Raw genomic sequence first — 144,179 nt, 5'->3', positions numbered from 1 at the left:
CCTTCTAGGTCTTTCAATTGTCTTATTGCCCTGGCTAGGACCTCCAGTATTATATTGAAGAGCAGTGGTGAGAGAGGACATCCTTGTCTTGTTCCTGATCTTAAAGGAAAGGCCTTCAGCTGTTCGCCATTGAGAATAATATTGGCAGTGGGTTTGTCGTATATGGCTTTTATCATGGTAATGTACGTTCCTTCTATCCCGAGAATTTCAAGGGCCTTCATCATAAATGGATGTTGGACTTTGTCAAATACTTTCTCAGCATCTACTGATATGATCATATGGTTTTTATTTTTCTTTTTGTTGATGTGTTTGCATTACACTGATGAATTTTCGTATGTTGAACCATCCTTGTGCCCCTGGGATGAATCCCACTTGATCCCACTTGGATGCATTGTTGGATTCTGTTGGCAAGGGTTTTGTTGAGGATTTTTGCATCAGTGTTCATTAGGGAGATTGGCCTGTAATTTTCTTTTTTGTGTGCTGTCTTTGCTTTTGGTATTAGTGTAATGTTGGCTTCGTAGAACGTATTTGGTACTATTCCTTCTTTTTCAATTTTTTGAGAGAGTTTGTGTAGGATAGGTACCAATTCACTACTGAACGTTTGATAGAATTCATTTGTGAAGCCGTCTGGGCCTGGGCTTTTGTTTTTGGGGAGTGCTTTGATTACTGCCTCAATTTTGCTGCTTGTAATTGGTCTGTTTAGGGGTTCTATTTCTTCTTTGTCCAGCTTTGGATGATTATGTTGTTCTAGGAATCTGTCCATCTCTTCTAGGTTGTTGAATTTGTTTGCATATAAGTGTTCATAGTAATCTCTGATTATTCTTTTGATTTCTACTGAGTCTGTTGTGATTTCTCCTCTTTCATTTATAATCCCATATGTGTTTTCTCCCATTTTTTCTTTGTGAGCCTGGCTAGAGGTTTGTCTATTTTGTTTATTTTTTCAAAGAACCAACTTTTGGTTTCATTGATCTTTTGCATTGTTTTTTTAATTTCCATTTTGTTTATTTCTGCTTTGATTTTTATTATTTCCTTTCTTCTACTGGCTTTAGGGTTTTTTTTTTTTGTTCTTTTTCTAGCTCTTTGAGATGTGAGATTAGGTTGTTTCTTTGAGTTCTTTCTTGTTTGTTGATGTGAGCCTGTATTGCTATATATTTTCCTCTTATTACTGTTTTTGCTGCATCCCATACATTCTGGAAAGTGGTGTCCTCCTTGTTCAACTCAAAGTATTTTTTTTTTAAAGATTTATTTATTTATTTATACAAGCACTGGATACAGTCAGAAGCACAGGAGGGTGAGAGAATTCACCAGAGCCAGAGCGGGGAGCAGAGCAGGCAGAAGGACCAAAGTACATTGCTGAGGGGAGCAGCGGGCGGCAGGAGAGCTCTGCGTGCCTTGCGGGACCCTCCTCCGGTAGCCGGGAAGCAGCCGGGGATCGAACCGGTGCTGCAGAGGCTGCGGGCAGCTTCACAACCCAGCGTTCAACCGCTGCGCCACCGGGGAGGCCCTCAAAGTATTTTTTAATTTCTTCTTTGATCTCCTCATTAGTCCAGTGGTCTTCCAGTAGTGTGGATTACAATCTCCATGAAGTGGGAGGGTTCCTTGTTTTTTTTTTTCATGATTAATTTCTAGTTTGATTACTGGCAGATGCTTCTTAATCAAGTGATTAAGGTTAACATCATTAATAATAAGTCATGTTGATATTGTGTGTACTACCCGACATAATGCAATGAGAAATGTACTTCACCTCAGTGGTAGTCTCCAAAATGCATAATAATAGTGTAATGAGAAAAATATCAGACAAACACAAGATGAGGGAAATTCTAGAAATTACATGACTAGTATTTTCTAAAATATCAAGTTCATGAAAAACAAGGAAAGACCAAGAAACTAGATGGAAGGAGTCTGAAGAGAATGACTAAATGCAATGTAGTATCCTGGGGTGGATCCTGGGAGAAAGAAAGAGCATAAATTAAAAAAACAGTAAAATGTGAGTGAAGTCTGTAGTTAGGATAATAGAACTGTATCAATGTTTTCTCAGTTCTTAGTTTTGATAAATGTACTGTGAGAAGATTTTTTTTTTAAATAATAAATTTTATTTTTATATTCCCCATACAATTGCAGCCCCCCCATTCTGACCCCAATCCCTCCCCTCCCGCCCCTCACCCCACAAAAAGTGTCTCTGGTTCATAGTTTTTTGTTGATTTTGATTTTCACTTTCTTATAGTTATTCATTTTCCTGGTCCCTTATTTAAGTTTTCTAGATTCCTGCTATGAGTGAGACCATCTGGTATTTTTCTTTTTCTTTTTGGCTTATTTCGCTGAGCATGATCCCTTCCAGCGCCATCCATGTTGCTGCAAATTGCATGTGTTTATCTTTTTTGAATGCTGAGTAATATTCCATGGTGTATATGGACCACATCTTCTTGATCCAGTCATCTATTTTTGGGCATTTGGGCTGTTTCCAAAGCTTAGCTATTGTAAATAGTGCTGCTATAAACATAGGGGTGCAGGTGCTCTTTGGAATTGATGTTTCTGTGTCCTTTGGGTAAAGACCTAGGAGTGGAATTGCTGGATCATATGGAAGCTCTATGTTGAGTAGGTCCAGAAATCTCCACACAGCTCTCCATAGTGGTTGGACCAGTTTGCACTCCCACCAACAGTGCAGAAGAGTTCCTTTTTCTCCACACCCTCGCCAACATTTGTTGTTGCTAATTTTTTTTAATATGTGCCATTCTACTGTGAGAAGATATTAACATTAGGGGAAGACAGGTAAAGGGTATGTGGGAACTCTCTTTACTATATTTGAAACCCTCCTACAAATCCTAAGTACTTCAAAATAAAACTATTGAAAACCAAATGTAATTTCTTAAGTTACATGTTAGGTACACATTTACTTAATGGTTTTATTATTCTTAATATCTAGTATATCCATTATATTCTTTTATACACATGAAGAATTTCACAATTTAAAAAAATAAAAAAAAATGTAAGGAACCTAAAATGAGTCATCAGAAGAAGAGATCTAAAAGATTTTAACATTCCAAATTGATTTGGGATAAACACAGGATGGATTGCTCCAATAGTTAAAAAGTTTTTATTTCATTGATTATATTGAGCTTCATCTGATGAAATGATGCATTAACAAAATAAGAATACTCCACAAGTCATCAGATAAGAGTTCAAAATAGAGACCAATATTTGCCAGCAATGTCTAGTAGGGAGATGTTCTGGGATCAAGCCCATACTTATACGGAAGATGGATACAAGAGGTTTTCAGCCTGATGATACCAGCTATTGAAATCAGCCAATGAAACAATCAGACATCCTGTACCTCCACCGTGATACAATATGAAGTACACACCATTGCTTATGAACCATCTTGTTCCTCCCTCCCCCTCGTGAATAAAAACATTTTGAACTTCAATCTAATCGGGTCTCCTGGTCTAACTACCCTTTATAAGATATACAAAGGATAGAAGAATATAGTGGGTGCTATCAGCCATAGTGTGAGTAAGTGAAAATGTCCTGGATTCCTCAATAAGGAAATGTCCGAAGGGGGGAGGGAGGGAGGGAGGGAATGGGAATGGGAAAAGAAGGGGGAGCCTCTGTAGCATGAGTTCGATTCCTGGCCAGCCAAGGAGCAACCCACATGGCACAGCAGACCTCTCCTGTCTTGCCTCCTGCTCCCCTCAGCAGTGTATTTCAGTCAGTCTGCCTGTTCTGTTCCCCACTCTGTCTCTGGTGATTCCTCTCACCCCCGCATCTCTGGCCTGTACCCCAACTCTTGTATGCATAAATAAATAAATCTTTGAAAAAAAACAAAAACAAAAATGTGTGTATGAATGGATCTGCTCAGTTCAAACCTCTGTTGTTCAAGGATCAAGTGTATAGTGAGTAGTTAATGTGGAGGTAAGGAAAAGCCTTTCTTAGTGTGTAGAGTCCTAATTGCCTTCAGCTCAAAACAATCCACATGCCAAAGTGGCAATTTCGTTAGATAATTTTCTTAGTAAAACGTTAAGTACAAAATGCAATCACTGTCCTGCTTCTGATTTTGTCCTCACTCTCTAAGCAACATTCTGATTACAATGTCTTGGGTATATCTGTCAACTAATAGAAAATATATTAATAAGAACTTGCTTATTTGTTAAATTTCTCATTATAGATAAATTAGTGTTTATCTAATAGTTTAACTTAAGGTTTAGACATAGTTTCCTTTTTATTTTTTTTAAAGATTTATTTATTTACTTACACAAGAACCGGGGTACAGACCAGATGCGTGGGAGAGTGAGAGGATTCACCAGAGACAGAGCAGGGAATAGAACAGGCAGACCAACGAAATACCCTGCTGAGGGGAGCAGCGGGCGAGACAGGAGAGGTCTGCTGTGCCATGTGGGACCCTCGCCGGCCGGCTGGGATCGAATTGGCGCTGCAGAGGCTGTGGACAGCTTCATAGTACTGTGCTCAACCGCCTGCGCCACCAGGGGAGACCCCATAGTTTCCTCTTAAAAAAAAAAAAGTTTATTTTTATTTATCTATGCATCAAGAACTGGGGTATAGGCCAGAGTTGTGGGGGGGGGGGTTGAGAGGATTCACCAGAGACAGAGTGGGGAGCAGAACCAGCAGATCTACTGAAATACACTGCTGAGGGGAGCAGCAGGCCAGACAGGAGAGGTCTGCTGCGATATGTGGTTAGCTCCCTGGCCAGCTGCGGATCGAACTCATGCCGCAGTGGCTGGAGATAGCTTGATAGTGCTGAGACTTAACCCCTTGTACCACCAGGGAGGCCTCTAGACATAGTTTCTGATTGCACTGACTGAGACCATGGACTGAGATGAATGTTACCAGAGGTCAACTAATTGGGTGGCTAATAGGTCCTCCCTGAGTGGGACATACTACCTCCCAAATTTTGCATTCACTGTTTGACCAGCAAACCTTGTCTTTTTACTTGAAATGTGACACTGGTAGATTATTATTTGGGAACTGATGATCTGTGAAATTAGAACAAGGGAAGACAGTTTGTACCTTCTCCTAAATTTATCATTATTGCTTCTGGAACTGAGTAAAGACAGAAGTAGGGCTCTGCAAATAAAGGTAAGCAGGAAAGCGCAGGCCTGCACGAGGCAGCTGGGAGCCAGCAACCTCAAGCCCCCCCTTTTAGAACTGAGTAGAAAAGAGGGAGGGCTCCGCCAACAAGGTGAACTGTGGGTCCCAGGAAAGTGCAGGCTTGCCTGTGGGGCTGTTGGAAGCCAGCAAGCCCATGAGTCCTTTCTAGAACTGAGTAAAGACAGAGGGAGGGCTCCACAAGGTTAAGAAGGGTGCGTAGGGGAAGAGACCAGCAGCATATAGAGACTTGGTGATCTTCAGGAACAGCGCGCATGAACCCATCCACAGCTTCACTATCCTTGTGGAGTCTAACATAACAGTGCTGGACTCGGTCTGGCCACCAGTTCCTGATGTCCTAGTAGGAGCACCCCAAAGAGATGCCCGCCAGTACCAGTGGCGCAGTGTTCCAACACAGAACAAATTAGAGAACAAACAACAGGGAGAAGGAAAAATACAAATAACCAAACAAGCCCTGAGGGGAAGGACACCCACAAAAAGAAAATCAGCCCCCAGAACTCAACAATGACTTGGAAGAACTTCTCTGCCTGCTAGATAGAGAATTTAAAATCATTATGATTTAAAAACATAGAGGGCCTCCCTGGTGACGCAGGCAGTTGAGCACAGTGCTGTGAAGCTGTCCGCAGCCTCTGCAGTGCCGGTTCAATCCTGGCTGGCCACAGAGATAACCACATGGTGTGGCAGACCTCCCCTGTCTCGCCCACTGCTCCCCTCAGCGGTGTATTTCAGTCAGTCTGCCTGTTCTGCTCCCCACTCTGTCTCTGGTGAATCCTCTCACCCTCCCGCACACCTAGCCTGTACCCTGGTTCTTGTATGCATGAATAAATAAATCTTTAAAAAAAAATAAAGAAAAGGAAAAGGAAAAGAATGGTATGAGAAATATAATTAATGAATTGAAAATTAAATTGTCTTTAAAGAAAGAAATGAAGGAAATGCGGGAGATTAAAAGATTAATGGAGGAGCTAAAGCACTCTGGAAAATGTAAGGAAAACAGAATTGATGAAATGGAAGAAGGAATCAGTATTCTTGAAGATACAGATATAAAAAGAACCAAAAGGGCATCCCCAGTGGCGCAGTGGGTTGAGCTCAGTGCTGTGAAGCTGTTCACAGCCTCTGCAGCATGGGTTCGATTCCGGGCCGGCCAGGGAGTGGCTCACATGGTGCAGCAGACCTCTCCTGTCGTGCCCGCTACTCCCCTCAGCAGTGCTTTCAGTCCATCTGCCTGTTCTGCTCCCCGCTCTGTCTCTGGTGAATCCTCTCACCCTCCCACACCTCTGGCCTGTACCCCAGTTCTTGCATGCATAAATAAATAAATCTTTAAAAGAAAAGAGAAGTACAAAGGAAAAAAAAATGAACAAAGACTTCAAGAACTGACACCATGAGGAAAGGAAATATGAGTTATACGAAAGCCAGAAGGTGAAGAGAGAGGGCAAAAGTACAGAGAAACTATTCAAGGAGATAATCAAAGAGAACTCCCCAAGCATGAAGGAGATGAAAATAGACATACAGGAAGCTAGAAGAACACCAAATTACCAGAAGGAAAGGAAACCTGCAGCAAGACACATAATAGTAAAAGTTCTAAGAGTCTAAGACAGGGCCTCCCTGGTGGCGGCGCAAGGGGTTAAGATGCAACCTATGAAGCTAATTTTTCATATACCTGTTGGCCATTTGTATTTCCTCTTTGGAGAAGTGTCTTTTTAGCTCTTCTGCCCATTTTTTAGACTGGATTGTTTACTGTTTTTATTGAGTCATGTGAGCTCTTTGTAGACCTTTGTGATCTGCTCTTATCAGTAGTACTGTGTGCAGTAATTTTCTCCCAGTGAGTAGGGTGACTCCTTTTTGGTTAATGTCTCTTTTGCTGTACAGAAGCTTTTTAATTTGATGTAGTCCCAGCTGTTCACCTTTACTTTCACTTTCTTTGCTTTGGGGGATGTGTCTTTAAAGAGGTTACTGAGTTGTATGTAATGTAGCGTTTTGCCTATATTTTCTTGTATTTATTTTACGATTTCAGGTCTTATGTTCAATTCTTTTATCCATTTTGAGTTGCTTTTTGTGCATGGTGTGAGACAGTGGTCTATTTTCACTCTTTTTTTAAAGATTTATTTATTCATGCATACAAGAGCTGGGGTACAGGTCAGAGATGTGGGGGTGAGAGGATTCACCAGAGACAGAGTGGGGAACAGATCGACCAAAACACACAGACTGACCAAAACACGCAGACTGACTAAAACACACCGTTGAGGGGAGCAGCGGGGAGACAGGAGAGGTCTGCCTCGCCATGTGGGCTTCTCCCTGGCCAGCTGGGGATTGAACTCATGCTACAGAGGCTGCAGACTGCCTCATAGTGCAGTGCTTAACCCCTTGCGCCACCAAGGAGGCCCTATTTTCATTCTTTTGCATGTGGTGGTCCTGTTTCCCAAGCACCATTTATTGAAGAAACTGTCCTTGTTCCACTGCACACTGTTGCACCTTTGTCAAAGATTAGTTGTCCATAAATATGTGGGTTTATTTCTGGGTTTTCTATTTGATTCCATGGTCTGTGAGTCTGCTTTTGTTCCAGTACAATACAGTTTTAATTATTATGGCTTTGTAGTATAGTTTGAAGTCTGGGAATGTGATACCTCCATTATCCATCTTTTTGGTCAGGAGAGCTTTGACTATTTGAGGGGTTTTTTTGTGGTTCCATATGAATTTCATCAATATTTTGCTCTATCTCTTTGAAGAATGTCATTGAAATTGTTATTGGAATAGTGTTGAATCTGTAAATTGTTTTCGGTAGGACAGCCATTTTGATAATGTTAATTTTTCCAATCCATGAGCAGGGGATGTCCTTCCATCTCTTTGTGTCTTCTATTTCTTTTAACAATGCTTTATAATTTTCTTTGTATAGGTCTTTCACTTCTTTTTTTAGGTTTATTCCCAAGTATTTTTTTGTTGTTGTTGCAATTATAAAAGGGATGGTTTTCTTGATTTCTTCTTCTGATTGACTGTTTGCATATAGGAAGACCACTGATTTTTGTGCATTGATTTTATTTTATTTTTTTTTTTATAGAGGCATGTTTTTTATTTATTTATTTGTTTGTTTGTTTTGTTTATACATGCACTGGGTACAGTCAGAAGCGCGGGAGGGTGAGAGAATTCACCAGAGCCAGAGCGGGGAGCAGATCAGGCAGAAGGACCGAAGCACACTGCTGAGGGGAGCAGCGGGCGGCAGGAGAGGTCTGCGTGCCATGTGGGACCCTCCTCCGGTGGCCGGGGAGCAGCCGGGGATCGAACCGGCGCTGCAGCGGCTGCGGGCAGCTTCGCAACCCAGCGCTCTACCGCTGCGCCACCGGGGAGGCCCTTGTTCCAGATCTTAAAGGAAAGGCTTTCAGCTTTTCAAGATTGAGAATGATATTGGCTGTGGATTTGTCATATATGGCTTTTATCATGTTAAGGTATGTTCTTTCTATTCCAAGAATTTCAAGGGCCTTCATCATAAACAGATGTTCAACTTTGTCAAATGCTTTCTCAGCATCTATTGATATGATCATATGGTTTTCTTTTTCTTTTTGCTGATGTGTTGGATTACACTAATTGATTTTGGAATGTTGAACCATCCTTGTGCCCCTGGAATAAATCTCACTTGGTCATGTTATATTGTCCTGTTGATGCATTGTTGGATTCTGTTGGCAAAGATTATATTGAGGATTTTTGCATCAGTGTTCATTAGGGGGATTGGCCTGTAGTTTTCTCTTTTTGTCTTGTCTTTGTTTGGTTTTGGTATTAGTGTAATATTGGCTTCATAGAACCTATTTGGTAGTATTCCTTCTTTCTCAATTTTTTGAAAGACTTTGTGTAGTATAGGCACTAGTTCATTTCTGAATGTTTCGTAGAATTTATTTGTGAAGCTGTCTGGTCCTGAGCTTTTGTTTTGGGTGAGGGTTTTGATTACTGTTTCAATTTCAGTTTGTAATTGGTCTTTTTATGTGTTCTATTTCTTCTTTACCTAGCTTTGGATGATTATATCGTTCTAGGATTTTGTCCATCTCTTCCAGATTGTTGAACTTGTTTGCATATAAATGTTCATAGTAATCTCTGATTATTCTTTTGCTTTCTACTGAGTCTGTGGTAATATCTCCTCTTTCATTTATGATCCTAGTTATTTGTGTTTTCTCCCATTTTTAATTCGTGAGCCTGGCTAGAGGTTTGTCTATTTTGTTTATTTTTTCGAAGAACCAACTTTTGGATTTGTTGATCTTTTGGGTTGTCTTTGTAATTTCTATTTTGTTTATTTCTGCTTTTTTATTTTCTTTCTTTTACTGGCTTTTTGTTGTTCTTTTTCTAATTCTTTGAGATGGGAGATTAGGTTGTCTCTGAGTTCTTTCTTATTTTTTTTTTAAAAGATTTATTTATTTATTTATACAAGCACTGGGTACAGTCAGAAGCGCGGGAGGGTGAGAGAATTCACCAGAGCCAGAGCAGGGAGCAGAACAGGCAGAAGGACCGAAGTACACTGCTGAGGGGAGCAGCGGGCGGCAGGAGAGGTCTGCGCACCATGTGGGACCCTCATCGGCGGCCGGGGATCCAACCGACGCTGCAGAGGCTGCGGGCAGCTTGGCAGCCCAGCGCTCAATCGCTGTGCCACCAGGGGAGGCCCTTCTTTCTTATTTCTTGATGGGAGCCTCTATTGTTATATACTTTCCTCTTATTACTGCTTTTGCTGTGTCCCATACATTCTGGAAAGTTGTGTCCTCACCGTTGTTCATCTCAAAGTATTTTTTAATTTCTTATTTTATCTCCTCTTTAATCCAATGGTCTTCAAGTAGTGTGGGTTTCAATCTCCATGAAGTAGGAGGATTCCTTGCTTTGTTTTCATGGTTTATTTCTAGTTTGATGACTTTATGATCAGAGATGATAGTTGGAATGATTTTGATCTTAATGTATCTGTTGATGTTTGTCTTGTGGCCCAATATGTGATTGATTCTGGAGAATGATCCGTGCACACTTGAGAAAAAATGTGTACTCGGATTTCTTTGGGTGCAGTGTCCTATAGATGTCTGTTAAGCCCATGAGGTCTAGGTCTTTATTTAGGGCTCTAGTGTCCTTGTTTATTTTTTTGTCTCGTCGATCTGTCCATTGGTGAATGGGGTATTGCACTCTCCTACTATATATGTATTTTCTCGGTCTGTTTACAGAGCTGTTAATAATTGTCTGATATATTCTGGTGCTCCGTCATTTGGTGAGTTAATGTTGATGAGTTTTGTATCTTCCTGATGTATTGTCCTCTTAATCCTAATGTAGTGTCCATGTCTTTTTCCTTTTTTAGTTTCAAGTCTGTTTCATCTGATGTAAGTATAGCTGTTCCTGTCTTCTTTTTTTGGTCCATTTACTTGTAGGATTGGTTTCCAACCTTTTACTTTCAGCCTATGCTTATCTTTTGTAGTTAAATCTGTTTCCTGGAGACAGCAGGTAGTTAGATTTTGTTTTTTAATCCAGCCTGCTACTCTGTGTCTTTTTATTGATGAGTTCAGTGCATTTACATTTAGAGTTAATATTGATATGTTCATATCTCTCTACTCAGTTCCAAAAGGGGATCATGGGGTCCCCGGTTTCCGACAATGGTGCAGGGGCTGCATTTTCCTGGTGCCCACAGTTCACCTTGATGGCAGAGCCCTCTCTCTCTACTCAGTTGCAAAACAGTGGTGTGGGGTCTGCAGCAGCCTTGCTCAGCATGTGCTTTCCTGCTCACCTTTATTTGCGGAGCCTTCCCTCTCTCTCAGTCCTTGAAGGAGACTGTGGGATCCCTGGCTTCCGGCAATGGCAAGGGCCACAGTTTCCCAGTGCCCACAGTTCACCTTGATGGCAGAGCCCTCCTTGTCCATCCTGTGCCTTTTAATTGCTGAGTTCAGACTATTCATGTTTAAGTTGATTATTAGTAAATAAGTCTTATTTATTGCTAGTCTTGCTTTTGTTTTCTTGTTTTATCTTTCTGTTGTGTATTTTCTCATGTGTTTCTATCTGCCTTTTCACTTTCATGGCTTTCCCTGGTAGTTTTCTGAGTTCCTTTATTTCTTTTTCTAAGTGTCTCTATTCTAGATTTTTGTTTTGTTGTTACCACCATGGTTGTATGAAATTTTCTATATCTAAAAATCTTTTTTGTGCTGATCTCTACGCCGCCTCATTTGACTATAGATTCTGCCTTTTCCTCTCCTTTATTATTGTTGTCTCATGCTATTCTTGTTCATACTTCTGATTATATGCATTACTAGTAATCCTCTTGCTCAAGGCTTTGTGTTCTTTTTCTTTTTCAAGTCCTTTCAATATTTCTTGTAGGGCAGGCCTTGTGGTGGAAAACTCCGTAACTTTTGTTTGCCTGGAAAAGCCTTTATTTCTGTGTCACATTTGAATGATCATTTTGCGGGACAGCATTTTTTTTTAAAGGATTTATTTTTATTTATCCATACAAGAACTGGAGTGTAGGCCAGAGATGTGTGAGGTGAGAGGATTCACCAGAGACACAGTGGGGAGCAGAACAGGCGGATCTACTGAAATACATTGCTGAGAGGAGTAGCAAGTGAGCATGGCAAAGGAAAGGTCCGTTGAGTCATGTGGTAGCACCCTGGCTGGGGATCAAACTCAGGCCACAGTGGCTGGTGATAGCTTGACAATGCTGAGACTTTAACCCCTGCGCCACCAGGGAGGCCCAGAATAGCATATTCTTGGCTGATAGTTTTTGTCTTTTATAATTCTAAATATGTCATTCCTTTCTCTCTATCCTTGAAAGTATCTGCTGATGCCCTGGTGGCTCAGGGGTTAAAGACAACACTATCAAGCTATAGCCAGCCACTGCAGCCTAAGTTTGATCCCTGGCCAACCAGGGAGCTAATCCACATGGCTCAGCAGACCTCTCCTGTCTCACCCACTGCTCCCCTTAGCAGTGTATTTCAGTCAATCTGTCTGTTCTGCTCCCCTCTCTCTCTGATGAATCCTCTCACCCTCCACACCTCTGGCTTACACCCCAGTGCTTGTATGCATAAGTAAATCAATCTTTTTTTTTTAAAGAACGTATCTGCTAAGAAATTGATGAACATCTGATCAGGGTACCTTTGTACAATATATTCTTTAATATTTTTCCTTATTAAAGGAAACAGCCTTTAATATTTTTCCTTATCTTTTTTAAAAAGATTTATTTTTTATGCATACGAGAACAAGGTTGAGAAATAAGGAGAAAGTCAAGGAAAGTCTCAGTGTTTACGCTACTCTAACTGTAACACCTATTGCTTTCTGCACATGCTATTTTCAGAATGTAAAGATCCTCACACCATGACTTTTGCCGAGAGGTTCCCTATCTTAAACTTTCCATTTCTGCACATGCTGTTTTCAGCATGTATAGATCCTCATACCAGGACTTTTGCCCTTAGGGGGTTCCTTATAAACTTTCCCTAGAAAGTTTGTGTTTTACTTTTATTTGTGTCATAGTATTTATTTTAAATAAAGGAGAGTCAGATAAATGGCAAAGTTCTGGTTTTGTGCTCTGCTAGAATGGGAGATGAAGTCAATATAGTTCTGAAGCTTTCCCAGTAGCTTTATACATTTTCCTTTTTTAACAGTGGCTCGCCAGAGCACAAGACACCTTCAGAGAGAAAATGACTTTAAAGCTCAGATTAGGGCCTCCCCTGGTGGCACAGCCTCTGCAGGGCCAGTTCGATCCTGGCCGGCAAGGGTCCCACATGGCGGGGCAGACCTCTCCTGTCTCGCTCGCTGCTCCCCTCAGCAGTGTATTTTGTCAGTCTGCCTGTTCTATTCCCCGCTCTGTCTCTGGTGAATCCTCTTACCCTCCCGCACATCTGGCCTATACCCTGGTTCTTGCATAAATAAATCTTTAAAAAATATAAAGCTCAGATTATACTTCTTTTAAATTTAGTTTCTTAACCAGTAATCAAAGAAACATTGGATATTATTAATATACCCTTGAACAGATTTTTTTTTTCTGGAAGTAGATAGAGTCCACAGCTTTTACCACATTTTCAAAATTGTCCATATTCCCCAAACAGATTAAGATTCATTAAGATCCACTGTTTGACAGGCTGAGAGAGCTGTTTGATAGAGCAAAACAAAGACATGAGGCTGAAAATCAATCCCCTCACTGACAAGAATCAATTGAGTTTGGTAAAAGGTGAAAGATTTACATGATCTGAAGAAAAACCAGAGTCATCAATGGGTTTTTAAGTACTGAGACCTTAGAATTTGTGCAATGTTGGAGGAACTCACCTGACTGTCTAAATCAGGGATTAGGAAAGAGGGACGCAGGCCTATTACTTAGGAGGCTGAAAAACAAACTGCTCCTCTCAGATTCTGATGAGTTTCTCCACCACCACATATCTAAGAAGTCCCATTCACTCCCCTCAATCTAGATCCTTTGCTTATTAATGAAAGCCTATCCTAAAATGTCAGGGCATTAGGGGAAGAAACAAACAGACTTTTTTTAAAAAAAAATTATGTATTTATGCATACAAGAGCTGGGGTACAGGCCTGAGGCATGGGGTGGGGTGGGGTGAGAGGACTCACCAGAGACAGAGTGGGGAGCAGAACAGACAGACTGAGGGAAACACACTGCTGAGGGGAGCAGCGGGTGAGGCAGGAGAGGTCTGTTGCACCATGTGGGTTGCTCACCCTGGCTGGCCAAGGATCGAAATTGTGCTGCCAGAGGCTGCAGATTACTTCATAGTGCTGTGTTCAACCCTTGCACCACCAGGGAGGCCCCACAAAGACTGGTTTAAAACTCTTAAAAACAGAACAGATTGGTGGTTACCAGAAGGGAAGAGGTAAGGGTATGTAGACTGGAGTCTATTTTATGGTGATGGAGGATTACGATGTAGTGAATAAGAAGTTTTAAAGCTGTACACCTGAAAAGTTACACGTTATAGACCAATGTCACGTTATAGACCAAGTTACACGTTATAGACCAATGTCAAATCCCAACCCCCAAATGTGCCAAAGTAGTATATTATTTTGAATGAAAAAAAATGAGTGGACTATTAAACCTTCCTCTTTCCTAAAAGCAGTGATTTTCTGACTCTCCTCTCTGTTCCCTCTGAAAGCAGGAAATAAAATCTAAGTGAAAGGTACCCTCCCATCACAGAGATGGACAGATACCCTTACCAGCAGAGATAGTGTCTGGAAATGTCACACATTATTTGTCTAATGCAAAACTGTCAAGAATTTTTGTCCTATTCTTCACAGATTTATTGCTTTTTTGTCTAAAAACTATATAAACTGGTTGTTGTAGTCATTCACTAGGTTGCCCTATTTTATGGACCTTAGCATGCAACAAATTAGATTTGTCTTTTCTCTTGCTAATCTCTCCAGAAAAAGGAACCAAAGGAGGTGAAAGGGAGGTCCCCCTCCCAAACTTTTCCCCAGACCAATGTTACAGCTTTAAACTCTTGTCTTAATGCTCATATTATGTGCCCAGGCTATGCTGATTTTTTTTTAAAAAAGATAAGCATTATGTCAAAATTTAGGATAAAGATATTTAGGAAGTGAGTTGTCTAAAACTGCTTCCAATACATTCACTTTTTTTCCCTTTTACATATACTTTATTCTGATATTCTTACAATAGGGAAAACTGAAGCAAAATATCTCTGGCACCCTAACAATCTTCATTTCTTGTTTATAAACTCCTTTTCCTTTAAACATTTAGCTATTTGTCTAGTTTTGAGCATTTATTTGCTTCTGGTTTTCTTTTTTTTTTTTTTTAATAGAGGCATGCTTTATTTATTTGTTTGCTGGTTTGTTTGTTTTGTTTATACATGCACTGGGCACAGTCAGAAGTGCGGGAGGGTGAGAGAATTCACCAGAGCCAGAGCGGGGAGCAGAGCAGGCAGAAGGACCGAAGTACACTGCTGAGGGGAGCAGCGGGCGGCAGGAGAGGTCTGCGTGCCATGTGGGACCCTCCTCCAGTGGCCGGGGAGCAGCCGGGGATCGAACCGGCGCCGCAGAGGCCGCGGGCAGCTTCGCAACCCAGCGCTCAACCGCTGCGCCACCGGGGAGGCCCTGCTTCTGGTTTTCTAACACAGCCTCTTCTTCCCCTTAAAGCAGTCCTCATCACAAAGGAAAAAACACTGGAAGAGGGAGCAATTTTGTGATCATTGATAGGACATACCTCTGCCTACTAAAGTATCATTTAATTCTGCTTATTCCTTCGTTTGTCCACTTCTTACATAGATTACAGATTCATGAGTCAAATTTTTAGTTGACTGAAGATCTTATTTATACTATGTGAGAGAGCGCTACAAACACAGGATTTAAATGCACATTTTTGTTTTATTGTAAATCAGGATGGATGGGTATTTAAACAAATTGAATAGCTATAATATGGAGTTGACTGGAAACACTAGATTCCGAGTCCCCAAAATGTGGAATATCCAAATCTATACAGGCAAAATTTAAAAGAAATTACTTCGAAAGTTGTATGTTCATTTAAACCAACATGCAGAGTTTATAATTTCTATGTAATTTAAGCTGTCATAGTTGATATATTTGTAAACAGATTAGATACATAATATTATTTTAAAAAACCTTGACTACTATTATGAGCCAAAAAGCAAAGGATAAATTTGCAATAGGATAGTCATGAAAAAAATGTGACTCAATATTTCTTCTGAAGTTTACCAAAGGATAATTAATATTGTTGCTGTTAATAAAGACTATCTGCATCTCAAGGTGCATATTAAACATGCACATTCTAAACCTAGGAATTTAAATTTATGGTAAGTAATCTGTACTCCCATTTTGACAGAGTAGTTTGAGAACAGCTGATAAAGAGGATGACGTTAGTTATGTTGCTGAATCAAAGTTTACAACAAACTTCTCAGATAAGAATCACTTAACCAGGGGCCTCCCTGGTGGCACAAGGGGTTAAGTCTCAGCACTATGAAGCTATCATTAGCCACTGCAGCATGAGTTCGATCCCCCGCAGGGGGTTATTAACCCACATGGTGCAGAAGACCTCTCCTGTCTCACTGCTGCCCTCAGCAGTGTATTTCAGTAGATCTGCCTGTTTTGCTCCCCATTCTGTCTCTGGTGAATCCTCTCACCTCCCTAGCTCTTGTATGCATGAATTAGTTTCTGTACCACTATTGCAAAGAAACTGTTTTCACTAAGCTCACCAATCGCTAAGTCCAAATGACAAACCAGTTTAGTCCTTACCTGATTGGCCTTTCTGCAAGTACTCGAAATTGCTGACCATTCCATCTTTGAAATTTTCTTTTAAGATTTATTTTTATTTATGCATACAAGAACTGGGGTGTAGGCCAAGGGTGCAGGGGGTGAGAGAATTCACCAGAGACAGAGTGGGGAACAGAACAGGCAGATTGACTGAAATACACTGCTGAGGGGAGCAGCAGGTGAGACAGGAGAGGTTTGCTGCACCATGTGGGTCAGCTCCCCGGCCAGGGATTGAACTCGTGCTACTGTGGCTGCTAATAGCTTCATAGTGCTGAGACTTAACCCCTTGCACTATCAGGGAGGCCCCCATCTTTGAAATTTTCTTCCTTTGGCTTCCCTGTATACAGTGTATCCTGATTTCCTCACCATCTGATTTCCTCACCATGGCTGATTTCCTTAGCCATCTTTGAAAGTATCTTTTATGAGGGTGAGGGCCAGTGGGGACACTGGAACTGTGCTAAAAAGTCACTGCAAACATAGCAATACAAATCTGTCATTTTCCAAAATAAATATTTTGTGGTTCTTTCATTGATTACCTTTTCAAATTAAAAAGAAAGTTTTAACTTTATCAAAGCAATATGTGCATATTTGATGCCAATGACAGTTACTCAGAGCAAGGTCTTCTTGACCATTAAATTAGCACTTTCACCCCATATCCCCTGCTATTACTGTTTTTTCTTCATAGTACTTCTCACTCTTATTTACTTGTTTATTATCTATCTCCCCCACCTAAACTCTCTTCTGTTCCTCATAAATTTTTGGTTTTATTAGGGTGTAGGAGATGGGTTGGGAAAGGTAACCATGCTCCCCCACTAAACTCTAAGCTATTTGAGAGAAAGGATGTTTTATTCACTGCTGTATTCAAAGCACCTGGAATAATGCCTGACATCCACTAAGCTCAATCAATATTTGATTGACTAATTGACTGAAACATCCCCCTATTTAACCTGTCACTTGAAGGTTCTACCTCTTACATTTTCTCATATCTCTGCCCACTGTTCATGCCTTACAACTGACTCATATCTTGCCTGAGAGGCCACAACCCTATCCAGTACTGTTCTCCTACAATCCATATCCTGAATTGCTGAAGTGACCCAAGTCCATCAGTAGGTCTTTATTGTCTCTAGGAATAAGTCCAAATTTTTCCGCAAAACGGACAAAACTCTGCATCACCTGGACTCTAGCTAATTCTACTGTCAGCTCTTGCTGACCCTGTCCATGTATACCATGCTCTAACCATCCTAACAATTTACAGTCACGTGTTCTTTGCACATGCTATTTTCTCTGCCCAGAATAATGCCAATACCTACCCTTCAATGTCTTCTTGGCCTAATACATACTAGTCATCTCTCAGGTCTGCCTCCCCTTAGTTCCAGAGCTGATCTCTGTATCTTTATACAAATTGTATTTATCATTTCACTGATCACACTCTTGTATGAACTTCCCATCTCCAACACTGTATCCATAGCACCCAGCACAGTGCTTGGTACAAAAGTCAAGAAATGGTTACTGAAATGAAAGCCACCAATCTACTTCATATCCAGGTCTTCACCCCAAACCGTTTTACCCTTTGTGCTACTATACCCTGATAACTGTGTTGCTGACCTTTGAAAGTAAATCACAGTAAATTGGCATCATTTTAAATTAATGGTTTTTAACCTCATCTGTGGATTCAATAGCCAGCAATCCTTTCATGAATCACTCTTCAACTCCCATTCCCAAGAAATGCTCAAACATTAATAGAAGAGTTAACAATGAAAAGAAAGAGCCCTCCACTGACTCCACCTTGCTTCTAGAGGTGTTGATAGTTTGAGGGGCAACCTGACCAATCTTTCCTGTGAGTATATGCAAAAATGAATGCATTTCCTCTTTGTCCCCTAAGCAAATGAAACAAAACAATGCCTAGCACCGTATGACTTTGTAAAGGCAGGAAGACACGGAGCAGGATTTCTATGACCCAAGTAGATGGGGTAAAGGAGTCGTCCCGGAGCCCTCAGTGGCTTTTGCAGGCTTTTACTGGGATTTACCAGGTACATAGCAGGCAGGGGTGCTGGGGGGCCAGGAGACTGGCAGGCCTCCCAGCCCCCAGCAAGTCTTCACTCTGTCTGGGCTCTCCGGTGGTCTCTGGTGGTCTCTGCTGCTCTGCTCTCTCATGGTTCTGCTTCTTCTCTGCTTCTTCTTCTCTGCATCTGTTGGCATTCCCCTGATGGCGCCCTTATAAGCCCAGTCTTAGCCCAGGTGTATCTGTAGGGTAAGGAAAAAATGTCAGGCTTTTCTGCCCTCCCGCCATCAGGATAGATGATGGATCCTTGCGGTCCTGAATGCATGCCTGATGGCGGGCACCTGGAGTAGGGTGTGGGCATAGGTAGATGGGATTCACCTGGGCTAAGACTGTGCTTTTAAGGGCGGCGTCACGGGGACTCCAGTAGAAGCCAAGGAGAAGCCAAAAGGGAAGCCGAGAGTGAGTGAAGATTTGCTGGGGGCTGGGAAGCCTGTCAACCTCCAGGTCCCCCAGCACCCCTGCCTGCTGTGTACCGGGTAAATCCCAATAAAAGACCTGCAAAAGCCACTGAGGGCTCCAGAACTCCTCCTTTACCCCGTCTGCTGGATTAGATAACCTGCACCATGTCCATTCCTGCCTTTACAATTGGCGTAAGTCAGCAGGATTATCCATGCAGACGGGTATGGAGCCTCCGAAGACCTGGAGGGACTAAGGAGTAACAGACTGTGTTTGTGACGACACTGGAGATGCCATGGCGGCACAGAAGGTGGACACCGTCCAGGAGCTGCGGGACGAGACCTCAGCTGGAGGAGGAGACACCCAAGAGGACCAGCCAACGACCCCTGAGGCAGCAAGAATCGTCGGGAAGAGAGGGTCACGATTCGGAGCTCGCCAGTGCTGATTCAGGGAGAAGCCTAATGGACTTGGACTGACAATCCCGCCAGAAGGCGGAGGACCTTGGTAGGTTATGTCTTTTGGGAATCTGGGGGTGGCCAGTGGGATGGCCAAAAGGAGCCTGTGTATGCCCAGCAGCTGGGCAGGCAGATAGAGAAAAGCCAACTGAGAAGGCAAAAGCTGGTGCTGATGCTAAGTTGAGAAGCCCTGAGTGGCTGTTAAGCAGCCTGAGTATGCTGAAGACCTGTGAGTCTCGTAAAATCACCTGTGGGTGATGCCCTGCTCATTGTCGAGTGAGGGTGAGGAGCTGAGGAACCTGTCCTTGGGGGACAGGTGGGGAACGTGGCTTGGGGTGGAGCCCAAGCCAAATGTAGAGTTGGGATTCCTGACCCATGTGCTTGTGCAGTGGGTTGGCCTGAGTGCAGGGGTCTGCATGTCGCATTGGTGGCTATTGCAGCCGAGTGTCGGAGTGACCATAGACAGAAACTGTAGGGTAAGGAAAAAAAATCAGGCTTTTCTGCCCTCCTGCCATCAGGATAGATGAGGGAAAACCCTGTGATCCTGAATGCATGCCTGATGGCGGGCACCTGAAGTGGGTACACCTGTGCTAAGACTGCTTTTTAAGGGTGGTGTCACAGAGATGCCAGTAGAAGCCAAGAAGCCGAGAAAGAAGTAGCAGAAGCCGAGAGAGAAGCAGAGAAGGCCAGAGAGCCCAGATAGAGTGAAGACTTGCTGGGGCCTGGGAGGCCTGCCAGCCTCCCGGCCCCCCAGCACCCCTGCCTGCCATATGCCTGGTGAACCCCAATAAAAGACCTGCAAAAAACCCAGTAAGGACTCTGACTCCTCCTTTACCCAGTCTGCATGGGATCAGAAAACCTGCACTGTGTCCTGTCCTGCCCTTTACAGAAACCCTGAGGGTTGGCGGTTACCCCCAAAGAGTAGAGAATCCCCAATCCAGGAGTGAGTGCATTCTGGGAGTGGATGCGGTATGTGGCTTGTAGCCAAGACTACAGCCAGAGAAGGCCAGGAAGCCTGACAGCTCCTGGTGCGTTACAGTAGATGCCATGAGTGATTCCCCTCCCTCGTATGAGCAGTGCCTTCGGCAGCAGATCTGGTGGCTCATCTGCTAGTACCAATAATCGTCTTTTGACACTAGGTTGGGGCCCTACCTGGACTTGTGTTCTGTTGTATTTTGTTGTTCTATTGTGATGTATTTGCTTTTATGGGCCATGGCTGCATTGTTTATGTTTGCTAAGAAACAAAATTGTGTATATGTAGATTGTATGGCAGAAAACCCTGAGGGGGTGGACTGTAGGGTAAGGAAAAAATGTCAGGCTTTTCTGCCTTCCTGCCATCAGGATAGATGATGGATCCTTGTCCTGAATGCATGCCTGATGGTGGGCACCTGGAGTAGGGTGTGGGCATAGGTAGATGGGATTCACCTGGGCTAAGACTGTGCTTTTTTTTTAAGGGCGGCGTCACGGCGACGCCAGTAGAAGCCGAGAGAAGCAGAGAATGCCGGAGAGCCCAGAGAGAGTGAAGACTTGCTGGGGGCTGGGAGGCCTGTCAGCCTCCCGGCCCCCCAGCACCCCTGCCTGCTGTGTACCGGGTAAATCCCAATAAAAGACCTGCAAAAACCACTGAGGGCTCCAGAACTCCTCCTTTACCCCGTCTGCTGGATTAGATAACGTGCACCGTGTCCATTCCTGACCTTACGGTATCCCATCTACATATGCCCACACCCTACTCTAGGTGTCCGCCATCAGGCATGCATTCCAGACCACAGGGTTCAGTCATTTATCCTAATGGTGGGAGGGTAGAAAAGCCTGTTTTTTACCTTACCCTGCAGACTTATTTTTTCAAGACTATCTTTCTATATTAGTGTAGGGTAAGGTAAAAAAAAGTATCAGGTTTTTCTGTCCTCCCACCATTAGGACTGATAATGAATCTGCAGTCCTGAATGCATGCTTGATGGCGGGCACCTGGAATAGTGTGTGGGCATATATAAGTGGGTACACCTGAGCTGAGAGACTGAGCTTATAAGGGTGGCATCACTGGGACACCAGCGGAATAGCAGAAGGAGAGCGGAAGAAAAGTACCAGAAGAACATGCGAGAGAATGCCGGAGAGCCCCCAAAGAGTGAAGATTTGCCAGGGACTGGGAGGCCTGTCAGCCCCCCGCCCCCCCCCCCTGACTGCTGTGTACCCGGTAAAATCCCAATAAAAGCCTGCAAAAGCTACCGAGGACTCCAGGACTCCTCCTTTACCCATCTTCCCAATCTTAGAAAACCTGCTCTGTGCCCATCCTGGCACTACAATTAGCAATATAGATTTTCTTCATTCTTTAAGTTGTGTATTTTTTCACTGAAAAGAAATGCAACAATTTAACTTCTGTTACTGATGGACATTTAGCTGGTTTCCAATTTTTCATTATCTCCCCAATAGTTCAACACTTATTCAAGCTCCTATCCCATTTTCACCTTTCTCACAAGCATGATCTTTCTCATTTCACAGAGGAAATGGAAACTACAAAGAATGGACTCTTTAAACCTTCTATTCCCTTATCTACACACTGATCTGTAATTACATCCATCCTTCTCTCTCTTAGGGGAAAAGATTTCTTCTCCTAAGGCAAAGTTCTCTACCCATGGTAGCTGGTAATATTCAATTCCTGTTTTCAACAGTCTTTTCAATAACTAATCCTCTCTTGCTTTTTTCAACCCCTCCCTATCTTTTGTTTTCTCTCCTAAGCCTATGTAAGTATGCTTATTCATTTCCATCTAAAGACTGCTTTTATTCTTCACAACTGAAGAATAAGCCTCCCCAACATGTCACTTTGGCATATGTCTTATTTCAAGCTGAAGTCAATCAAGGCCTTGTACACTCACAAACTTTTACCAGTCCCAGGACAATGAAAATTGGGGTTACTACTCCACAATTAGCACATTTCCCAGAAATAACCTTTCTGTTGGAGAAAATTATTATGGCTGAGCAAACGTCTAATCTGATTTTCATCATGAGTCCCCCTCCTCTCTGACTCCCTATCCCCCTCCCCTTCCTTAGCTCAGGATATATATTTTGCTCCATTGGTTTTAGAATCCACATCCATGTGGAATTTCTCCACACACATGTAATGAAATTTGTTCTTTTTTGCCATTAATTCACCAGTTAATGTGATTGCTTGACCAGCCTGAAAAGAACCAAGAGGGGGGAAGGGAAAATTTCTTTGTTCCTACAAAGCTTAGTTTCTTGAAAGAGTAGCCTAACATCTACTGTCATGTTCTCATCTTCCCCATGTCCCTCACCTGCTGGCTGGCTTCCAATCTCACTACTCTAAAGTTACTTTTGCTAAGTTCACCAGAGACTATTCCCAAACCCAGAGGCTCTTGCTCATGCTACGTTTACTTTACCCCTATGTGGTATTTAATTTTTTTTTTCTTCTTAAACTCCTTCCTTGGCTTGAGAAATACGACTCTAGGTTTTCCTTCTATTTCTTTTTTTTTTGTTTGTTTGTATTTATACAAGCACTGGGTACAGTCAGAAGCGCGGGAGGGTGAGAGAATTCACCAGCGCCAGAGCGGGGAGCAGAGCAGGCAGAAAGACCGAGTACACTGCTGAGGGGAGCAGCGGGCGGCAGGAGAGGTCTGCGCGCCATGTGGGACCCTCCTCCGGTGGCCAGGGAGCAGCCGGGGATCGAACCGGCGCTGCAGAGGCTGCGGGCAGCTTTGCAACCCAGCGCTCAACCGCTGCGCCACCGGGGAGGCCCCGGTTTTCCTTCTATTTCTGACCACCCATCCCTAAACATTGGTCTTCACCAGGATTCTGACCTACATGATCTTCTGACTCTATATCATTTTCCTGAGTGATCTCACCTACTCCTCTCAAGGTTGCACAAATCCTATGCTTTCTATTTATTGTACTTCAATAAACGTAAATGCTTCCAACTGAACTGAACTATTTCTCCTACCTCCCACCCCGTTCAGTGAATGGCATCACCATTCACCCAAATTGGAAACCTAGGGTCCACTCTTTTACTTTTCATTTTCCAATGTCACCAAGAAGTACCTCTCATTCCATCCCTACTTGCCAATTTGTCTTCATCTTTCATCTGGCATCACCCTTCCCTAGTCCACCCATTTTCATATTGCTACCAGATATCTCTCCAAAATGAGTGATCCTGAGCTTTGTAATCACTGTATTACATGTTCCCTGTATTCCACCCATCCAAAACTACCTGTTGTTCTATGAACAGACTATGTAATTCCATGTTCCTATGCATTTTGTTCTCTCTGCTTAGAATGCCCTCCTACCTTCCCTCTTCCCTATAACTATGGCAAACTCCTCCCTACTCTTCATGCGCTATCTAAAGGTCTCCTTTGGAACAGCTACCTATTCTTAATCCATAACCAGAGTTGGTAATTCCTTCTCCACATGGAAACCTGCAAATATTTATTGCCATAACCACTTTTTATTAAACTTATTTTTATCTATCTCTCATTCTAGACCTTAAGTTCCTGCAATCAGGAACTATCATTTCTGTATCAGCATCTAGCAGACTACTTGATAAAAATAGGTGACTTGATAAAACACCAAATGAATGAATAAAACCATGTATCCACCCAATCTCCCAAGCCAAAATATTGGAAATCATCTTCCATTCCTCTTTCTCCATCCCCAAATGCCAATCGACTTCTGTTTATTCTACCCTCTAAAGATCTTTCAAATTCATCCCCCTCCTCCCCATCTTAATGCTATGGACCCAGTTCAGGCTCCATTACCCTTTATTTGAAATAGATTTGCTCCCCTCCAAACCATTCTCCACACCACTGCTGGAATTTAAAATAAAATTTTATTACAAAAATAACACATACTTGTAAAAAAATTTAAACAATACAGAAATAAAAGCACAATGCCCCACTCAGTATACATACAACCATATAACCCTCCTCCAATCCCATGTCCCAGAGGTTATCACTATTAACAGTTTAGCATATATCCTTTCAGACCTTGCATATACAAGCATATATAAACACATATACATATATACAAATAGTTTTGTCTTTTACAAAAATGGCATCATACTTGTCTGTTGCATATGATTCTTCTAATTCTTCATTCTAGAGACAGGAAATTTCTAGAACAAATATCTGATTATATCATTCCACCAGAGTTCCTCATTCCCCATATGAAATTCACTCATGAGCATCAAATGCAAAACTATTTATGATATGGTTTCTGCCCATCTTTCATTATCATCTCCAGCCATTCCAGCATTGAAGGACTAGAACATAAACCACCTTAAATTCTCTCTGGAACAAGGCAGGTACAAACAAACAAACAAACAAACTAGGAACACACTCTGCCATTTCGAGACTTTGGCCTTTTCACTTTATGTTACACTCTGCCTGACTTTTTCATCTGGCAAGCTTCTACTAATTCTTCAACAAGCAGCTTAAAAATTACCTCTAGGAAGACATCTCTGACTTTTTCAGACAGTATCACTCCTCTATTTTCCCCTACACTTTATATCTAATTCCTTAATTGCACTAATCTGACAGTACTATAATGATATATTAACATGTTTGGAATTCCATCCCCTCCCCCAACTTGATAGCGAGGTCTCTGGGTAAAAGAATTGTGTCTTATTTAACCTTTGCATCCCAAGGATCTGATAGAGTGCTTATAATGGAGCAGATATTCAACAACAAATCTGTTGAGAATTTTATAATTTAGAAATGTTAACTGAGTACCTACCATGCACAGAACCATATCCTAAGCATGAAAAGAAACAGAAGACACAGTCTTTGCCTTAAGGAACTTACCATTTTCCTACCATTTCACCAGGGGAAGGGTGGGGGAGGGACAGAACACATTTACATGGCAACATATCATTTCTGACATAATAGGCAGTTTCAAAGATTTATAGTCATTTGCCTTAAATCCATTTAGGAACAAGGCACTGTATAACCAAATAAATAATAAAATTATGGGCAGTTTGTCCAATAGGTTTATATTTTTAGTGTGGCACAGAGTCCACCAGAACCAAATCTGCTGTCCCAACAGTGGGGTTGTCACTTGTTCCAGCCTACAAATTAGAAAACTGAGATGATACCATGCTTGGAAAATTTCTAACACATCAAGAGGACACAAAGGTATTAGTCCTTGCATAATTTCTCCTTTTTCCCCAGGGGAAACAAAATGATACCAAGAGCAATAAATGGAGTTAAAGGAGGGCACTAGAGAAAGAGATTGCTCTCTTGTTATTAGTGGAAAAGGGTTGCTTGGTTTTAAGTCAAAGGATATCATTGCCCCAGGAAGATCAGGAGAGGCGATTATCATTTACTATTTTTTTTTAAAGGCTAAGGTGTTAATCTGGTGATTTCATGATCAGACACTGTACAAATATAAACAAATTGGGGAAAGGTGAACCACCTAGGCTGGAGAACAGGGAAGGCTGACCAAGGAGGCCCAAAGGAAGCCTCATTCATCAGAGTCCAAATCACTGTCCCCAGCAATGGAGTGGAAATCCTCACTGTCCTCCTCGTCCTCTGACAGGTGGACCTGGCTTAGTACACTCGGCCCAGAGCGCTGCTCTTCCTCCTCCTCATCTTCTTCCTCCTCTGATACCTCATACCCACCGATGCTGCTGAAGCTTGTGTCTTGGGTGTTCGACTTGGGATCAGGCTCCTCATAGCTCCCATAACTGAGAAGAGAAACATGTCATCTCTCAAGCTCGGGCACCATCCTCTAGCTGACCATTCCCATTCTCCGATGCCACCAAGGGATCAGCCCATCTCACCTCCCCTGGACACTAAAATGTCTGGTTCTAGACTGTTCTACAGTTTCCCAAGAAAAAAAAATGATCCTGTTCAGAAACCTCAACATGCCAACTTCATATACACCAGAACCTGAATGAAAGAAACTTCCTATACTCTGAACAACACACTGCCAACTTACATGACCATAAATGCTCTGATAGCCTCATAATTTCACCTACCACTTGCAGCTTCACTCATCTACATATCCAATTAGTCAACAGTCCTTAAGATTTTGCCTCTTCACTGTTTCCTGTCTCTATCCCCTCCTTTCCATCCCTACCTTGCCTACCTTGGCTTAGTACTTTGTTATCTCTGGCCTACACTACTGAAATCATTCTTCACATGCCTCCAGTCTTGCTCTCCTCCAATTAATTCTTCACACTTCTGCCAGAGTGCTCTTTATTTTTGTTTGTTTGTTTATTCTTAATTTTACTCAAAAAAAAAAAAATCACACAAGTAATGCATGTTCACTGGTAGGGAGGGGAGGGGAGGGGAGGAATATACACCAGAAAAAAAAGGAAAAAAAAATACCAGTAACTTCCACCACCCAGAGATAATCTTTTTATAGCCTTCCAAATTTTTTTCTATGTACTTCACTTAGATGCTTAGACATTTTTTTATTTACAAAATTGGAATACTCTACATACTTTTCAAGAATCTGCTTTTTTCACTAGTGATTATAACGAACATCTTTCCATGTCAATAAACATACATCTATAGTATCATTTTGAAAGCTGTATGGTATTCCACTACATGGCTGTAACATGATTTATTAACAGTTTGTCACTAGGACATTTAAGCTGTCTCCAATTTTCCCACTATTAAAAACAATGCTGTGATAAACATCCTTGTACAAACAACTTGATGAAGGTGTTTTTTATTATTCCCATAGAATAATTTCCTAGACATGGAATTTTGGGGCTAAAGGGGATGCACATTTTAAGTTTTTAATTTATAACGATAAATTGCTATACTTTTCTCCCATCCATCTCATCTTATCAATTTACATTACCAACCATTTGAGAATATCCTTCTCCTTATACCTTTTGCAACATTGGGTATTATCACTCACTTTAATCACTGCCAATCTAACAGGTAAAAAATTCCATTTCATTGTTTTATTGCATTTCTCTGATACTTAGGGAAGTTATTTGATCATATTACTCTCATTCAATGTCTGCCCAAATTTTCAGATCCTTTATGATTTGGTGCTTACCTCTTAAAATCACATGGTTCCTACAACCATAGTTGGATCAAGCAAAAATTCTAAGAATACTGCGCTAGCAGTGCTCCTGCTTCTGTGTCTCTATATAAGTCCTTGCTTTCTAGAGTGACCTTTGTTTTTGTATTTATCTAATTCCTATTCTGATTCAGGTTGGTTTTCTTTTTCTAACCAGTTTCCCTACCCCACTTCCACTCAAGTCCTAAAAAATCCCATGGCTGCCCATCATAGCACTTTTCATCTTATAATGTGACAGTCTGTTTACCTGTTTTAAGTTTCCCACCAGAGCGAACTCTTGAAGGAAGGGACCTGCATCTTAGTTGCTTTTGTACTTGTGATAAATATTTGCTGAATGAATAAAGATCAATTGCTTGCTGGATACCACTGGCCAGATGTACCATGTGTATCTTAAATCCAACAAGCCCAAAGACAAATTCATGTTTTTCCTCCTTTCTTAGCCCCATCTAATACCCGTTTTTCTTTCTTATCTCAGTGACATTCCCAATCATTATATATGTGATCTTACCTGAATTCAACTGATGTGCCCCTCTAGACAGCTAGTGAGTATGTCTCACCCCCCACCCACTCCTAACAGATGGATCCCAGCTGAGATCCTTCTCATTGCCCTAGAGTTACTTAACACACAAATTTGACATTACTTCCTTTTCCTTAAAGGTCCTCTATAATACAATGCATTGCTATTTCTGGTTGCCCTCAACCATACTTGGTTATATTTCTGTGCCTTTGAACATACTGTTCCATGTCTAAAGACCTCATCTGTTGCCACCATATTTACTTAGTAGATTCATTACTTCTGTAAGGCCTAGTTCAATTTCAAATGTTTCCCCATCTGTGAAACCTCCACTGATTACTCCAAGCAGAGTGAGACATTCCCTCCTCAGTGGTTACTTGGCACTTTGAATTTAACTTATGCTATGGCACTCATCACATTACATTTGTAATGATTTTGTTGTATCAGTCTCTTCCACTAGACTGTAAGCTCCTCAAGGGCAGGATATTTCTTGCTCCTCTGTGCATCCCCAAGGGACTAGCACAGTGCCTGGCCCTAGTAGGTGCTCAGGAAATGTTTGATGGATGAAAGTAATCTGATGCTGAGCCCTTTGACATCATAGCTGGGCACTGCTGCCACAGCCCTGTAGCATGTTGCTGCCGATTACCTGATGTTGCTATCCTCCAAACCACGGGAAGCCTCCCCACCATCTCCCTCATAGGACATCATGCTTTCTTCATTTTCCATGCCCATTCTTGTATTCTCCTGAAGCACTCGTGGCTGCTTGGGTCTTATCCCACCAGATCCCACATCGGAGTCACTTCCACTCTCACTCAGCTGGATAGCTGTGAAATGAGACAGATCCTGAGATAAGCTTGACAGAATTAACATCTATGGCCTAAAATCAGAGGACTCCAGGTCCACCCACAACACGGCAGAATAGAGATTGGGATCACTCTCTCCCCTAAAAACAACTAAAAAAAATAACAATATTCGCTCATAGGAAGATCCAGACACTCCATTCCTTCTAGAATACCAGGACTTTCCCATAGAGATCTCGAATTAAGGTTGGGGACTGCAGAGGGGAAGGAATTAGAAGGGAGTGTGACAGCAGATATCCCAACTGGCAGAAATGGCTGGGGGTCAACCACCCAAGCCACACTGGGGCAAGCTAGTATACTGTAAAATTCCCTGGATAAACTTTGCTGAAGCCCAAGTGGACAGAGACATGATCCAGGGCAGTGGGAATTCCGTGGGTACAGACCTGGAAGACTGTGAACTCCGTTGTTGGTGTGGGCACCAAAAATTCTCTCCCTACCACCTTCTCAGAAGAGATCAAAGAAATGCCAGGCTGAGCCAGGTTAGACTCCATAAAAAGCCCCACAGCAGAGAAGTTGTGAAATAACTCAGAAGTCCCTTGGGAAAGTAAACAAATGGCATGTAGGTACTGCAGTCCCACAGAAGCAGTAGTAGAGGTAGGGGTGGGGAGCTAATGGCCATTGTTGGTGGCCACAGCAACAAGGCAGTATACGCTGCATTCAGGTGCAGCACCGCCTGCCTGGAGCCTGAGCCTAGCAGTCCTAACTCCCACCACCAGTAGACTCATGATCTTAAGCAGAAAGGAGCATCAGGGAGGTGGGGTGGGAAGTTAAGACAATCCAAATACGGAATACAGCTTGCTGAGGAACAAAAGGAGGCAGAGGTGACTGTCTTCACCCCTCAAATGGAGATCAAGTATGAAAGCCCCAGATTCTTCTCCTGCCCCAACTCACACCAAGGTAAACTAAGAAAAGAAACAAAATTAAATCCCCAGCTTCCCAACCACACACTAACAAAACACATACACATCAAAAAAGTAAAAAATAAATAAATAAATAAATAGCACACATGCCTAGGAAGCAAGAACATCTGAAAACAAGATGGAATAGCACATAATAACAGAATCCTGAGACAAATATAAAGGGTAAAGAAATAGATCAGGCAGACTTCAAAACAACAGTATTAAAAATGCTAAATGAGGGGCCTCCCTGGTGGCGTAAGGGGTTAATACACCACACTATGAAGCTATCCGTAGCCACTGTAGTGTGAGTTCGATCCCTGGCCTTGGAGGTGACCCACATGGTGCATCAGACCTCTCCTGTCTCGCCTGCTGATCCCCTCAGCAGTGTATTACAGTACATCTGCCTGTTCTGCTCCCCACTCTGTCTCTGGTGAGTCCTCTCACCTCCCGCACCTCTGGCCTGTACCCCAGCTCTTATATGCATAAATAAAAAGAAATCTTTAAAAAAAATGCTGTATGAGCTACTGGAAGGTTAGTCAAAGAACGACAGACAGGTACAAGATCTTAGAAAGGAAATCCAGGAACAAAGAGAGTTCTTCACAGCAGATACTGAATATATAAAAAGATTACAAAAAGAGACTGAATGAAATGCAGACAAATTTAGAAAGCACTTTAAATAGAATTAAACTGACAGAAGAATTTCAGATGTAGAAGACTCAAAAGAGAATTCTGTTCCCCACTGGTAAATTCTCTCACTCCCCACACCTCTAGCCTGTACCCCAGTTCTTGTATGCATAAATAAATAAACCTTTAAAAAAAAAGAAATATCAGACTCAATTAGAAGAGAAAACGTAAGAATAACTGGGATCCCAATTATAACTTTTGCTTCCCAGAAATGGAAGCAAAAATGCTACTTAAGGAATTAAGAACTGAGAAGTTCCCAAGCCTAAAGAAACAATTAAATATAGATGTTCAGGAAGCAAAGAGAACACCCAAATTTTTAAATGAGAGAAGGTCTACATCTAGACACATTATTGTTTAACTATCAAGAATCAAAAATACAGAAAAAAATTTGCAGGAAGCAGGGAAAAAATAACTTATAAAGGCTCACAAATTAGCCTTTCCCCGAATTTCAACCCAGACATTCTCAAGCCAAGAAGAGAGTGGACAGTAGTATTCACAATCCTAAAAGACAAGCACTGTCAGCCAAGAATACTTCATACTACAAAATCATCATTCAAGTATGAAGGTGAAATAAAGGTCTTCCCAGACAAACAGAAGCTAGTGGAGTTTACCACCATCAGATCTGCCCTTCAAGAAATGTTGGAAGGAGTTCCACAAGAAAAAGTGAAACACAAATTCCCAAGCAAAATGAGAACAGGAATACAAAACCAGAAGCAAGAATATAATGAGTCAACAACAAAACAATAAAAAGAAGGAAGAAATGGACAGAAAACTGTAGTAAAAGTGTCAGAGAACAGAAAACAGCTCATAGAGGACCCACGAAACAGGAATTTAAATAAAACCCTCATGGCAACCATTAACCAAAAATCTGGAATAGAGACCCACAGATGAAGAGAAACAAAGAAATTGATAGACAATACTAAGGAGAGGCCAACCAGAGCAGAGACAAACAAATGGAAAAAGAAACAACAGAAAAGTAAAACAATCAAAAACAAAATGACTGATAACAGTTCATATCAATACTCACTCTAAATTTGAATGGTCTGAATTTACCAATAAAAAAACATAGACTAACAGCGTGGGTGAAAAAGTTTTGGTCATCCATATTTTGCTTATAAGAGACCCTTTTAACACCCAAAGACAAAAACAAACTAAAAATAAAAGCTTAGAGCAGGGCCTCCCCAGTGGCGCAGCAGTTGAGCGCTGGGTTGCGAAGCTGCCTGCAGCCTCTGCAGCGCCAGTTTGATCCCCGGCCACCAGGCGAGGGTCCCACATGGCATGCAGACCTCTCCTGTCGCCCGCTGCTCCCCTCAGCAGTGTACTTCGTCAGTCTGCCTGTTCTGCTCCCCGCTCTGGCTCTGGTGAATTCTCTCACCCTCCCATGCTTCTGACTGTACCCAGTGCTTGTATAAATAAATAAAATAAATCTTTAAAAATAAATAAATAAATGGCACTCTAAAATAAGACTGCAAGTATTAAAAAAAAAAAAAAAAGATTAGAGCAAATCCATACATGCTAGTAATTCAAAGAGGAGGAACTACTATCCTCATACCACAGAAACTAAACTTTCAACAATGAAAATTAGGGACCAAGATGGACACTATATAATGACAACTGGAACAATTCACAAAGAAGATATTAACTGTTATTAATATTATGCACCTAATATAGGAGCACCTAGTTACATAAAGCAACTAATAAACAGATCTAAAACAATGTATCAACAAAAACATAATCACTGTCGTGACCTCAACACACCACAGACAGGAAGGAAGAGATCATCCAGACAGTAAATTAAGAAAGAAATATAGGCCTTAAATAAAGTGTTAGAACAGATGGATTTATTGGACATTTTTATAGCTCTCTATTCCAAAAGAAATAGAATCCACTTTCTTATCTAGTGCACATGGAACATTCTCAAGAACAGATCATATATGTCATATAGGACATAAGCCATGTCTCAGAGAATACACAAAAATAGAAATTATATCAAACATCCTCACAGACCACAATGTTATAAAGGTAGAAATCAATCATAAAAAGAAGCCTGGAATAAACCAAAAAGTGGTGAATAAGCAAAATACTTCTGAACAACTCCCGGATCAATAAAGACATCAAACAGATCAAAAAGTATCTGGAGAATAATGAAAATAGAGAGAAAAGGTACCAGACCCTAATGTGATGCTCTAAAGGCAGTACTACGTGAAAAGTTTATAACAATACAGACCCAGATAAAAAGGAAAAAAAACCCCACAAAAATCTCAAATAAACACTCTAACTTTGCAGCTGAAGGAACTAGAAAAAGAAGAAAAGCATCCAAAAACCAGCAGAAGGAAAGAAATGATAAAAATCTGAGAATAAATGAAATAGAAAACAAAAAGTTTAAAGGATCAGTGAAACCAAGAGTTGTTTCTTGGAAAAAAAAATTAACAAAATTGACAAGCCATTAGCTAAGCTTACAAAGAAGAGTGAAACCCCATTAATCAAATCAGAAATGAAAGAGGCAAAATTCTATCAGATACTGCAGAAATACACAGGATCATAAAAACCTATTACAAAAGTCTCCATACAAACTGGACAACTTAGAAGAAATGGATTAATTTTGAATCAAGATGGATGAAATAGACAGCTTAAACAGTTTAATCACAAGTGCTAAAATTAAAAGAGTAATAAAAAACCTCCCTAAGAACAAAAGTTCAGAACCAGATGGCTTTCACAGTGAATTCTACCAAACCATCAAAGAAGATCTAATACCTATCCTACTTAAACTCTTCAAAAAGATGGAAGAGGGGGCCTCCCCTGGTGGTGCAGGTGGTTGAGCTCAACGCTGTGAAGCTGTCCGCAGCTTCTGCAGCACAAGTTTGATCTCAGCTGGCCAGGGAGATACCCACATGGTGCAGCAGACCTCTCCTGTCTCGCCCGCTGCTCCCCTCAGCAGTGTATTTCAGTCATTTTGCCTGTTCTGTTCCCCACTGTCTCTGGTGAATCCTCTCATCCTCCCATACATCTAGCCTCTACCCTGGTTCTTGTATGCATGAATAAATAAATCTTTAAAAAAAAAAAAAAAAAAACATGGAAGAGGGAGGAAAACTCGCCAACATATTCCCTCCCTCTGGCCAACATTGCCCTGATCCTAAAACCAAATACAGTACAAAAAAAAAAAAAAAAAAAAAGGAGGGCCTCCCCTGGTGGCGCAGCGGTTGAGCGCTGGGCTGTGAGGCTGCCCACAGCCTCTGCAGCGCGCTGGTTCGATCCCCGGCCACCGGCGAGGGTCCCACATGGCGCACAGACCTCTCCTGTTGCGCCCACTGCTCCCCTCAGCAGTGTATTTTGTCACTCTGCCTGTTCTGTTCCCCGCTCTGGCTCTGGTGAATCCTCTCACCCTCCCGCGCTTCTGACTGTACCCAGTGCTTGTACAAATAAATAAATAAATCTTTAAAAAAAAAAGGAAATTATAGACCAATATTTCTGATGAACACAGATGCAAAAATCCTCAATAAAATCCTAGCAAACTGAATAAGCAATGTGTCAAGAGAATCATCCACAATAATCAAGTAGGCTTCATCCCAGAAATGCCAGGATGGTTCAAAAGATGCAAATCAATGTCACTCACTAGATCAACAAAAAGGATAATAAAAACTATGTGATCATTTCAATAGATGCCGAAAAGCATTTGACAAGATCCAGTATCCATTTATGATAAAAACACTAAATAAAATGGGAATAAATGGAACTTATCTAAACATTATAAAAGCCATATGACAAGTGGTGAAAAGCTAAAAACATTCCCACTAAGATCAGGAACAAGACAAGACGTTACCACTGTTATTCAACAGAGTCCTAGAAGTCCTAGCTGAAGCAATTAGGCAAGAAAAAGGTATAAAAGGAATCCCAATTGGAAAAGAAGTAAAACTTCTTTTGCAGATGACATATTAATATATTTAGAGAAATCAAAAGACTACAAAAAAAAAAAAACGAGAAGAAATGAATACAGTAAAGAGGCAGGACACAAAATCAATGCACAAAAATCAGTTGCATTTCTTCATGTAAACAATGCATAGAAGAAAGGGAAATAAGGAATATAATCCCACTTACAAGCACACCAAAAAGAATGAAAAACAGAAGTAAACTTAACAGAGGCGAAAACTAAAAGACTCTGTTAAAAGAAATAAATACACAAGGAAATGGAAAGATAGACTGAAGACTTACATCGTTAAAATGGGCCATATTACCTAAAGCAACTTAAGGTTCAAGGCAATACCTATTAAATTCCAATGACTATTTTCAAGGAAAATTAACAAACAAGAATAAAATTTATATGGAACCACAAAAGACTCCAAATAGCTAAAGCAATCCTGAGAGAAAAGAAAAATGGAGGTATCATACTTTCTGACTTCAAACTATTAATATATTACACAGCAAAAGTAACAGAATAATAGGGCACTGGAACAAAAACAGAAACTCAGACCAATGGAATAGAACAAAGTCCAGAGATAAACCACACAAATATCGACAATTATTATTATTTTTTTTTGTGGGACCCTCGCCGGCGGCTGGGGAACAAACTGGTGCTGCAGAGGCTGCCCACAGCCTTGTAGCCCAGCGCTCAACCGCTGTGCCACCAGGGGAGGCCCTGGACAATTAATCTTTGACAAAGGCGAAGGCTACTGTCATTCAATGGAGAAAAGATAGCCTCTCTAATTAATGATGCTGGCAAACATGGATAGCCACATGCAAAAAGAAAAAAAAAAAAAAAGAACCAAAATCCATACTTAAAGGGCCTCCCCTGGTGGCGCAGGTGGTTGAGCGTAGTGCTATGACGCTGTCCGCAGCCACTGCAGCACTGGTTCGATCTTGGCCGGCCGGCGAGGGTCCCACATGGCATGGCAAACCTCTCCTGTCTCGCTCGCTGCTCCCCTCAGCAGTGTATTTCAGTCAGTCTGCCTGTTCTGTTCCCCACTCTGTCTCTGGTGAATACTCTTACCCTCCCACGAATCTGGCCTGTACCCCAGTTCTTGTATCAGTAAATAAATAAAAATCTTTTAAAAAATTAATTAATAAAAAGATCCATACTTAACTCCATACACAGAAAATAATTCAAATTGATTAAAGATCTAGATATAAGAAACAAAATCATAAAGTACTTGAAAGAAGACACAGGGGACACACTACAGGTTATTTACCAGAGAGAGGTATTTGGAGATTCAACCCCAATGACAAGAGAAACAAAAGCTTTTGTTCCTCAAAATAAACCATCACAAAAACAAAAAGGCAATCTACAGAATGAGAAAAAATATTTGCATATCACACATCTAACAAGGGGCTTATCTCCAAAAGTTACAAAGTTCTTACATGATCCAACAACAAAAAAGCAAACCACACAATCAAAAAATAGGCAAAGGACCTAAACAGACATTGCTCTAAAGACATTCAAGATGGCCTACAAACATATGAAAAATTGTTTCCGTACTGTAAGAGAAATGCGAATCAAAGCCACAATGAGATAGCGCCTCACCCATGTGAGAATGGCCCATATAAAATTAAAGAATGAAATCAACAAATGTTGGTGAGGTTGCAGAAAAAAAGGAACTCTCATCCACCACCAGTGGGAATGGAAGCTGGTTCAGCCCCTATGGAAAACAGTATGGAGATTTCTAAAGAAAATAAAAATGGAAATTCTGTATGATGCAGCAATACTCTCTATTATAAAAACTCTAATACAAAAAGAGTTACCTACGCCCATGTACATAATAGCACTGTCTACAATTGCCAAGTCATAGAACCAACCGAAGTGCCCTTCAACAACAAATGGATAAAGAAATTTTGGAATACATACTCAGTGGAATACTACACAGCTGTGAAAAATGAAATAGTGGCATCTGGGACAAAACAGATCTTGAGGTGATTATGTTAAGTGAAATAAGTCAAAAAAAATGAAAGACATATCAGATGGAATCATTTGTGAAATATAAATACCAAGAAAAAAATATATGTAGGCAAAATTTAGTAGGAATAAATCTTGAACTCAGTGAAATAATTTAATGGTTATCAGAGGAACAGGGGGAAGGAAGGAAGAAAGGGGTACTCACATAGTGGTTTGGTGGAAGTGAGTAAAACTTGCACACATGGAAGAGCAAAAATGTAACCCCCAAATTAAACATTTTTAAAAAAACACAAAAATATCTTTGGCCTAGTCTTCCAAAATGAATTATTCTCATACATCGGTCGACACATGAATCTTGCATGGGCTCCTCCCTAGAAGATTTCTCTTTTAATTGCTCAGGGTCAATTGGCAAGATTTGTAGTTTGGAAACTGAATCCAAATAACCTTTTCCTTTTTCCATCTCAGTTCAACTTACCTGTTTTTTCTCTATGATCACCTCCTATATTTTCCCCCTGCCATGTCATTAATCCACAAAATATCCCAAAACAAGGTATTTTTTTTTAATTTCCCTTCCCTGTTGTTGCATGTAACACTTCTTTCTCATCTTTATCAAGTATTCAAAAATCAAGGTTGTTACTTAGGAACTGCCTTTTCCACTGTCATTTCTTATACTCCCTGCATTTTATTTCTTCATTTCCTTCAAGATAAAAGAATATGATCATCCTGTGAGCCACTGCTTAGTACTCTTAAAGTCTACTAATGGAACTTCAATAAGAGAGTAGCTTTTGGCAATAGCATATGTGGCCAAGCACTTCTATCCAGTCCAGGGGTTGATAAAGTAAGCTACACAGGAATAGAAGCACAGGTGCAAACCTTACCAGAAAAAGGATTATCTCCTTCTTCATCACTCCCGGCATCTTCCTCATCATCTTCTCCTTCAGACATAAGCAAATCCTCATACAGGACACTGGCTTGAGGCTGTTGCACAGTTCCTTCCTCTTCATCTGCAAGTTCACCATCTGCATCTTCGCCTTCCTGAGTAAGACCAGTTAGGAGTTAAAGTCCCACCAACTGATAGAGTAGGGAGCCGGAAGCCATTACCAGTGCTGCCACCCTCTGCTGCCTCACAAGAAATTAAAAATTTTGGTGGACAGACTTGTTTAGCTGGTGCCAAAGATTAAAGTCCTCATTATGGAGACCCTATGATACCACCTTGGGATTTGGCCTGCCCTGTTCTGTTGGGGATCCTATCATAATGGTATAATGTAACCATAAGCTTCTGTAAGTACACTACCTGGGGTTGGAGTCTTAGGTTTCCCATATTCCACTTCCTCATTATACTTTTCATTATCTACATGAGAGTCTTCCTACCCACATCTGAGCAAGGAACACAAAAAGCACATCATTGAGGGACATGACTGAAGGAGTGAATAACCAAGGACTCTCACTGAGGTACAGCAAACATTCTTCCTTGATATCCCAGTCAACATCACAGCTAGCGGGGGCTGTTTACACCGTTCCAGGCATATGCATTATCAGCCTTTCATTCCTTGTGAATCATGTGTAGCATACAAAAATCCCAAAGAACAGGTAGGTCCTTGGTCTAGTCTTACTCTATCATCACAAGGAAACTCTTTTCTTTCTAACCCAAACTTTCCTTAGCTTATGTTGGTGAAAAACAGAAAAACCCTTCTGGATTTTACACTCCCCAGCGGAATCCTGACCGAGAGCAGTTAATAGTATTTCTGACTTTGGATCAGGAGTAATTTCTGGTACCTCTAGAAAATGTCAATTTAAAAAAATTAATTTCATAAATAAATTTAATTTATATATAGTAAGTAGCAAAGTAAAGTAACAGTAAAGTACAATAAAGTAGCAGTAAGGTAGGCAAGTATTTTTAATTGTGCCTCAATGCAGTTGGTCTTCTAGTCACCAGTCAGGTTGCTTTGATGCCTCATATACTTTTCACACTTGTGCCATCCCTTAAGTTATGCTGTGCCTGACTCTGCTCATGGGGGCAGATAGAAGACTATGATGGTCACGTGATCAACCAACATTTTACTTTGAAATATTTCTAAGTCTTCATTCCCAGACTAAGGGGCTCAATCATCCTTAACACACACTTATATCACCATAACCACTTCCCAACCTCCCATCCCAAAGTATACTACTCCCAATTTCACAAAGAGAGAAAGAACATCCTACCCGTGTCACCTGTTTCTCTGGGGTGGCAGTAGGAATATCCAGGACAGACATATTGCTCTCATCTTGAAATACAGAGGCATCTCGAGACATACTGAGGGATGTGTTGGTATCATACAAATCAGGAGGCTGTGGTACAAATTATACAACTTAGCTTCTATTTAGGAGAGTAGGAAACAGAGAACTCCCTTTCAGAGCATTCACTGCAGAAAAGGGTCATGCAGAGCAATCTAGCTGAAGAAAAAACATAGTTTGATGGTTTTATGGACAGGTTTTTGGGAATTTTACAAATGTTGCTCATTCTAGCAGAGAGTCATCTGATGTATATGGTCAAAGCCTGAAGCAGGAAATCATTGAAGCTATGGGACAATTCTTTGTTCTAACAATCTTTTGGTCAATAACCTAGTTTCTGCTAAGCCTTGTCTTACTGTTTTTAGACCCAAGACTTCATACCAGCGCCACTTTGATTGGCTTAGTGATATTTACTAGGAAATGGGATTGCTGTAACAAGAACAGGGTAATGGGTTAACAGCTTATGAGCTCATCAGAGGACAGTATGAGGCATAAATGGCTGTGGTAAAAAAAAACAAAACAAAACATGGATTTTGGAATAAACTGTCCTGGGTTTGAGTTCTGGCTCCACCACTTCTTGAGTAACTAACAAATTTCTTAATCTCTCTAAACCTTGGTTTCCTCAACTGTAAAACACAGATGATAATATCTACCTCACAAAGTTATTGGGAGAATTAAAGAGATATGTTTAAGGGGGCCACCTTAGTGGCATAAGGGTTAAGTCAGTGCTATCACCACAACGGCCTGGGTTTTACACCTCTACCCAGGGAGCTGCACCCACATATGGTGCAGCAGACATTCCTGTGTCGCCCACTGCTCCCCTCAGCAGTGTATTTCAGTGGATCTGTCTGTTCTGCTCCCCACTTCGTCTCTGGTGAATCCTCTCACCCCCTGTACCTCTGGCCTATACCCTAGTTTTTCTACACAAAAATAAATAAAATCTTTAAAAAAGAAAAGGAAAAATAGCAAGCTTGCTGAGAGTAGAAATATGCAGCTAATAAAAAGAAAATGTTTCCCCAAAAAGACATCCTACTGAATGGGAAAAAAATATTTGCTCTTATACATCTGACAAGGAGCTAACGCCAGGATTTACAAAGAACTCACACAACTCAAAAAAAAAAAAATCAAAAATGGGCAGAAGAACTAAATAAATACTTCTCCAAAGAAGACATACAGATGGTCAACATGAAAAAATGTTCATCATCACTTATCAGGGAAATGCAAATTAAAACCATAATGCAATACCATCTCATACCTTTGAGAACTGCCCCTATCAAAGACTAGAAACAAATGCTGGCAAGAGTGTGAAGAAAAATGAACCCTCATACACTGCTGGGAATGTCGACTGGTCCAGTCCCTACAGAAATTAATACTGAGGTTTCTCAAAATATTAAAAACAGATCTATCATATAATCCAACAATTCTATCCCTAGATATCTATCCAAAGACTGTAAAAAACACTAATTCGAAGAGATATATGGACCCCTATTTTCACTGAAGCACTATTTACAATAGCCAAGCTATGAAAACAACCTTGCCCAACAGGAAGTGGACTAAGAAGACATGGTATAAACATACTATGGAATATTACTTAGCTACAAAAAGGATGAAATTTTGACATCTGCAACAGTACAGATGGAACTGGAGGAGATTATGCTAAGTGAAGTAAGTCATAAGGAGAAGTCAAATATCAGATGGTTCAAGCATATGTGGAATACAGAAAAACCAAAAGGGCCAAATAAGATCAAATCAAAAACAAATTCTAGAAAGCTGACTGTAAAATTGAGGTTATCAGAGGGGGAAGAGGAATGTTCAGAGCAAAAGGAGGAAGGGAGCCCAATGGACTATGATAGAGGGCTATGGGTAACCTGGTGATGGGTGTGGTGTGGTAACATACATCTGAAGAATTATGAACCTGTACCTCTGAATCATATAGTGTTGTTAACCAATGTTATCTCAAAAAAAGGTTATGTTTTCAAAGACTATTTAATGAAAGAATTTGCTGATGATATAATGAAGTGAAAAGAAGACACAAACTGTATTGACCAATCTCACTTTAAAATTGTCTAGGTGGATGGACATTTGGTGGTAGGCGTGGTGAGAAAATGTAATCTTGATCCCTATATAGCATTGCAAACTAATGTTACCTAGAAAAAGAGGTATCTATAAATATGCATGAGCACACACACACATCACACATTTTGAAACAACCAAAATGCTTACAGTGGTAGGTTCTTTGAATGGTGAACTTGATTTTAGGTAATTTATTTCTTTATATTTTCCAATTTTCCCCAATGACCATGTTACTTTTATCAATAAAAACTCACGTGTGTTACCTTGCTTTTTTTAAGCAAATGGGCAAGGCTGATTGAGACGAGAGCTTGGAGAAAGAAAGGCCAAATAGAATCCAAAGCATCACAGAGCAGATAAACTAATTGTGGAACAGAGGAGAAAATCAGAAAATGAAAGACTATGTAGGGAACTGCCAGGTGAACAGTTTCAGATAAATTGTTAAACTGAATTATGATGTAATACAAGCTAGATGGAAATAAAGTATGATTACTGTTATGCTGCAACCAGAATTGTACTATGATAAGTTAAACTTACACAAATACTCTCTAATCACATTTGGATTTGACAATAGTAAGGTTAAGGATGGCCAGGCACTTACATCTTCTTCACAGTAAGAGGTAGTAAAATTGGACTTACTATTTAAAATGAAGGAAGGGGATGAGAGGGTGAACTAGAATTAACAAAGAGGTACTATCTACATGCTTCTCTTCATAGAAGACACCCTCTAACTGTACCAAACAGTAGCTAATGCTCAGGAGAGAGAACAATTGCCAGTTTTTCTCAATCGTTTAAGATCATATGGGAGGAGGAGGAAGAAAGAAAAGATGAGTTTGGGCCTAAGGCATTGACTCACCAAAGGACTAGGCTTCAGCTGTCATAGACTAGAGAAAACCATGTACCACTCAGTGGCTAGGTTCTCCTGGGGAATGAGGGCTAAAACCCAGACTCTGACTTACCAGAAATGGCCTTGTGGGAGCTGTGGGCCTATTAGCAAATAGGACCTTCCTGGGTAATATCACTCACCCAAGTACCCCCTGTCCCAACCCAATTTGTCCACACTCTTGTTCTGGGCCTGGAAGAAGTATCTTAGGGTTCTTATATATTTGGCCCCTCAGAAATCTACGTTTTGGGACAAAGGAGAAAGTAAAAGATAGATAGGGAGAGTGCATGAATGAGAAACAGCAATAACTTAACAGAGATCACATTATCAATTCAGAACGAAACCTAAGTAGAATGAAAAAAAAAATTTCCTGTGGGGATTAGGAGAATTTTGCTCTAAAATATTTGCTTGAATTTGATAGCACCTATGAGTGCTATCTGTAGACAATTTTCATACAGACAAGAAAACATTTACTGAACGTCTATGTGCCAGGAAAAATGAACTCATCTAATGTCCACAACAATCTTAAAAAGCTCATTTTAGAGAAAAGGAAACTGAGTTAGAGAGGTTAAGTTGTATTTCCAGGTTCACAAAGCCATATATTAGCAGAGTTAAGATTCAAACCCAGGCCTATTTTATACCAAACTTCAAGTACTTTCCACTTTGCCATAGTGCCTCCAGTACAGAAACCAAAAACACCAGCTAAATTCTAGTAAGTCCTATTCTTCAAATATGCCCGCCTTCTAAGAGTATAACAGAAATGAAATACACTTAGCATTCAACAGAAAGAAAAAAATTCTTATTCATCTGCTCACCAGTCTTTTACCATGTAAAGTTAAGATTGTAAGTATTACCTGTCATGTCAATCCAGGAAAATGGGTGACACCTGAGTTACACTGTAATCTCTCTGAGGGAACGAATAACCAGGTATCTATAAGGCACGGGAACAATGTGGCCCATGTTTGTAGCTGAGAAGTCTATACTCCAGGGAAGTCCTATAGCCTCAATTCATGGACAAGGGAGTACCAGAGATTCAGAGGATGCCTCTGGCCATAGCAGTCAGGAATCTAGTATTCCCAAATATTGACTAAACAACTAAGACCCCATTCCACTCATTCATCCCACACCTGCCTCTTCTGAATTCAACAAGGCCACCAAGACCCACTGGTCCTCACTCACCTTAGCCTTTGAGAAGACAAGAAAGCACACGAAAGGCATATGAAGAGGAAGGACAGAGAAGAAGGGTATCTCAGTAAACACATCTGTTAACATGCTCCCAATTTCCCAAACCAATTAAAAAACTGTTAAGAGTTTTCTAGTCCTCAGACTTACCTGAGGTGTGTAGGGCCCTGGGGTCATTGGATCCAAGCTTTCTAATTCTGCTTCCTCCAAAGCTGCTTCTTTAGCTGTACAAATATCCTTCTCAAGTTGAGTCAAATGCTCATCATACTGAGAAATAAATTTAGTGAATTCATTCACTGGTGATAAAAAAATAAATAAAGCAGACAGAAACTCGTGTCTTTGTGGAGTTTCTATTCTAGTGGCAGGGCACAAATAATTATAATAAACAATTACATAGCTGGTTAAAAAGTTAGTACTAGGTAGGAAAGTAAAGCAGAGAGGAAATAAAAGATGTGTGGTGAGGTAGAGATGGGATATACTACATTTTAAAATAGGACAAGCAGGGAAGGCCTCTTCACCCAAGGGAATGTAGGGTTTCCAGAAAGTTGGTCCCAAAGGGACCTCCTCTTTATCACCTACCTCAGTCAATGTCTGGTAACAGACATTCACAATCTCCTGAGCAGTCTTAGTATACTGACTTTCAGGCCCTATAAAATGAAAAACAGGATATGTTACTACCTTTGTAGACTTCAATTCCAGAATTTTATGTTCTGGTACCACAGCAGTGGTGTCCCATTATGCTAAGCCCAAGAGATCATGTTTCAGCTTTAACTTGAGCGCTTGCTCTCCTTTTGGGAAGTGGAAAAATTCAAATAGTCAAATATATACAAAAACAGAGACACTAATATAATGAACTCCCATATACCCAATTACCCACATTCAATTACTATAAACACATGGCCAATCATGTTTCATTTAAACTTCAACTTTCACTCTTCCCAAATTACTTTGAAACAAATTCCCCACACCCTATCATTTCATGCATATATGGTTCAGTATGTGTCTTTAAGGACTCAAAAAATAACCACTTATGATACTATACAAACCCAAAATGAACCTTAGTAATATAAGCTATGGGCTTTGGGTGAAATTATGTGTCAATGTAGGTTCACTGATTGTAACAAATGTACCACCCTGCTGGGGGATGACGATAATGGTGGAGAGAGGGCTACGCATGTGTCTCTACACAGAGTATTTGGGAATTCTCTGCACCGCCACTCAATTTTGTTGTGAACCTAAAACTGCTCTGAAAAATAAAATCTATAAAAAAACAACTATTACAGCTAAAATAATTAACAATAATTCTTTAAAATACTGTCAGTCAACATTCAAAATTGTTCAGTTGCTTCATAATTTTTTTCTTACATTTAGTTTCTTTGAACCATAATCTAAATAAGGCCAACACATTAAATTTAGCTGATATCTCTTTAGGATACTTTTACCCATTAGTTGGTTCTTAACTATACAGTTGCCCATATGGCCTAGTTAACAAGTTGCAAACTAGCGGCCTGCAGGTCAATCTAGACCACATAAAAAGTGAGTTCAGTTTGTTATAATGCAAAACCCCAAATGTCTGGCTTCTCTTAAAAAATTAAAAGATGTGACAAACATTTCCATAAGACACAAATGCACTGGAGCTAAGTAGTAGCTTCCCCTTTTACATAAGGTGACTGTGTTCTCTAGGTTACTCTAGTCCTACCAGATCTGCTTAACTTATTTATATCTGGATCCTGAAGGTTTCTGAGTTTTTAATCTCTCCTTAAGTGCCTTACTACATTGATATACTGTTCACTGACCCATTCATTCGTAAAACACCTGGGTATCTTCTATGTGCCAAACAAGACACAGAGATGAATAAGATATAGACCATATCCCTCAAGAAGTTTACAGCTTTACTAAAAGTTAGTTTACTGAAAAGAAATAGGGCAATACAGTGCAATAAAGAAGAAAAAAACAATATATATAATGTTTATTATAAATAAACATAATATACAAAAAATAATACACAAAAAAACATGCATACATAATATACACTGAGAAAGAAGTGCCAATTCTGGGAGGTAAGAGGGAAAAAAGGCTTAGGAAAGGCAGCACAGAAGAGTTGGTCCCTAAATATGAAAAAAGAAGTCTCCTTCAGGTGAAGCCTCTCACAAGTGTAGGCCATCTATTTTTTAAAAGATGTAAAAGAAAGTTTTGTCCTCATGTAAGCTGACATAATACAAACAAAAACCAGAAAGAAAAGCTGACCATCGAGACATTTAGAACACATTAAAAGACTGTGAGCTGGCTCACAAGAATTGTTTGAGTGATAAGACTACAGCTCAAGTTTCTAGGGTTCTAATCTCTTAAGGCCACTAATAGGTTGGTCCTTGGGATACTGATACAGATAGACTACAAAAGTTATCAGGCAAGATTTCATGTTGACAGTAACACATGACAAAGAACAAACTACTTATAGGTTACAGGTCTACTAAACTGAGTCAGTAGGTCAGTTTCCTACAGTTTACTGGCTCTTCCAACTACAGGGACTTGCCTCATCATTAAATGCCCAGCCTATAGGTTAAGAATTGAGCCCTTACTCTACACTTCAGTTTCAAAACCTGATATAAACCTCTCAACATCTCAATGCTCTTCATTTATAATAGAGGGACAAGTTGGTTTCACACAGTCACAAAGTTTTTTCTCTTACTTTAATTCATTTTGAAGCACCTTCCCTCCTCATTTTTTCTTTTTTTCTTTTTTAAAGAATTATTCCTTTACTGTGAGATTTTTCAGTTTATTTTGTATAGAAGAACTGGGGTGTAGGCCAGAGGTATGGGGGGGGGTGAGAGGATTCACCAGAAACAGAATGGGGTGCAGAACAGGCAGATCTACTGAAATACACTGCTAAAGGGAGCAGTGGGCGAAACAGGAGAGGTCTGCTGCACCATGTGGGTTAACTCCCTGGCTGGGGATTGAACACAGGTCATAGAGATGGGCCATTGCAGTGTTAGCATTGATACTTAACCCCTAGGCAACCAGGAAGGCCCCCTCCTCATTTTTTTGGTAACATAGAACTCTAAGGGAATAAACATTAACTCATATAACTCAATAGCAAAAAATCAATCTCATTAAAATATGGGCAAAAGATGTGAACGGACATTTTTCTAAAAACACACAGATGGTCAGCATGTACATGAAAAGATATTCAATATCACTAATCACCAGGGTAATGTAAATCAAAACCACAATGAGATATCACCCCACACGTTAGAATGGCTTTATTTAAAAGACAACAAATAAGGGGCAAGATGGCCGTGCCCAGAGTGGAAGCCAAGGTGTGACACTGAACACTCCATGCCTGCGGGTGTGGGGAGGCATGGCCTCCCCCTGGGCCAACACCTCTGCTGGTTGCTCTGTACTTTCACCTTAAAGCTTTGCCAGGCAGAGGCTCCCGTGCAGGAGGAGAAGCTGTCAGTGAGCACCTAAAATTTGCCATGTTGGCTGGCAGAGGAGTTTGTGGTGGCAGAAGAATGTGCTGTGTGTTTTAGTTTCCAGGTTAAAACTACCCGAATGTGGCTCTATAGGGTATGTGGAAAAAAATCACATGCAGTTCATCTAAGAGGAATGAGTTCAAAAGCTGCTGCTCAGCTCTGATGGAACAACATTTATTCTGAAAATTCGAAGGGGCTGTCGTGGGTGTGGCCTTGGTCTTTGCTTGCCTTTTCATCATTTGTCAGTGACAGCGGGACAGAAAGGCTCTGGAAAAGGTCCAGAAGCAAATCGAATACATATAGCTACCTTCTGCCTTTTTATATGGGTCTTAAGAGACTGCACCTCAGATAAAGTAGATTGGAGTGACTTATGCCTCTAGTTCTTTGGGACCTTGTAGAGGCACTCCCTCTCTCCCATCTTCCTCGCTGAGATCATTGATGAGCAGAATAAAAAGAATAAAATAACCTCCTTCCCTACTGTAATTTACTGGATATCTGTTTACCAAGTACCTATCTTTTCCCTTTTCTACCTATTAAAAACTTCTGAGACACTCACAGCAGGAATTTAGAAAAACTAAACAAGGGACCAGGAAAAAGACTAATTATATTAAAGAAAAATTCAAAATCAACAAGCAACCATAAACCAGAGACATAACCAAAACACAGAGACATAACCAAAAAAAATAAAAGACAAGAAATAACAAATATGGCAAGATGTGGAGAAAATGCAACCCTTGTGCATTGTAGATGGGAAAGCAAATTGATGCAGTCACTAAAGGAGACAGTATGGAGGTTCCTCAAAAAATTAAAATATGATCCAGTAATCCCACTTCCAGGTATGCATCCAAAGAATATGAAACACTAATTCAGAAAGATATATGCACTGTCATGGTCACTGCAGCATTACTTACAATAGCCAAGATATAGAAACAACCTAAATGCTCACTGAAGAATGAACAGATAAAGAAAATGTCACACACACACACACACACACACATTCAGCCATAAAACATAATGAAATCCTGCTATTTGAGACAATATGGATGGACCTTGAGGGCATTAATGCTAAGTGAAATAAGTCAGACAGAGAAAAGACAAATACCATAAGATCTCACTTACATAAGTCATCTTTAAAAAAGAAAAAAAAGCTCATAGATACAGAGAACAGATTGGTGGTTGCAAGACACAAGGTATGGAGAGTGGGCAAAGCAGGTGAAGTAGGGTCAGAGGCACACTTCTAGTTATAGAATAGTCATGGGGATGTAATATACAGAATGGTGACTACAGTTAACACTGTACTGCATATCTGAAAGTTGCTCAGAAAGCTCTTTGAAGTTTTCATCACTAGAAAAAGACTTTATAACTATATAGCTGATCCTCACATAATATTGTCTAGTTCAATATTACCATTTATGTCTGCTCTTAGTTTTGGCAATCCATGTTCAAGAGTTACAAGGGATTCTGCTATTTAACTGTGTTACTCCACTACATGTAAAGCAGCATTGAAATACTTTTAATGAAAGATGGAGATGGAGGTGGCAAACCACTGTTACCACCACCCAAAAAGGATAATACTCAGATACTTTTTATCCCTTACTATACCAGGGATTCTTGAATAGGGTGATAATGAGAAAAGATTCATGAACATCCTGAAGGTAAACAAAATTCTATGTGTAACATATATTTTTCTGGGTAGAAGAGCCAAGTTTTTTCATCTGTCTCTCAAAGGAGTCCATAACCACTCACCTCCATAAAACTAAAAATACTGCTCTCTATTCTGCAGCAATCAGGAACTTACTAAAAGTAGGATGAACAGTGTTAGGTTTCACAGCCTAGGAAAAAAAGAGGAGACCAGCAAAGAGATATACAAAAATAGCAGGGTCTCTGTGAGAGCAATAAAAGCGCTAGGGCTATTGTGGGGGGAAAAAAAGATCAGGCAGAAACCGGGTGTTGATTTCCCAGTCCCTAAAGGGTCACTAGACAGAAAATTATAATTAGTTTTTAAAGAGTAATTTCCAGAATGACTAAAAAGTAAATATGAGATGAGGCTACCTGTGAATTATCAGTGTGCCCAGTAGAATAAGCTACTCATTAATTAAAAAAAAGAAATGCGGGGGCCTCCCTGGTGGCGCAAGGGGTTAAGATGCAACCTATGAAGTTATCTGCAGCCACTGCAGCACGAGTTCAATCCCCCGGCCAGCCAGGGAGCAACCCATATGGCGCAGCAGACCTCTCCTGACTCGCCCTCGCCTGCTGTTCCCCTCTGCAGTGTACGTCAGTCAATCTGCCTGTTCTGTTTCCCACTCTGTCTCTGGTGAATCCTCTCACCACCCCCACCCCCAACCTCTGGCCTGTAACCCAGCTCTTGTATGCATAAATAAATAAATCTTAAAAAAAAAAAAGAAATGTTTTTCTGAATATATTTTGCTTTCTTCTCCTCTCATTAAATCATGGCAAAGAAACTACAAGTCTCATCAGAGAAATATACTAACTTATACTTTGCATCACTTCAAATAAGCCTACAGAAACGTAAAATCCAAATGCCCCTAAACAGTGGTAATTCCAATGACAAATTTGAAAAGCTGATATTTCAATGAAATCAAGATAACTCCTTCTATTGTTTCTAAATTAATTTACCTCTTTAGTGATGTGAGGAGAAGGAAAGTTAAAAACTTCATGGTCCTAGTCAGAGAGGCTAATCAAGTGTTAGTATTCAAAAGATTTCAGAAAAAAAAATGCCAGATAAGTTGGTCTGGCATAACCAAGGTGAGAAGGTAGTTTCTGAACCTGCTAGGCTCACATTTCCTTTGAGGACCTTTCCACAAATACTAGAAATAACCTTCCTCTTAAGAAAATGCACTCTGCCAAAATAAGCATAAATTCCTTTTTGACAGTGAATGATACAAGGAATGTGCATGTATTCCAATGTGAATCAGTAAAATTAAAAAATAAAATCTCAGTAGCACTAGGAAGCTTTTGGAAAAAATAGTCAGTGTCAGGGGGCCTCCCTGGTGGTGCAGGGATTAAAGTTTCAGTGCTATCAAGTTATTGACAGCCACTGAAGCATGTATTTGATCCCAGGCCAGGGAGCTAACACAAATGGCGCAGCAGACCTCTCCTGTCTCACCCGCTGCTCCCCTCAGCAGTGTATTTCAGTAGATCTGCCTGTTCTGCAACCCACTCTGTCTCTGGTGAATCCTCTCACCACCACTGCACCTCTGACCTAGACACTATTCTAGTATGCATAAATAAAAATAATTTTTTTAGAAACAGAAAAAAATCAGTGCCAGATTAAAAAATAAAAAAAAATATCTGCATACTGAAATCTTAAAAGGAAATAGAAATACTAAATTCAACTATGCATACTTCACAGATCCCAAAGAGATGAGCTTAGGTACCCTCAATTCTTTTAGATATTTTATCTCAAACTAGGTCTAGAAAGGTGAAAAGAGAAGTGAATCTAATCTTTCAGGCAGTAGGTAGGTTCTTCACATGTAATATGTGAATCAAATGCAAATTAAGGTATTTAGTTTTCAAGACAAAAGGTTTGATTCATCAAACTCTGAACGGACTAGAAACTCAAGCAGCTAGAAACTATCCAGAGAGGATCTGGGGTTATAAATCTCACTGGGCAAGGGTAGGATTTATGTTCAGGACCTATCTGATACAGTCCCTCAAAACCTGAAAATGTTTCTTTTTTCCCAAATGAACCACTATTCTATTCAGTAACTTTATATATAGTCTTGGCTAAATACTCATTGGCTAAACATCTCCTTATCTCTACAATAGTTAGAAAAATAACAATATGAATACCTCCAAACAATTTTTCCTACAGAATAAAACTTATAACAAGGCTTGACTCTTCATTTTGTCTTAAAGATTTACTTTTTAAATTTATTTTTGCATAGAAGAACTGGGGTGTAGGCCAGAGGTGTGTGTGGGGGGTAGAAGATTCACCAGAGACAAAGTGGGGAGCAAAACAGGCAAATCTGCTGAAATGCACTGCAAAGGGGAGCAGCAGGCAAGACAGGAGAGGTCTGCTGTGCCACATGTGGTTTAGCTCCCCGGCCAAGGATAGAACTCATACTGCAGTGGCTGGCAACAGCTTAATAGCACTGAGACTTTAATCCCTGTACCACCAGGGAGGCCTTGACTCTTCATTTTTAAGTATGTATTATGAGCCAGGTACAGTGCCAGACTCTTGTGTGCAAAGATGAAAAATAAAAAAACAAAACAGAACAACAGATCCTTGGCCTTGATGCCCTTCATGACCTCATGGAAAATACACACATGCAAATTAAAAATATCAATAAGTGACTGTAGAAAAAGAAGCAACTATGTCAGAAAATGTGTTAAGGAACACTTCATTTAAATTATTCTCATTAAGTCAACAGTGACATGCTAACTGTCAAATCCAGTGAACATTTTTTAGACTTGACCCTAGAAGAACTATTATATTTGTAACTGACATTCACTTTATATTCAAATGCTGTGGCTTCTATAACACCGTTCTTTCCTGATGCTGTATCTCCATCTTTGACCTTTCATTTATTTGATAATTACCAAGTGTCTACTATGTGACAATCATTATCCTAAGTACTAAGACTATAAGACAGACACAGTTCCTACCCTCATGAAGCTTACAACAATCATTAGATTCAGGTCACTACAATTGTGTCCACTTTTCTTTTTATACTCTGCCCAAATCTAAGTGATACTAACTATAATGGCTTACAAAGAGCAAACATGGGGAAAGTTAACATGATTTAATTCCTTTATGGTAAGGTTTTGTTTTATCTCTCTTGGCACCACAGAATTGTTTTGAAAATACACTATAGAAACTGCAGTGCTGAAAGCTTGTTTTCCTGTGTCTCCTTTATTTTAATAAATAATCCATTTTCCCAAGTGACTATTTTAAAATGTGGCCTTTGTTGTAGACTTAGCATTTCTGATGTTTATTTGCTTACTGATATATTATACTACCTCACTCACCACAGGTACAGGACCTTTTTCTCTATTTTATTTTATATATTTTTTACATCATTCTTCATTTTTTTTTTACAATGTATGCTTTCTCATCTCGGTTATAGTCCCCATGAAATTCCCACCACCAATTCACCCATGTACCATCACCATAGTCCCATGTGCTCTTCCCACCTGTTTTGATCCTACTCCCTTCTCCCCTGCTGCAGAATGTCTCTGGTTTATAGTTGCCTATTGATTTTGATTTTTACCTTATTATAATTACTATTTTTTTTCCTGATCCCTTATTTGGACACTCTACATTCCTCCCATAAGTGAAACCATCCAGTATTTTTCTTTCTGGCTTACTCCACTGAACATGATCCCTTCTAGATCCATCCATGTTGCTGCAAATTACAGGAGTTTATCTTTTTTGATTGCTGAGTAATATTCCATTGTGTATATATACATCTTCTTGATCCCGTACCCCTATGTTTATTGCAGCACTATTTACAATAGGTAAGCTAAGGTACAGGACTTTCAATGAGATGCTAATGCCAGATTGCTATATCACTATCTACTAGCACAATACAGTACTATAAGAAAAGAGGGTTAATAAGTTACGGTTATCATAAGCTTATTTCCTTTCAAATTTAAGGAAAACTTGAGCAATAAAGTAATATTTTCATCGAAATGAAATGTCAAATGACAACACTGGGCAATCTCCCTCTACTTCAGCTAGAGTATTTTTAAAAACAAAATGGAAATAGTTTTTTCCCCCAGACACATTCAAGATGACATTCATCTGTTTTGCTCTTTGAGTCACATAGGATGAATGTGATAAAGAAAAATACATACAATTTGTCTAAACAGATTTTACTAAAACAAGATCACTTACATACTCATATAATGAAAAATTGTCCATAACACAGTCAGATGAAAAAAGAAAATATAATAAAGTGGAAGGTAAATACATGATTTCATTTGTAAAAAAAGAAAATGTATACGGTATATTTAGAAAAGGTCCAGAATGTTACATACCAACCTGACACTGGCTACTCTGGAGAATGGGATGGGAAGAGGGCTAAGATAGGGAGATTTTCCCTTTTTACTTTTACAATTCCATATGGTTTGCTTTAAAAAAAAAAAGATTTATTTATTTATTTATGCATACAAGAGCTGGGGTATAGGCCAGAGGTATGGGGGGGTGGAGGGTGAGAGGAGTCACCAGAGACAGAGCAGGGAACAGAACAGGCAGATTGACTGAGGGGAGCAGCAGGCGAGTCAGTAGAGGTCTGCTGTGCCATGAGGGCTGCTCCCTGGCCGGCTGTGGATCAAACACATGCTGCAGTGGCTGTGGACAGCCCCATAGGTTGCATCTTAACCCCTTGCGCCACCAGGGAGGTCCTGGTTTGCTTTTTGTTCTAATGAACATGTGGGTTTTCATAAATTTGGTCTGTTACAATACTTGATTTTTACAGAAATAATTTACCTGTCAAAGATTTAAAAATACTGATTAATTCCCAGTGTTGGAGAGGGTACAGGGAAACAGGTATTCTCCTTCACTGTTACTTATACTATAAACACACACAACATATTTTAGAGCACCATTTCAGGACATCTATCAAAATTTCCTAAAGAGGGTCTCCCTGGTGGCGCAGCGGGTTGAGTGCTGTGCTGTGAAGCTGTCTGCAGCCTCCGCAGCGCTGGTTTGATTCCCGGCCGGCCAGGGTGAATCCCACATGGCGAGGCAGACCTCTCCTGTCTTGCCTGCTGCTCTCCTCAGCGGTGCCTTCGGTCCGTCTGCCTGTCCTGCTCCCCAGTCTATCTCTGGTGAATCCTCTCACCCTCGCGCAACTGTCTGTACCCCAGCTCTTGTATAAATAAAAATAAATCTTTAAAAAGATATTTAAAAATTTTCCTAAAGAAATGCTCCCATGAAGCAGGGCAGTGGCTATGGAATCTGCTAAGGAGTATGTAACAACTCACCTCCCCCATCAACTAGGCCCGAAAATGGATGGCGCTGGAAAGTCTGGCCCATATCCGGCCGTTGCTGGCAGTTGGAAGTACACACACCAAGAGAGGGGATGGAAGTGCGGAGGGCAGGTTTTTTTTTTCTTCCTTCCCCCCTGCCCCCTAGTTTTTGCACTCCATACAACTGATAAAGGACTAAGCATAAAGATCTACAAGCAAAAAGAAAGTAAATAATCCAGTCCAAAAGTGGGCACAAGAGGGCCTCCCTGGTGGCGCAAGGGGTTAAGTGTCACACTATGAAGCTAGCCGCAGCCACTGCAGCACAAGTTCGATCCCCAGCCAGGGAGCTAACCCACATGGCACAGGAGATCTCTCTGGTCTCACCCGCTGCTCCCGTCAGCAGTGTATTTCAGTAGATCTGCTTGTTCTGTTCCCCACTCTGTCTCTGGTGAATCCTCTCACCTCCCACACCTCTGGTCTGTACCCCAGTTCTTGAACACATAAATAAATAAATCTTAAAAAAAAAAAAGTGGGCACAAGAGCTAAAAAGACACTTCTCTAAAGAGGAAATGCAAATGGCCAATAGGCATATCAAAAAATGTTCACGGCCTCCCTGGTGGCACAAGGGGTTAAGACACAACCTATGATGCTATCTGCAGCCACTGTAGCATGAGTTCGATCCCTGGCCAGGGAGATATCCACATGGCATGGCAGACCTCTGTCTCACCCATTGCTCTCCTCAGCAGTATATTTCAGTCAATCTGCCCATTCTGTTCCCCACTTTGTCTCTGGTGAATCTTCTCACGCCCCCCCCCCACACCTCTGGCTTGTACCCCAGTTCTTGTATGCATAAATACATCTTAAAAAAATGTTCAACATCGGGCCTCCCCTGGTGGCGCAGTGGTTGAGCACTGGGCTGCGAAGCTGCCGGCAGTCTCTGCAGCGCCGGTTCGATCCCCGGCTGCTGTCGAGGGTCCCACAGGGCGCGACAGACCAGTCCTGCCGCGCTTGCTGCTCCCCTCAGCAGTGTACTTCAGTCCTTCGGCCTGTTCTGCTCCCCACTCTGGCTCTGGTGAATTCTTTCGCCCTCCCACGCTTCTGACTGTACCCAATGCTTGTATAAATAAATAAATCTTAAAAAAAATGTTCAACATCACTTATAATTAGGGAACTACAAATCAAAATCACAATGAGATACCACCTTACACCAGTGAGAATAGCACATATTAAAAAACTCAGCAACAAATGTTGGCGAGCATGTGGAGAAAAAGGAACTCTCCTACACTGCTGGTGGGAATGCAAAATGGTCCAACCACTATGGAAAGCTGTGTGGTGGTTCCTCAAACTACTAAAAATGGAGCTACCATAGGACCCAGCAATTCCATTCCTAGGAATCTACCCATAGGACACAAACACATTAATTCAAAAGGATACCTGCACGCCTATGTTTATTACAATATTATTTATAATAGGTGAAATATGGAAACAACCCAAATGCCCCCAAATAGATGACTGGATCAAGAAGATGTGATATAGCTACATAATGGAATACTATTCAATAATCAAAAAAGACAAACTCATGACATTCACAGTACCATGGATGGAGCTAGAAAGGATTATGCTCAGTGAAATAAGTCAAAAGAAAAAAGAAAAATATTGGATGGTTTCACTTATAGGAGAAATATAGGGGACCCAAATAAGGGATCAGGGGAAAAAATAATATCAAAAGATATTGGCAGGCAACTATAGAGACATTCAGCTGGGAAGGGTTAGGGAGAGGGATCAAAACAGGGGAGGGAAGGGCCTCCCTGGTGGCACAAGGGATAAAGACGCAGCCTATGAAGATGTCCGCAGCCACTGCTGCATAAGTTCGATCCCTGGCCAGGGAGCTCCCCACATGGCGCAGCAGACCTCTTGACTTGCCCGCTGCTCCCCTCAGCAGTGTATTTCAGTCAATCTGCCTGTTCTGTTTCCCCTCTGTCTCTGGTGAATCCTCTCACCCCCCACACCTCAGGCCTGTACCCCAGTTCTTGTATGCATAAATAAATTTTTCAAAAAAAAAAAAAAAAACAGGGGAGGGAAGAGCACAAGGTACTATGGCGATGGGAATTCTCTGGGGACTACACCTGAGGAGAAAGCAAACATTGTATAAGAATGAACAATGATGTTTTATATATATCACATTAAAAAATATATGAGGGAAAAAAAGAAGAAATGCTCCCATGAGCACACAATTGTATGATAAATAAAAATAATGAAAACTACTTGCAAACCAGCATTATGTAAATACCTTAAATGCCCTTCAATAGAAAATGGTTAAATCAATCAAGATACATAGATCTATGCTACGGAATACCTTGACATTTAAAAAAAATGAGTGCTGTCTATGTACCAACATGAAGATAGGATCAGTAAAGGTGCCATTCTCCCCAAATTGATCTATAGGTTTAATTCAATCCCTTGATAATCCCGGCAAGACTTGTCTTATAGACAAGATTCTTTTAAAACTTACATAGAACGGCAAAAGAATAAGAAAACAATTTTGAAAAAGAATGAAGTGATAGAAATCTGATTATCAGACTTACTCTATGGCTATAGAATCATGATAATATACTAGACAGACACACAGATCAATGGAACAAACCCTCCCCCTGGGTATATATCCACACACTCAACTCATTTGTGACCAAGATACTCAAAGCAATTCAATGGGGGAAGGATAGTCTTCTCAACAAATGACAATGGAAGTGGGCACAGCCAAGAACAAAACAAAACAAAAACATAAACCTCAACCTAAACTTTATACCATACATAGGAGCTAATTAAAAATGGAACATGTGGGTCTCCCTGGTGGCGCAAGGGGTTAAGACACAGCCTGCGAAGCTGTCTACAGCTTCTGCAGCGCGAGTTTGATCCCCGGCCCGCAAGGGAGCAACCCTCATGGCGCAGCAGACCTCTCCTGGCTCGCCCGCTGCTCCCCTCAGCAGTGTACTTCGGTGGATCTGCCTGTTCTGTTCCCTGTTCTGTCTCTGGTGAATCCTCTCAACCCCCACACCTCTGGCCTGTACCCCAGATCTTGTATGCATAAATAAATAAATCTTTAAAAAAAATGAAAATAAAAAAATGGAACATGAACTTAAATGTAAAACATTATATCTATAAACTTTTCAAGGAAAATGTAACAGGGAACATTTGTGACCTTGGGTTAAGCAAATACTTCTTAAAACTATACCAGAGGGCCTCCCCTGGTGGCACAGTGGTTGAGTGCTGGGCTGAGAGCTGCCTGCAGCCTCTGCAGCGCCAGTTCGATCCCTGCCACCGGCGAGGGTCCCGCATGGTGCGCAGTCCTCTCCTGCCGTGCCTGCTGTTCCCCTCAGCAGTGTATTTCATCAGTCTGCCAGTTCTGTTCCCCGCTCTGGCTCTGGTGAATCCTCTCACCCTCTTGTGCTTCTGACTGTACCCAGTGTTGTATAAATAAATAAATCTTTAAAAAAAAAAATATACCAGAAACACACCCATAAGAGAAAAAATTGGAAAATTGGACTTCATCAAAAGTAAACATTTCTGGGCCTCCCCGGTGGCGCAGCGGTTGAGCGCTGGGTGGCGAAGCTGCCCGCGGCCTCTGCAGCGCTGGTTCGATCCCCGGCTGCTCCCCGGCCACCGGAGGAGGGTCCCACATGGCGTGCAGACCTCTCCTGCCGCCCGCTGCTCCCCTCAGCAGTGTACTTCGGTCCTTTTGCCTGTTCTGCTCCCGGCTCTGGCTCTGGTGAATTCTCTCACCCTCCCGCGTTTCTGACTGTACCCAGTGCATGTATAAATAAATAAATTAAAAAAATATATATTTCCCTCCTTTAAAAAAAAAAAAAAGTAAACATTTCTATTCTTCCAAAGACATTGTTAAGACACTGTTAAAAGACACTGGCAGAAAATCTTTTTAAGTCATGTCTAATAAAGGACACATACCTGGAATTTATAAAGAACCTTCAAAACTCATTAATAAGAAAACAATTAAAACTGAAGCAGAGAAATGGACAGATACATCACCAAAGAAAATAAACAGATAGCAAATAAGCACATGAAAAATGTTTTAACATCAATAGCTATTAGGGAAATGCAAAATAAAACCACAATGAAGTAGAACAGCTAAAATAAGAAGTGGTAACACTAAAGGTTGCTGAAAAACTGGATCATTCATACATTGCTGGTGTAAATGTAAAATGTTATAGGGACTCTGGAAAGGAGTATGGCAGTTTCTTACAAAACTTATATTTACCATCATACTCTTGGGCATTTATCCCAGAGATGCAAAAATTTACATTCATACAAACCCTGTACACAATGTTCACAGCTGCTTATTTATAATAGCAGAACACTGGAAATCTGAATGTCCTTTAAAGAATGAATGATTGAACAAACTCTGGTACAACAGAACAATAGCCAACAATTTTTTAAAATGACTACTGATATATACAATAATTTGGATGGATCTCAAGAGAATTATGCTCAGTAAAAAAAGTCAATCTCAAAAATACTGCATTATTCTTTATATAACATGCTCAAATGTCAAAACTAAAGACAGAGAACAGATAAGTGGTTGCCAGGCAACAAGGACAGCAGTGGGTGAGGGGGAGGGTGCAGATACAAAGAGGCATCAAGGGGCTCTTTTCTGGTGATAAGAATAGTTCGTATACTTGACTTGTGGTGTTTACATGATGGCATACGATTACATGAAACTATATACATATACACAAATGAAAATAGATTTTTTTTTTAAAAGAAAGCACAAACTGAGTAAGATCTATAATCTAGGTAATGATAGTGTACCAATATCAGCTTTCTGTTTTGTTTTGTTTTGTTTTCTTTTGTGTGTCTGCAGAAGAACTGGGGTATAGGCCAGAAGTGGAGGAGGGGGGTGAGAAAATTCACCAGAGACAAGAGCAAGAGTAGGGGGCAGAACAGGCAGATTTACTGAAATACACCGCTAAGGGGAGAAGTGGGCCAGACAGGAGAGGTCTGCTGTGTCATATGTGGGTTTGCTCCCTGGCCAGGGATTAAACTCAGGCTGTAGGAGACTTAACCCCTAGGCCACCAGGGAGGTCCTCACTTTCCTGGTTTTGATACTGTACTACAGTTATATGTCACTATTGGAGGAAGTTGGGGGTGAAGGGCAAACAGAACTCTTTGTACTATTTTTAAATTTCTCAAGACTATTTCAAAATGCAAGTTTAAAAAAGTGAAATTAGTATATATTCATGAGCAAACAGGAAATCAGACAAGTGTAGAAATGGCAATTTTTACACAAAATGAAAAATTATTGATGTGTAATTATTACATATGTTTTGTACAAGTACAGAAAAAAAATGGAAGGATATATATACACACTAAATGGTTACCCCTGGAGAATGAAACTATGGGAGATAGGAGTGGGAGGGTAAGCAGAGTTTTAATTTTTAACTTTAAATATTCCTGTATTGTATTGTATTCATAATAAGTGATTTTTTTTTAGGTCTATCTGACAGGAATCTAAATGATAAGTAGAATGAGATAACACTAGAAAGCAGGGTTATTGACCAAATAACTACTGTAATAATCTAGGCAAAATATAATGACGACTTTTGTGAGATATTAGAGGTTGAAGATTTATTTAAGGAAAAAAATAAAATAACTTCAAAGTTTCTAATGTAGCTACTGGGTGATGCTAGCACCCCACTAAACCCAGCTTTGAAACAATAAAGGAACGAATCAAGTAAAGGACAGAGGGGGTAAAGTCAGAATAGAAAAGGATAGTAAGGAGAGAGAATATGTTCAACTTGAGAAATGTTTAAAGTTACACTGGGACATCCTAGAGGAAATGATCAGCAAGTGGTTGGGAATCTAGACCTCTGCCCAGAATAGTGAGAGTGGTAGTAGATGGGAAAGAGGTGGTAGCTAAAGTTAAAGGAATAGGCACAAAAACATTCCAGCAAAGGAGAATAACTGAAAAGGAACTGTCTAAGAGGTAAGAGGAAAAGTAGAGCTGAAAGTTGTTATGAAGTCAATCATAATATAGTTTTAAGGGAAGAACAGTCAATGATGTAAAATACCGGGATGAGATCAAGAAATGAAAAGTGACCACTGTATCAGGCAATTATATGATCCTGTTGATTTGGTATGTTGCAGCATAGAAGCCAGATAAAAGCTAAATGAGAGCTGGATGGCAGTCAAGGATAGAAGAGATATGTTACATATTCATATGAACCTTGAAAACATTATGCTAAATGAATTAAGGCAGACATAAGAGAACAAATATCCTATGTACTGCATGATTCTTACATGAGGTACCCAGAATAGGCAAATATATAAACAGAAAGTAGAATAGAGATTGGAATGGGAGAACGGGGTTTTGCTGAATGGATACAGAGTTTCAGTTTGGGAGGATTAAAAAGTTCTGGAAATGGACAGTGGTGATGGTTTATCGAAACTGTGAATGTACTTAATGTCACTGAATTATACACTTTAAAAGGGTTAAAACAGCACATTTTAATGTATATTTACCACATATAAAACTGCAACTGGAAGTATGCAGTTGGGAATTCAATCTTGTACTTAAGTTGTAGTGATGGACTATACACTAATAACACACCCTCATGCTTTCTGTCTCCCATACAGGTACTGATTCAATCTCACAGCTGGTTATGAAGAGAAAGAAAAAGAATGGCAGCAAGAGGCTGAAAGATTGAGGGAGATTTTATTCTCTTCAGAGACGAGAGATAGATGCTTGACCTATCCTTGGTTCACCCTGAAGATGATTCTTACAAACAAATTCTGGTTTAAAGAGCAGTAGAGGAATAACTAAGAAATTCTTTGGGTAAAGGGATCTCATCATGAATAGTTCGGTTTTACCTATTGGTACAGACTATGCAGTTCATTTCAAATTCAATAAAACATTAAGTATTAAAACTTCTGCCAACTACTTATATCCTTGACTTTGTTAAGACTAACAAAAAGTTTGGGGTGTTTTTCAGAAGGAATTTATCTGTATGACTTTAACTGACATGAAATGTTGTACCTGTTGAGACTACAACAAATAGTTCCAAGTTTATAGGTTTCCCTACTACCATTCTTTTCAAATGTTACTTAAACATGAACAGAAGCTGTGAGACTGAACCATTACCTGTGTGGGAGACGGAAGGCATGAGGGTGTGTTAGTGTATAGTCCATCGCTACCACTTAAGTACAAGATTGAATTCCCAACTGCATACTTCCAGTTACAGTTTTATATAGAATGTTAACATATCTTCCACTTTTATCGAATGACCCTAACCTTGGTGCTCTGGTTATATGCAATGTAGCAGCTCATGGGCTATACTTGTGCTAACATGGGACAAGTCAAATAAGAAACATAAAATGCTATGGAAACATGCTTACATATAATATATTATGCATGGAAAACATGAAAGGAGTCAAAATAATCCTCAAGATATCACTCTACTAGTTTTGGTTAGTAAAATTTTTTGAAATAAAAATTTTAAATTAGGGAACAAATTCCACATGAACTTTGCTGAGTGAAGTATGTATACAAGGAGTAAAAATGTAACCCCAAAGTTATACAGACATGTAAACAACCCACAACTTTATTTTTTTTTTTTTAAAGATTTTTATTTATTTATACAAGCAGGGTATAGTCATAAGCGAGGGAGGGTGAGAGAATTCACCAGAGCCAGAGCGGGGAGCAGAGCAGGCAGAAGGACCGAAGTACACTGCTGAGGGGAGCAGTGGGCAGCAGGAGAGGTCTGCGCGCCATGTGGGACCCTCCTCTAGTGGCCGGGGAGCAGCCGGGGATCGAACCGGTGCTGCAGAGGCTGCGGGCAGCTTCGCAACCCAGCGCTCAACCTCTGCACCACCGGGGAGGCCCAAACAACCCACAACTTTAATTAAGAAAAGCAAATCTCAGGGCTTCCTGGTGGCGCAAGGGGTTCTAAGACGCAACGTATGAAGTTATCAGCAACTTCTGCAGCACTGAATTCGATCCCCAGACAGCCACGGAGCAACCCACATGGCGCAGCAGACCTCTCCCGACTTGCCCGCTGCTCCCCTCAGCAGTGTAACTCAGTCAATCTGCCTGTTCTGTTCCCCACTCTGTCTCTAGTGAATCCTCTCACCCCCTGCATCTCTGGCCTGTACACCAGCTCTTGTATGCATAAATAAATAAATCTTTTTCAAAAAAAGCACCAACTTCAGAGCCCTCAAAAACAAACAAAACAGGGCCTCCCTGGTGGCGCAGCGGTTGAGTGCTGGGTTGCGAAGCTGCCCTCAGCCTCTGCAGCGCCGGTTCGATTCCCAGCCACCGGGCGAGGGTCCCACGTGGCGCACAGACCTCTTCTGCCGCCCGCTGCTCCCCTCAGCAGTGTACTTCGTCAGTCTGCCTGCTCTGTTCCCGCTCTGTTCTGGTGAATCCTCTCACCCTCCCGTGCTTCTGACTGTACCCAGTGCTTGTATAAATAAATAAACAAACAAATAAATAAATAAATAAATATTTAAAAAAAAACAAAACAAACAAGAGCAGCAGCAGGTTCATATCTGGCAAACCAATAAAGCTTTAAACAAAAAGTATTATTTTGTGTATAATACCTGATATTAGGAAACATCTCTTATGTACCTTCAACGACTCAACTACACGATGGATGTTTTTCTAATACAAAAGATGTCATACTTCGTATCATATGACTTCACTAACCCTTACATTCCTATCAAAAGTTTAAAATATTCTCACATACTGGTTAAGGGAGGGATGAGGGAGAAAGTCAGCCTTCTATGTTGTCCATCACTGCTACCAAATTATTTACTTTTCCTGGGATAAAAAAATCCCTCCTACTGTGAAATTCAAAACAGCAACAAAAAAATAAAAACCATTATGATCATGTCAATAGATGCTGAGAAAGCATTTGACAAAGTTCAGCATCCATTTATGATGAAGGCTCTCCAAATTCTTGGAATAGAAGGAACATACCTTAATATAATAAAAGCCATATATGACAAACCCAAAGCCATTATCATTCCAAATTAATGGTAAAAAGCTGAAAGCTTTCCCTTTAAGACCTGGAACAAGACAAGGATGTCCACTCTCAACACTACTTTTCAATATTAATACTGGAAGTCTAGTCAGAACAGTAAGACAAGAAAAGACATACAAGGAATCCAAATAGGGAAAGAAGCAGTAAAACTATCACTACTTGCAGATGATATAATGTACACAGAGAACCCTAAAAACTCTACAGAAAAACTAATTACAATAATCAACGAGTTTAACAAAGTAGGAGGATACAAAATCAAAACACAAAAATCAGTACCCTTCCTATATGAAAATGATCAATCTGAATAAGAAGAAATTTTCTTTTTAAATTCTATTTATAGGGCCTCCCTGGTGGCGCAGACTGTTGAGCGCCTCACTGTGGGGCTGTCCGCAGCCTCTGCAGCGCAGGTTTGATCCTGGCCAGCTGACGAGAATCCCACATGGCGAAGCAGACCTCTCCTGTCTCACCCGCTGCTCCCCTCAGCATTGTATTTCGTCAGTCTGCCTGTTCTATTCCCCGCTCTGTCTCTGGTGAATCCTCTCACCCTCCTGCGCATCTGGCCTGTACCCTGGTTCTTGTATAAATAATTTTTTTTTAAAAAATCCCATTTATAATTGTACCAAAAAAATTAAATACCAGGGAATAAGCCTAACAAAGGAGGTGAAAGACGTATAAAAAAATTATAAAACATTGTTAAAAGAAATACCAAGGCAATCCTGATAAAAATCTCAATGGCACTCTTCAAAAAAATAGAACAAACAATGCTAAAATTCATATGGAATCACAAAAAAAAAAAAAAAACTAAAATAGCCAAAGCTCTCCTGACTGAAAAGGAGAATGGTGGTATCACACTCCCAGACTTCAAACTATACTACAAAACCATAGTAATTAAAACAGCATGGTACTGAAACAAAAATGGACATACAAACCAATGGAATTGAATTGAAAAGCCAGAAATGAAGTCATATATATATATATATGAACAACTAATCTATGACAAAGCAGTAAAGAATATCCAATGGAACAAGGACAACCTGTTCAGTAAGTGGTGCTGGGGAAACTGGACCATCCCATGCAAAGAATATATTACTACCTCAAACCATGCACAAAAACCAACTCAAAATGGATAAAATACTTGAATATAGGCTCTGAAACCATAAAATATATAGAAGAAAACATAGGCAAAACACTCGACAACATACATCTCAGAAATATCTTTAAAGACTCATCCCCTGAAGCAAAGAAAGTAAAGGAAAGATAAACAGCTGGGATTACATCAAACTAAAAAGCTTCTGCACAGCAAAGGAGACAATAACCAAAACAAAGAGACACCATACTCACTGGGAGAAAATTTTTGAACTCCATACAACTGATAAGGGACTGATGACAAAGATCTACAAAGAGCTCACAGGACTCAACAAAAACAAAGCAAACAATCCAGTGAAAAAATGGACAGAAGAACTAAAAAAGACACTTCTCCAAAGAGGAAATGCAAATGGTCAACAGGTATATGAAAAAATGTTCAACATCACTTATAACCAGGGAAATGCAAATCAAAACCACAATGAGATAACTCACACCAGTGAGAATGGCACATATTAAAAAAAACTGACAACAAACAATGCTGTCTAAGAAGTGGAGTAAAAGGAACCCTCCTACACTGCTGGTGGGAATGCAAAATGGTCCAACCACTATGGAAAGCTGTGTGGAGGACTCTCAAACTATTAAAAATGGAACGACCATATGACCCAGCAATTCCACTCCTAGCAATGTACCCAAAGGTCGCAAAAACATTAATTCGAAAGGATTCCCGCACTCCTATGTTTACTGCAGCACTATTTACAATAGCTAAGCTATGGAAACAAACCTTAGTGCCCCAAAACAGATGATTGGATCAAAAAAAAGTGGTATATGTACACAATGGAATACTATTCAACAATCAAAAAATATCAATAAACTCATGCCATTTGCAGCAACATGGATGGAGCTGGAAGGGATTATGCTCAATGAAATAAGTCAGAAGGAAAGAGAAAAATATCAGATGGTTTCACTTATAGCAGCACATGTGGAAACCAAATAAGGGATCAGGAAAAAAATAAGACAAACTAGCAGGCACACTACAAATTGATGACATTCAGCTGGGGAGGGAGAGGGATCAAAACAGGAGAGGGAAGGGGCCTCTCTGGTGGTGCAAGGGGTTAAGACACAACCTATGAAGCTATCTGCAGCCACTACAGCATGAGCTCAATCCCCGGCCAGGGAGCAACCCACATAGCGAGCAGACCTTTCCTGACTCCCCCACTGCTCCCCTCAGCAGTCTATTTCTGTCAATCTGCCTGTTCTGTTCCCCACTCTGTCTCTGGTGAATCCTCTCACCCCCTGCACCTCTGGCCTGTACCCCAGTTCTTGTATGCATAAATAAATCTTAAAAAAAAAAAACGAAACAGGAGAGGGAAAAGCACAAGAGTCTATGGTAATGGGTCATAGGTGTCTTCATGGTGGTAATTTTATGGGGATTATACCTGAGAGGAGAATGAACAATGATGTAAAAAGTATATAAATTAAAAAAAAATCCCTCCCACTTTGAGACTGATTCTCTACTAGGCCAAAGTTTTGAAAACCAGTTGCCTGGGAGCCATATTTGGCCTGCAGAGAGATACTTTTACTTAGCCTACAGATTAATTTTTTTAATTTAAATATTTTATTTTATATAATTCTTACATTATTTTTCATCTTTGCACAATGTATGCATTTTCGTTTTGGTTATATTCCCCATACAGTTGCACCTCTCCCCTTATTCTGACTCTAGTCCTTCCTTTCCCCGCCTCTCCCCCCACCCCATAGTGTGTCTCTGGTTTATAGTTGCTTGTTGATTTTGATTTTTATTTTGTATTGATTAGTTAATATTTAATTTTTTTTTAATAGAGGCATGTTTTATTTATTTATTTATATATTTGTTTGTTTGTTTTGTTTATAGATGCACTGGGTACAGTCAGAAGCGCGGGAGGGTGAGAAAATTCACCAGAGCCAGAGCGGGGAGCAGAGCAGGCAGAAGGACCGAAGTACACTGCCGAGGGGAGCAGCGGGCAGCAGGAGAGGTCTGCGTGCCATGTGGGACCCTCCTCTGGTGGCCGGAGAGCAGCCGGGGATCGAACCAGTGCCGCAGAGGCCGCGGGCAGCTTCGCAACCCAGCGCTCAACGGCTGAGCCACCGGGGAGGCCCCTAATTTTTAAAAACTATTTGCACATATGTAAAAATCAGGAACTGTCACAGACAGAAAAAAGTTCAGACTTTCAGCTTCTTTTGAAAAATTAAGATACCTAGTAACACTAGAAACACATCTTCTTAGGACAACAATCCAATGAAGTTAGAGTATATGCCCTTTTACATGGAATATGTACTCTTCCAGTTTACTACAATCCACATGTAGCCCATTACACACATTTACATATTACTTGCTTGTCCCTTATAAGCCATTTGAATTTGCGATCGCTCCTCATTATCTTTATTCACCATCATTATTAACCCACACACATTCACCAAGGACTTTCACACCTGGCTCAAATTCCTCTTGGCTCCAAATCCCTCCTCATCATGTTGGTTTACTGTAGTGAGTGGTCACATGTACTACCCACCCATTGAAACTCCTTGCAAACCTTCACAGCAAAGGTTTGCGCCTCTGCTCCAGTCAAACATATCCATCCAAGCCCATATTCAGAATGTTGCCTGTACTAAAACTGAAACCTCTGAAAGTTTCAATTCTAATATTCTACTTTCCTAAAAACTGCATCTATCCAGTTTTTGTGTTCTCGCTCTCTCTGACATCAAGAAAACTTACAGACCCATTAATTGTTGTCTTCCAATATATAGCAAGCATCTCTTAGCTTTAGTTTTTTTCCCTAATCAGCCCCCATATTTTAAAAACTAAGACAACATGTAGCAGTATACCAAAGTATAGGACTACTAGGTAGTCAATTCATAGACTCTGAATTGGCAACCCCTTCAATATATACTGTTGAATAATTGAGTTTTTAACAATATATCATGCATAAGTTTTTATATCAGCACATACAAATACACCTCATTTATTTTTTTTTAAAGATTTCTTTCTTTATGCATATAGGAGCTGGGGTGTGGCCCAGAGGTGTGAGGGGTAAGAGGATTCACCAGAGAGAGTGGGGAGCAGAACAGGCAGATCTACTGAAATACACTGCTGAGGGGAGCAGAAGGAGAGACAGGAGAGGCCTGCTGCACCATGCGGGTCACCTCCCTGGCAGGGATCGAACTAGTGCTGCAGTAGTTGAGGACTGCTTCATAGTGCTGATGCTTAACCCCTTGCTCCACCAGGAAGGCCCCACCTCATTTATTAATCTACCATCTACCATTCTGATAGCTAAACCGTATACCATCATATAGATCTGTCATAACTTATTTAACCAATTGCCTGGATATTGTTGAATATTCAAAAATTTCCATGTTTATAATAACGTGTACATTTGTACATATACTTTTGCAAACCTGTACAGAGTTCTCCCTACAGTTAAAATTACTCAAAGGGAATGAACATTTACAGTCCTCTATAACTTTGTACCAAGTAATGTTCTTACCAAGAACATATGAACATTTGGCATCATCTTGAGTCCACTTTGTCCTTTACACATTCACCCAACTTGTAACCATTTTATGATGATAATCAAATTCTACTTCCTCAATAGCTCTACAACATATCCCCATCTTTCCATTCTTATTGCTACTTACGTCAGTTGACGACCTCAATATTTTTAAACTTGGACTGTTCAAACGTCTCTTTACTGGTCTCCTTATCTCATTCCTCTCCTATTTATTCTTCATATAACTTCCAGAATGATATTACTACAATACTGATATGGCTTCCCCCCCACTTTAAGGCTTAGTATGACATCCTAGGCCTTCATGATTTGGCCCCATCTACCTTTAAAAACTAATCTCTTACCAACAAAATCAGCTCGCAATCTGCACTCTTGTTAAACAACTATTTGCACTTCCCTATCCAAGACAGTCTCATCTATTTTTTGCTTTTGTGCTTTCTGCCTAGAACTTCTTCCCTACCTTCTTCACTTGACTTTTTGCTTGGCACAATAGGTGCTCAATAAGAACGAGTCTATTAGGAAGAGCTTCCTACCTTACATAAACACAAGAAAACGTGGGCCTACCTGGTGTCACAAGGGGTTAAGTCTCAGCACTATGAAGCTACCTGCAGCCACCGCAGCACAAGTTCGATCCCCGGCCAGGGAGCTAACCCACATGGCACAGCAGACCTCTCCTGTCTCATCCACTGCTCCCCTCAGCAGTGTATTTTAGTCAATACGCCTATTCTGCTCCCCATTCTGTCTCTGGTGAATCCTCTCAACCCCCCTACTTTGCCCCCCACACCTCTGGCCTACACTCCAGCTCTTATATGCTTATATTTATAAAATAAATCTTTCTTTAAAAATACAAGAAAACATGGAAAACTTAAAAGATGAAAATGAAGACAATTCTAAACCCCACATCTCAGAAATAACCATTGCTATCATGTTTGATGGTTCCTTGCAGTCCTCCCCCTCTCCCCCCACATATAATCTTTTCAAAAAAGTAGACCAGTAACAGCAAGTATTGGTGAGGACATGGAGAATAAGGACCCCTCCTATACCACTGGTGGGAATGTTGATTGGTCCAGTCCCTATGGTACTGAGGTTTCTCAAAATATTAAAAATGGATTTACAATATGACCCAGGAATTCCACTCCTAGGTATCTACCTGAAGAATACATAAACACTAATCCAAATGAATATATGCACATCTATGTTCATTTGAATCAGCATTATTTATAAGTCAAGCAATGGAAATAAACTAAGTGCCCCAAAACAGATGAGCAGATGAGGAAGATATGGTACACATACACAATGGAATACTACACAGCCTAAGAAAAGTATAAAACTTTTGCTATTTGTGTCAACATGAATGGAACTGGAGGGGATTATGCTCAGTGAAATAAATTATAAGGAGAAAGACAAACCAAATGATGTCACTTACATGTGGGATACAAAGCAAAGTCAAATAAAGCTAAAACAATAACATGTCTGTCCTAGAAATCTAAATGTAGAACTGAGTGTAGAACTGAGGCTATCAGAGTGGGAGGGAGTGGGGAGACAAAAAAGTGGGGAGGGAGCACACTGGACTATGGTAAAGGACTACAAGTATTTTGGTGGTGGGTATGGTGTGGTAACACCACCACTTGTAGGGGTGGATCCCATACCTCTACATAACAAACAACATTATGGACCAGTTACCTCAATTAGAAGAATTTTTTTTTTAGTATGAACTGGAATAAAAGTTTTGTGTTCTGCTTTTCTCACTTAATATTGTATTTTTTGTCATTTTAAAAATCTTTACATAAAATTCATTACACACACAAAAATATCCACTACGTACATGGCATAGTAACTAATCATTCCTTTTACATGAACTATATGGGTTAGTTCTCATAATACAAATAATATCATGAATATCTTTGTCTACATCTTTGATTAGGAAAAATTATCTTACCACATGCTAAGCACTTAGGTGCATTATTTTATTTAATCCTCACAACAGCCCTCTGAGGAGAGTGCTATTATTATTTCTATTTTTCAGCTAGGAAAGCAGAGGCTAAGTTGCTTGCCCAAGTCACAATGGTATTAAGTGATGGGACCAATATTCAAATTCAACTACACCTGACTAGAAAGTCTGTTTATCTATTTTCTCAATGCTGTCATAGAGTTTTCCAGAAATGTCTTACAATTTTATATTGCTAATAGCAAAATGTGAGAGTATCTGTGACTCACTAACCCTGAGTACTTTCAATTTAGGAGGAAACTGAGTTCATCTGACAGGTGAAAAAAGGGAACTGTTTCAATTTGTATTTTTTTAATTACTAGGTGCAACTTAAATATTTATTCCTATTCATTAGTTATTTAATTTTTGTCTTCTGTGATTTGTCCATCTATCAAATTTTTCTATTAATGACTTCAGGACTTTTCTTATTATCCTACTTGAAAATCTGCCCTGTATTTTTTAAAAGTCAGCCAGCCATCACCAGACAGAACAGCCTCTCCACAATGTGCTTATTACTTCCTATAATCATTTTTTAGGCATCTCTGTGCCTACCAACACTTCTACTACCAGAATTCTGACTAACCAGCTTTAGATCTTTTTAGAAGACAATAATGAAGAGATAACCGACCTAACAAAGGTCATTTCCACTCTCTAATTTCCGATGAGCAGTAAGAAAAGCACAAGGGAGAAAGTAGATTCTTTTAGTACAATTGAAATGGAGCAAAAATGTAAGACTCATCTCCTACCACTTCCTTTAGTGAAATATATAGGTTCTAGTCAAGTATAGTTCCTCTGAACTTGCCCCTGATTTTCTATTCCTCCACATTGAACATTCTGTTCTCTATGCCCAGATTATACATTTCTTCATCTGTCTTTCTGGTTTTCTTCCACCTTTACTTCCTACCTCCAGTTCTTTCTCCTATCTGGCAAACTCACAGCCACATTACTTGGGCTGCTAGATATTGCTAGAGAAAAACCATACAATTATGTATATTTTTATTTGAGATCTTAGTATGCTAGGCAATTCTCTCAAATGTCCTTGAGATCTTAGTATGCTAAGCAATTCTCTCAAATGTCCTTGGCTCTCTCTTTTGTTTTGCTTAAGGAGTTATAGGGGGTTATCATTTCACTGCTTAATTCCTCCAATGTCTTCCTAATGAGGGCAAAGCTAAAAAACTCAAGTATGGCATATAGCACACAGGCCCTCTAGGATTTGACTCCTATCTACCTCTCTATGCATTATCAGTCATATAACATGTACTGCAACCCCAGCAACTTATTTCTTAAGCTTATAATGTAATTTCAGGCCTCTGTGTCTTTACATATTGTTGCTGTCTACAACATTTCTACCTCCCTATTCTTTACTTAGCAAGCTCCACTAATCCTTTAGAACTCTTTCTTAGCTTAAGAAAACTTTCTCCCAGAAAGCTTTCTCTAATCTCACTGATTTAGATATCCTGTTTGTGTTCCTACAGCACTGGATGCATGCATCTAGCACACTATTTCAGTACTGTAATTTTGTTGTTGTTGTTTCTCTAACTATAACCAATTTGGGGACAGGGACCCTATCTAATTTGGGTTTATATTTGTAGCATCTATCCATGGCAGCACACATTAGGTGCTCAATCAATGTTTATTAACAGTTGAGTCAGCGAAAGTGGAACTTTATTAGAATGTTTATGAAGTCTTCCCTAAACCTTAGGTAAAGATGCTCCTTCCTCTTCTCTAGTGCACTTTGTGTGTGTATCCTTCTAATATAGTCCTTGACATGCTGCATTTTAACTTTCCCATCAATTGGACTTTGCATTATTTGAGGACAGTGATCATGTCTTTTCTATAAATAGATTAAGTAGCTAGCACAGAACCTGGCATATTTTATCCAATCAGTTCACACACTGAGCGAAAACTCCAGGCTATGTGGAAGCTTGCCATAGTCTATAGTCATATATTTCCTTAGGGCCTAGGGTATAGATGAACTTTCACATCTTATAGAAAACAGTAATGGTTCAAAACAATAACATCCTTTGAGTTTTATTCTGATCTCATTTTCCTGCACTTTCCAAAGTTTAAAAAATAAATGCACATTGTTTTTTCCACTATTATTTGCAAACTTTATAGAAAATACATACTAAAATATGCCTGTTTTTTTAAAAAGGCAAATTAAGTCATTTGACTGATCCTGCTGATTATATCACTGCTCAAGGATGTTATATGAACTTAAATATTAATAATACTAACTGATGTTAGATGGACAGACTGATGGAAAGAGAGGGTGGATAAGGAGAAATACCCACCATTGTACTTAACACTGTTGGCCAGAATTAGGTTGACATCATCTAGAAAGCTCTCCCGACTCTGGTATTTGTGCTTGGAGATATTCTGTGATTAAAACAATCAGGGACTCAGATACATAAAACAAGGTTACTTGACACCAGAAAGACTAAATTTTAGATCAAACGACTGACCTTACGTATAGTTTCTAAATCCATTGGACTGACAATCACTTTGTAATAATCTGGAACAAACTTTTTATTAACTGGGTGATGAAATGGCCAAGACTAGAATAAAGAAAGCATAAGAAATTAAATGGAAATTATTCTTCATACCATAGATTCTCAAATTTCATTGGGTTAATCCAGTAAGAATGAAAAAAACCTATGGAGAACCCATTTACCCCAGATAGACATAATCATACAAAACTTTGTATGTGACTTAAATGGTCAATGAATTACATTAAGGGTTCCTATGCTGTAATAGAGTTGGGATCCGTCTATACTCACAAGTACAATGCCTACTGCTTAGTTCCATTTGTAGGTATTATGAAAGCATTACACATATCCAATATATTTGTGTAATAGGAGAGCAAACAAAAAGAAACAACTCAGAACTCAAAGTGAAGCTCACTCAAAAAAATGGTACATAAAATCAAGACAGCCCTGGAACAAAAGGCAACAAACACACAGTAATGATCAAACTGCCATTTGTTAAGAGAATCTCTGAATCCAAACTCTGACATGGAGTACATGTCATGATTACATGACATCCTGAGGTCTCTGATTTCCATAACGCACTAGCAACAAAAAGGTTGGTTTCTAAAACAATATACCAGGTTGAATTAACAAATACCATCTCTTCCAGAGTCCCCAAGATTTATTTACACAAACACCCTATTGTCATTTCCCTTGTCTCATTCTCACAAAATTTAGCACGAAGACCACTTACATCTGGAACTGCCATCATTTTCTGGGTGACAATGTTGTCCAAAATGAAAGAAAATGCCACTTGGTCATCATCATCCAGCAAAGGATTGATAGCTTTCTCTAAACGAGCCAATTTGTCTTCTTTCTGAAATGAAACAAAGAAAAGACAGAGGTTTTCCTGAGGTATGATCACCATAGAAAAGTTAAAGATGTACTCCTCATACCATACGGCCAAACAGGGAAGTTTTTATGAACTTCTGAGTACAACTAGGAAAAACTAAATTTTGTTCACAGGAAATTTTATCAGTCCACCAGCAGCAGCAGGACACAGATATACTGCACTGAGGTTGGCAGTTAACTGTGGGGGCAGAACAGTGAGGGGCAACAGGAGGGCCACAAGGGTAGGAGACATTCCAATTAACAGAACAAGCTAGAGACTGTACATATAGAGTACTTGGATGCTAGAAACATTGATTCAATTGGGGACAATCTGGCTACCACTGGCAAGGATGGCAGTGACACTTCCTACCTCCCCACTAGGAGATGAGAAAGAGACCAGATCAGGTCACTGAGTGAAGAAGCAAGGATGCTGAGCCCTGGAATTTGGGCCATTTGAAGCAGTGAATAGAACTTGCACTGGAGAAAGGGGAGAAGAGGCAATGTAAATCTCTCCACCTGGAAAAGCCTTTGCCCTCTAAAAAGACTGCAGACTGACACCGAGCCTACTGACACCAAGTCTACAGACTCCACCGTCCCACCCTTCCTCACCTGCCCACAAGTTAAAGAAATAAAACAAAAGACAGTGTTACCCAAAATAAGGCAATACACAAGGCACAGGAATCAAGGGACTTCTGAACACAAGATGGAAAAGCTGAAAGAATGAGAGACAGAGATCTCCATAATAAAAGACACAGAATTTGAGGACCTAACAAAAATCTTAGAATAATCAAAAGAAAAGCTTGATGAAGTCTGAGAAAGAAAGGCAGGTTCCAGATCTCAAAGAGTTCTTCACAAAAGAGACTGAGGATTTCAAAGAAATGCTAAAAGAGATGCTGAATGAAATGAGAACAAATATGCAAAGCATATGAAGCAGATGTACACTGGCAAAAGAAAGAATTCTGAAAAACACACAATGTACAAATGATTGAAGTGGAAGAAAAGAAACAAATAGGATTCAGGAAAGAAAAGAAACTATGAGAGATATCAAACTATCTCTATTAGAAAAGGAAACAAAAGGGGCCTCCTTGGAGGCACAGGGGTTAAAGACAGGCTATCAAGCTATCTGCAACCACTGCAACACGCATTCAATTCCCTGTTGGCCATGAAGCAACCCACATGGCCCAGCAGACCTCTCCTGACTTGGCCACTGCTCCCCTCAGTAGTGTATTTCAGTAGATCTGCCTGTCCTGCTCCCCACTTTATCTGGTTAATCTCACCTCTCCACACCTCTGGCCTATATCCCAGTTCTTATATGCATAAATAAATAAATCTTTAAAAAAAAAAAAAAAGGACAATGGGTATTCCAGAAGGTAAAGAGAGAAAGGGGCAGAGATGCTATTCGAAGAAATATTTGCTAAGATCTTCCCAAAACCAAGGAAAAGAATTAAACATGGATGTCCAGGAAGACAAAAAGACACCCAAATTTCTAAATGCAAAGCATCCTTCATCAAGGCACATCATTGTTAAATTACCATCAAAGATAAGGGAAAAAAATATTAAAGGTTGCTAAGGAAACAAAGACTCTAACATACAAAGGCACCCTGACCAGACATTCAACGGATTTCTCAGCAGATACTTTCAAGGATAGAGAGAATGGAATGACATATTTTATAAAAGACAAAAATTGTCAGCCAAGAATACGCTATCATGCAAAATGATCATTTAAACGTGACAAAGAAATAAAGGATTTTTCGGACAAAAAGCAACGGAGTTTTCCACCACAAGGCCTGCCCTACAAGAAATGTTGAAAGGGGCCTCTCCGGTGGTGCAGCGGTTGAGTGCTGGGCTGTGAAGCTGCCTGCAGCCTCTGCAGCGCCGGTTCGATCCCCAGCTGCCTGCGAGGGTCCCACATGGTGCGCTGACCTCTCCTGCCGCCCGCTGCTCCCCTCAGCAGTGTATTTCGTCAGTCCGTCTGTTTTGCTCCCCGCTCTGGCTCTGGTGAATTCTCTCACCCACCCGTGCTTCTGACTGTACCCAGTACTTGTATAAATAAATCTTAAAAAAAAAAAAAAAAAGATAAAAAAAATGTTGAAAAGACTTGAAGAAGAAAAAGAACACAAAACCTTGAGTAAGAGGATTACTAGTAATGCATATAATTAGAAGTATGAACAAGAATAACATGAGACAACAATAAAGGAGAGGAAAAGACAGAATCTCTATAGTCAAACGAGGCGGCATAAATACCAGCACAAAAACAACTGTTTTAGAGATAGAAAATTTCCTGCAACCATTGTGGTAACCACAAAATAAAAATCTAGAATAGAGACGCTTAGAAGAAGAAATAAAGGAACTCAAAAACTACCAGGGAAAACCAAGTAAGTGAAAGAGCAAATAGAAATACATGAGAAAAGAAACAACAGAAAGATAAAACAAAAGCTAGACTAGCAATAAATAAGACTCATTTATTAATAATCACCTTAAACGTGAGTAGTCTGAACTCAGCAATTAAAAGACACATGATGGGCCTCCCTGGTGGCGCAGGGGTTAAAGTCTCAGCACAATCAAGCTATCCAGTCACTGCTGCATGAGTTCGATCCCCACCCAGGGAGCCAACCCACATAGTGCAGCAGACTTCTCCTGTCTTACCCGCTACTCCACCTCAGCAGTGTATCTTAGCAGATCCACCTGCTCTGCTCACTACTGCCTCTGGTGAATCCTCTCATCCCCCCGCACCTCTGGCCTATACCCTAGTTATATTTATATGCATAAATATAAATAAGTCTTTTTTAAAAAGACACAGGATGACAGATTGGATTTAAAAAAAACAACCAGGACCATCTACATTATGCATATAAGAGTCTCACATCAGATCTAAACACAAACATAGGCATAAAGTGAAAAGCTGGAGAAAGATACTTTAAACCAAAAACACAGAAAAAAGCAGGAACTGTTATTCTCATATCTGATCAATTACACTTTCAGCCAAAAAATGAAATCAGTAACAAGATGGGTACTACACAACACTCAAGGGAACAATTCATCAAAAAGTATAACTGCCATCAATGTTTACTCACCCAACATAGGTACAACCAAAATATATGAAATACTATTAACAGAGCTAATAAACACATTGAAAGCAATACAACAATAAGTATGGGATTTGAACATACCACTTACGTCAATGGACAAAATGTCCAGACACAAAGGAAACAAGGAAATAAAGGCTTTAAATGAACTAACAGAGAAGATGGACCTCTCAGACATTTAAAAAGCCTTCTGTCCCAAAAGAAATGAATACACACTCTTGTCAAGTGCACACAGAACATTCTCAAAGGTAGATCACACAAAACTTTTGAAAAATATATGAAAATAGAAATTACACCAAGCATCTTTTCTGAGCATAACAGTATAAAGCCAAAAGTCAACCATAAAAAGAAATCTGGGGAGGGCCTCCCCTGGTGGCACAGCGGTTGAGCACTGGGCTGAGAGGCTGCCCGCAGCCTCTGCAGCACAGGTTCATTCCCCGGCCGCTGGCGAGGGTCCCACAAAAAAAAAAAAAAAAAAAAAGAAAGAAAAGAAACCTGGGGAAAAACCCCAAGATGTGATGACAAAAGGGAAAAAAAGCTTTTGAATAACTTATGCATAACTTGTGTGTCAATGAAGAAATTAAAGGATAAATAAAAAATCTGGAGACTAATGAAAATGAAGAGACAAACTACCAGATCCTACAGGATGCAACAGAAGTGGTATTAAGAGGTATGTACAGAGCAACACAAGCCCACACCAATAAACAAGAAAAATCTCACACAATTCAACTTGTATCAGAAGGAACTAGGAAAAAACAACAATGAAAGCAGAAATCAGTAAAAGGAAAGAAATAACACAAATTAGAGGGGAAACAAAATAGAAACCAAGAAAGGTGGTAGAAAATTATCAGTGAGGCCAAGAGCTGGTTCGCTGAAAGGAATAAACAATTAATAAACCCATAGCCAGGTCACTAAGAGAGAAAACCCAAAATTAAAAGAATCAGAAATTAAAGCAGTAAAATTACAACAGATACTGCAGAGAATCCTATGACTACACTATGAAGGTCTATATGCAAACAACCTAAAAGAATGGACAAATTTTTAGAATCATACAAGCTTTCAAGAATGAACCAGGATGAAACAGACAGCTTGAACAGACCCAATGACATGCACAGAAATAAAACAGTAATCAAAAGTCTCCCTCAGAACAAAAGCTCAGAAGACCAGATGGCTTTGCTAGTAAACTCTACCAAGTCTCCAAGGAGGATCAAATAACTATCCTTCTCAAACTCTTCAAAAAAATTGAGGGTGGAAGTTCCCAAACATGTTTTACAAGGCAAACATTGCTTTGAGCCCCAAACCAGATAAGGACAGCACAAAAAAAGAAAACTGCAGACTAATATCTCTGCATAACATAAGGCAAAAATCCTCAACAAGTCTTAGCAAATTGAATCTAGCTATATAGCAAGAAAATCATCCATCAAGACCAAATGGGATTCATTCCAGGGAGCAACTGAATTACGTTGGTTTATTCAATCTCATTTACCGTACTAACAAAAAAGATTTTTTTTAAAAAATCACATGATCTTTTCAGTAAGTGCTGAAAAAGCATTTGACAAAATTCAACACCCATTTATGATAAAAGCTCAATAAAATGAAGAAAAGGAACTTATCACAACATGTAAAGGCCATACTTGACAAACCCACAGAAAAATTTATATTGATAAAATATTAGAAACATTTCCCCTAAGGTCAGGAACAATATAAGGATGTTCAACATAGTACTGAAAGTTCTAGCCAGTACGAAGAAGACATACACAGAATCCAAAGTGGAAAAGAAGGTATGAGAATATACATAGAAAAGCCAAAAGACTACCAAAAACCTACTAGAAATAAGAAAAGAATACAGTAAAGTGGCAGGATACAAGACCCAAAAACAAAAGAATAAAAAGAAAGAGAAACTAAGAAAGCAATTTCACTTGCAATTCCCCCCAAAAGGGTGAAATACCTAAGAGCAAACTTAACAGAGGAGCTGAAACACCTATGCACTGAAAACTGTAAGACACTGTGTGGATAAAAATAAAAGACAAAAGGAAATGGAAAGATACCCCATGTGCATGGACTGCAAGAATAAAAAGGGTTAAAAAGTCCATATTACCTATAACAATTTATAGATTCAACACAATACCTATCAACAGCACAATGATATTTTTTCAAGAAAACAGAACAATTATAAAATTTGTAAGGAACGCCAAAGAGCCAAAGCAATACTGAGAGAAAAGCAGAAAATAGAGGCATCACACTCCCTGACTTCAAACTATACACCACAGCAACAGCATGGTATTGCAACAAAAAAGCAAAAACACAGACCAATGGAACAGAACAGAGAGAGCTCACACAAATATGGACAGTCAATCTTTGACAAAGGAGTCATGACCATATTAATGGAGAGGGGAAAGCCTCTAACAAATGGTGTTGAGAAAGTTGGACAGTCACATACAAAAAAAAAAAAAAAAAAAAAAGGAACTAGATCCTCAACTCCATACACAAAAATTAATTCAAAACGGATTAAAGACTTACATATGAGACCTGAAACCATAAAATACATAGAAGAATGCATATGGTGATACACCCCTGGGCATCAACCATAGAGATGTATTTGGGAATTCAACTCCAAAGGCAAGGGAAAGAAAAGCAAAAATAAACAAATCAGACTACAGGGATCAAATTCATGCTGCAGTGGCTGGCAAGAGCTTGATAGAGCTGAGACTTTAACCCCTGCACCATCAAGGAGACCCCGAGATGGGATTTTTTAGTTCTAAAATGATGTAATTATGTAAAGTGGTGAAAACTTTGGCAACATCAGTAAAACTTGAAAAAATAACAAAGCATGTAAAAAAAGAAAATTTAGGGCCTCCCCGGTGGCATAGCAGGTTAAGTGGTGCTGTGAAACTGTCCACAGCCTCTGCAGCACGGGTTCGATTCTGGCTGGCCAGGGAGAAACCCACATGGTGCGGCAGACCTCTCCTGTCTCGCCCACTGCTCCCCTCAGCAGTGTCTTCAGTCCGTCTGCCTGTTCTGCTCCCCGCTCTGTCTCTGGTGAATTCTCTCACCCTCCTGCTCCTCTGGCCTGTACCCCCATTCTTGAATAAACAAATAAATCTTTTTTAAAAAAGAACATTTAACAATGAATATGTAATTGTTATTGTCTTCTGTATAAGACAATCCTACCCCCAAATATGATTTAAGACTGTATAGCAAAGTTTGTGTTCTTATTACTCTATATCCTCACCAACAGTTAAGTATTCTGTTTGTTTTTTTTAAGTCTTTTCAATTGTAGCCTTTCTGGTACATATATAATTGTATGTAATCCTGGTTTAAACCTGCATCTCCCCCAATCATCAATCAAGTTGAGAGACTGGCCAATTGATTATCCTTTTATGAATTGTCTATTTCAATATTTACATCACTATCATACTCATATTTTCTTTTAGAAATTAAAATTCCCGTCAAAGACATTCTCTAGAGGCCTCCCTGGTGGCACAAGCAGGTGAGACGCAGCACTATGAAGCTACCTGCAGTCACTGCAGCACAAGTTCGATCCCCAGCCAGGGAGGTGACCCACATGGCGCAGCAGATCTCTCCTGACTTGCCCACTGCTCCTCTCAGCAGTGTATTTCAGCACATCGTCCTGTTCTGCTCCCCACTCTATCTCTGGTGAATCCTCTCATCCTCACCCCCTGCATCTCTGGCCTGTACCCCAGTTCTTGTATGCATAAATAAATAAATCTTTAAAAAATAAATTACTTTATTCTATGAACCTCAATTTCTCCACCTACAACAGGAAGGGATTGATAAACTACTCCCACATCTGTATATTCTTCTTTCTTTTTTTTTTTTTTGTCTATTCTTTCTTCTACTACATTACCTACTTCCTAAACTCTGCTACCTGCTACCCTCAATTTTCAGACTTTCTCTCATTTTAAATGTCTTACCTCTTTGAGTTTTTCATCACAGAGATCCAGCATGGACTGAGAGATCTGGGTCAATGAGTGCTTTGGCCCTAAATTATAGAGGAACAATAAGAAATGGGACCATTAAAAATGAGAGGCAAGTTGCCAACACCTTTAAACACATTTACTTAAGTACTTAATATGTTCTGAGCACCAGCCTAGCTGCTAGGTTATATAGACATACCTGTCTTATCTCCATTTTCCAGTGCCTAACACAGCAGATATACAATATGGACAAATAAACTAATTTTAACTCTCTTCTTTATTTGTATATATCCATACATAGTCACGCTACTGCTGATACTGCTGTCATTAATATTTTGAAAATGATACTATGATTAGGGAATAAAATGCGTTAAGAAAAAAAAACACAAAAAATGCATGATTTATAATCTTTCCACACTTCACATATATAATTTGTGACCCCAATTTTTGTTTGCAAAACTCATGGTTTGTAATGTGCTCCCAACATGTGGTTAATACAAAGCCTTTGTTATATAAAAAAACCTCGATCCCACCTCATACTATTACTTTTTCTCTGAAATCCATAACAAGAGCTTCAGAAAATCCTAGAACTATCTCATATATTCCCTTCTTATGGCTGTCCAAGTGTAAGCTCATCATAGGGATAGTTAAAACATTTTCATCTTGGGCCTCCCTGGTGGCACAAGGGGTTAAGCACCGCACTGTGATGCAATCCATAGCCTCTGCAACACAAATTCCATCCCCAGTCAGCCAGGGAGCAACCCACATGGTGCAGCAGACCTCTCCTATCTCGCCTGCTGCTCCCCTCAGCAGTGTATTTCAGTCAGTCTGCCTGCTCCGTTCCCCACTCTGTCTCTGGTGAATCCTCTCACCCCCCTCCCCACATCTCTTGCCTGTACCCTAGCTCTTGTATGCATAAATGAATAAATCTTTGAGAAACAAAAACATTTTCATCTAGACAGAAATTCAGACTACTTCCTTTTCCTTTTGGTATCCTTTCTTGATCATCCTCCTCTGCCTATTATTTTGTGAAAGTGGTCCCCAGAGCCTAAACCTCCATTCTATTTTTAGCTACTAATTATTCATTTAAGAAATGTTAAATGACTGTCTGTGTTCAATGATGAAATTCAAGGGAAAACAAGACACAGCCCCTACCATGGACTGTTCTTGGTTTAGTCAAAAAGAATAACAAGAAAATAAAATCATGGTAAGACCTTTAAGTGTTTGACAAGTTCATGAATAAAATGCTGTCTAGAAATACAGAATAAAAAAATATGCTGGAAAAATTGAACTAGGTGAACTGGTGCACTGAAGTTTATTTACTCTTTTATTTCTGTGTATGTTTAACACTTTCAATAACAAAGTCACTGAAAGGTGAACGTAAGTGGAAATAAGAGAAATACATTAATTGCTATGAAACGTGGAGAGACTGCATATGAAATAAGTTGTTCAAGTTGTTTTACAACAACCTATACCTATGTATTGAGAAGTAGGCAAAGTTTATTGTGACTGACATTTGAGCAGTGTCATTAGCAAAGAGAAGTCCACCAGGTAGACAATAGCATAGAAAGACATTCTAGAGGGAGAAAAAGTATGCAAAGTCACAGAAATAAACAAATTCATGGAAACATGAAGGAGCACATTTCACAATAGGAACCACAAGTGGTTTTGTACAACTAGAATACATATATATGTGGAAAAGAGAAAGAAAATGGAACTTGGAAAGGCAGGAGGAGTCATATTACAAAGGTTTTATCAGTGATAGAAAGTGACTCAAGATTTTAAGCTAGAGGGTAATTTGCAAATTTGTGTTTTAAAATAAAAATCCAGTCAGTGTGAAGAACTGGGAAGTTATTACAATAGGTCAAACAAGAGATGACAAGAGCTTTGACTATAAGAGTGGCACTGGAAACTGGAGATGTATTTCAGCAAAATTTAGAAGGTACAATTTATGGGATTCTGATCTGAGGGGTGATATCAATGACAATTAACACTTCTAGTTGTACAACTAGAAAAATGGTAAATAAGGCAATAAATAAAGAGTTGGGCCTCCCTGGTGGTGCAGGGGTCTCAGCACTGTCAAGCTATTGCAAGCCACTGCGGCTTGAGTTTGATCCCCAGCCAGGGAGTTAACCCACACAGCACAGCAGACCACTCCTGTCTCACCCGTTGCTCCCCTCATCAGTGTATTTCAGTGGATCCACCCGTTCTGCTCCCCACTGTGTCTCTGGTGAGTCCTCTCACCCACCGCACCTCTGGCCTACACCCCAGTTCTTGTATGCATAAAATAAATAAAAATAAAATTTAAAAAATAAAGAGCTTCCAGTAAGGCACTGAAAAATCAATCTGTCTGGCAGGCAACTGAAAAATACAAGGACTGGGTTCAGAAGAAAGGTATGGGCTGGAGATAGTGAAAGCAGTGAATATATGGTAGCTGAGTCATGATAATTAAAAAAAGTACAAAGTGATTGGAGAAAATATTCATGAAAAAGGAGAAAAGAGTATCAAGGAGGAAACAGAGGTCAATAATGTCAAAAACACTGAAGTTTTAGAAAGGTATTCCAAGCAATGCAAAGAGGCTCAACATCATTCATCATAGAGAAAATGCAAATCAAAATCATAGATTATCACTTCTCATCCATTAGGATGGCTAGAATAAAAAAATGGGCAATAACAAGTGTTAACAAGAATATGGAGAAATTGGAACCCTTACACACTGCTGGTGGAAATATAAAGTGCTATAACTGCTCTGGAAAGCAAGCAGTTCTTCAAAACATAAAGCTGTTGTGTACAATCTGCAATTCCACTTCTAGGTATAAATCCAAGACAAATAAAACCATATGTTCAACACAAAAGTTTGTACACAAATGTTCATAGTACATTATTGTATTAGCCAAAAAGTACAGACAAGTAAAATATACATAAACTGATGAGCGGATTTTTTAAATGGGATATATCTGCATAGTGGAATATTATATGGTAATAAAAAGAATGAAGTGTGGATACATGCTATAACACTGATAATACATGTTAAAATGAACCACTTTAACCAGGTAAATTATATGACACATGGACCTCCCTGGGCAATAAGGGTTAAAGTCTTAGCGCTATCAAGCTATCACCAGCCACTGCAACATGAGTTTGATCCCCGGCCAGGAAGCTGACCCATATGGCGCAGCAGACCCCATATGCCTGCTGTTCCCCTCAGCAGTGTATTTCAGTAGACCTGCCTGTTCTGCTCCCCACTCTGTCTCTGGTGAATCCTCTCATCCGCTGCACCACTGGCCTACATCCCAGTTCTTTGCATGCATGCATACATAAATCTTTTAAAAAATTATATGGCATATGAATTATATCTCAACAAAGCTCTTTTGCTGAAACATTTATTTATTTATTTATGCATACGAGAACTGGAGTACAGGCCAGAGGTGTGTGTGAGGGAGTGGGGGGGGGGATTCACCAGATACAGAATAGGGAACAGAACAGACAGACTGACTAAAATACACTGCTGAGGGGAGCAGTGGGTGAGTCAGGAAAGGTCTGCTGCGCCATATGTGCAGCTCCCTGGCCGGGGATTGAACTCGTGCTGCAGTGGCTGCGGACAGCCTCATAGGTTTGCATCTTAACCCCTTGCGCCACCAGGGAGGCCCTGAAATATCTCTGAAAAAGATATTTCTGCAATATGACCACTTGATCCAGCAATCAAGCTGTAATACTTCTGCAGAAGGGAATGCAGGGTTCTAATGGTTAAGAATATAAGCTTTAGAGTAAGATATACTCCGCACCTACTTCACATCTCTACTCTGCCACTTTTTAGCAGCATAACTACCTTGTTCAAGTCATTTAAACATTATAGCCCTATGTAAAATGAGGATTATAATAGTATCCAATTTAGAGATTTCTTATAGTGAAATACAGAAATGAATGCAAGTAAAGCACTTGGTGTCACTGGTTTACTTTACTATCAGCAATTGGGTATGAGGAAGAAATATTGGGCTAGAAGAGGATGTAAGGCTGTAAAAAAGATGTAACTTTTAAATAGCATTTCCACCTAAATGGCTCCTGGGCATTTTAAGCTCTGTATTCTCAAAATCAACTCTTATCTTCCCATTTCCCTTCCAACCTGATTTTTAAGTACTCACCCTTGCAACTTGAATGACAGTTGGGCCTAACAAATTTATCCTTCCCTTTTATGGGTCTGTCACGCTATGACCTAATTATATAGAGGTGAATAGGTCATAGTCTCTTTACGAGTCATAGTCTCTTACCACAAAGTGGTAAGAGAATCAGTTATATAAGAAATCACATATAACATTAAGAATTATAAAAGTTGATTTAGTTATACTAGGGGGCAGAGATAGAAAAACAGAAGCTTTTAGAAAATTTGAGTAAGTCTTCATGAAGATATACTATGAGTTCACCACTCAAAAAGGAAGAAAGGACATTCCAGGCAAAGGCTGTGTACTACTACATTTTCATAACCCCAAAATGTACTAATACATCATAGGTCTTTTAAATCAGTCCAAACTAGCCTGCATTTAGGACGTGTAAGGGATAAATAAGGATCTGAAAGGTGACTTCTGTGGTCAAGGAACAAATAAGTCTTACCATTGTAGGTTGCACTATTTTTCACAATTAGCTCCAAATGTTCTCTGAACTCTTCCCGAGATGGGTAGAGACGTTTACGCACATTTTCACGGAGTGTTTGTAAGTCCATTGGTCTAGTGATGATTTTGTAGTAGTCCTTTACAACCTTTGCATTCACTGGAGTGTGGAAAGGGTATGTCTGTGCAAACAAGAAACAACACTATCCATGAGCAAAGAACATTTGCCAAAGTCAATTACTGAAGACTTTTACATCTTCCCTGTCTACTTGGCCATCAGCTCTCAAAGGAATATTTCCATATAGAGCAGATTTAAGTGTTTCCTCTACTAAGCTGTTTTTTTAAAAAAAAAAAATAAAACAAAAAACCACAACCAAAAGAATTAAGAGTTGAGGTACCTAGGATTATATTCTTCTGCCCTCTGTCTAAAATCACAGGATAGAACAAGGGGCCTTGTCATCCCTACTGTAGATATGAATGCAATGAACTCACATTTGGAAGATCTCTCATGTCATTGATGATAGATTCCAAGATGGATGACAATGTCACCATGGGGTCTGTCCGGCGCCGGTGGATGGACTTATGAGGTCTCTAAAGAGAAACAAGAAATCAGAAAGCAAATTCTTTCTCCTGTTTATACACTCAGCTATGAAGATATAAACTCTTTTGCCATTTGTGACAACATGGATAGAACTGGAGGGGATTATTCTAAGCAAAATAATTTAGAAGGAAAGTGCCTCCCCTGGTGGCGCAGCAGTTGAACGCTGGGCTGCGAAGCTGCCCACAGCCTCTGCAGCACAGGTTCGATCCCTGGCTGCCCGCGAGGGTCCCACATGGCGTGACAGACCTCTCCTGCCAAGCCTGCTGCTCCCCTCAGCAGTGTATTTCGTCAGTCTGCCTGTTCTGTTCCCCATTCTGGCTCCGGTGAATTCTCTCACCCTCCCGCGCTTCTGACTGTACCCAGTGCTTGCATAAATAAATAAATAAATCTTTTAAAAAAATAATTTAGAAGGAAAAAGACAAATACCAGATTTAGAACACAGAGAAACAAAACAAAGTCAAATAAAGCCAAACCATTATTAAGTCCTACAAATATGACTGTGAAAATGAGGCTACAGAGCAGGATGGAGAGGAGAGAAAGCAAAGTAGGAAGGGAGTACAATGAACTATGTAGTAGACTATGGGAGCTCAGTGTGGTATGGTAACATCACCTAAAGGGGGAGATTCTATACTCTAAATCACAAACAACATTGTAAACCAATGTTACCTCAAAGGAAAAAAAAATAAAAAAGAAATCAGAATGCTTCTTTAGATTAAAAATATATAATACTTTCTAGCTGGAAAAGTATATTTTAGAAATCTTGTAGATAGAATTTTTAGAGCAATATTTAAGGGAGAATCTAAGGTTGTATCAGTCACAGCTTACAGAGCTGGGGGACTCAATGAGAACCAAATCTAGTCAGAAAGAAGCAATGTAGGGCCTCCCTGGTGGTACAGGGGTTAATAAGAACAGCACTGTGAAGCTATCTGCAACCTCTGCAGCACAAGTTTGATCCCCGAGCTACCCACATGGCACAACAGATCTCTCCTGGCTCATCCACTGCTCCCCTCAGCAGTGTATTTCAGTCAATCTGCCTGTTCTGTTCCCTATTCTGTCTCTGGTGAATCCTCTCACCGCACCTCTGACCTGTACCCCAGTTCTTGCATGCATAAATAAATCAATCTTTGGGGAAAAAAAGAAAGAAAGAAACAACGTAAATAATACTCACATTCAAATAGTCACAGTGAACAGTGGTTCCAACTCGCCGTTTCTTCTTGGGAGGAAGTTGTTGTTTCGGGAACTTGAGAACAAGAGATTTTCTGCGAACTTCATCTGCACTGCAATCAATAATACTTTCATAGCACACAACACCTATTTCTAGTCCCCAGAAAAAAAAACAACTACAATAAAAAAGTCCAAAGTACCTCTAAGCATAAACCTGAGGAAGAAAAAGTCAAGTCAAAGGCCAGATATCGACATTCTAAGGTTCAGATTGGGCAAGAACTCATTGATCTCCAAATTAATAAATGGAAATATCCAGAGCCAAACCACAAAGACATGGAACAGCTTTTTTTTTTTTTCCTAATCACAGAATTCAATATTGCTACGATTAAGAAAATCAAAGAATTGGCATGATATAAAGAAAACTCAGAAAAACAGCTCAGAGATATGCAGGAGAACTCAGAAAAGCAAATGAATGCTATGAAAAACATAATCAAGGAACAGATGATCCAAACTGAAACTTTAAATAAGAAAATAATTGAAAAAAAATAATTGAATGGCAGGATGTAGAAAGATCAATGGAGATGAAAAATTTGAGAAAGCCAAGGAAACAGAATAAACCAAACAGAAGTTTGAATCAGTAAGAATGAAGATGAAAATGGGGAAAGAATCCAAATATAAAAAGAGGCACAAAGGAAAAAAAAGGAAGCAACACCTTGAGAATTACCTGATACCATGAAAAGAAAGTAAATGTAAGAATACTAGGCATCCCAGAAGGAGAAGACAGAAGGGAACTAAAAAATTATTTAAAGAAATAATGGAAGAACGCTTCCTAAACTTGAAGGAGGAAATGAACATACAACTAATCTATGACAAAGAAGTGAAGTATATACTGGAACAAGGAAAGCCTCTTCAATAAATGGTGTAAGGAAAACTGGACTGCCACATGCAAAAGAATGAAACTAGACCACTCTCTCATACAATATATGAAAATAAACTCAAAATGGATAAAAGACTTGATATTGATAGTAAGACCTGAAACCATAAAATACATAGAAGAAAAAATAGGCTAAACACTCCATGACATAAACTTCAGAAACATCTTTGCAGATTCACCTTCCACAGCAGGAAAACAAAGGAGTATATAAACAACTGGGACTACATAAAATGAAAAAAGTTTCTGTACAGCTAAAGAGTTAGTAAACCAAAACAAAGAGACACCCTACTGAATGGGAAAACATATTTGCACACCATACATTTGACAAGGGACTGATACTGAAGATCTACAAAGAGCTCATACAATTCAACAAAAAGAAAACAAACAACCCAATCAAAAACTGGGCAGAAAAGCTAAATAGGTAGTTCTCCAAGCAAGTCATGCAGAGGTCCAATGAAAAAATGTTGATCATTACTTATCATCAGGGAAATGCAGATCAAAACCACAATACTACCTCACACCTGTGAGAATGGCCCGTATCAAAAAACAAACCAAAAAAAAACACACAGTAAGATCTGGCAAGGTATGGAGAACAAGGAACCCTCTTACACTATTGGTGGGAATGTAAATTATCCAGCCCCTATGGAAAGCAGCCTGGAGGCTTCTCAAAAGACTAAAGATAGATCTGCCGTATGACACAGCAATACCACTCTACTAATTTGAAAGGAAACCTGCACTCCTATGTTCACAAAAGCACTATTTACAATAGGCAAGATATGGGAACAACCTAAATGCTACAGTACAGAATGGAAAAAGATAAACTCATGCCATTTGTGGAATCATGGATGAAACTGGAAGGGATTATCTTAAGTAAAATAAGCCAGAAGTAGAAAGATAATATGGTTTCACTTATACAAAGAAACCAAAGGATCAAAGACAAACTTTAAAACCGACCCTTGAAATCTGACCATAGATCTGAAGCATCCAGGAGGGAAGGGGGAGGGGAAGAGAAGAAGGGGGAATGGCAAAGAAAAGCACAGTGGACTATGATGGAGGATTGTGGGTATTGTGTTGGTAGGATAACTATGGTGACCACACCTGAGGGAAGAAATCCTATATTGTGAAAAAATTAACAAGGATGTAAAATAATGGTAATTCATTAAAATTGATTTTTAAATTATACACAAAAATGAATTCAAAGACATTTTGGATATAAATACCTGACTATACAACAACCTCAGTTACCCACAGTCCAAAGACAACAAACTAAAAAACCTGAACATACTTTATAGGTTTGATTTTGGTAGTGGTATATTAGTACTCTAAGTCTCAAACTATTTTGTAGGTATAGGATAGAGCAAATAAATACATAGATTGATGCTGGCAACCAAGAAGAGAATATAAATACGAAACTGAGGAAATGAGAAACAACCTATGGATACAATTTGAATTAAAAGCATCAATATGAAGTTGTGATTTACAATGTATGTATATTCCCCAGTTCTGTACACAAAGTGCCTAGAAACAATAACATTTCAGTGGCAATGATCACACCTAACATTTAGAATTTGGTTTCTTAAAACCACTGCCCAGTTAAAAGAACCAAGGCTACTTGGAGAAATGCTTGATTCTAAAGTCTGGGACAGGGAAATTTCAAGAGCCTGAAATGTCTTGGGCGAGAAAGCAAAAGTTCCCAAAAGGGCAAAGCATCTGACTTGAAGGAGTCAAATTTAGGACAATATGGTAGTCAAAATTAATTATGGTAGTCAAAATTAATTATGATGTTAATCAAGTATAACATAGCTAAGTTTACAAGGAAAGAATTTCAGAATACGCATACTCAAACAAATAGGGAAACAAAGATCTTTTTAGAATGCTAATTAATGTAGAAAGAATGCTAGAATCAGGAAACTACTGTTTTGCAACCTCCAATGTAGTAAGTCAGGCAATGGTCATCAGTGGATGCTAAAACTATAAAGAGAAAGATAGCTGGGGAACAGGATAGTCACCAACATATTAATTACAAAATGTAAAGTATACGTTTATTATGGAGGGATCTGGAGATCACCACTTTAACAATCAAAACTGTGAGAAAACCTGTCATTATATACTTCCTGATGTGGTGTAAATACGTATCAACAACGTAGTAATCTTGCCAAAGATTTAATGTGGGTAGTCTCAATGAGAAACTAAATTGAATATACTCAAAGAGAAAATAATCAGACAAACCCAGAATGTGATTTATTTTGAGAGTTTAAAAAATTCAATGCTGGGCCTCCCTAGTGGCACAAGGGGTTAAGACTCAACCTATGAAGCTGTCCGCAGGCACTGCAGCATGAGTTCGATCCCCCAGCCAGCCAGGGAGCAACCCAATGGTGCAGCAGACCTCTCCTGACTCTCCCACCGCTCCCCTCAGCAGTGTACTTCAGTCAATCTGCCTGTTCTGTTCTCCACCCTGTCTCTGGTGAATCCTCTCACCCTGCCACACTTCTGGCCTGTGCTCCAACTCTTGTATGCATGGATAAATAAATCTTAAAAAATAAATAAATAAATAAATAATTCGATGTTGTAAAAAAGAAAAACTTATGGAGGGCAGTTCTAGACTAAAAGAGACTCAACACACTTGTGTTAAACTGGGATTGTTTGTAGATTATATCATGAATGGGGCAGGATGGTAATAAAGGACATTGAGACAAATGGGAAAAACTGAATAAGGACTGAATATTAGGTATCACTGAATTAATGTTAACTTTCTTAGGTGTATTAATAGTATCGTGTTATGTCCTTATATTAGGAGATGTGTAATAAAGAATTTATGAGTGAAATTTCATAATGCCTGAAACTCATTTTCAAATGGTTCAGCAAAAAAGTTTTAGATATATAAAGGTTAAACAAGTGAGATTAATGTTAACAGCTGGTGAATTTAGAAATAGTATTACGTGTTACTCTTTCACCTTTTCTGCAGGTTTACAATTTTTAAACTAAAATGTCGGAAGGAAAAAAATTTAATTTAAAACACTTCCATTTGATTACATATTAAATACTCTAAGGGCAAGAGACAGGTAGGTAGTATAAGCATAGTTTGTCTCCCTTTTTTAATGGTTCTTTATCAGAACACTCTGAGATTAGGGACCTAACAAATATTACAAGTGCCTGGAAGTAGAATAGGAAGAGTATCTATCTATTGATACTATATGCCAGACACTGTATTATATGCTTTATATAGTATCCTCTCATGTTATCTTTACAACTGTCCAACCACCCAGGTTAAAGGTGGTTTTATTTTGTAAATAATTGCGACTCTGGAAAGCTGGGCAGCATGCCCAAGGGTCAGAGATAGAGCTTGAGTGCTTTAATCAAGAAAGCTATAATTCTCATTATTGGTAACAATTACTGAGAATAGTGCATCAAAGTTCTTATACTCTCAGCTCCACTTCAGAGAATACATCACATCTACCCCTACCACCCAACAATATCACCAACCTCCAACAGATGTCTCTGGCAGCACTTCCTGCCAGCTATTCCTTACCTCTCAATTAGCTGTTTCCCCAAGACAATCTTGGTGCCTTCAACCTTGATAAGCTCTTCATTATCATTATGAATAACTGTCTTTTCCAATTCCTCCTCTTGCTCCTCTGTCATGGCAACAGGATTGGAAGGTGGAGCATTTGTTTGATAATAGAGGGGACAGAATTTGTTTGTTCTCATGTGCCCAATGGCACCACAAGCCCCACATTTCAGCTGCAAAAGGAAAAGCATCAACATATCAGTGGTAAGCAGGCTGCATGATGTTGACTTTAAGAAATACATATAAGGCAGGAGAGAAACAAAGGCTCGGAATTTTTGCTCTAATCGTTACATGCCTTTCAACAAAAAGCCACTGGACACACGGAAATGACACATTAAAAATAAAATGAAATTTAGAAACTGAACATTTCTTTAAAAATCAAATGAGGAGAGAGGGGCGGAGCAACATGGCGGCGAGGAGACGCTGCGAGTTAAGATCTCCCATTAAAAAAAAGTTAACAGGAAGGAAAAGCGGCAGGTCCCAGTGAGAAGTGGGACACGGAAGATAAACGGACGACTCCAGCAAACTACCCAAAGAAGAAAGTTGCCATAAAAGAGGACTAGAAGGGAGGAAAGCGCAGAACCCTGCTACCCTCCCCCACCCACAAATTCGGCACTCTCCGACCAACAGAAAGGAGGAAAAAAACAAACTAAAACGACCAACAAGAACAAACTACGCATCAAGCGGGACTGGGAGTGGAAAGGAACTATTTCAGCCACCACACCCCGTGAACTGGAGCTGTGGAGAACCCTGCAGGATTCGCCCCGGCGGTGAGCGAACAGCTCCAGGTGCCATTAGAGAACAACAGAGACTCTGGAGACCTGCACACAGCCCTGAGCCAGCCGGTAAGCTTGCGTGGGAAAGCGGCGCTTGAAAAGCAAACGCGGATCACGGCTGCCCAGGTCCCCGCGCCTACGACCTAGGCTTGCGGGGAGACGCACGGAGGCCCTCACTGAGGTGAAAGTCCCTCACTGAGTAATCAGGAACCAGGCGCCCTGGCACGGGAGCGGGGTGCAAAAGGCGCCATTCCTGCGGCCACTAAACCAGGCTACAGCCCGCGTCCTGGACCTGAGGGCTTTGGAACTGAGACCCGGGGCATGAAATTCAGGGCGTGGGTTCTCCACTACGGTGGGGCACAAGGCAGACACAGCACCCCAAAGCCGTTGAGGTTTCCCTACCATTCCTGCTCTGTTCCCTGTCCCACGGGGTGAAAAAACAGCCCCCCCAAGGACAATAGGAGAGATCTCTGGCGCCACTTAACGACCAGAAAAAAAAGTCACTAACACTCCACAGAACAGGGAAATTCCTTCAGAAAAGAATGCTTGAAAAGGGCAGAAGGCTCCCAGAGGAACCAGAGGCCAGCTGGGAAGTTAGCCCACGCCAGGCCCCTTCCAACCAGCAGTCTGAGCCCAAAGGGGGAGTGGGTACCCACGGCCGGGGCAGACCGGGCGTGCAGAAGAGTGTGCCTGAGACCGGATGTGCAGGGACTGCGTCCCACATCGCCATTTTAGAACAGGGACATTTCTTCAGTAAAGACTGCCTGAAACCAGCAGAAAGCTCCCTCAGAAGCCAGAAATGGCTCCTGGAGGAGCCAGAGGGGAGCAGAGAAGTTCATCCAACATGCCGGCCAGTCCGAGCAACACAGTGTCCCAATGCATACGACAAATTAGAAAACAGACAGTAGGGAGTAGAAGAACCACACACAACCTAACAACTCCTCAGGAAAAAAGCACACCACAAAAAAAGAAAACCACCCCCCCAGATTGCAACAACAGTAACTTGGAAGAACTTCTGAGCCTTCCAGAAAGAGAATTTAAAATTGCCATGATTAAAAAAGTGACAGAACTCATAAAGGAAAACAATGATATGAGAAAAATAATCAACAATCAGAAGAATGAAATCGAGTCCCTAAAGGGGGAAGCAAAAGAAACGCAGGAGATCAAAGAATTAATGGAGGAACTAAAGAACGCTGGGAAAAGCAATGAAAGCAGAATAGATGAAATGGAAGAACGAATAAGTACTCTTGAAGACACAGAAATAAAAAGAACCAAAACAGAAAAGGAAAGAGAAGTACGAAGGAAAAAGACCGAAGAAAGACTTCGGGAACTATCTGATTCCATGAGGAGAGGAAACATAAGAGTTATAGGAATTCCAGAAGGAAAGGAGAGAGATGTAGGAACAGAGAAAATATTCCAGGAGATAATTGAAGAGAACTTCCCAAATGTGAAGAAGGAGCTGAAAATTGATATACAAGAAGCAAGAAGAACACCAAACTTCCACAACGAAAGGAAAAATACAGCAAGACACATAATAGTAAAGCTCTCAAGAATCCAGGACAAGGAAAAAATAATGAAGCTGATAAGAGGGAAGAAACAGATAACGTTCAAAGGAAAACCAATCAGGCTGACATCAGACTTCTCTGAAGAAACACTACGGGCAAGGAGAGAGTGGAGGGACACAGTCAACAGACTCCAAGAAAACAGATGCCAACCAAGAATACTCTATCCCGCAAAACTCTCCTTCCTCTATGAAGAAAGAATAAGGACCTTCCCAGACAAACAGAAACTCTGGAATTTCATTACGACTAAACCCCCACTCCAAAAAATACTACAAGGATCCTCCTACAGAGGATCGAATAACAATGAAAGAAGGCCAAAAAAAAAAAGTTATTAAAAGAATAAATATATAAAATCAAAGGAAAGACAAACACAATGGCAAATACAGATGTTAACATATCAATATTAACTCTAAATGTAAATGGACTAAACTCTTCAATAAAAAGAAACAGAGTTGCAGCCTGGATTAAGAAACAAAACCCAACCTTTTGCTGTCTCCAGGAAACACATTTAGCTATAAAAGATAAAAACAGACTCAAAGTTAAAGGATGGAAAACAATCCTACAAGCAAATGGACCAAAAAAGAAAGCAGGAACAGCTATACTTACATCAGATAAAACAGACTTCAAACTCAAAAAAATAAAAAGAGACCCCAACGGTAACTACATTATGATCAAGGGGACAATACTTCAAGAAGAAACAACACTCATTAACATATACTCACCAAACGAAGGAACACCAAAATATATCAGACAAACTGTTGTCATCTCTGAAAACAGACATCAGAGAAAACACATACGTAGTGGGAGACTTCAACACACCATTATCAACAGTGGATAGATCAACAAGACAAAAAATAAGTAAAGAAACTAAAGCTCTAAATAAGGACCTAGAGCATTTGAGCTTAACAGACATCTATAGAACACTAAACCCCAAAAAAACGGAGTACACATTTTTCTCAAGTGCACACGGATCATTCTCCAGGATCGATCACATACTGGGGCACAAGACAAACATCAACAGATACACCAAGACTGAAATCATACCAACCATCTTTTCTGACCATGAAGGCATCAAACTAGAAACAAACCATAAAAATAAGGCAAGGAGCTTTCCTACCTCATGGAGATTAAAAACCACACTACTGGAAGACCACTGGACTAATGAGGAGATCAAAGAAGAAATTAAAAAATTCTTTGAATTGAATGACAAGGAGGACACCAATATCCTAAATATATGGGATGCAGCAAAAGCAGTAATAAGAGAAAAATATATAGAAATAGAAGCTCACATCAAGAAACAAGAAAGAACTCAAAGAAACAACCTAATCTCGAAGCTCAAAGATCTAGAAAAAGAACAACAAAAAAACCCCAAAACCAGTAGAAGAAAAGAAATAATAAAAACCAAAGCAGAAATAAATGAAATTGAAACTAAAAAAAACAATCCAAAAGATCAATAAAACCACGAGCTGGTTCTTTGAAAAAAATCAATAAAATAGACAAACCCCTAGCCAGGCTCACAAAAGAAAAAAGGGAGAAAGCACAAATAAACAGGATCATCAATGAAAGAGGAGAAATCACAACGGACACAGCAGAAATCAAAAGAATAATCAGTAACTACTATGAACAGTTATATGGAAACAAGTTCAACAATCTAGAGGAGATGGACAAATTCCTACAATTCTACAATCACCCAAAGCTAAATAAAGAAGAAATAGAACACCTAAACAGACCAATTACAAGCAGTGAAATTGAAATGGTAATCAAAAACCTCCCCAAAAACAAAAGCCCAGGACCTGATGGAATTACAAATGAATTCTACCAAACATTCAGAGACGAATTAGTGCCTATCCTTCACAAACTCTTCCAAAAAATTGAGAAGGAAGGGACAATACCAAACACGTTCTATGAAGCCAACATTACACTAATACCAAAACCGAACAAGGACAACACAAAAAAGGAAAACTACAGGCCAATCTCCCTAATGAACACTGATGCAAAAATCCTCAATAAAATTTTAGCTATCAGAATCCAACAATGTATCCATAAGATAATTCACCACGACCAAGTAGGATCCATTCCAGAGACACAAGGATGGTTTAACATCCGAAAATCAATCAACGTTATCCAACACATCAACAAAAAGAAATATAAAAACCATATGATAATATCAATGGATGCTGAGAAAGCTTTTGACAAAGTGCAACACCCATTCATGATAAAAGCCCTTGAAATTCTTGGGATACAAGGAACATACCTCAACATCATAAAGGCCATCTATGACAAGCCAACAGCCAGTATCATTCTCAATGGTGAAAAGCTGAAAGCAATTCCATTAAGATCTGGAACAAGACAAGGATGTCCACTCTCACCACTGCTTTTCAATATAATACTGGAAGTCCTAGCCAGAGCAATAAGACAAGAGAAAGACATCCAAGGAATCCAAATAGGAAAAGAAGAAGTCAAACTATCACTATTTGCAGATGATATGATAATATACATAGAGAACCCCAAAAACTCCACAGAAAAACTAATTCATCTCATCAATCAGTTAAGTGGCAGGATACAAAATCAACACGCAAAAGTCAGTACCCTTCCTATACACAAACAATAAATCTGAAGAAGAAGAAATCAAAAAAACCATCCCTTTTGTTATTGAAACAAAAAAAATCAAATATTTGGGAATAAATCTAACAAAAGAGGTAAAGGACCTATACAAAGAAAACTATAAAACACTGTTAAAAGAAATAGAAGACACAAAGAAATGGAGAGACATCCCCTGCTCATGGATTGGAAGAATAAACATTATTAAAATGGCCATCCTACCAAAAGCAATATACAGATTCAATACCATTCCAATCAAAATTTCAATGTCATTCTTCAAAGAAATAGAACAATTACTGATGAAATTCATATGGAATCACAAAAAAACCCCAAATAGCCAAAGCTCTCCTGAAAAAAAAAAGAAGGTAATGGAGGCATCACACTCCCAGACTTCAAACTATACTACAAAGCCATAATCATCAAAACTGCATGGTATTGGAACAAGAACAGACATACAGACCAATGGAATAGAATAGAAAATCCAGAAATAAATCCACAGATTTATGGTCAAATATTCTTTGACAAAGGAGCACAGACTATGCATTGGAGCAAAGAAAGTTTGTTCAATAAATGGTGCTGGGAAAACTGGGTTGCTACATGCAAAAGAATGAAGCTTGACCACTACCTCACACCATACACAAAAACCAACTCAAAATGGATTAAAGAACTAGACATAAGACCTGAAACCATAAAATACATAGAAGGAAATATAGGCGAAACACTATGTGACATGCACATCAAAGACATCTTTACAGACACATCACCCAAAGCAGTGATAGTGAAGGCAAAGATAAACAGATGGGACTACATCAAATTAAAGAGCTTCTGCACAGCAAGAGATACAATAACAAAAACAAAGAGAAACCCCAACCGACTGGGAGAACATTTTTGCACACAACACCAATGATAAAGGACTGATCACAAAAATCTGCAAAGAGCTGATGAGACTCAACAACAACAAAGAAAATAATCCTGTCAAAAAATGGGCAGAAGAGCTAAAAAGAAACTTCTCTGAAGAGGAAATGCAAATGGCCAACAGGCATATGAAAAAATGTTCAACATCACTTGTAATCAGGGAAATGCAAATCAAAACTACCATGAGATACCAACTTACACCTGTGAGAATGGCACATATTAAAAAAACTAGCAACAACAAATGTTGGCGAGGGTGTGGAGAAAAAGGAACTCTCCTGCACTGTTGGTGGGAGTGCAAACTGGTCCAAACACTATGGAGAGCTGTGGAGATTTCTGGACCTACTAAACATAGAGCTTCCATATGATCCAGCAATTCCACTCCTAGGTATTTACCCAAAGGACACAGAAACATCAATTCCAAAGAGCACCTGCACCCCTATGTTTATAGCAGTTTATAGCAGCTCTATTTACAATAGCTAAGCTTTGGAAACAGCCCAAATGCCCAAAAATAGATGACTGGATCAAGAAGATGTGGTACATATATACCATGGAATATTACTCAGCATTCAAAAAAGATAAACACATGCAATTTGCAGCAACATGGATGGTGCTGGAAGGGATCATGCTCCGCGAAATAAGCCAGAAAGAAAAAGAAAAATACCGGATGGTCTCACTCATAGCAGGAATCTGGAAAACTTAAATAAGGGACCAGGAAAATGAGTAACTATAAGAAAGTGAAAATCAAAATCAACAAAAAACTATGAACCAGTGACACTTTTTGGGGGTGGGGAGCGGGAGGGGAGGGATTGGGGTCAGAATGGGGGGTTTGCAATTGTATGGGGGAATATAAAAATAAAATTTATTATTTAAAAAAAAAAATCAAATGAGGAGGGCCTCCCCTGGTCACGCAGGTGGTTGAGCGCCACACTATGAATCTGTCCGCAGCCTCTGCAGCACTGGTTCGATCCCGGCTGGCCAGCGAGGGTCCCACATGGCGCGACAGACCTCTCCTGTAGCGCCCCTGCTCCCCTCAGCAGTGTATTTCGTCAGTCTGCCTGTTCTGTTCCCCGCTCTGTCTCTGGTGAACCCTCTCACCCTCCTACTCATCCGGCCTGTACCCAATTCTTGTATAAATAAATAAATCTTGAAAAAAAATCAAATGAGAAGAAAAGGGAGAGGATTCCCATTCCCAATTCAAATTATAAACTATGAATATATTAAATATGTAGGAAAAAGGGTTCTTGGAAGCCCAAAGCTGCATTTAGCAGCACGGGCAGCCAGCATAAGTGCATTCCCAGCCCCAAGGGCTCATTAACATCTAGTTCTCTGCCTTTTCTGCTACCAACTTCAGTTTCAACTGCAAAATGGGGTCAATGCTACCACATGCAAGAAAAAAAACATTAAGATACTCATGAATTCACTGCATGTAACAGCAGTTTACATTTGTTGAGAATTGTACCATTCATAAAAGTGTTTCCCACACATTTTATCACTTACAATAATAACACTGTGGGACACACACCATTTTATGAAAGAGAAAACGGGTTTAAAGAGGTTAAGTTCACAGAACTATTAAATGGCAGAACCAGGACCTGGATCCACAGCTTCCGTGCTTCTTTCTACTGTACCATATATACCTTATTTTATGATGCACATTACAGTTAAAATGCACAGAAATATCTGGAATTCTATTGAAACTATGCAAAGCAATCTGCATTATGTTTTCTTTCTTTTTTTAAATAAGATTTATTTATTTATTCATTCATTCACTCACTCACTCACTCATTCAAGCATTGGGTATAGTCAGAAGCGCGGGAGGGTGAGAGAATTCACCAGAGCCAGAGTGGGGAGCAGAGCAGGCAGAAGGACCGAAGTACACTGCTGAGGGGAGCAGCGGGCAGCAGGAGAGGTCTGCGCGTCATGTGGGACCCTCCTCCGGTGGCCAGGGAGTAGCCGGGGATCGAACCGGCGCCACAGAGGCTGCGGGCAGCTTTGCAAGCCAGCGCACAACTGCTGCGCCACCGGGGATGCCCTGCATTATGTTTTTTTTCTGTTGCTTCTCTAAGTATATACAATTTAAAAACAAGATGCACGCACGCACGCGCGCGCACACACACAAAAGTACATGTAAAAAAAGTAGTCCACTAAACCTATCTCAAATTCCTAGAAAATATTTCCAATGGATGAGTATAAAATGACACCCAGGGCCTCCCCTGTGGCGCAGCGGTTGAGCGTTGGGCTGCGAAGATGCCCGAGGCTCTGCAGCGCCAATTCAATCCCCGGCGATCCCCAGCCACTGGGCGAGGGTCCCGCATGGCGCGCAGATCTCTCCTGCCGCCCGCTGCTCCCCTCAGCAGTGTACTTTATCAGTCTGCCTGCTCTGCTCTCCCCTCTGGCTCTGGTGAATTCTCTTACCCTCTGGCGCTTCTGACTGTACCCAGTGCTTGTATAAACAATTAAATAAAACTTTAAAAATAAATAATAAAATGACACCCAATGGCACCAGATAAGGTTTGGTGTTGTTAGTACCAGCCACACTAATACTAATAACACATTAATTGCACTAGCTTTCTATACTACTGCCCTCATTCCCAGTAAGGCAGGATGCCAAAAATCTAAAGAAAAAAGTGAATGTTTTCTTCCTTTACTTTCTCAGTAATGAACACGCCACATTGTACTTACTTTTAGGTCAGGACGTTCCTTCATTTTTTTGGGCTTCTTCTCAGGAGGACCCTTAAGCTTCTCCTTTTCCTGGTTCCTCTTAAGGCGCCTCAGCTGCTCTTGAATTCGCCGTCGTTCTTTTCGCATCTCTTCTCGATGCTGTTCATCAAAAAGGGCAAATTTTCGACTGAAAGGTAAAAATATCAGCACTATAAGCAAACCCAAACCAAGAAGACTGCCCTGATAGCTGAATATCTCAAACTAAAGTAATCCATCTAGAATACCTGACATTCCAACCTCCAGCACTTAATGGCCTTCCATTTGCTAAGAGGCACCTCTCTCAGAATGGGAAATCCTAAGTTATCCAAAGGATAGTGCAGCGGGTGGCAGGAGAGGTCTGCTCGCCATGTGGGACCCTCGCCCGGCGGCTGGGGATCGAACCGGCGCTGCAGAGGCTGCGGGCAGCTTCGCAACCCAGTGCTCAACCACTGCGCCACAGATAAGCCCTCACCATTGCTTTTCAATATAGTACTGGAAGTTCTAGCTAGGGCAATTAAGCAAGAAAAAGACATAAAAGGATTCCAAATAGGAAAAGAAGTGAAACTGTCATTAGATGCAGATTATATAGAGAATCCTAAAAAATCCACAGAAAAACTAAATCAGTTTAGTAAAGTAGCAGGTTACAAAATCAACACAAAAAATTCAGTAGCTTCCCTATATGCAAACAAGCAATCTCAAGAAGAAATTATGAAAACCATCCCATTTACAATTGTACCAAACAAAAAATTAATACTTGGGAGTAAACTTAACAAAAGAGATGAAAGACTTATAAAAGGAAAATTACAAAACACTGTTAAAGGAAATAGAAGACACAAAGAAATTAAAAGATATTCCCTGCTCATGGATTGGAAGAATTATCATCATAAAAATGGCCTTCTTACCAAAAGCAATTTACAGATTCAATGCAATTACAATAAAAATCTCAATGGCAGGGCCTCCCCTGGTGGTGCTGCGGTTGAGCACTGGGTTGTGGGGCTGCACGCAGCCTCTGCAGCGCCAGTTTGATCCCCGGCCACTGGTGGGGGTCCCACAAAAATAAATAAATAAATAAAACAAAAATCTCAATGGCATTCTTCAAAGAAATAGAACAAAGTGTTAAAATTCACATGCAAGCACAAAAAACCTCAAATAGCAAAAGCTCTCCTGACTAAAAGAGGGGGGAGGGAAATGGAGGCTTTACACTCCTAGTCTTCAAGCAATACTATGAATTCATTTTAATAAAAACAGCATGGTACTTCAACAAAAACAGACACACAGACCAATGGAATCAAACTGAAAGCCCAGAAATAAAAACACACGTATATGATCAACTTTAATCTAGAATAAAGGAGCAAAGAATATACACTGGAACAAGGAAAGCCTCTTCAATAAATGGTGTTGGGAAAACTGGTCTGCCACATGCAAAAAAAATTAAACTATACACAAAATGCAACTCAAAATGGATAAAAGACTCAAATATAAGCTCTGATACCATAAATACATAGAAGAAAACATAGGGAAACCGCTCTATGACATAAGCCTCAGAAACACCTTTGAGGATTCATCTCCAGAAGCAAGGAAAATAAAGAAAATAATCAGGGCCTCTCTGGCGGCACAGAGGTTAAAGACAACACTATCAACCTATCTCCAGCCACTGCAGGATGAGTTCGATCCCTGGAGGGCCAGAGAGCAACCCACATGAAGCAGCAGACCTCTCCTGGCTCGCCCACTGCTCCTCTCAGCAGTGTATTTCAGTAGATCAGCCTGTTCTGCTCCCCGCTCTGTCTCTGCTGAATCCTCTCACCCCCCCCCCTCAAAAAAAAAAAAAACATCTGGCCTACATCCCAGTTCTTGTACGCATAAATAAAATCTTTTGGAAAAAAAGGAACTGAAGCATACAGGAAAGGAGGAGGGAGGGACAGGGGGAAAAAACAGGAGGGCTGAACACAAGGGAATATGGCGATGGTTCACAGGTGATACAGTGGTGGAAGAACTACCCTCAAACACCCACCCTCACCCTTATTCCCCACCCTTATTATCATTCTCCTTATCAAACTCACATGAATTCCTCATCTTTTGTGGTCCGTATGCGCACATAGGCATCAATGACAGCTGGTTTTCGGACAGTCTCACAGCGAACATACTCTTTCCCCTCTTCATCTCGAAATGTGCGATAGATCTTGAGACAACGGCCAGTGGCAGAAGAGTTAAGGCTAGTCACAGAAGCTGTGTCGTCATCTCTGTGATTGTTTCCTGCTGCTGCTGAGCCTGCTGCTGCAAGGCAGAAAAAGATTTCCACACATTCCCTCCACCACCCAAATGGCCATTATCTTGGGGTTGAATGGAGACCTCAGAGCTCAACAAGGCACAAACAACAGAAAGCATCAAAGGAACCACCAATCCCAGGAATACACTGATTTGTCCTTTCCTGACCTCATTTTACCACTGCCAATGTTCCTTTTTCTAAGTACAAAAAAGTTCAGGCAGGATCTCAAAGAACTACATGCTTCTTACAGGAGACTAAAAGTAATTAATCACGTTCTGATTCCTCTGAACACCAAGAAGACGGCCCAAGCAGGAAGTAACTGATGATCACATTAAAGTGAAGAACCCACCCAAGGGAAAAAAATATCACCACAGGAGCAAACCTAGACTATACATCTCAAACTTTAATATGCATTAATAGAAATCACCTGAGGATCTCCTTAAACTACACATTCTAATTTAGTAGGTTTGCGGTGAGACCTGAAATTCTACATTTATAATAAACTCCCATGTGACGCAGATACTGCTATTCCAGGACCACAGAGATAAAAAGGCTTTATCACACCTTTACAAAATGAAATTACACAAAGCTTTTAAAAAAGGAGAAAACAAAGGAGACTATTGTTGAGTCAGACCAGCCACTTAAGTACTTCATCTTTAGCCTCTATCCTCTCTAACTACAGCCAAGTTTTCAACAGCCTGCCTGAAATCTACACTGGAAACTGTCATGGTAACTGAAACGCCACATACTATACATTCCCTTCTTAAGTCTGCTTCTTTCCCTGAAACTTACTACTTTAATCAATGATAGCACCATTTTTATAGCAAACACAGAGTGAAATCTTAACTTGATTTTTTCCTTTTCATTCCCAATACCCATATCCCCAATTCAGGCCTTTATCACTCCCACCCTCAACTTCTGCAATTTCTTTTTGGTGCTTTTTAAGTCTATCTAGTGTCTAAGACTCCTTTGAGAGTTTTCTGCAAACCATGGATCTTCTCAGAAAAGGCATATTTGCACAGAATTTTACATGTAATTTCAGAAAGTTCAAGACCACCACCCCTAATTTCATCCACAGATTCCATATTAAAAATTCTTACCCTCCAGGACCTTCCTGGTGGTGCAAGGAGTTAATAAGCACAGTACTGTGAAGCTATCTGCGACCTCTGCAGCATGAATTTGATACCCAGCCGGCCAGGAAGCTACCAACATGGTGCAGCAGACCTCTCCTGTCTCGCCCACTGCTCCCCTCAGCAGTGTATTTCAGTCAGTCTGCCTGTTCTATTCCCCACTCTGTCTCTGGTGAATCCTCTCACCCCCTGCATCTCTGGCCTGTACCCCAGTTCTTGTATGCATAAATAAATTTTAAAAAAATTCTTACCCTCCAGGATGAGTACCCAGAAAGTTCACTTGACCTAGAACACTAATAGCCTTGGTTTAGCCAAGCATGATACAAAGGCAGTAATAGATCGGCAGCATCTCTTCAATATGTGCCCTACAGACAAACCTAGGGTCTAGTTTGCAGTAATCTCTCTACCTCATCTACAGGTTTTCCTATATTCATTCCCTACTATTTTTGCCTCCAGCTTTGCATCTGTTATTAATCTGTAGTTACTCATACTTTTTGACCCTTACCTTTTTTTTAAATATTTATTTTTTATTTATACAATAGCTGGGGTGCAGGCCAGAGGTGCAGGAGGGTGAGAGGATTCACCAGTGACAGAGCAGGGAGCAAAGAAGCAGACAGACGGAAAGCAAAGCTGAGGGGAGCAGCGGGCGCGATAGGAGAGGTCTGCGCACCATGTGGGAATCTCCCTGGCTGGCTGGAAATCGAACTCATGCTGCAGAGGCTATGGGCAGCTTCACAGAGCTGTGCTCAACCCGCTGCACCACCAGGGAGGCCCTGACCCTTACCTTTTTTTAAAAAAAGATTTGTTTATATATGTATTTATATATTTATTGATGCGTAGGCGAACTTGGGTGTAGGCCAGAAGTGCAGGTGGTGAGAGAATTCACCAAAAACAGAGCAAGTTGCAGAAAAGTTGGATTTACTTAAAATACACTGCTATAGGGAACAGCAGGTGAAACAGGAGAGGTCTGCTGCACTGTATGTGGGGTTAGCTCCCTGGCCGGGGATTGAACTCAGGCCACAGGGGTGACAGTGCTGAGACTTAACCCCTAGGCTATCAGGGAGGCCCAGATCCTTTTCTTTTTTTTTTGGTCTGTGAAGGCACTATGCTCACCCAGTAGCATCCGCTGTAGTTCCTTCCGTTCCTGCTCCTCTCGTTCACGTGAAAGCTGAGAGCTAGTTTTCTTATTCTGCAACATGTTTTCAATGTTCTTTCCCATTTCTTCAAAGTCACTGTCTTCAGCTGAGCTGCTATCTGTGTCAGTTGATAAGACTTCAGTTGATGACAAAACCCTAAAAAAAATTAAAGATTAAGAGAAGAGGAAATACAAAAGTGTAGGAAGAGCTAAAGAAACATGGTTTTAGAGTAGGAAATTTGGAAAGCAACCTTTAAAGGAATACTCAAAATTCACTAAGTCATGAAGTTCTTGATAGGTTTTCATAGACATTTAGGCAATAAGGAAAGTTTCAAATATGAAATTAGATAGCCACTCAGAATTCCAGCCTGAGAAATAAATCAGCAGATTGGTAATTTTTAACAAGGACTTATCCTCTCACTATTAAGCCTTCAGAAAAACCTTGTCACCTATCACCATTGCAATAGCTATAAGGACTAAGCAGGTCACAAAAGTTGTCACAGAACCTAGAGTTTGAACCTAGCACCTCCTGCTATTCAAAATCTTTTGTCAAGTTGCTTTAAAGGGAATGAGTACTCTTGGAGTATTATAAACAGATACCACCCTGAAATTTCAGATATCTGACCACCTGGTCACATTATTATTATTTTTTAAAGATTTATTTATTTATTTATTTATACAAGCACTGGGTACAGTCAGAAGCACAGGAGGGTAAGGGAATTCACCAGAGCCAGAGCAGGGAACAGAAGAGGCAGACTGACGAAGTACACTGCTGAGGGGAGCAGCAGGCAGCAAGAGAGGTCTGCGCGCCATGTGGGACCCTCGCCCGGCAGCCAGGGATCAAACTGGCGCTGCAGAGGCTGCGGGCAGCTTCACAACCCAGTGCTCAACCACTGCGCCACAGGGGAGGCCCCCATCTGGTCACATTATTAAGTAACTTCTTCATTATAAAATAATGTCTGGGATCCCCTCCCCATTCCAGCTTGGATTTTCTGCAGCACGAAAACACCCTTGTTAGGCCTCCCTGGTGGCACAAAGGGTTAAGACACAACCTATGAAGCACGAGTTCAATCCCTGGCCAGGAAGCTGACCCACACGGTGCAGCAGACCTCTCCTGACTCGCCCACTACTCCCCTCAGCAATGTATTTCAGTCAATCCACCTGTTCTGTTCCCCACTCTGTCTCTGGTGAATCCTCTCACCCCCTACACCTCTGGCCTGTACCCCAGTTCTTGCATGCATAAATAAATAAATCTTTCAAAAAAATAAAACATACTTGTTCTGTAGGTCAAAGATGCGCTGGCATTCCTCTTTGTAACGCTCTTGATGCTCAGCCACAGAAAACCTTGATCCACGGGCAAATTTACTCATGGGTCCCTCTCCAGAGCGGGCCTGTTCTGTCGACATTGTGCGTACCACATCAATCACTTCCCAGCGGGACAACTTTTTAATCTATGAAAGAGACAGACACATGCACACATACACAAATAATTCAGGGCTTTCAAATGACAAATCAAGGCATACAGAGAGCAGAACAAACAGAAAATAAAAATATTCACCCAAAGCAGCTTAAAAAGAAAACTCTGGGAGAACTCCTCAAAAAGTACCTAAGACCCAGTCTACTACAAGATACACCACAGATTTCTCTAAATAAGTTTCTTATATCTGCCTCCTACTTTTTCCTCTCTATACAGAGCTCCTAGAAGCCTCTAAGTTTTCCTCTTCTATACTCACCTCTTCCTCAGGCACACCAAATTTACGTAGAAGTTGCTTGGCATTTTTCAGAGAAAGGCGACGGAGGTCCGCATCTGTTCCTGTAACTGTCTTCTTGACTGGCTGAGGTTCTTTATCATCCTACCTCAGAAACAAAACAAAACAGCAAGAATCCTAATAAGCTGAACTCCTTATAGAAGGCATCTAAATCATCCTGTCAACTGCATTCCAGATCCTCCATCTTATTCATCTCTTCTCCTTAACCCCCATTTCTTCCTCCCTTGATTTTCACCTTCTAAAAATTTAGTCTCACCTTCTGCTGTGTTGGCTTGTTTGGAATCTTCACATAGGAGAATCCTTCACCACACCCTGTGGGATCTGCCACCCCAGTCACCTCCAAGAGACACTTGCCCTTCATGGCAGCAATGAAGGCCCTTGTGGTATTCCAAGGAGCAGTGCGAACCTACGGTACAGAAAAAAAAATTCTAAGGGCTGTTGGAAACATTTGTTCTGTCTACCAATAATTACATGACTGGAATAATCCAACAATGTACAATTTGATATTTTCTTCAACTGTCCACAACAATTAATAGTTAGAGAAAGCAGTCCAGCACTCAGTTTGCTGTTCTTCTTCCCTATAGTACTTAAATCCTGATATTCGAGATAAAGACCTTAGCCAGGATAAGAAAGAATATGTGGAACAGCCCCATACCAGTTGGGCATCAGTAGGCATCTCAAAGACAGTGTAGCCCCTATTCTCATGATGCTCCAAAGAGTTGTTACATTGATGATTACATTTGATTGTCTAATTGCTGAAATGATTTCTCTAGAATGACTTATATATCTTCACAATTTGTGATAAGCTTTATAAAGCAATAGCCCCAACCCTAGAAGTACTCTTCTGCCATGCTACCTGTGCCCAAACCAGTCCTCTCCTGGAACCCTAAGTAGTGTTCGCTAATCCCATACAACAATCAGGGAATAAGACAAGGGGAATGTGCTTATCTACACAGAGCAGTCAGGAGTATAATTAGGGCCTCCCTAGTAGCATAGGGGTTAAATCTAAGCACTATCACACTATGGCGTGAGTTCAATCCCCAACCAGGGAGCTAACCCACATTATGGCGCAGCCACCAGGGCCTCCCTGGTGGCGCTAGGGGTTAATAAGCACAGCACTGTAAAGCTATCCGCAGCCTCTACAGCATGAGTTGGATCCAGGCCTGCCAGGGAGCCACCCACATGGCTCAGCAGACCTCTCCTGTCTCGCCTGCTGCTCCCCTTGGCAGCATATTTCAGTCAGTCTGCCTGTTCTGTTCCCCACTCTGTCTCTGGTGAATCCTCATCCCCCACACCTCTGGCTTGTACCCCAGTCCTTGTATGCATAAATCTTTTTTAAAAAGCCAATCAATAAGAAGTGTTGGCAAGAGTGTGAAGGAATCAAAACACATAAATACCACTGGTAGGGATGTAAAATGATATAGCTACTTTGGAAAACAGTAGGGAGGTTCCTCAAAAAATTAAAAATAGAGATACTGTATGATTTAGTAATCTCACTTCTGGGAATATATACAAAAGATTTGAAAGACTATTCACAATAGCTAATAGATGGTAGCAACCCAAATGTCCACGGATGAATGGATAAATAAAATGTGGTGTATAAAATCAGGCATCACTTAATGAAAGGGCTATGTTCTGAGAAAAATGGTCATTTCATCATTGTGCAAATGTCATAGAGTACACTTAAACAAATTTACAAGGTTTGGCCTACTACACACCTAGTTTATATGTAAGGGCCACCATCATATATGTAGTCCATAGTTGACCAAAACATTTGTTGTGCAGCACATGACTATACACAAAAAGAAATATTATTTAACTGTGAAAAGGAAGGAAACTCTGACACATACACCCAGCATAGATGAATGTTAAGGATATTATGTCAGTGAAATGAATCACATAAAAACAAATACCGTATGATTTCACTTAGATGAATTACCTAGAGTAGTACAATGGAGAGACAAAAAGCAGACTGTGGTTTCCAGAGGCTTGGGGAGGGAGGAATGGGGACTGACTGTTTAATAACTAATAAAGTTTCAGTTTTACAAGATGAAGAGTTCTGGAAATTGGTTGTACAATAATGTGAATGGACTTAATACTACGAAACTGTACCCTTAAAGGTTAAGATGATAAATTCTATGTTATGCATATTTCACAAGTCAAAAAAATTAAGTGTACAGAGTAGAATTCTAGAAAAGGCAAATTAATATGTAGTGACACAAAGCAGAGCAGTGGTTATCAGGGAAGAGGGAGGGTGGAGAGAAGAAACAGAAGGGCCTCCCTGGTGGCACAGGGGTTAAGTCACAGTGCTATTAAGCTATTGCCAGCCACTGCAGCATGAGTTCAATCCCCAGCAAGGGAGCTAATCCACATACAGGCAGCAGACCTCTCCTGTCTCACCCACTGCTCCCCTCAGCAGTGTATTTCAGTAGATCTGCCTGTTCTGTTCCCACTCTGTCTCTGGTGATCCTCTCACCCCCACACCTCTGGCCTAGACCCTTGTTCTTGTATGCATAAATACAAATTAAAAAAAAAAAACAGGAGAAAGAGACATCAAAGTGGCAAAAAGAAACTTTTGGGGGCAATGGATACAATCATTGTCCTGTCCTGAGTATTTCACAGCATAAACATACATTAAAACTTGGCATGGTTACCAGTGGGAACAGAGTAGGGAAGAGGGAGGAAAATAGATAAGACATTAGCACCAGTGGTCTTGTGGAGGGTAAGTGAAACACGTGCACATATGTAGAAGTAAAAATATAACCTCAAAATTATAATAAATACAGAATAGCAAGGAAAAAATAATTTAAAAGTGTACACTTTAAATATGTACAGTTGGGCCTTCCCTGGTGGTGCAGCGGTTGAGTGCTGGGCTGTGAAGCTGCCGGCAGCCTCTGCAGCACCAGTTCGATCCCCGGCCACCAGCGAGGGTCCAACATGGCGCGCAGACCTCTCCTGCCATGCCCGCTGCTCCCCTCAGCAGTGTATTTCGTCAGTCTACCTGTTCTGTTCCCCACTCTGTCTCTGGTGAATTCTCTCACCCTCCCGCGCTTGTGACTGTACCCAGTGCTTGTATATATAAATAATCTTTTAAAAATAAACAAATAAATAAACACACAAACAAATAAATATGTACAGTTGAAATCAAACAAGTATGTTTTTCAGTGCATCAATCATAGCTCAATAAGGCTATGTTTTAAAAAAGGATTAAATGTCACTTAATAATATAGATTAGTGTAAAGCCTTACCTCATCATCAATCTTCATCTGGAAATCTTCCTCATTTTCTTCTTCTGGAGCAAAAAAGGACTTCTCGCCATAGCCAGCATCCTGAAAGAGGACATAAAGCCAATAAATTGGAAAGCACAAAGTATAAGTTTCACTGACCAAATACAGAATATCTGAGAATATTTTGCATAGAGATAAATTATCTACCACCATTGTACATCCCTAGGCTATCAGAAGATATTTCAAGGAACTTATGAGCTGATAAATGGAAAGTCCATAAGGAAGCTAAACAGATTCTCACTAACTAGGACTCAGGGGTACAGAACTATGCTATTTCAACCCAGCTTATTTTGGCCTGATAAAGACACTACTATGCTTCTCTAAACCTCACAGCCAGGATCATCATCATCTCTGCCTACCTAGAAGGCTGTGGAAACAAGTGAGAACTACTTTCCCCTGCTTACATGCCTGTCTTGCATAGAACAGAGATTAAAGTCACCATCCAAATGAATGAGCAACCATTTTCAAAGCAAAATAATAGGCCCTAAGTTCCTCAGTAAGTCTTCCCACCAAGTTTTAGCTATACTGTAGTTTTCTCCACAACGGATTTACAGAGTACTTCAAACACTTTCCATTTTTACATAATTGGTACTCATCTATTAATCATCATTTCTAAGCCAATGAGAATAGTCTTCACCCTCATCTCTAGAAAAAACCTGTAGTAGTGCTTGAAAGGAAGGTGTTCACCTTCAGTCGCTGCTCTGCAGCTATCATGCTATAATAAGCACAGCATTGCTCTGGAGACACCATAGCTCTGATCTCCTCTTCAGTTGGTAAACGAAAATCAGACTTCAGCACCCACCAGTTTGAATCCATGCCTAGAAAAGAGAGAATGAGACCATTCTGAATTCTTGCCAAAGGCCCTGGCAAGAATTGACAGCAACAGGGATAGCAAACTGCGACTGAACCAGGCAATGTCCTAGAAGGGAACAGGCCTAACCACAGTTGGCCTGACTGACCAAGAAAATACCTGCTGCCAGATTTCCTACACCTCATAAAAGATACTCAACAGTCATACTGAATTTCCTGGCAGACAAAATTAAAAAGCAGTCAGAGCCTAGAAATTAGATTTGCTACATCCTCCTTTTGATGGCTATCAACTTCTATTTCTATTTTATTAACTGTATGCTATCCTTAACTGAAAGTAATCATAATTCTTTCCTTGGTGATAGGCAAAAGGACAAAAAATCATTCACAACTGATGACCTGTGCGTTTGAAATCAGCGCAGAGCTTTAGCCTCTTCCGGATGCTGCTTTCTGAATGGGAAGGAAAGGCTTTTTTTATATCTTCCATTCGGATCCGACGCGGCCGATCTTTACTCTTCCAGAAAAGGCGATAAATAAAAACCTGCACAACAATCCAAATGTTTTTTATTTGGCAAAATAAAGGATAAAGGTCCTCACAAGGGCAACTTCCTCAGCTAAGCTCTTATGCATTTTGATCTTTCCTGATGTGCACCCCCAAATCCAGATACCTTTTTACTCTTACCTGGAGAAAGTCTCGAATATGTGTATTGGCCCTTTTGGAGTTGGGACCAGGAACTTCAAACAAGGGACACTGCTGGCCAACCACAAAAATATCTACTAATTCCCGAATATAGTAACCTTGTCTTGTCCGAATGATAAGGAAGTCAGTTTCTGGCATCTTATGAAGATAAATTGGGGCACGAAAAAGGTTGTTCTCAAATGCCTACCAAAAGTGAAAACATAAAAAATTATGTAGAGAGAATCCTTAGAAAATTTGTAATCAATAACAAGAAAGGAAAATCGAGTTTGCTTGCTCTCTGTTCCAATTACACCATCTGGTGGCATAAGGGGTAAGTCGCAGCCACAGCAGCACGAGTTCGATCCCCAGCAGGCCAAGGAGCTACACACATGGCGCAGCATACCTCTCTTGTCTCGCTCACTGCTCCCCTCAGCAGTGTACTTCAGTAGATCTGCCTGTTCTGCTCCCCACTCTGTCTCTAGTGAATCCTCTCCCCCCTGCATCACTGGCCTGTACCCCAGCTCCTGTATGCATAAATAAATAAATCTTTAAAAAAAGAAAATTATACAGGGAATAACTTTATAAACTAACAAGTACTGTACTACTACCCTACTAAGCCTATACTAGACCCCAGCATAGCTAAATATTATATAATTGAGATCAAAATTAATTAAAATATTAAATAACAAAAACAGCTAACGAAATAGAAAGTGGTCTAGAAAAGAGAGACTAAACACACAGGACAGAAATAGTTGAGCTTATCTAAAAAACCCCAGATAGATGGGTATCAACTGTCAAAAGAATCCTATGATTCTAAGGAAACACTTCTCAGAAAATCAGAAAGGCAGACAGAAAAAGGGTGACTCTTCAATATGTGGGTGTGGAAAGTAAGTTCTAAATGTGAAATGCAGAGAGAAAACATATTAGTGAAGATAAAAAAGAGTCTTTAAGAGACCTCAAAAGTAGTCACCAAAAAAAAAAAAAAAACTAGTAGAAAAATCTCAACAGAAAGCTATAGGGAAAGGAATGCCAGGAACAGTATAAAGATGATAGTCAAAATCTGGTGGTAAATGAACTATAGATGTAAAGGATAAAGAAAAAAATGAGCCTTTACAAATTCTATAGGAGAATAAGCAATAATAATAACGAAATAAACTAGGTTCAAGAGCAGGCAACATGGTTAAGACTGCCAAAAGAAATGGAGGCAAAAAAAAAAAAATAGAAGCGTGTGAGAGATATCCTTATATTATTGGTAGACCTCTACACATTCCCTTAGCAAATACATGAAAGGTGGATAACCAAAGGTACTTTCTATACCCATCAGAAAAAAAAGAAGGGAGGGCCTCCCTGGTGGCGCAAGGGGTTAAGCACCACACTATGAAGCAATCCGCAGCCTCTTCACCAAGAGTTCAATCCCCCACCAACCACGGAGATACCCACAAGGCGAAGACCTCTCTTGTCTTGCCCGCCCGCTGCTCCCCTCAGCAGTGTATTTCAGTCATCTGCCTGTTCTGCTCCCCGCTCAGTCTCTGGTGAACCCTCTCACCCTCCCACACCTCTGGTCTGTACCCCAGTTCTTGTATAAATAAATAATAAATCTTTAAAAGAAGAGAGAGAGAAGGAAAAAAAACTCATTTCAATATGGGTGGGAACTGTAAATGACATGGTTCAATACTTGAAATGAGTACAAACAAGATCAAAACATGCCAATTTTACACATATGAACCAAATGTTCATAAATTACTACAGTACATTTATAATCACAAGTTGAGTTCCCTATGACATCCAGATACTTCTAGATTTCTAGCCAGTCTGTATTTTCAGAAAACTATTTTAGGGGCCTCCCTAGTGGTGCAAGGGGTTAAGAGGCAGCACTATGAAGCTATCCGCAGCCACTGAAGCACAAGTTCAATCCCCGGCCAGGAAGGTGACCCATATGTCGCAGCAGGCCTCTCCTGAATCACCTGCTGCTCCTCTCAGCAGTGTATTTCAGTCAATCTGCCTGTTCTGTTCCCCACTCTATCTCTGGTGAATCCTCTCACCGCCCCCAGCACCTCTGGCCTGTACCCCAGTTACCATATGCATAAATAAATAAGAAGAAAACTTAAAAAAAGAAAACTATTTTAAATTTAGCTTAATAATTCAATTAAGAATACATTTTATTTTATTTATTTTTTAAGATTTATTTATTTATTTATACAAGCACTGGGTACAGTCAGAAGCACGGGAGGGTGAAAGAACTCACCAGAGCCAGAGCGGGGAGCAGAGCAGGCAGAAGGACCGAAGTACACCGCTGAGGGGAGCAGCGGGCCGCAGGAGAGGTCTGCGCGCCATGTGGGACCCTCCTCCAGTGGCCAGGGAGCAGCTGGGGATCGAACCGGCGCTGCAGAGGCTGCGGGCAGGTTCACAACCCAGCGCTCAACCGCTGCGCCACCGGGGAGTCCCAAGAATACATTTTAATAGAAAGATCAAAAATCCCAATTCTTCTACACACACACAAAAAAAATATATTAGGGGAAATTACAATTATTTTAGGATTATATTGATCTTCCCTACACCTGATAAATGAATAGTATCTAAACCTACTAGAACTGGTTCTTTTTAGACTGACTAGCTACTCATCTGTCAATTTCCTCAGAAAAGAGCTGTAAGAGAAAGAATTCCTCACCTGCAATAACTGGCCAGGATGGAGAGAGCCCAGGAAAGGAGATGTATGGCAATAAACGGTTTCTCCATATTTACAATCTGGAGCTCCAGGATCTTTTCCAGGTTTCTATAAAGAACACAGCATACACCCAGTTATGATCAAAGAATATAATCAATAAGCTAACACAAAATATCGTACGAACATGGCATTTTACTATTATCAACTACAAAAAAATGCCATTCCTTTCTCCTGAGAAACTTACAGTATATACAAAACACTTGTTCACAGATTTATCTCTGGACAGCTACAGCTATAAAGATTTTTTAACAATAAAGATTTTTTAAGCAGACTCACCCGCTTATAGTAGTTTTTTATCTTCGTCGCCATGCCAACCTGCATCATTAAAGGTCCATTTTCTTCACTGTATTCTGCAAGAATAAGATCTCCATCTTTGCCTGTGAGATCCTGAGGTGTGCGCATAAAAAACATCTCTCCACCACCTGAAGCTTGCCTCTCTTGTTCTCTCATCTGCCCAAAACAAAAAGAATACAATCCACAGTTGCTGATAATAACTATACACACAGTCTGAGACAATGACACCAGAATAGATTTACTTAACTTTTTTCCTAATTTCATTGCACAAATTTCTAAAGTGGAAAAAGTAACACTATGGATACTTATCCTACCACCTAGATTTATTTATAACTTGCTCTATTATTTACTTAGAACTCTCTCTATATATATTTTGCTAAACCATTTTTGAAAGTTGCAGTCATCATGACACTTCACCCATTTAAGTTTTTGTGCACGCATCTCCTAAGAATATGGATACCATTCTAAATAACCACAGTAACATTCCATTACATCTGAGAAAATAAGCACTAATTTTCTAATATCATCTAATATCCAGTCCATTCCCCCAACTTGTACTCCAATGTCTTTTACAACTGTCCTTTTTGTAATCAGGATTCAGTCATACCTTGGCCTTCTTTTTGATATGCTTTAGCAAGGGCTGAACTGAGTGGGGACCTGGCTGCGATAGTGCCCCAAAAGAGTACTTTTTCAGAGGTGGACGATGGAACTGCCGGAGTTTGATGGGCCCCATGTGGGTGGGAAAGAAGGGCTGTCGTAATTCCACAGCAGGAATTGAGTGCTAAGACAGGAAAAACAAGGGTTCAAATTAAGTATCAACTCCAGTGTAGGCAAGATCTGCCCATATCTTCCAGAAAATAAAGCAGTGGTTCCCAGCCACCACCAAAAATAAGTGCTTTTACCTGAATAATATTGCCTCCAAAGGTACCTCGAAGACCCTGTTGCTTGGGGTAGTAATATTCATCATTGGAGAGGTTCCATGGATCTTTCACTTCTGGCTGAGACATGTTCTAGGAATAGGTCATCAAATAAACCTTAGTCAGAATACTCTTCTCCATTTACTTTTCTTTGTTTTTCTAAATACCAAGTCCCTTTTCCCTTCACACACCTGCTGTGGTTCCTCCTTGATGACACCTGTTTTCCCTAAGAGAATCCGACTCTTCTTCAGAGATGATTCCTTCTTGCTCTCCTTAGAAGGGGAGCTAGAGGTGGCCTCTTCCTTCTCATCAGGGATTTCTGAGGATGAAAGCAAAGCCACTCTGGAGTTGCTACCCGTGAAAATTCACCTTTCCTACAGCTATCTTTACAGCTTCTAACCAGATCGCTCATCCCATCCCAGGACACTTTTTAGTCCATGATTCACACTAACCAAACTACACTCCTGACAACTCAAAGGTACTACTTTCCATCATTACTATATGAGTTTTCCCTAAACAATACACAAATACTAGAAACCGACAGCCACAAATGCTACCTAGGAGCTTCTAATCTTGACCTTCCCAACCCTTCACATTTCCACCCACCCCTCAACATGAATATCAAAGTGTCAATTATAGAGGAGAAACACTGCCCCCAGCCAGTATCATACCCAAAATGAGGTTCTCATCATTGGGATCAAGAGTCAAAACAGGAGGCTCCAAGAGCCGGGGCATGGCTTGAGCATCCCAAATGATATTGTCCTCCCAGCGTCCATAAACTAGCTCTTCATTGTCAATGGGGAAAATGGAATACCAAGGCTTGTCATCATCCAGTGTGGCTGCAAAACCTAGTTAAAACAAGAGGAAACACTCAATAATAGAACCTCTTTCAAACATGACTCTAGCAAAGGGAAAAGGAACAATTGTTAGCAGACTTATTCATGTGACTATGGAAAAGGAACCTAGTGGACACAGTGTACTTTTCACTGAAAACACTGCCAAATGCAATGTATTTCTTTTTCCTCCAAACCTCTTTTTAATCACTAAATTCAACATAAAGATTGTAAAATTGCTACAGAAGTCTCTAACAAGCTATCAATTGCTATGTTTACCTTAAGACCCAGTAACAAATGGTTCAAGGAGGGACCCCAGCTTGTAGAATACACTTTGAGTTGTGCAGATGTTGGTCATGACAAAGTCATCAGAGAACTTAGGCATGCACGGTGTATATCTTACTTAAAACACTGGAGTCAGGGGCCTCCCTGGTGGCGCAAGGGGTTAAGACACAACCTATGAAGCTATCCACAGCTGCCACTGCAGCAAGAGTTCAATTCCTGGCCAGGGAGCTACCCACATGGCACAGCAGACCTCTCCTGTCTCACCTGCTGCTCCCCTCAGCAGTGTACTTCAGTATATCTGCCTGTTCTGTTCCCCACTCTGTCTCTGGTGAATACTCTCAACCCCTGCACCTTGGGCCTGTACCCCAGTTCTTATACGCATAAATAAGTCTTTAAAAAAATTGCAGTCAAAAATGTACATTGCAGTATTTGTTTACACTAGTCACAACTTAAGCAGTCAAAAGTTTAAGGGACTGGTTAAATAAATTGCAGTAATAAGTACATAAAATATGCTAACAGTAAGTAGCAGTAAGATATATATTTCAAATACAATTGACAAATCATAAAAATACCCATGTAAGAATATTATGTAACCAGTATTTCAAATGGAAATAGGAGGGGAAAAAAACTTATTTCATAAATTAAAAAAAAAATAAGATACTTTTTTTCTTGAATTATAAATGTAATTCAGGTTAAAATGAGTATTTAGAAAGTACAAAAAGGTATGAAGAAAACTGAAGCTGACTATGATCTTACAAACCAGAAATAACCACCGTGAACCCATTCGTGTATTTTCTTAGTCAGCTTTCTATGTCCACATAGGGTGCTTTTTTAAAACTTACACAAACATGACATCAAATAAGCCATTTTATGCTTTTTTGACACTTAAAATGATTTTCCCATGCCATTAAACATTTGTGAAGAACAATGAAAGGCATAATGTTTATGCTAAGTGAAAAGCACCATATATAAAACTGTACCTACATTAATGAGCTCAACTACATACACACACAGAAGACAGAAAACTGAAAATATACTAAAAAGCTAACAGTTGATAATCTCTTGATAAGATTACCAGTGATTTTTGACAATGTCTTGTATTTTCTAAGTTTTCTACATTAAGCACAGTATGATCTCTGCCTCCCCCATTTAAGGAGAGAATAGGCACATTCTACAATGATAAAGAGATATTAGAAACAAAAGCAGAGTTTAAAGCATTATTATAATTCAGAAAGGTCTTATTCAAGTGGCTTTCACCTTTTCCTAATGTGAAATCAGTCCATTCTAGCTCATTAATAGTGTAAAAAAATAAATCGACAATACAGACTAGAATCAGTGCTCAGATCTAAAACACTTCACTGTCCCTCAGCAGCAGCAAAGAAATAGCTAAACCCACTGAGATGACTGAGTTGAAGGGCAGTGTGCTGGACACAGCTGGCAGAGAAGCACACCTTGCTGGACATTGTAAGCCATGGCATTCCTAGTCATGCTGGAAGGAAGCCAGCCTGCCAGGCTTGCACGCTGAGGTTTTGTCCCTTTGTGTTTGACATCCTCCCCATCCCAGATGATATCATCCTCCCAATGCAGTTGTGTCACCATCAGGAAGTTTTCATCAGCCAGAAGATCGCTGCCATTGCTTTCCTCAAGTTTCCTAAAGTCCTGTAGAAGTAGGGAAGGAACAACAAATCCCTGAATGGTCACTGGTCAACGTTCCCACTCCAAATCCCATATCAGATACATCAAATGTGGTCCTTGACTTGAAATAACCTGAAAATGGAGGAATATCCGCTTCCTCCCATTCCTCGTTTGGCAACACACTCAATTCACAAACAGAATTTTTGCAAAGGGGCCTAGTTGCCAGAGTGATAACAGCATACCAAGCAAAGGCTGAAAATACCTAAATCTCCCACCAAGTCTCTCCCCATTTAAAAAGAAAAGTAAAACATAGGCCCTGGGCACACTGATTCCTTTCTTACATTACCAGTGCTGCTTACCTCCAACATTCTACATTTCATGACAGGTTCATGTTCCAGCTTTCTCAGTTTGAAGCCATAGTCAAACCCACTGCCATCTTCAGGGACACCCAACATATCATACCACAGTCGGGCAGGCCCATAGCGCCACTCAGCCACTCTTGGTTTGGTATCTGTCACTTTATCTATATCTCCAGTTGATTGGGAAAACTTGGACTCCACAGGAGCCATCATTGTGATCTGTAACAGAATAAAGTAGTAGAAGGGGGAGGGGGATTCTCCTGATCCCAGATGTCCTTAGGCTACAGGGAGTTAAGAGGCAGGATGGGGGAACTAAGAAGCACCATGTGGATGATTTTTGAACAGGAATGGAATTAGAATGTAAACAACACAGGTATATCACAGCACACTGCCTGTCATTCAAAGCTTCCTATTCACCCTCTGCCAGCCCCTAAAACTTTTCTACTACAGTAGGGAAGGGACAGCCACTGTAAATGAACTCCTAATTACTCATTGGTAATCATCACAGGACTCTTGTCAGCTGAGGTGTTACTTCCCATTTAAACATAACCTAGGAAAAACTAGCTTGTTCCCCTCGTAGGTCTCTATTTTGCCTACTTCATCATCAGAGAGACACTGCTCTGGAGGAGGTGGTGGAGCATAATCGTAGTTCCACAAAGACTTCTGGTCGACTTCTGATTCTAGTGAGCACTCCACCTCCTGGATCTGCTCCTCCTGTATCAGCTCACGGTGCTTCTTCTTCCTCTTTCTGCGAGCACTTCGCCAAACAGATGGGACATTCTTCCCTGGTCCAAAAAGACGCAGGAAGCGTAACACCTAGAACACAGAACATGTTACCTTGTCAGAGACTCAATGTCAGATAGAAAACAAAGTAGCAAATAGGTCTGGAAACTCCCTTCAAGGGTCTACTTAATTGCGGGGGAGGATCAAGGAATGCTAAACTGAGATTTACATCACCTTCCAAGAAAATAAAGATGTGGCCCTTAATAATTTAGACTAGTACTTTTAAGACAACAAAAACAATTTCTAATGAGGACTATATAAATTACACTTATTAGCAATGCATACACCATTAAAAATAAGACCTAATACGTTATCATTGAATAAGGAAACCTTTATTTAGCTCTTATCCATTAAATATTCAGCATCTTAACAACAGAATTCAGTATTTAGAAAAGGTCAGTGGTTTGCAGTGTAAGCATTCTCCATAGAAAGTACCTTTTGGGCCTCCCTGGTGGTGCAAAGGGTTAAGCACAGCACTGTGAAGCTATCTGCAGAACCTGGTAGCATGAGTTCGATCCCAGGCCAGCCAGGGAGCTACCCACATGGTGCAGCAGACCAATCCTGTCGCCCCGCCACTCCCCTCAGCAGTGTATTTCAGTAGATCCACCTGTTCTGTTCCCCATTCTGTCTCTGGTGAATCCTCTCAACACCCTCAGCCCCACATCTCTGGCCTGCACCCCAGTTATTGTATGCATAGCTAAATAAATAAATCTTTAAAAAAAAAAAATACCTTCCCAGGCCGAAATTCTGGGAAAAGTTCTGTGACACTTGGCAACAGCTTGGTGGCGTCATGCTGCATAATCCCAGCCAATGGTAGGGTCAGCTTTCCATCGGATTCTGCCTGTGTTGCTTCCTGAGGTCCCATCTCAGATTCTGAGTCAGATGAACTACTGAAGTCCACTTTCTCTGAGGCCAAAGAGGAAGGGGCAATGATGGAGGGCAAGATGATGCCTTCTCCATCCTCAGACACTGCAACAAGGAAGAGAAACCCCTTTGGCATGTAACTGTGAGCATATTTCCTCAAATTCAGCCAACACTCATTCTAGGTTATATGCATGGCTCAATGGCAGGGGATATAGTTCCAAGTTCCCAGATTACTAGTATGCAACCCAAAAAATTCATTCCAATTCATTATCTCCCACCATTCCCAACTCACCTTGTACTTGGTACGCTAGGGTTCTGAACAGAGAAAACAAACACTATTACTACATTTACTACTTTCTGTAAGTATTTTAGGTTAAAGGAATGTGACCAATAACAAAATTATACAACACTTTTACACCAGTCAGACCTTATTATAACCAGTTCAGAGACCCATATGCTGGAGAATTTTTTTTTTAAGCCCACAGGCTAACAGTGAAACTGCTTAACATAAAATAAGACATATAACATAAAGTTAACAGATACTACTCAGCCTGCTGACTAAAAAAAATGACAAACTGATAGAAATTTAGGATTTATGTTTGAGGAACACAAGCCTCAAAAAAACAGATCAAAGACACCGCTCCTCCCTAATCTTCTAGGACAGGGTTACTACTGTTACAGACATAGGAATATTTGAGATGGTTACTGAAGACCCAGTCTTTGAATGGTCTGAATCTGGTAGTTGCGCTATATAATTTATATATGTTCTAGGGCGCCTTCCTCATTCAACCATTTCTTTTAAAGTCATCTCAATAGGTAGTGTCCAAATATCAGTATGCATATTAGTTACATGAGAAATTACCTGGGAACTTTTTTGAATTCCTGGCCTTTACCCCAGATCTTCTGAAATACTCTCTCCAGGGGTGAGAGTTGGAAATGTGTATTTGTTTTAAAGACTGAGGTGATTCTGAGGGGCAACCAGATTTGAGAATCGCTCAGATTTGAGAGACCTAATCTGCTTTTTCTCGAGCACATGTTAAAACTGCTTTGCCAGATGTTTTAAAAACAAAACTTTCCTTTAACACTGAAAATTGTACACGTTACTTCTGGAAGTTGTATCCTCTCCTAGCAGCTTAATTTTAATAGCCCCCTAGGTATTCCAAAAGCCTGGACTTAATGAATGCAACTAGCTCCTTAGACAAGAGTAAACAGCCTCCACTTACCACCAGTAATAGCATCCTGGTCCTTATCCTTTTTCATTGGTCCAGGGGGTGGAGGTGGAGGAGGCATCAACTTGCAATCAATGTCTTCACAATCAGCATCATAGTCATCTTCATCATAATCTATTAAAACCAAGAAGGTGACCTCAATATCCAGAACGTCACACAACAGCCTTGAGTTACCTCATCACTCAAGGATTTAAAGCACCACATGAAACCAGCTTCTGCCTTTAGGGAAAAATGGTATCATGGTATCAGCAAATGCTGTAACACAATGTATTCCTCATATAGGAATTTAGGAAGCTCTCAAGAACTGTTTAAAATCTTTCCTCCTGGGGCCTCCCTGGTGATGCAAGGGTTTAAGTCTCAGCACTATGAAGGAGGTGACCACATGGCACGACAGACCTCTCCCTCCTCATCCGCTGCTCCCCTCAGCAGTGTATTTCAGTCCGTATACCTGTTCTGCTCCCCACTGTCTCTGGCGAATCCTCTCACCCCTACACTGCTGGGCCTGCACCCCAGCTCTTGTATGCACAAATAAATCTTTAAAATAAATAGATAAAATCTTTCCTCCTAATCAAATTCTGCTTATTTTTCATTTCCACCCTGCGTAAGCTAATAATCTGTCATTTCCCTTTAAGAGTGGACTTTCTCTTCTCAACTCCCAAGGTTTTTTTTTTTTTTAAAGATTTATTTATGTATGTAAGAACTGGGGTGTAAGCCAGAGGTGTGGTGGGTGAGAAGATTCACGAGAGACAAAGTAGGGAGCAAAACAGGCAGATCTACTGAAATACACTGCTGAGGAGAGCAGCAGGCTAGTCAGGAAAGGTCTGCTGCACCATGTGGGTTGCTCCTTGGCCGGCCAGGGATCGAACTCTGCTGCAGTGGCTGGCTATACCTTGATAGCGCTGTCTTTAACCCCTGCGCCACCAGGGAGGCCCTCAACTCCCAAGTTTGTTTTTTTTTCCCTTTAAGATTTATTTATTTATACAAGAACTAGGGTACAGGCCAGATGTGGGAGAGGGAGAGAGGATTCACCAGAGAGAGAGCAGAGAACAGCATAGGCAGACTGATTGAAGTACACTGCTGAGGGTAGCGGCGGGCGAGACAGGAGAGGTCGGCTGCACCATGTGGGTTGCTCCGAGGCCGCTGCGAACAGCTTCACAGCACTGGGCTGCAAACAGCTTCACAGCACTGGGCTCAACCACCTGCGCCACCAGGGAGGCCCAACTCCCAAATTTTTGATACATTTTTTCTGTCTACCTTTTGAGTTTGTTATTCTTTCCATTGCCTTCTAATCACTGGCATCCATTCCCTTCCTCAAGAATCACCTTTATCCAGATTAAACCCAAATCTACCTATCTTGCCTCTACAAGTGCACTGCATGTTCTGCTGCCTAAAAAACCTTTCCACTCAGATATTAAACAACTATATTTCCTAGCACACTGAAATAGCTTCACCTCTTTTACAGATTAAAAAAAACTTCTTGTTAGTATCACTACTTTCATCCTCATTTTCCCAGCTTTAGTCTCCTGTCTCCATCAGTCCCTTACTCCCCACCTCCCCACACCCACACCTTTTTTAATCAACAGCAGTCATGGCAATTTTAATTTTTGAGGTTCAGTTATGTGCCAGATGTTTGTAGCTATTTTACCTGTAATCTCTCCAACGATGCTGCAAAGTAGAAAATATTCTGAGATACAGAAGACAAGTGACTTACTCAGGGCCACATATGTAACAAAGTCAGAATTCAAGTCTGGTTTAACAATAAAGCCTGTACTATTTCCCTCACTTCTTCACTCACTCACAACTTTCCCTAACTGTCACCCTAATCCCAACCTTGATAACTCTATATCTAGCCTACAAGAAGTCTCCAAGTTAGTCCGCTCCTTTACCTTTTCCTAATCAAAACCTCAAAACAATTACACCACTTTTTTTTTTAAGATTTATTTATTCATGCAAGCACTGGGTACAGTCAGAAGTGCAGGAGGGTGAGAGAATTCACAAGAGCCAGAGCGGGGAGCAGAGTAGGCAGACCGACGAAATACACTGCTGAGGGGAGCAGCGGGACCTGCAGGAGAGGTCTGTCACGCCATGTGGGACCCTTGCCCAGCAGCTGGGATCGAACCAGCGCTGCAGAGGCTGCAGGCAGCTTCGCAGCCCAGTGCTCAACTGCTGAGCCACCAGGGGAGGCCCCTATACTACTTTTCATTTTTATTGAGGAAGGGTGACTAACATATAAAGAGAATCAACCGCGACACTTTACTATGGTCGGTGCTTTCACACCACATTATAATGAAGTTAAACTCTACAGAAGCCCTACTAATAAGTAAGTATTGTCACCTTTATTGCAGCAAGAAAACTGTGGAAATGTTACAAATGAGATCCAAGTCCCAGAGATTGAGCAACTTTCCCAGGGTTAAACTAAACATGGAACTGGGATTTGAACCTATGACTTTCTGACTCCAAAATCAATTTTGTTTTACTCGACAATTAACCCTTTGCACTTGGAACCATTTTATGATATTTTGATTTAATTTCTTGTGCCATTTCAAGATAAAACTTCAGGGAAACATGCGTGTCTCAAAAAGCTGCGTTGAAATAACCTCAATTCCCCGTAATCACTAATAAATTGCAATGTCCCCTGAGAGGGGACATCCGAGTGATATGCTAGAATTCCGATGTCCTCTGAGAGGGGACAGCGGAGTGCAAAGGGTTAATGTTGGTTTACAGGGTTCATATCCTATGGGCCCCCATGTGCAGTAATTAAAATTTGCCTTTTCTCTTGCTAAATAAAAGTTGGTTTACAATTCTTTATGGCATCAAATCCCAAGTAACCTATGCATAAAATACTGACAAACTGCTCTTTCCTTGGTTCTTGCCATTTGACAATATTTTCTTTGCCTTTAGGGAAAACCTGCTGGCCATTTCTCCTCATACTACTCAGTTATCTCTATTGCCAAACCTCTAGACAAGCCATTGCTTCCAAACCAAAATACTTTATTACTTCCTCTCCATCAAACCTTTCAAAATTTTGCCCTAAATTTATTTTCACGAAGTCTTTTCTAATGGTCCCTGCCAACCTCCAATTATTCCAAAGATGTACCCTTGTAAATCAAGCTGTGTAAAATGGCCACTGCCAGGAAAGAAAAAAGCTAAGGGAATAAAGGTACCCTCAGAAGACAAGAGAAATGGGAAATGACATCACAGAGTACTGAGACACTATCAAATACAGCATCCTCCTTTTCCAGGAGGCCAGTTCATAAAACCCAACTGGGAAACCCCCACCCATGCTCTTCTTTACCACTCGAAACCTAAGCCTGAGAATTACATCCCCTGAAAATCAAAACTGCTACTACCTTCCCCTTAGCTTAAGTCAGGGTACTCAAAAATAAGTCATGCTACTGGACTCAGCTATTCTGGTAGCCCCTCAAAACTATAGAAATGTGAATTTATAATTGGTTAATTTCTTTTTTTAAAGATTTATTAATTTATGCATACAAGAGCTGGGGTACAGACCAGAGATACGGTGGGTGAGAGGATTCACCAGAGACAGTGGGGAACAGAACAGGCAGACTGACTGCAATACACTGCTGAGGGGAGCAGCGGGCAGGACAGGAGAGATCTGCTTCGCCATGTGGGTAGCTCCCTGGCCGGCTGGGGATCAAACTCATGCTGCAGAGGCTGTGGATTGCTTCACAGTGCAGTGCTTAACCCCTTGTGCCACCAGCAGGCCCCTATAATTGGTTTATTTCTTATTGTGAAATGTGCTTTGCATGTGCTTATCCCATCTTCCCCAAAAGATAACAATATCTCTCAAGGCCTGCATCTTTTGTTTTTTCTGGGTTATTTCTTGTGTACATGGTGCAGTTAATTGTCTTTATATAAGAAAACACTCACATCCATTAACTGGTCCTGAAGAAACTAATCTCAAGTATTTACCAAGTTTTACCTGCATTTCTCAGCAGACTGAAATCAAATTCAAAGAGGTGGACAATGAATAAATGGATGGGCAATCTCATATGAAAGTTTCAATCAGTGAGAGGTAGTGCAGGGCAGTAGAAAGAATGAATTATGACCAGCAGCTTTAGGTTCAAGACCAGTGAACTGAGCGCTTCAAGATCCAAAAACGGATTTTAACTTTGTACCTCACTATCAACAATTTACTGCACAGAACAGGTGCTCAATCAAAGTGTAATGAACTGAGTTGTTAAATTAGTCAAGACCTGACACTAACTGTAGAACTTCTTATAAAATTCTACATTTTATTAAATTCCTCTAAGGTTCAAGTTTTCCTTATCTATGAGAAGGTTAAGAACACATAATCACCAAGATCTTTGACATTCTGATTCTATAATTATCACACCTTATACCAGAGAGAAAAACCTATTTTTTGTAAGTAAGCATTAAGTGCACTGTGTCAGCATACTGGTAAATTGAGCCAATCAATACATTAGTTCATTTACATAGACAATGCATATACTTAATTCTTCTTGAACTGCCTATTCCTTGAAAGAAAAGACTGAGTTTAAGTAATTCCTGGCACTGAGCTGATAAAGGAAGGGAAGCAGAGTAAAGGCATACAGAACAGGTACAATGGCAGAAAACATACACAGAAACAAAGGACTACACAGAAAGAAACTACACTGGAAAGTTCTATCAATGACAACAAAAAATTACCCGAGTGGCAAAGGGGCTGCAAACTCCCCATTGTCTGCTGGTATCTTCTGCTTTCATCTTCTGCTACTTCATTGATGTCTGAATAGTCCACAGCATCTTCTGTACTTCTGATCCATCCTATAAATAAAATGGGGGAGGGGGAGGAGGGGCAGGAGTATATCTCAACAAAGAGCAAGTAACTCTCACTCCCTTAGATAATTCCCACTGAAAAGTACAGCTACAATAATTGGCTAAAGTCCTCCTCCAGTCTACAATCCATAACCCACACTTCACCTTCATCGTTTACCAAGGCACCATCAGTCAATTCTTCATTTGCCGTGAGTTCAGTGATCAGGCTGCCCAGACCCAAAGCCCCCAAGCCTGCCAAGTGCTTCTTACACTCCTGAAAAAGGGATAGCATCAGAATTGAAGACAACTGAACCGAAGCCTCCCACACCATATAAGACTTATTTCCGTGGTCCACAATAAAGCTATAGACCCACATGAAAGATGAATCTGCATGTGCTAAAAGGAGGATCACATTCCAGAACTTTAAATCTTCCACTAAAATCCACGCGGATCAGGCCTCTATTAAGATAGCAAATTCAATTTCATCACCTTAAAGTAATACGAAAGATTAATCAAAAAGACCACCACCAGGACTAAATGAATGGCACCGTAGTTCTCTTAAAAAAAAAAAAAAAGGCTAAAGCAACTGAGGTCATTCAGATTACAGAGGCAAGTACAATTTTCTTGCTATCTTGTGTGTGGGGGTGTGTTTGCAGGGAAAGAACATCGGTCAGTACTTTCTCCTTGAGAAAATGAGTATCATTTTACTACCTAAAGTAACGAAGGTGTACCAACTGGAGGAGAATAAATTCATGAATGTCACTGAACAACTAAGAAAACTACTTGAGAAGTTCATTGGGAACTGAAGAGCTCTGCCCCAGATGGTTTGAATATTCACTGTTCCAAAAACTGGGCCCTGAACCACATGATTTGCTACAGGTTTTGTCCAGTCCCCTGGCTCTAAAGCCACCTAAGGTCAGCGATGTCAGAAATGCGAAGTTTCTAAGAACCTCCTAGTTTCCCACAGCAATTCTTTTTCCTACTGCCTGATCAGGACGAACGCTATCTGCAAAACCACCCCCACCAGCGCCCAACACGCAGAGGCTTCCGCAGAGGTCTCCCCTTTCCCCATCCGCGCCCCAAACTCAGCTTCCTCACTACGTTACTGCACAAAATCGCTTCCCGTTTCCTCATAACTGCGCCCTCTCGCAGAGGGAGGACCACATCACCCTCTATTCCCCTACGCTCAACACCCAGTCCTTCCTCAGTCTACTCTCCCTGGCCGCACCACCCCGCCCTATCCCCACGCCCACCCCCTCACATCGTCCAAGACGCTTTCCCCCTCCAGTTGCCCGGCTCCATTGATGTTGCCGAAAAGGAACCCGGCTAAAGAAAATGGGCCGCCTCCGGCCGAATCTTCGTCGCTGTCCGTGTCTGACATGATGGCGGCTGCCGCGGGCGGAGGAGAAAATCCCAGCCTGGTCCCATAGACCGGAAATAAAAACATTAGTCGCCCTGAAGTGCCTAACAGGGCTACCTGACGCTACCAGCCTCTGCGGAAGCGGAATTAACAAAGAGTAACCGGAAAGGCCGTCCGTCCTACGAGAAAGAAGTGGTGTCACTACTTTACTAACGGTTTTTGATTCGCCCATACATGATCAGGAGGCTGGATATGTAGAAAGTCATTGGTCAATGAAAATGTGCGGTCCCGCCCCCTTTCACTCGCGAACGCACTAGTCTCGCACTGCGATGGGGTCTTTACTCCTATCGGAAGGAGCTGTCTGGGTCACGTGGACTACCTACGTGCTGGTAACCTTGGTTCACCACGCACAGCACCGGAAAGATTAGAACTGGTCCTTCTAGTCCGTGCTGTCAGCTGCTTCACTGCTCTGTCGCAAAGAGAAATCGGCGGTAAATGCACTGGGCCAAAGGTACCTTTGATAGTTGTTTTGAATTGACAATTCCCCATAAAACTCGACTCCCCCCTCCCCGTTTTATTTAGGGAAATGTGGAAATAAATGTACAGCCGACCCCCACACCTAGAATCAATTGTTAACATTTTGTCAGGTGGGTTTTTTTCTGAAGCGCTTGAAAATGGGTTGCAGGTGTGATTCTTCACCCCTAAAAGCAGACTTTATACGTAACCGCAGTATCAGTGTCAAGTCTTTAAAAATTAATATTAATGCAATATCATTTAAAGCAGTATTTATTTTCTTTTTAAAAGCTTTATTTAATAGCATACAGGAGCCGGGGTACAGGCCAGAGATGCGGGGGGTGAGAGGATTCACCAGAGAGTGGGGAGCAGAGCAGGCAGATGGACTGAAATACACTGCTGAGGGGAGCAGCAGGAGAGACAAGAGGTCTGCTGAGCCATATGGGTTGCTCCCTGGCCGGCTGGGGATCGAACTCAGGCGCAGTGGTGATAGCATGATAGTGCTGAGACTTAACCCCTATGCCACCAGGGAGGCCCCTTCCTCATTCTTTTTTTAATATTTTATTTTATATAATTCTTACATCATTTTTCATCTTTGCACAATATATGCATTTTCATTATGGTTATATACCCCATACAATTGCACCCCCCCCACCTTCCTCTCCCTGCCCCTCCCCCCCCATGTGTCTCTGGTTTATAGTTGCTTGTTGATTTTGATTTTTACATTGTATTGATTAGTTTTTTTCCTGGTCTCTTATTTAAGTTTTCTAAATTCCTGCTATGAGTGAGACCATCCGGTATTTTTCTTTTTCTTTCTGACTTATTTCGCTGAGCATGATCCTTTCTAGCGCCATCCATGTTGCTGCAAACTGCATGTGTTTATCTTTTTTGATTGCTGAGTAATATTCCATGTTGTATATGGACCACATCTTGATCCAGTCGTCTTATTTTTGGGCATTTGCCGCATTCTTTTTTATGGCTGGTCCATGGAGTGTTTTAACAGTGGATACATTTCTAGGCCAGATAACAAAGGTCTGCCAAAATCTGCACAGTAGGGCCTCCCCTAGTGGCGCAGGCAATTGAGCGCAGCACCTTGAAGCTGTCCACAGCCTCTGCAGCGCAGGTTCGATCCCGGCTGACTGGTGAGAATCCCACATGGTGCAGCAGATCTCTCCTGTCTCGCCTGCTGCTTCCCTCAGCAGTGTATTTCGTCAATCTGCCTGTTCTGTTCCCCACTCTGTCTCTGGTGAATCCTCTCACCCTCCCGGGCATCCAGCCTGTACCCCGGTTCTTGTATAAATAAATACAATCTTTAAAAAAAAATCTGCACAGTAGCTGAATTGCTGTACTTTGGTAATGAAAAATTAGAATACTATTGCTATGTTAATATTTAAAACAAAACAAAATAGAATGTTTTCAAATGTACTTTATCTGCCTCTTGGATGTTGGGTCATGAGAAAAAGCAGATTCTATGAGAAATAAAGATTTGTAAAATGTGGAAGGGAACTTCAGATACTGTATATATTAAAAGATGCCATTTCTGATTCAAAATGTGGGCTTTGTAAAAATTTAGCATATGACCCAACAATTCCTTTCAGGTATATACCCAAGTTGAAAACATTTACATAAGGCTTCCCAGGTGGCGGTGGCACAGCAGGTTGAGCGCAGCGCTGTGAAGCTGTCCGCAGCCTCTGTGGCGCTGGTTCGATTGCTGGCCGGCCAGGGAGATTCCCACATGGCGAGGCAGACCTCTCCTGTCTTGCCCGCTGCTCCCCTCAACAGTGTACTTTGGTCCTTCTGCCTGTTCTGTTCTGCTCCCTGCTCTGTCTCTGGTGAATTCTCTCAGCCTCCTGCGCCTCTCTCTGGCCTGTACCCCAGTGCTTGTATAAATAAATAAATCTTAAAAAAAAAAGAAAACGTATCTACATAAACTCTTGTATGCAAAGGTTCACAACTGCCTTATTGATAATAGCAAAAAAATGGAAACAATTCAAATGCCCCTCAACTGATGAATAAATGTATGTCTGTACAAATGAGTATTATTCAGCAACAAAAAGAAACGTGCTACAAAATGGATGAACCTTGAAAATATTATGCTAAATGAAAGGGAGTTCCAAATAACCACGTATTGTTTGATGACAAATGAAATGTTCAGAAAAGACTAATAGATAACAGACAAAGTAAATTAGTGGTGGGGGGGGCAAGGGGGTTGGGAACAGGGATAAACTGTAAGAGGGATCTCTTTGGGGTCACCTGTAACTGGACTGTGATGATGGCTGCAGGACTCAGGACTAAAAGTCATTAAATTGTGCACTTGAAATGGGTCTCCCATCTCACCCCCTCCCTTTCAGGGTATTTCAATAAATCCACCTTTACTATTCTCCAAATGGGTGAATTTTATAGTGTATAAATTATACCTTAATAAGACTATTTGCTAATAAACAAAAAAAACCACATGCTTTTGCTCTTCCTTATTAATGCACTGCACCATCACACCATATAATCACAGGCCAGGATGAGTCCACTTTTATTACTGGAGGATAACTGGAGAAGAAAAAGGACATCAAATGATGTCTTATTTTTATAATCCCAATTCCTCGTACAATAGAAGCTTGAAATTGTTGGCTGAATGTAGTGTAATTAAGTGAGAGAAAATAACCATAGGGAACTAACTAGTGTGTCATTAGTGGAAACCAGGAAATTATGCTAAATCCTGAAAATGAACAGGGGTGGGAAGGCAGGAACTAAAGAATCAGTGGCAGCAGAGCACACAGTATCCTACCCTGGTTGTCTAATATAGAAAAATAAGTAAAGTTATACATAACTACAGGGTACAATACAATTGCAGTTATTTCATCCTTTGCAAGTTGAAAAGTATTTAGAGACCACTCAAAAGAAAAGGTGGACGGTGAGGAACTGCTTTGATCTTTGGAAAGCAGCAGACCCAGTAAAATCTGAAAAGTTTATTATCATTCATAATGAATAATTTAAAGGTGATATCAGCATGTTTATCTTCATACAAATTCCTTTTAAGTACAAAAATCAAGATGTCAGTGTATGCTTAGGACCATCAAATCAGTCCAATACAAAACCACTTTCCCAGACTTGGGGATCACACCTCCATTTATTAGAAGACATAAGTTTGCCCAAACCAAACCCAGGCTTACTTTTGGGAATTTGCCAGGCAAGTGGGGAGCAGGAGACACTATTAAATTAAAAGCCAATTAAAAAGATTTCAGTAGCTTAAAAACGTTCCCAGAGACACAGGTGACAGCCATGTTTCTAATCCCTCTCAACCAGTAAGTCCTATAGCATCCCAGGTGGCATCAACCAAACATCCTGAGACTAAATAACACCCTTGAATGGTAAGTGTTCATTTGGCTGCCTGTGGAAAAACTCAGTGACTCTCTACAAGGGCAGTGGGCACACATGCTCACAGGCCAATTGATTCCTGTGGTCACCACACTACTATTAACAGCAGTTCAACTTCCCAAAGTGCTACTGGGCCTTAGTTGAAGAGGACCACTGTAGGGTTAGGAAAAATGTCAGGCTTTTCTGCCCTCCCTCCATCAGGATAGATGACGGATCCCTGAGGTCCTGAATGCATGTCTGATGGCGGGCACCTGGAGTAGGGTGTGGGCATACATAGATGGGATTCACCTGGGCTAAGACTGGGCTTTTAAGGGCGGCGTCACGGGGACGCCAGCAGAAGCCGAAAAGAAGCCGAAAGAGAAGCCGAGAGAGAAGCAGAGAAGGCCGGAGAGCCCAGATAGAGTGAAGACTTGCTGGGGGCTGGGAGGCCTGCCAGCCTCCCGGCCCCCCAGCACCCCTGCCTGCCGTGTACCTGGTAATCCCAATAAAAACCTGCAAAAACCACTGAGAACTCTGACTCCTCCTTTACCTGGTCTGCTGGATCATAGAAAACCTGCTCAGTGGTCATTCCTGACCCTACAACCACCATGACCCTCTTCCAGTTAACACACTTGTGCATACAGAATCCCTGCCACTCCACCCCACCACCCCAAACACACACACACACAGGAGGCCCTGGGTTATACACTGGAAAAATACAGTACAACATATTGAAATTGAGATAAAAGGCAAATATTAAACAATACTATTCATCCAGGGCCCTCCACAGTGCTAGACAATCAATGGGGTAGAAATACACACCAAGAAGTATTATATTGAAGTAGAAGGTGCAATGATGAAGGAAAAACAAAACAAAACCAAAAAAAACCCACCTTAATCTATGCTGAGAGAAAAGGGAAGGAATGGAGGGAAAGTTTCCTTAACATTCCCCTTCTTGATACTGATACCATACATGATACCTGCTTGACCTCCAGGTTTCACTTTTTCCAGATAAGGGTTGCCAGATTTAGCAGATGAAAATGTAAGATGAATTTTAGATAAACAGCAAATAATTTTCAGTGGAAGTATGTCCCAAATATTGCATTGTACACACTTCTACTAAAAAAGTTATTTGTAAGAGATGACTATTATATGTGGCAACCCTATCCAGGAAGTTCAGTTAACCCAAGGCCACTCTCATCCTAGCACGTCAAAGAGCAACAGGAGGCTACCACAGACACTTCTGCACCAGGGCTGGGGGGGGGGGCGGGGGCAGTTATTTGATCCTTTTGGCTCCATTTCCCAATCTCTCAAAAACTCAATGCTATTTTGGCAAGGTGAGGGCATGTGCATGGTGGAGCTGCCAACCACTATCTGCCAGGCAGAGAAGCAAGTTTTCCTTCCATATCAAATGAAGGTCAAAAATACAATTAGGGAGAATAAGGAGAAGCAGGCCACTGGCATATGGAATCTGACTCTTACTGAGCGAGTAGGCTGAGCTACCCCAGCAAAATCCCTACAAAGTAAACAGTCCTAGGGTCTGGAGATAGGGATCCAAAATACTCTCTTGGAGCAAGTAAAAGACACACAGGGCTGAACACACACACACACAAAAGCCACACAGGGGAGGGAGGGGCACGAAGAGAGCAAGATAGCCTTTAGAGGGTGACTCAGGAATGAAACCAGAAGGGAAGTCTCAGAAGGAATCACAGCATTCCACGACAATGACAAGAACGACATATTGTTTGTTTTATTTAAGGGGTTAAACTTGAGTGGTCTTTCCCTAAAACAGGAGGCAAAGAGAAAAAAAGGGCCCCACAGAAATCTCAGAGACACAGCTTTTTGAAGGAATTGCTATTTCCACATCACTGGGCCCATAGTGCTATCAGAACCTAATAGCAGATCTGACATCAGATGACACATCCAGTGCCCCATCATAACTAAGTACCAACCCCACTCCCAAAGCTGAGGAACTGGTAACAAATGTATGACTGATCAATATTTGTCTCAAAGGCATGAAGAGGGAAACATAAGAAAGAATGGGACCGCATGAACCTTTTTTCCTGCATAGGTTCCTCCATGGGAATTCCTGGTTCCTGCTAACCTAGCATCTCTGAAACTATTCCCAGGGATGTTAGTAGGTGTCACATGGGAACAGTCAATGAAATAAACATGGGAAACACTGCTTATAAAAAATTGTAAATTCCTGCAGTAGAGGAACCTGTTCTATGTTATTTAAATCACCGGTTCTTTTCAAGGAACATGACCATATCACAGAACTTTAGGAAATACTGCTTAACTATTTTGAGGGAAATGTCTCACCTCAAGAATGGGAAGAACTGTCAACATTTGGAACACCCAGAAATCACACATAAAATGGCTTCCAAAAAACAGTGTATCACAAAGTTTAAGACAATTTTTGAAAACTGGAGAAACTTGTCTTTCCGTGAAGCACTTGCTCACTGGTAAATATGACCAGAAAAGCTGAAATCAGATTTACAAACAGACAAGCAAAAGCCAACAAAGAACAGTACTAGGCTGCACTGCTTAGTCATGGCCTAGCCAGGACAGAAAAGAACAGCTCTTGGTGGTATCTCCTCTTACTGCCTCAACATGAGAGGCACGTGTGTGCGTGCGCGCACACACACACACCCTCAAATTTTCTCCAAAAGGTTCAGACCAAACTTCAGAGTAGCCACATACAAACTAGCCTGTCTTCATTCCTCCAAAAGCCAAATAACCTTAAGTCAAGGATTTCCAGAAGAAAAAATGAATGGCTCACGTTGGTGTTGTTAAATGCTATCAAAGAAATTGTCACTTATTCTCCTTAGGTGCAGTCCCCAAGTAGCACCTTGAAAACTATAAGAGGACACACTTCTTGGTGTTCTTCTTTGTGGCAGGGTAAAGCACAGCCCGGACAGCTTCCAAAAATACCTCATGTACCCCATCCTGCAAAAGGGCAGAACATTCCAGATACTTCACAGCCCCCACCTGCTTGGCCAGGGAGGTGCCTTGCTGAGGAGTTGTGGGCACTAGGCTCTGTTCCTTCAACTTCTTCACTGTCTCAAGGTCACTCCGAAGATCTCTCTTGGTGCCGACCAGCAGAACAGGTACATTAGGGCAATGATGGGAGACTTCTGGGTGCCACTTATGCCTCACATTGGCATAAGAGGATGGGTTGCCAATGGAAAAACAAATGACAAAGATATTGGTCTGGGGGTAGGAGAGCGTACGCAGTCGGTCATACTCCTCTTGGCCAGCTGTGTCCCACAGGTTCAGACTGACGATCTGGCCATCCACAGATGTCTGGGCACTGTAGTTATCAAAGACAGTGGGGATATACTCCTCAGGAAAGGCATTTGTTGTGTAACTGATGAGGAGGCATGTCTTACCTACAGCCCCATCTCCTACCACCACACATTTGATCGTCTGCATTCTTCCCCTGGAGTCCTGTGTAGAAGAAAGAAAGAATGTTTGCAGCTGCTTGGTTAGGGAGCATAAGCTTTGTAAACACTACTCTCTGAGGAGAAAAAAAGGAAGTAAGACTGAATACCCATCCCCTTAACACCATAGAAGAGTCAGCTGGCAAAAGTTGTAGAAGAGTTCTTACCATGGAGTCCATGGACTGCTAAAGCACCTAAAGTGTAGGCTTCGGGGGCCTCCCTGGTGGCACAGGGGTTAAAGAAAGCACTGTCAAGCTATCACCAGCCACTGCAGCACAAGGTCGATCCCAGCCAGCCAGGGAGCAACACACATGTCACAGCATACCTCTCCTGTCTTGCCCACTGCTCCCCTCAGCAGTGTATTTAGTCAGTCTGCCTGTTCTGCTTCCCATTCTGCCTCTGGTGAATCCTCTTACCTCCTGCACCTCTGGCCTATATTCCAGTTCTTGTATGTATAAATAAATAAATCTTTTTAAAAAATGTTCACAGGGGCCTCCCTGGTGGCACAGGGGTTAAAAACATAGCACTATCAAGCTATCATCAGCCCCTGCAGCATGAGTTCGATCCCAGCCAAGGAGCTGACCCACATGTGCCGGGGCGCCACCTGCCGCAGACCAGCACAGCAGTGAACGATGAGGCCGTCTCAGGGTTGAGAGATTGTGCAGGGTGGTCAGGGATTCGGCGAATAAATGACAAACAGACACACTTCAAGAGAGTGAAAATCTGAGTGTAATTTTCTTTGAGTTGGTGACCAGTATATATATGTTTTTTAAAGGCATAGGAAAGGCGAACATCAGTGAAGAAATCAGTTTGTTTATAGGTTTAGCTTATCATTGACAGAGCAGTGATTTACATCTGGACCCAGGCGCATTCCTAGTTAGGCTATTAATTTTTCTTTTTGTTTTATGTGATTACTTTTTTGTTTTAACTACTCACTACCACTAAATTACTATTAATTAGCATGGGTGAGTTATACTTTTCACAATGTAATATTTTTATCATTAAGATTAATGCTAACAAGGCTAAGTATATAACAGAGAAATTATTAAGCTAATAGTTCTATTAATACACAGTGTTTAGTAATGTTTCATTTGAATTAGTCTAGTTATTAGATTTTGTATGTTCTTTTTTAATCAGCAAACCAATGACCTTTTTAGACAGAGAAAAAGAAAAGATTTTAGAAAGAGAAAAGATTTTAGAGAGACAGTTGTATTAGAATAAAGTTTGTGGGCCTTGAGAAGGCGAGATAAGGTTCCCTGCGGTCAGCATTTCTGTAGTGGCTCCTTGGGGTCGTTATCTTTCAACAGGCTTCCGTCTTCGGGGGTTTGCTGTTCTCCCCCTGCTTCAGGGAGTTTTGCTGTTCTCCCCCGCGTGCTGGTTCCTTGCCCAGCTGGACCTAGGGACCAGGCGAAAGCCATTAGCCCTAAAGGTCACTGCAGGGGGAGGTGCAGCAACATGGCGCAGCAGACCTCTTCTGTCTCTCCCACTGCTTTTCTGAGCAGTGTATGTCAGTAGATCCGCCTGCTCTGCTCCCCACTCTATCTCTGGTGAATCTTCTCACCTCCCTGCACCTCTGGCCTGCACCCCAGCTCTTGTACGCATAAATAAATAAAATCTTCAAAAAAAAGTCCACATACAGGTATTTGTTACATTGTTGTCATAGGTCTGCAGATACCTTATCAAAGTTGTTAAAGTATAGCAGGTGTGTAATAAATGGTAACTAATTTTAAAACTGTTATAGATAGAGGGTTCCCAAGGTTGAAACAAAAGAAACACAACTCTTACTCTGAGTCTGTGGCTACAGACAAAGCATAGGGACCACCACTCTTGAAAAACAGTGATATAATATTGGAAAGCAAGGTACACCATTCAGGCTCAGTCATGTAGAGGAGTGGATAAGAGTGCAGGCTCTGAGGTCAGACCACGTGGAGTCAAACACCAGTCCTCCTTTTCCTAAGCTCTATGAACATGGGTAAGTTTTTAACTAGAGGATTAAATGAAAGAATGCACAAGTAGTAATTATTAATGACTGGCACACAGGAAGTACTAGTGAAGTGTTTTAAACTACTATGACTTCATGATAATTCTTCTATTTTACTGCTGAGGAAGATAAAAGTTCTGTAATATGATTACAATGCTGTACAAACCATAGGTCTTATTCCTTTCACCTCATCTGAGTAAAACTATAGATCAAAACTATAGGTCAATTCATGACTACATGAATCAAGTATTTGAGAATTAATGGTAAGGCACAGATGATCTCCAAGAAGCATGTTTACTATGCACTCCCAATGCTTCACCCTGTCAGTGCCCCCACGGAACTCCATTTTTATTAGCTTCTTAGCAACTGCCCTAATTTCAGACCTGATCCTTTCAGCATAACTTCTTCAAGTGTCAGAATATGGAGGAAAGGGGATAGTCAACTGTATTTGACTATAGAAAAATAACTCAGAATTGGGCCTTCCTGGTGGTGCTAGCATCAAAGACAGCACTATCTAGCTATTGTCAGCCACTACAGCACAAGTCTGATCCCCACTGGCCAGGGTGCTAACCCACATGGCGTAGCAGACCTCTCCTGTCTCGTCTACTGCTCCCCTCAGGAATGTATTCCAGTCGGTGTGCCTGTTCTGTTCCCCATTGTCTCTGGTGAGTCCTCCCACCCCCCCCCCCGCACCTCTGGCCTGTACCCCAGTTCTTGTATGCAGAAATAAATAAATCTTTTAAAAAAAGAAAAGTTGTCCTTTAGAGTATGCTTCATACAGGAACATTTTAAAGGTAGCTCTTTCCCGACAGAGTCATTTTTGACTAGCCAGGCATTCATTCCACTTTAAAAACCTTCATTAGAACAGGTCCCACAGCTCAAAGAAATTTAGAGCATAATTCAGCTCTGGTAGGCAACCATCTCAGGGTATTCACTGATCACCAGCTGTCTTTTTTCATCTAGGAATAGACATAAATATCAAACACAAGGATGATGGACATACGGCAAAGTCACCACCACATTCCTTGACAACAGCCTTCCTTGACTTTCCCAGTCAGGATCGATTTCTTTCTCTTCTGAATTTCTATAGCAATTACTGTCTGTACAACCCATCTTCCCACCCTCCTCTGGGTATCATCCAGTAACCAACATCTCTGCTCAATGTGACATCTCAGGACCATAGTACATCTGAGGGGGGTTGTTGAACTAGAGAAGAACTCTAAGGTACTTTGCATACCAAGCTCTGCTCCTTATCTCTATGTGTAGGGAGAAGCATCTATATCACTTCTACTTGCTTTTATCTACCAATATATGGTCTGCAGATGGGCTCTCAATTCACACTGATGGATGGGGACCTAGATGATGAAATGTAGCTAGAATATTCTATATCTGAAACAAAACCCCAAACAGCACACTCTCTGTGAAAGGGAGAGTTCAACAAAAGTCCCAGGTATTTGGGGGGAGCTGCTTTGTACATCTGACTCATTTGTTCAGCCCACATGTTTATTACATTATTCTCTACTTGTACATATGTTTGAAATTCTCTATAAATTTTTTAATTAAAAAATCTATCAAAAATAATTGAAAACAGGATCTTGAGGGCATATTTTCACACCCATGTCCACTGTGTCATGATTCACAATAGCTAAGAGGTGGAAGCAACCCTAAATATACATCAAATGTCTACCAATGGATGGATAAAGAAAATGTAGACAGACAGTTATGTATGTACGTACATATTTGAGAGAAAGTGCTATGATTCAGCCTTTTTTCATATGCTACAACATGAATGAACCTAGAGGACATTCTGCTAAGTGAAAGAAGCCAGTCATAAAATGTACTACAGGATTCCACTTATTTGAGGTGTCTAGAATGGTCGAACTCATAGAAACAGAAAGTACAATGGTTTGGCCAGGGGCTGGGGGAGGGGGAAATAGAGTTGTTTAATGGAGTTTCAGTTTTGCAAGATGAAAAAATTCTAGAGATTTGTTGCACAACAATTTGCATATATGGTTTATACTAGTGTATTAGACACTTAAGATGGCTTTTAAATACTAAAAATAAAAATAATACTTTTTAAAAGGGCTGGGATGGGCCTCCCTGGTGGCACAAGGGGTTAAGTCTCAGCACTATAAAGCTATCAGCAGCCACTGCAGCATAGAGTTTGATACCCGGCCAGGGAGGTGACCCACATGGTGCAGCAGACCTCTCCTATCTTGCCCACTGCTCCCCTCAGCAGTGTATTTCAGTCAATCCACCTGTTCTACTTTCCACTCTGTCTCTGGTGAATCCTCTTACCTCCCCGCAACTCTGGCCCACACCCCAGTTCTTGTATGCATAAATAATTTTTTAAAAAATGTTGGGGGTTCTGGGAGGATAGGAATTACAAGAGAAAGGCAAATATTCTAGGCTGTTCATCACCTATATAAGAAAAGAGTGTTTACCTGAGGTAGCATGATACTATCCCATTAAGGAACACCCACAGCTCCTCCCCCCACCCTATCACTACTATCCACACTCTCTCAGGTACCACTAAGGGCAATGACTGCTACGACAGATTCAAAAAAGGGTAAAAATAAAACCAAAAAAAGAATGTAGAAGTTTGTGGCCTCTTGGCAAAGGCAGGACTTATATAAAAAGGCAATCCAAAAAACAATGCATGTTTCAGAGAAAATAGGTTACTATGTGGGAAACAAAAAGAAACTAAGAATTGAGAGCCTATTATAGGAATTGTGCAAAGTACTTTGACATATCCTATTTAAGCCTCTCAGTAACACTGTGAGGTAGCTATCAGAGGAGCTCAGGGAACTTTCACGTGTGTCTGATGTTGTTTTGATGAGATGTTGGGTTCAGTGAGCAGTGTCCTTGGGTAAGTTACCTCTGAGAAAAATTTCAGCAGAGGTCCCCTTTCAGCAGCCCAAGACGAGTTTACCCAGAAGATGAAGATATTTGCACAGACACAGGCAGGAGGTTACATTTTAAAAGGACAGGTTTATTAGTAAACGGAGAGAAGACACACAGACACCAGCAGGCCAAAAAAGGGTCTTTGCCAGTGTGGAGATTTACAGATATAATGTTATTTTGGACAGGGTTCATTCCTTTATGGAATTGTTATCTATTATTAAATTAATCACTTTTAGGGTGTGACTAGGTTGAGTGATGATTCTCAATAATGACCCTCAAACTCCATATCCCTGCCTCTGGGTCTCGGGACACTTTCTATAGCAATATGCTTTATCTACACCATCTGTGCCTAGGGATTTTCATTTCTATAGCTGGCTTAACAACTATATTCATCATTTTTACCACACCTCCAGTTTTGGTTTTATGTTGCCCCATTCCAGATTTTCTACTCTCAGCCTCCGTCATGCCTCTCATTGGAAAATGGAAGAGGCCCAGAGCTACAGAGGCCAGCACCTCAGAAGGCTCCCTTCCTAGGCCTCCCTGGTGGCACAGGGGTTAAAGTCTTAGCACCATCAAGTTATCACCAGCCACTGTGGCAAGAGTTTGATCCCCGGCCAGGGAGATAACCCACATGGCACAGCAGACCTCTCCCGTCTTGCCTGCTGCTCCCCTCAGCAGTGTATTTCAGTCAATCCACCTGTTCTGCTCCCCACTCTGTATCTGGTGAATCCTCTCACCTCAACCCTCCTCTAGTCTACACCCCAGTTCTTGTATGCATACATAAATAAAAATAAATCTTTTTTTTAAAGGCTCCCTTCCAAGTTACTCATTCATTATTAACCTTGGATTTCGTTTTTTCTAAATTTCCCAATCTATTCTGCAAATCATCCTTCACATGTACAGTCTGCACAGCTGTCAGTTTTGTCCTAATTTTAATGCACAATATTAAAGACCCAATAACAATGAAGACAAGGAGGCAGCTCAAAGTACTACTATTTCTCACACACTCTCCTCAAAGTTTCTCCCTTTCCACAAGTCTGAGTCTAATAGATTTGAACTCAATAACTTTCTGAAGTCACAACAGTTCAGCAGATGTCCCCCTTTCTTATTGAAGACTCACTTCTTTGGTTTGAGTCTAATCAAAAAAGACATCAGGAGGGCCTCCCCTGCTGGCGCTGCGGCAGCCTCTGCATGGCCAATTCGATCCCCGGCCACCGGCGAGGGTCCCACCAAAAAAGAAAATAAATAAAAAATAAAAGATTTCAGTACACTTAGGGGCTAAAGTGGCCATGTGAAAACTCCACAAGCCCGAGAGTATCCTGCTGACCCATGAATAGCAACCACAAGCCGACTGGGCACTTCCCTCGCATCCTTCTCTCCAAGGGCAATCGGTTCTGGGATTCCGTATAGACTGAGCCTAGGACAGAGAGGTACCCCGCACTGCAATCATAAACAGAAGAGCTGCTCAATCTCCTCCATACACGCACACCTCATCCCACCCTCAAATACCTTCCATGTAAGTGGTGGCTCATAAGGCAACTATCTTGGGGATGGGGAGACTCTTGAAAAAGGGGGGAGAGACGTGGGGCTCGTCTGGGGGGGGGGGGAAGTTCTCAAAAAAAGATTACCGGGCAAAGTGCTCGTTCTCCCGCGCGGCTCAACCGCAGCTGGCGGAGCCTCCCGGGCTTCTCTCTCTGGGCTAGGCAAGCTCCGCCGGTTTGGCGCCACATCCGGGCGCGACCCAGTCCCACCCCGTCGTCGGTCGCAATCGCCATTCGGCTCCCAAGCCTTCTGGGAAATGCAGTCCTAGGGTCCGCCTCGCTGTCCGCAAGTCACAGGCTCTAAACTACACCTTCCGGTAAGCTACAATGACTTAGATCCTGATCCCCATAGATTTACAGGTAAGGGGATGCCAAAGCCTGCCTCTCCCTCTCCAGAACACTGTTTCCTCCTCAGGACCAATATTAACATAAAGAGGCAGTAGGGAAAAAAAAAAAAAAGAGGCAGTAGGGAAACTTGAAAAGTTTTAGGAAAAATGGAGGCGATATAAGAAAATAAGGTAGTAAGCTAATTAGGGTTGCCGTGCCACTGTATATTCATTTGCATTCTCTAGAGTTTTATATAAATGGAATCGTACAGTATGTATTCTTTTTAAAATCAGATTTGTTGAGGGCCTCCCCGGTGGCGCAAGGGGTTAAGCACAGCACTGTGAAGCTATCTGCAGCTGCAGCACGAGTTCGATCCCCAGCAGTCTAGGGAGCTGACCCACATGGCGCAGCAGACCTCTCCTGTCTCACCCGCTGCTCCCCTTAGCAGTGTATTTCAGTAGGTCCGCCTATTCTGCTCCCCACTCTGTCTCTAGTGAATCCTCTCCCCCACCCCCCACCTCTGGCCTGCACCACACCTCTTGTATGCGTAAATAAATAAATCTTTTAAAAACTCAGATTTGTTGAGATTCACATACCATACAATTCACCCATTTAAATTGTAAATTCAATAAGTTTTGGTATGCTACATTAATTTTTTTTAATTGTGGTAAATATATATAACAAAATTTGCCATTTTAACTATTTTCAATGTACAATTCTGAGTATTAAGTACATTCACAATGTTGCCCAACCATCATCATTATCTATTTCCAAAACTTTTCATTACCCCAAACAGATAATTCTATAGAATCCATTAAGCAGGACTCTTCATTTCCCCCTTCCCAGGGCTCCTAGAAACCAACCTCTGTCTACACGAATTTGACTATTCCTGCTAATCTTTTATCAATTAATGGACAATTGAATTGTTTCCAATGTTTGACTAGTGTGAATAATGCTACAGTGAATGATGACATACAAGGATCTAGTTTTGTTGATTTTCTCTACTGTTTTGTTTTCTAGTTCATGATTTCCACTTTGACCTTTGTTATTTTGGTTCTACTTTGTGTTTTATTTACTCTTCTTTTTACTAAAGTCATTGTTTTGAGGCCTTTCTTCTGTTCTAATAAGGTTTTTAATATTTTAAATTTACCCCCTAAAAAAATTACCCCCTAACTACTGCTTTAGCAGAATCCCAAAAATTATATGTTGTAAGTTTTATTTTCATTCAGTTCAAATCATTTCCTGATTTCCCTTTTGATTTCTTCTTGAACCCATAGGTTATTTAGAAGTGGATTATTTGGTTTTCAAACATTTCAGGATTTTCCAGAGAACTTTCTGTTATTAATATGTGATTTAATTCCATTCTTTTTAGAGAATTTATTATGTGTGTTTTGTGACCTAGAATTTGGTTTATCCTGGTAAATACTCCACCAAGCACTTGAAAAGAATATGTAGGTGCTCACTTCGGCAGCATATATACTGAAAAAATTGAAAAGAATGTGTAATTTGCTATTTTCTTTCTTTTAAAGATGTATTTATCTATGCATACAAGAACTGGGCTGTAGACCACAGGTGCAGGGGATAAGAGAATTCACCAGAGACAGAGTGGGGAACAGAACAGGCAGATTGACTGAAATACACTGCTGAAGGGAGCAGTAAGTGAGACAGGAGAGATCTGTTGTGCCATGTGGGTTGCTCTCTGGGAGCTGGGTATGATGGAACTCTTCCTGCAGTGGCTGGCAAAAGCTTGATAGCGCTGTGTCTTTAACCCCTGTGCTACCAGGGAAGTCCCTACCTTCTTGTTTTCTTGTGGAGTGATCTATAAATGTCAACCAGGTCAATTTGGTTGATAGTGTTTTTCACTTCTGTCTCTTTGCTGATCTTATGCCCCTTGTTCTATCAATTATTGAGAGACTGTAGTGACATTTCTGATTAGACTTGTGGATATGTCTATTTCTTCTTGCACTTTATCAATTTTTGATTCATGTATTTTGAAGCTATTATATTAGGTGCACAAATTTTACAATTATGTCTTCTTTGTTAATTTACCCTTTTATCATTATAAATTGCTATCTTTATTTCTTCTATCTGCTCTGAAATCTAGTTAGCCCAACAGTTATTATAGCCCCTCAAATGTTCTTTTGACTAGTCGTAGGACCCATGAGAAAACATAGAGTTTTCTCAGACTGTTTTTCACCATGACCTTCTGTAGGGTAAGGAAAAATGTCAGGCTTTTCTGTCCTCCCGCCATCAGGATAGATGACGGATCCTTGCGGTCCTGAATGCATGCCTGATGGCGGGCACCTGGAGTAGGGTGTGGGCATAGGTAGATGGGATTCACCTGGGCTGAGACTGGGCTTTTAAGGGCGGCGTCACGGGGACGCCAGCAGAAGCCAAGAAGCTGAGAAAGAGGTAGCAAAAGCCGAGAGAGAAGCAGAGAAAGCCCGAGAGCCCAGATAGAGTGAAGACTTGCTAGGGGCTGGGAGGCCTGCCAGCCTCCCGGCCCCCCAGCACCCCTGCCTGCCGTGTACCTGGTAATCCCAATAAAAGACCTGCAAAAAAACCACTGAGAACTCTGACTCCTCCTTTACCCAGTCTGCATGGGATCCTAGAAAACCTGCTCAGTGGCCATTCCTGACTCTACACCTTCCAGTACAGGTAGTCAAGTAGACAACATGTAGCCTTGAGATGTAGTCCTCATGTGTGAAGAGTAGTAAATAATAATGTAACATGTGTGGGAGAAACCTACTCTGTAAACTAAGCCTAAACTTGGCCTGTGCTGGGTTTGTCTATAAATCATATAAAAGCTAATAGGGCTCCTCCAGGGGAGCCTCTCACTGGCCATCCACTGGACGCTTACAGGATATTCAGCAGGCATGGTGCCACTGCTGCAGCTGGAGCCCAGGGGCTGTTGCTGCTGAATACTGCCTGTGAATCTCCTGCTGCCTCATAATAAAGACATCTTCCTGCTCCCCATATATGGACTTCCTGTTTTCTCATCTGCCACCTGTAGCTGAAGCCCTACACTAGTGTTGTCATTGTCCACCTATTTTTTCCTAATGAAGGTTTTTTGTATTTTTTATTTTGATTTTTTTTAAGATTTATTTATTCATGCATACAAGAACAAGGGTACAGGCCAGATGTGCGGGATGGTGAGAGGATTTGCCAGAGACAGAGCAGGGAACAGAACAGGCAGATGGACCGAAAACATTGCTGAGGGGAACAGCGGGCGAGAAAGGATAGGTCTGCCTCGCCATGTGGGTATCTCCCTGGCCAGCTGGGATCGAACCTGCGCTGCAGAGGCTGTAGACAGCTTCACAGCACTGCACTCAACCGCCTGTACCACCAGGGGAGGCCAATTGTCCATCTTCTTTATATACTTTTACTTTTAACCTATTTGTGTCTTTATTTTTAAAGATTTGTTTTTATTTATGCATACAAGAACTGGGGTCTAGGCCAGAGGTGCAGGGAATGAGAGGATTCACCAGAGATAGAATGGGGAGCAGAACAGGAAGATCCACTGAAATACACTGCTGAGGGTAGCAGGAGGTGAGACAAGGAGAGGTCTGCTGTGCCCTGTGGGTAGCTCCCTGCTGCTGTGGTGCTAAGAGGGCATCATAGTGCTGAGACTTATTCCCTTGCACCACCAGGGAGGCCCTATTTTTGCTTTTTTAATAGATTTTATTTTTTAGAGCAATTTTAGGTTCAAAGCAAAATTGAGCAGAAAGTACCAAAAGTTCCTATATGTTCCCTGCCCCCATACTTGCACAGCCTCCCTGTAGGGTAAGTGAAAATGCATCACACTTTTCTGCCCTCCAGCCATTAGGATTGATGATGGGGATCCTTGCGGTCCTGAATGTATGCTTGATGGCAGGCACCTGGAATAGGATGTGGGCATAGGTAGATGGGATTCACCTGGGCTGAGACTGGGCTTATAAGTGCGGCATCACAGGGACGCTAGAAGAACCATGAGAGAAGCAGAGAGAATGCGAGAGCACGCCAGAGAACCCAGAAAGAGTGAAGACTTGTTGGGGGCTGGGAGGCCTGCCAGCCTCCTGGCCCCCCAGCACCCCTGCCTGGTAAATCCCAATAAAAACCTGAAAAGTCAAACTGAGGGCTCCAGGACTCTCTAGGACTCCTCCTTCACCTGTCTGCTGGAATCATAGAAAACCTGCACTGTTCCTTCCTGCCCTTTACACTCCCCCACTATCTTAACTTCCTACAACACCAGAGTGGTACATTTGTTACAATCTATGAACCTACATTGACACATTAACTACTCAGAGTTCATAGTTTATATTAGGGTTCACTCTTGGTGGTGTACATTGAATGAGTTTCGACAAACATATAATGACATGTATCCATTATTATAATAACAAACAATAATTTCAGTGCCTGGAAAAACTCTGTGGTTTGCCTATTCACTCCTCCCTCCCCTCCAATCCCTGGCAACCACTGATCTTTTTACTATCTCAGAGTTTTGCCTCTTTCAGAATGTCATATAGTAGGAATTATACAGTATGTAGCCTTTTCAGATTGCCTTCTTCCACTTAGTAACATGCA

General features: G+C 40.8%; 2 protein-coding genes and 1 pseudogene across 3 annotated transcripts; 1 reads left to right on the top strand and 2 right to left on the bottom strand.

Moving 5' to 3' along the window:
- Positions 1 to 25,707: 25,707 nt before the first annotated feature.
- Positions 25,708 to 125,624, bottom strand: TAF1 (TATA-box binding protein associated factor 1; the record flags this gene model as incomplete). Its single annotated transcript, XM_084259212.1, is given in 39 exon segments — positions 25,708 to 25,930; positions 28,446 to 28,623; positions 37,005 to 37,161; positions 38,332 to 38,457; positions 42,686 to 42,802; positions 43,115 to 43,182; positions 70,907 to 70,991; positions 71,078 to 71,170; positions 71,835 to 71,957; positions 78,993 to 79,060; positions 83,604 to 83,781; positions 84,092 to 84,190; positions 85,369 to 85,477; positions 89,828 to 90,039; positions 98,403 to 98,568; positions 100,481 to 100,694; positions 102,930 to 103,108; positions 104,227 to 104,402; positions 104,685 to 104,804; positions 104,977 to 105,126; positions 107,969 to 108,049; positions 108,695 to 108,825; positions 109,214 to 109,355; positions 109,497 to 109,697; positions 112,162 to 112,266; positions 112,495 to 112,668; positions 113,120 to 113,293; positions 113,415 to 113,522; positions 113,621 to 113,748; positions 114,101 to 114,277; positions 115,999 to 116,206; positions 116,542 to 116,760; positions 117,139 to 117,357; positions 118,055 to 118,293; positions 119,412 to 119,531; positions 124,089 to 124,205; positions 124,362 to 124,470; positions 125,458 to 125,594; positions 125,597 to 125,624. Coding segments are annotated over 39 exon segments (5,658 nt in total).
- LOC311186902 (protein JTB-like) lies at positions 45,872 to 46,311 on the top strand (annotated as a pseudogene). Its single transcript has one exon. The product of its transcript is annotated as a protein JTB-like (transcript).
- A 6,655-nt stretch (positions 125,625 to 132,279) lies between the features above and the next one.
- LOC311187352 (rho-related GTP-binding protein RhoG-like) lies at positions 132,280 to 139,478 on the bottom strand (the record flags this gene model as incomplete). The annotated part of the gene is made up of 2 exons (XM_084258706.1): positions 132,280 to 132,870; positions 139,377 to 139,478. 2 exons carry the CDS (start codon positions 139,476 to 139,478, stop codon positions 132,280 to 132,282), a joined length of 693 nt encoding a protein of 230 aa, XP_084114832.1.
- Positions 139,479 to 144,179: the final 4,701 nt, after the last annotated feature.

The sequence above is a fragment of the Talpa europaea genome (assembly GCF_964194135.1).
Source record: "Talpa europaea genome assembly, chromosome: X".
Lineage (NCBI taxonomy): Eukaryota > Metazoa > Chordata > Mammalia > Eulipotyphla > Talpidae > Talpa > Talpa europaea.
The sequence above is the reverse complement of the archived record's forward strand: the minus strand, read 5'-3'. Positions and strand labels throughout refer to the sequence as shown.